Source organism: Caloenas nicobarica, chromosome 16 (genome assembly GCF_036013445.1).
Source record: "Caloenas nicobarica isolate bCalNic1 chromosome 16, bCalNic1.hap1, whole genome shotgun sequence".
In the NCBI taxonomy this organism is placed as follows: Eukaryota; Metazoa; Chordata; class Aves; order Columbiformes; family Columbidae; genus Caloenas; species Caloenas nicobarica.
In genome coordinates, this window is record NC_088260.1 from 6,913,326 (window position 1) to 7,044,610 (window position 131,285).

The window sequence follows — 131,285 nt, forward strand, 5'->3', positions numbered from 1 at the left end:
CCACCTCCTTGGGCTGGAGAACAGGACGCTAGGAAGGCAGAGGTGGCAGATCAGGCCATCTTACAAGGCATTTTATCACAACATGCTTTACTATACTGGGGGAAAACAGAGGCTTTTCAAAGACAGACGCAGCCCTGAAGACGACATCCCACCATCGACAAGCCAATACTCCCTTTAAGTGACACTGTCACTGGATGAGCTTCTCCTGCAGCCGCTGTGGGCAGGGAGGGCAGCGAGAGGCTGGAGCCAGGCAGGACATGACAATTATTTGTACATTCTACACTCTGGGCAGTTTTACTTTTTATTGTCTAGCCCTTGAAGCAGATATCTGTGCTGTCAAAATATAAAGTCTCCTAACAATAAAAATACTTTGCAGAGACATTCCTGTGCAAAACGCCCTGGCAGTTGCAGCGAGCTGAGGGTCAGACCTGTCCCCGGTCCCTCCCTGGAGCTGCACTGAACGATTAGTCTCAAGTGAAAATCAACCACAGAAGTTCAGATTTTTTTTTTTCCTTCCACTTCCACAGATCACCTTCTGCTCCGAACATGGAAGCCATATGGCAGACAGGTCCTATCCCCTGCCAAGAAATTCCTGCTTGATGAGATCTCTGTAGCTATCACTTAGGCTACATGGGCTTCCAGCAAGGGAGTTCACTTTCTGCTTCAGACAAGCTCTCCAAGCAACCTGGGGAGGAAGAGCAGGGTCTGAGGTGCCAGAATTTGTGCTGTAGCTGTTGCCTGTTGAGAGTAATCGCCCTCAGAGGGAATATTGTCGTGCTCAGATCTTCCCCTCTGGGCCTGCAGCTGATGGAGGCTGTGACGCTCGCCCTGCTCCACTCTGCTGCCGGCAGCAAGGAACACTGCGGATGGAGGAGGGATCGGTGTCAAACCCACTTCTCCATCCCAGGGGAATGCATAGAGAGCAATGTCCCCTACTCCAGCGAGCTCACCCTGCAAAAAGCAAGTGGTTATCCCCATGCATGGTCCAGGCTTTGGAAATACTGAGAATTTTACCACCCCTGACTGGCAGAGTCACACAAGCAGCCAGGTTTATAGAGAAATAAAACCCAAAATTCAGCCACATGTTGGGAAGCTTCATCTAAGTACTGAACAAATCCATAAAATAAGCCTAAGACAGGGATGGTTCCAGAAGCGGGGGGAAAGTGTTACCCAAGCACCCCGAGTCATTTGGCCAGAGCATAGACCCCACACAGCCGGTCTTTGTGGAGCCCAAAGCCCACAATGTCAGCGCTACCTGCACATCAGCTCCTCCTGGGGTACAAGTAGCATTTCTCACGCTGGGTTTTCTCCTGAAACAAGTGGTGACGTGCGAAGAAGTGCTGTGGATGGAGTAATCATTGGCGTGAGTGATTGCCTGGTGAAAAGGACAGGGTCTGACGCATGGAGAGGCTGGTATCAGGGGATCAGTGTCTCTGCACAGGTACCAGCTCTTATCTACACCCCTGTCTTGTCTGCAGGGTGCTGGTGATGTGCATCCATTTGTCAGCAAGAAAATGATTTGCAAATACAAGTGCTGGCAAGAAGAAATCATGAAGGAAAGTGGTAACAAGTGAAGACATGGCCTCTCCTCAACCACATCCTCGTCCTGAACCCGAGTCCTGCCTCACTGCCGACAGCTCCAGCTGCCGGCACGGGGAGAGCAGAGCCGGGCCTGGGGATGCGCAGCAAGGCCAAGGGAGGGCTGCTCATTCAGAGACCCCCAGTCTGAGAGGGATGCCCATGAGGCCAGATACTGGACCTCAGCTCCAGTTCCCTTGGGGACACCCAGTACACCAAAACCAGCAGCAATGGCCCCCCAAGAGCAAAAGCAGAGGGAGCAGCACCTGCCCCCCACAGCAGCAATAGGGTCCAGCCTAAGGCCACACCAATGGCAACCAGTGCCCCAGCACCACCAAACCCCTGCCCACTGCCCCTCCGCTGTCACCTTCCTACCGTCACCCCCAGACCTTTTGGTGACTTGGAGCTTTGCTGGACCACCCTGTCCCCAGGGCCTGGGGATCCACGCTTGCTTTCTGGGTTGGTTATCTTGCATTTAGCTCCTTGGTGATGCATTGCATTGGCTAGTGACCACTGAACCAGGAGAGTCACAGCTCTGCCCTCGCTGCCCGCAATACCCATCTCCATGTCATCTGCAGACACTACCAGCAAAGGTTTCTATCATCGCTGTTAAATCACACATTAAATCACATCAGAATGCTCCTGGGGAATGCTGCAGAGAGCAACACTGCCATTAGTGACCATACTTTGAAATCTGTTATTAAGCCAATTTTTAATCCACATAATATGTGCTATTAGCTACAGGTTCTCTGGGCAAAATGTCAAACACCTTCAAAAAAATTGAAACACACAGCACCAACTGCACTATGCTCCCTAACCAGGCTGACAACTTGATTGTACTGGACTATTCATATGTTTTTCCCCATCAAGAGCTACCTGTCCCTGCCTTGCACAGCACCGCCAGATCAGCAAGGGAATGCATGCATGATGTTGGGCCATTGTTGTAATTAACTGTTTGATTCTGCAAGGAACATTCTGTTTCTGCTCCCAGGCTGCTCTCTGCTTTCCCAAGTGGACAGGATCTCCCTGGGCTGTGGTACTGTCACAGACCCCGTGTCCCCTCCGGCACAGTGCGCCAGCCATGGCTGTTGGACAGCTGTGTGCAACAGCCCCGGAGTGACTGATGGCAGGGAGAACTTGGGCTGGTTTCGGGGGCTCGGGGGGCAGGGCTGGGCTGCGCTTGCCCCCCCCCACTGGCACGGGTCAGCGGCGGCTCTGGGGTGCTGCGGTGCCAGGCACAGCCCCCTCCCCATACCGGCAGGACCACGTTTGCTGAAGAGCTGTGAAGAAAAATCAATGAACACGGTGCAGTCAAAACAGATTCCGGCAGAGCCTGCGCCATCCTGAAGTGAATATTACTTGGGACTAAATTGTTTTCCTTATCTAGCAGTTTGTCCTAAGGAGCTGGACTTAGCCTCCCAGCGAACCCAATAAGTCTTTCGGTTTGACTGGAAACTCCACATTTTTCCTTTTTAGAAAAATGTCACAGACATTCCTCCGTTTCATTACTCTCTGCTGCTTCTCCTTTCCCTCCTATTAAAGCTCCAGCAAGGGGAGGCTGAGCTGAGCGCCAGCCCAAAGCTGGACACTGGCCCAGACTGTCTGGACGTGGCTCAACAGTGGAAAGACCTATTGTTTTCCTTGGCAGCCTACTGGTATTTTTCCTTATGCCCAGAAAGGCTGCGCCAATTTACAGCCCGTGACCTGGGGAGGGGGAGGAAGAGCCAGACTTGCGTCCCACCCTTTTCCCCTCCAGTAATCTCAGTCTGTGGAGGCCCCGCACACCCTCCCACCGAGCAGGGAGCATCGTCCTGGAAAATAACTCCTATGGCCAGAGCAGCAGTCCTCCCCCAGGTATCCTGTGTTCTCACTGGGGTTTATCATCCGGCAGGGATCTGATCCTGAACATAACCCCAGGGAGAGGGTCTGGGTCACCTCCCCAAGCCCTTCCCATGCTCACAGATGCCCTGGGGGATGGTTGGCACGTCCTGCTCCTGCCCGGACACCAATCCCCCCGGCACAGCTCCCTGATGCTATCTCGGTGCTTCCAGCGCCGGGGCGAGCAGGAAGCACGGGGCTGTGGGAAAACTAAACAAGGAAGCGAGCCGAGGTTTCTCACACCACCGAGCGGCTTTGCTCCCTTCTCACTGAAACCGCTGGGCACAAGTTCAGGTCAGGAATTGCCTTATCACAGATTGTTTCTTCCAGTCCTCGATACCGTCAGCAGCTTCCACTGTACTGCTCCCGCACTGTCCCCGGGCTGAGCCGCAGCCCCACGCTGGGGTGGCTGCAGAACAGCTCCCACGAGCCCCACGTCTGCACAGGGACAAGGCTCATCCCTAATTGTCACGTCCCGGTGTGCTGCAAGACCACTTCTCACTCCATGTGTTGTGCATCCAAGTCTGGGAATCTTCAGGCAGTTTCCTCAACAGGACCAGCACAAGAGCTCACCACCTGAGCCTGCACCATTGATCTGCCCGGCCGGCTGTCGGCAGCAGGAGCTGGGGAGCTGACACACACATGCTGAGTCTGCCAATATCCCAAACCCCAGGAAAGCTCTTTCTGGGGCATGAGAATGGGGAAAAACTCAATATTTCATCAAGGACTTGCTCCCAAACCCTCCAAGACTCTTCCCACCCCAACTCTTGAATCACCATTTACCTTCCTAAGGCAAAATCACGGCAGCGCTTTGGAAAACTATAAAGTCCTCCACTTCAGCAGCAAATCACCTCCCCCAGGCTGGAGGAGGCTTCCAGGCCTGCCCTCTTATTCATCAGCAGGGACAATGCTCAAAAAAGGGAAAAGTAAAGCAGAGGGCTCATTTGGTTCATGCATCCCTCCAGCTTTTCACATTAATTACTTCTCTTTCCTCCCAGGCCTCTGCTTGCCAAACACTGTGCACCACAAGCCAGACTGCGCTCTGGAGGCAGCACAGAGGGCAAAGCCACATCCCCGCTGTCCTGCGGCTCACACCAGTAGCTGTTCACAAAATCAGGGTTTAAAGGTGAGCTGAAGAGCAAGAGTGAACCTGAGCTATGTCTCACTGCCCAGGTTCCTGCCTTGTCCTGTCCCAGGCTCTCCCAGTGTCTCATGCCCATTGCAGCTCTTGGCAGGGTGCTCGGTGTGATCCACAGCATCTGTGTTTCTCTGGTCCTCTTGGATTTTTCAAGGACAGAGCGGGAACAGGTAATCCAGACTAGGGGATGGTAGGGCAGTTGTAGGAACAAAGCTTATCATGCAAGTGTTCTGTTTGATTTTATACTGGAAATGGTCCTGGATCTAGCACATGCAAACTGACAGCAGCAAAGCAGCACCAGCAGACAGAGCAGACTGCCCCAAGGCTTCAGCCGAGGGCTCAGTCCATATCCCCGCCTGTGGTTGCACCCAGCAACCACTCTGGTCCTCAGCCACTGCCTCCCAATGCCACGATCCTTGGGAACCTCTCTCGGGGAGCACCTTCTACAACACAAAGGCAAACATGGCAGGTCTTTGAAACCTGCCAAATATTTACCAGGATGATGACAAACAACAATTACCGCTCAGGTTCTGTGCTCCATCTACCAGATTTCTACAAGCTGCACAAAATCCCCCAAACAGGCTCAGACAGACTTCCATGACCGCAGATACAGATGGAAAGGGAAGCCAAGCGACAACAGAGCTAATCAGAAAGGAAATGGCCCTTGTAACTCGGCCAAGTCAAACTCCGATTGTCTCTTGGATTTAAAGTGCTGCTGAAGCAGGAAAGCTTTTTAAGCGCACACACAGTAATTGTCTTGCAGATGGGACAGTGCTGGCCTTTCCTACACAGCTTTGGAAAAGACATAGCAGGACGCAATAGGTGGCTGTCAAAGGTCACAGAGCGGTGATTCTGCACCCAGTAGAATGCTCGTCTGTCACCTCCATAATGCAGGGTCCCTCCAGGGTCTCCTGAAGCCCCTGCCCACAGTCCCCAATCCCCAGCAACACGCTCCAGGAAGGGCAGGACACCCCAGCAGGTTGCGTGTCAGGTCTCAGGGGTTCCATCTCCCCCAGTTTGCTTCTGTCATTCTTTAAGAGGTGATTATTCATCCTTCTGGACTCTCCGTCACACCTCATGGCGGCAGGACTGCAAAGCTGCTCTTGGCATCTCCATCTGTATTATTGCTGGCCAGGAACACAGCTTCCAGTCTGGCCCCTGCCCCTGCCTGCGACTCCTGAGAGCAGAGGCTCCTGCTGGGGACTGCTCCAGCTGTGGTGCAGAAAGAACGGAGGGCTTGTTTGTTCAAACCTTTCTATTGCCAGTTATTTTGATACCGCGAGTCATCCCTGCGACGGGGAGGGAGAGGCCTCCCTTCCCCTTCAAAGGATATCCACGCTTTGTCGGGAGGTTGCTGGGTGCCAAAGTAGACCTCACGGAAAGCAAGCCGAGGGCTGCTCCTCTAATAAGGGAGGTCCTTCCCGACACTTTTTCAAAGGATTTTCCAAGGAAACTGGATGTATTGGCAGCAATCCGGACGACTCGCATGAGAAATTTCACTGGTTTTGCGGGCAGACATCTCAGCAAGATGAAAGATGTCAGACATTTCTTGTACTCATAGCAAATTCCCTTCCAATGATTCAGTTCTACCTACAAGGTACAGACAAGCCCAGAAGAGTTGAGCACACTTTCAGCTGCAAGCCCCACGTCTTTCATCACCATTGCAGGTGAAATTACACCTACAGACCCCCCGCAGCTGCAGAGCTGCTCAGGGGACACTGCTGCCACACAAGCCCTGGTCCCAGGCAGCCTCTTGGGTGGCAAACAGGAGGCACCTGGGGGACCCAGGGATTGTCCCATCCAAGCTGCCCTGGGTGGCCGCAGAGCCGAGCAAGCGGGGCTGTGCAGAAGGGGATGCAGGGAGCCAGCCCGGGGCGATGACAGGCTTAAGCACTTTGAAACAGGGAAAGAAAATTCCCGCCTTATGCCAGGTTTGCAGCTGAAGCCTTGCTTTGCTGCAGCGCTTGGTCTGCTCAGTGCAGGCAGGAGGGGAAGCTGGGGGTGGCTGCTGAGCACCCAGCCCAGAGCCAGGAGCACACCCTGCTACGGCTGGTCTCCTCGTCCAGCTCACAGTGTGGTATTGCTCCCCAGGGAGCTCCCTGCTCAGTACAGCCCACGGCAGCACCGCACCCCCGGCTCGCCAGCTCAGGGGCCATGGGGCACAGACAGCACCTGGCTGCCTTCACCCACGGGGCATGGGAAACCAGTCGGTTCCTGACACACCAGGCACTGGAGCAGCCTCCTGCAAGCTCCCCGTTCCTCCCACACGAAGGGTTAAGGGCTGGGAGGAGAGCATCCAGGCAGAACACCGAGGAGGAGAGCATTGAGAGCACGCAGGCAGAATGCGTGGCGCCAGGAGCGTGACTGACCCTGTACAGCCGCCAGTGACCCCGCGGTGCCACAACCCCAGCGCAGGGGAAGGCACCGCCAGCATGAACATGCTCATTTGGTGTAATTGCTTCAGAAACGGGATAAATAAGGAAGCGGCAGAGAAGTCCATGACACCAGGCACGAGTGCACCTCAGCCTCACAGACCAGCTAACTCCACTACCCAGCGACCTGCCCTGCAGCCAGCTGCTCAGACACCCCGAGGGGGATGTGTCTGGGACTGGGCTCTCAACAGCCAAACCACACCATCCCATCCACTGCAGCCACAAAGGGGGTTCTCCCAGGGACCGACCACCAGTTTGGCCAGTTACAAAGCATCTCATCCCCTTTGGAAGAGCCAACACCACAAACAGAGTTTGCTGTCACCCACCAGCTGAGCTTTGCACATCTCCAAGGGGCGAGACGCTCGTGCTGGGTCACCAGGCTCTGCCCTGGCCTGACACTGAAGGACCATGTCCTGCTCAGGAGCCCCCCCAGGGCTGCGCTCTCCCTGGGGCAGGTCTGACTGAGCGGGCTGAGCTGAGCACTGGGTTCTGACACCTCCATCACTTACAAACCCAGCTCCCCTGTTCGTCACCCCCAAGTAGAAGCTCCTCTAGGAACAAAGGATCTTGCCATTTGCATATATGCAGCCCCAGTTTTTTGTCTGGCTGTTCTGGGAGGTCAGATGTAGCTTCCAGAATAACAACTAGCAAAGAGAAATGCTGCAAGTATGTTCATATGTATACCTAGGAAAACAAATTGTGATTTTCAACATTGAAGATCAAATAATATTCTGGTTACAGCTAATTACACACCCCACAAGTACATCAAAGGGAGAGGTGTTGTTCCAACATCCTTTTTCCTTGATTTACAGCGTGCGTTGGGGTTTCACGCCTAGCTTTATCATAGGCTGCATTATCTTCTTGCCATTATTTAAATGTGATCTGCACAGGGTGTGACTTCAGTGTCTGGGGAGAAACACTGACGGGTGAACTCAAGCCACCTACGTGGCACCATGCAGAGGCCAGCCAGCTAATGGCTTTGAACACCAACACAAGATGTGCTTTCACAGGCTCCTCGAAATTTATGCCAGAAGGCATCAGTAGATCATACTGTCTCATTTCCAATATACCACAGGCTTTTCTGTTTTAACCAGTTTGCCCTGTATTAAGCCAAATAGCTTCTTCAGCCAAGACACCTTCCAGAGAAGCATTAATCTTGGTTTGAAGATGTCAGTTTGGAGCATCTGCCACTTCCCTTGGACTTTCCTTCCAGCAGTTAATCCCCAATACTGTGGAAGTACTTACATCTCCCATTAAATCAACTCAGTCTTCTTCGTAATAAGCTGAGCAGCCTGAGCTTTGAGAGCTGCACCAAAAGATGTATTTCCACAGCAGATCCACCTGCCCAGGGGCATTTTCCCCCAGACTCCTTCATCGCTACTCTGTTTGGACTATGAGATGCCTAGATCTTCCAGCCAGCATCAACCCTCAAGCAGATGTGAGTGGCAGCAGGATAACAGCACTGGCCAGCATCAGGCATTGGAGGACTCTGGGGCTGGAAAGAGCAACATGAGGCCATGGGATGAGTTTCCCCGTGTCAGAGGCAGAACAGTGCTGTGTGCAGCCCTCGCTGTGCCCGTTCCACAGGCATGAAGACAGGCTGGTCAGAAAAAACACGCTCCTGCTCCCTCACCTCTCCACCTGCGCACGGTGCTGGCACCAGCTGCATGTGCCCACCCCACAGTGGAGGGTCTGCCCTGCTCAGCCCCCTGGGCCACATCAAGGTGGCTGTGCAGCCATAAACCAGAGCGCAGAGCAAGAGACAGCCGAAGACCGAGGCAGGACCATGCGCCCATCACATCGGGTGTTTCTAAGCTCACACCCAGTGGGCGATGAGCGGGGTCTGTGCGGTGGCCATGCCGCTGGCCCTGCCCGGCGGCCAGCGCTGAGCTGGGGCACACGGAGCCGGGGTGGCCACTGGCACCTTCTGCCTGGCTCCTGCCACCCCAGCTCAGCAGCTCACGCACAGTCCCACAGGAAGGGTGAACTGTTTAATTTAAAAGAATTACAAGGGCTCCGTGGAAATGATTTGTTACCTATTAAGGCGGAAGTCAATTAAGGCAATTGGTACAGGTTAAAGAAAAGATGGCCTAAGAAATTCCTAATTGACTGAAAAAAAAAAACCACACACACAAAGAATGGCCTTTCAGAAGCCCTGCATTAACCAAAGGGACTGAGATGCTGTGAGGTTTCATTGCATTTATGATCAGGAAGAACACAGAACTCCAGAGGCTTGCTGTCCAGATGAATGGCTAAGAGAAGGATATTGCGTATCATCACTTGACTCTTGACTTCTTTAATTTTCCTCCATTTCCATTTTCTCCCATTCACTGTGTCAGCTCTATCTGGACTCATAGGTGAGCTTTCATGCACAAGCAACATATAACAGCACGCAACCTTTCACATCCACCCATCCAAACAACCAACATCCGTCATTGCAATTCCAGACACACATTTATATCCAGCTCAGGAAGCCTCCAAGCTAAAAATATTTGGAGGCTGGAAATATCCTCAGACATCAATCACGTCTGCTCACCCAGGTCCTGCTCTGCCTGCACGTGTTCCAGTGGCTGCTCTCAGCCCTCCCGCGGGAAGCAGCATCAGTCCCAGAGTTCTCCTGAGGAGCCTGAGGCTGCAGAGGCACCGGCCAACGCCGGGAACAGGGCAGCAAGGGCCAAAGAGTCGAGCAGAGACAGAAAGGTGGAAGCACCGCTGAGGAGAGACATCCTGACCATACCCAGCAGAGCTGCGAGAAAGGCTGGAGAGTCCAGAGATGCTCCCAGCCGTGGTGGGACCAGGACCCCAGAGAGGCTCATGGATCAGAGGTGTCTGGAGCAGGACAGCAGCACAGGCCAGCCACACGGAATGTCCCACGTGCCAGCAGAGCAACATTGCAAAGAAGTCACTGCATGGTGCTGGATGAGCTCCTGGTGCAGCTCAGCCTCCGCCCTGGGGAGGGTGACAATGCTGTCCACAAGCGACCAGGAGTTCCTCCGTCCCCAGTGCCCAGGGGCGGGGGGACAGCTGTCCCACCCACCCCTCCAGGAGCAGCTGCCCTTGTCCCACCAGCATGATGCCAGGCTTCGGTGAGCAAAGACATTTGTACCTCACCAACTGCCGCGCGAGCGGGTAGTTGCACCTTAAGCTCCCCTGCGATCTCTCCAAACCACCTGCTGAACTATCTCCCATCGCCTGTGGCCTCCCGCTCCTGCCCTGAGGAGCTCTGCTCCACACGTGCCAGCACAGTCACCCATTACAGGATCCCACGGCCCTTTGCAGGAACCACTCCGACATGCCGAACACTTCAGATGCAGCTAAATCACTTGCCTAGTATGAAGGATGCCTTCCTTGGTGACATTTTTAACAGTGGTTTTAAGGAGCATATTTCCCAGCTGGAAATGAGAATCCATCAGGCAATAGCATATATTGTAGGTCCTGGTCAGTAAGTGGAAAGAATTGGGGTTTATGGCTCAATAAATCATAGAACTTTCAATTAGACGAGTAGCTTAATTACTCTGCTGGATTTAGCATCCTACCTCTTTTGTAAGATCATATTCTTTTAATGGCAACACAGCAGTTACACAAGAGCCTGACAAATTATGCTTCATTCCCTTCTATTCAGCATCCAAACTAAAGCAGATGGGACACTACATCTTAAAGTCATGAAATTACTCTTAACATACAACTTCCTTTGATTTTCTGTAGATTATTCAAAATCAATGGCATCCCATGAAATTCTCTCTTTTGCTAGGATTTGCTTCACTTTTGTGATCCTCTCTACACAGAAATGCAAACTGAATAAAAGTGCTATACACACACACTTATGGGTGTCAGTGTGCTTCGGTGGGACCAGACTTCTGATGCTTTGAGTCGCGCTCAGAGCGACCACCAGAGACACCCTATAGCTAATATACCCTGTAACTAATATGTGCACACTTCAAACACCTGGAACTTCCTGCTACCAGTTTCTGGTATAACTGGCCACCTCCTCCAGTTCAGAACCAGCGCAGCACAGGCTGCCAGCTGTGTAGGCTGCTCTCAGTAACGATTTAATTTTCAACAACATCTTCTAGGGGCTGAACTGCACCCCAGTCCTGGCACTACCATGTCTCAGGGCAGGCTATTGGTACTTCTGCCCATGGGGTGCGATCATTTCCTCTGTTATCTGGCATTATTTGCATGGGATCAGGACACTTTACAAGGTGTAAGTGGAGATATTAGAGACCTTCAAGAGATCAAACCACATATAACTTCAGCAGCCTCCAGAAAATAAAAATCTCTGCAAAGCACTAGCAAAGCTTGCATCCAGCACTGCAGAGACCAACAACATTCTCATGTCCAGAGGAATGAGATCTACACTTCTGTCAGGGAATTTGCACTTTTACAGATTGCCGCAGTGCAGGGCCCAAGAAGGAGAGTAACACACTGGCTGCACAGCCTCCCAAACACCGATGTGTCTGCCTGAGGTGTTTGCCAACACAAGAACTCATCATTTACACCCATGTAAATATTGCTAAAGAGCTGGAGATAAACAAATGCAGTTTTTGACACAAAATAGACCAGACACTTCTCACCCAGCCGAGTGCTAAAGGCCTGACAGGCAGCAAGCGGCAGCGGGACCCACCAGCAGAACCAGCCCAGCCACAGGCCAGAGCTTCAGCAGAACATCAGCAAGGGGCTTGGGGAAAAGACAGACTGTCGGAAATTTTCCAGAAGGATCTGCTGGCTCTTCGAATCTATACAATTTTACTAGGGAAAGCTCCTGGCTGCAAGCAGTGTCTCTGTGGGTTGGGGCTGCATAGCACACCCGGGGCACAGGGAAGGGCTCCCTAGCAAATGCTGCTCCCTCCTACCTTGGAGCATTCCCCGCACGCTGCTGCCTGGTTTTATTTAACTGCTGATCGGTGCCAGGGACACACCACTGGCACAAACAAGGCTGCAAGGCCCCACTTGACTTTACATGCCCCGCTCTGGGGTGCTGGAACACGCAGAGCTCTGGGCACATGGCAAAGCAAAGAGCAAGAGCAATCTCCAGGAGACTGGCACAGAACAGAGTGTCTGAACCTGGGTAACAGCAAGACAGGGCGAGCTGCAGGGATTTAAATCAGCTGGGAATGCTGGCAGGCAGGTGCACAGTGCCTAGAGGAGCTCGGGCTTTGCATCTGGGTGTCCAGAACCACCCGCTGCCTCTGAAAGTCTTGACATGTGGTTGTGGTCCATCCCTCCACACCATCAGCCAAGAGGAGCAGCCCAAGAACATCTCAGGTGCACGAGCCACAGGGGAAGCTTTGGCAACTGGTGCAACAGGCATGTTTACTTCATCTTCACTTCTGAAAACTCTGGGTTTTAATTAAAAGCCAGCCCTTCCCATATACTAAACACACAATTTGATCCATGAAGAGTGACAACCCTTCTTTCCTCACTTTCTTCCCATTGCATCTCATGAGTTATAGATCTTTCACACTCATAAAAGATAATCACCCTTCATGGGTGAAATAGCCTCTATTTATACCACAGCAGCAGCAGGATTGATAGACTGTGCAATTAAAACAGGAGCTGCAGCAGGAGGGCTGGGCACAATTCCTATTAAAGGGACAATCCAGTATTGAGGTATTTTTATCTCTTGGGTAGAAGCCCAGGAGTCAAAGCTTTAATGCCAAAGCTCAGCCATGCCACTCTCCAAGCATCAGCAAGGTGGGAGCTTAGCACCGGTCCCACGTTCCAACGTGTTTTGTCGCCGATGCACTGGAAGTGACCTCGTGTCCCCGTGCCCGCAGCTCCCTCCGCACAGCGCTCAGGGTTTACCTCCAAACGCCCCGAACTCGCCGAGGCTGCTCTCGGCGCCAAGAAAACCCAAGACTTTCAGCCTCATTTCCCACCCAGAGACGGGTTTTGCCAGCAGCAGGACACTCCACATGCTGCAAACACGTGTGGCCACGACAGCTGCTCCAGGTCCTTCCCTGCGGCGTGTCCTCGGGTCCCCCCGCTGCCCGGGGGTTCCGGCCGCTCCCCCCATCTCCAACATCGCCGCCGCGGGGGCATTATTTACCTTGCTAATTTCTGAGGGAGGCGGTTTAATTGCTTTAAATTACTGCTGGAAAAACTGGAGTGGTCAACAATCAATCAGGCTGATTTACCACCCCGTGCCCACCCGCTGCGAGCCGGCAATCAGCTGCCGCCACGAGATCTATTATTGATGAACTTTGCGGAGCTGCTAATTAGCTGAGAGCGCACGTCCCCAGCGTCGCTGCGCCGGCGGAGCAGCAGCGGGTGCCCCGGCACCGTGTTGGTCGCAGCTGCCCGGGGCAGGGGACCCACACGGCACAGGGGACCCACACGGCACAGGGGACCACCCGCCCCCATCCCGGTCCCCTCCGCCGAGGGGCTGCCACAAGCCAGCGCCGGCTCAGCCCCCCCGGCCAGGCTCCCAGCATTTCTCACCGCCGTTAGCAGATCATCCGAAAGACATCTTTTGAATTGGGCTGTGAGGCAGGAAAACTCCCTTTGCGCACCCGGCATTTATCTCCTGTACCATTACGCGGAGCAGCATTAGTGTTACCATGAACGCGTTAATTGCTGCTGGTGCAGGAGCTGCAGGGCTGGGGGCACCGGGGGCTGCTCCGCTCGGGCACCGCACCGGCCCCCGCAGCGATGGGGACCGGGGCTGCTTGTGGGTCACTCGGATCCGTGTCTGCTGGGTCGGAGCCCTCCGGTGACCGCGGGATCCCCGGGGCCGGGTACCCGGTTCGAGCAGCAGCGGAGGACAGGCCAGCGCAGGGGTGAGGGGCCGTGGGCTGCCTGAGGAGCCAAGTCTGCGGGTACAGACGTCTAATTTAAACAGAAGCAGCAAGGGAAGGGGATGGCATTGCAATTCTGCACAGGAAAATGTAGTTCCCATCCCCTGCCAGGAGCGCCTTGGTGGCAATGGGTGCTCGCGCGCCAGTCATCCGTCAGCCACTGATCTCATCCTTGATTTTCATGGACATCTTTGATTTTTCATCATAAATTCTCCTTGTTCTTCACTGGAGACTGACAGGGATTTTAAGTACAGAATGAAATGGAGAATATTAAAGTGGCCGCTATTCTATTGTGCCTGTCAGTTGTTTCACTTTAAATGCTGTCCTTATTAATGATAACACCATAACACTTTCAGACCCTCAGCTAAGGCCTTCAAGGACGTTGATTAAATGTAGCTTCCCCTGTAAGACCTTCCCTTTTCCTCAAGTTCCCCCCATTTCGAAGAGGAGGCCGCAGGCACACAAGGGTACCGTCAATGCCATTGAAGGTCACTGCCTGAGCTGCTGCCAGGGCAGCGAGGGGGGCGAGAGGTGGCATGGGGGCAGCCAGGGCTCTGCAGCACTGGCTGTGTGTCCCCCAGCCAGTGAGACAGGGCGGCACATCCCTCCCGCCCCACCACTGGCACAAGGACCTTACCCCAGAAAACTCCTCACGGGGCCAAGTCCCGACAGGAGCTCCTTGCCATGATCCCGAGGAGCACTTCCAGACCTTGGGTGCAGCAGCTCTGTCTATGGATGCCCAGGCACAGGGAGCCCTGCCTGCAGCTCCATCCTTGCTGCCAGGGAGGCTGAAGGCAACAGCTCCCCTTCCATACCAGGAAGAAAGCTGCTTTATCATCTTCTCCTTCTCATAATCCCATCAAAGCACTCCTGGTCAGTGGCTCCTTCTCACCCGGGGTGCTGCTCGGTGCCTCTTCCACAGGCACCCACACAGCACCTGTACCAGCCACCTCTCTCTGGCTAATTTTTTATCTCCAGACATAAAGCAGCAGTGCCCTGCAGCTCCTCCACTAACAGGTGATTAAAAGTACATAAAGATTTACTCATTTCCCCTTCCTGGTGTCAGTAAGCAACATGAAAAATAAATACTCCAAGCACTCAAATATTAAGACTCCAGATTCACAGAGGGAAATGACGACTCCAGGCTACAAGGCAGAAGTTTCCAGCCAGCTGCGGGAGGGGATGATTTGCTAATTCTGCTTCACAACCAGTTGCTTCATGCTGCTGCAACAGCCTCCATACTTTTTTTCCCTCAAAGATGCTCTACCCACCGGCTGTCAGCAAGGCAGAGCCGCTCTGTGCCAGAGAGGGTCCCCAGCATGCGGCTGACCTGTTCTCCCACAGACCCTCCAGCCACCCACCACCTGCATGGACACTGTGGTCTGTCGGGGCACAAGCACTAGTGATGGAGCACACTGCTCCTTCCCAGGACAGGGCTGGACATGGAGAGGTGCCTCCTAGGTGAGGGGGTTTCTGGTCCAGCTACAGGGGCCAAGAGGTCACAGCTGCAGCCCCAGCTATGGCACAGGGCCAAGATGCCTCCAGGCTGTGGGCAGGTTGTTCTGGGTGCAGAAGAAGAGCTCCAGTCTGTGCATGAATGCTCAGAGTTTGCAGCATTCCTGACCTGCCTCCAGCACCACTCATCTCTGCTCCGCATCTTGCTCCCACAGCTGGGCTGGAGCCGAGGCAGCAAACAGCGACAGTCCCAGGAAAGAGAGGGAGATTTTGCACACACCGCATTTACACCTGAAAGATGAGTTGTTTATCCAAAGCTGTGCAAACTCTGTAGGCCTGGAAAGGGGGCTGCAACCCTCATGCAACCACACTTGAGCCAGAAACAGCCCCACGCTGGCTGACACCATCGCTCCCAGGAGTCTAACATTTGCATAGTTAGGCCCAGAGCAAGGATGGTGTATAAAAACTGGAACAGAAGCAGGTCCATACGCTGAGCATTCCTGTGTCTCTAGAAAGGTACAGCTTTCTGGATGATGCTGAGGTGGCACTTCAATGAGCCTTGTGGGTCCCTTCCAACTCAGGACATTCTATGATTTTTATGCTCCTATCACACATGCCTGCACAGCCGGGACACTCCTGGGAGGCTGGAGAAGGGGAATCCCATCCTGAATAGCACCTTCAGCCCATGCCCAGGTCTCATGCTGTGCAGAACCACTCTCTGCACAACCTCTATCCAAGGAGAATAAACTGCAGGAGCCCCAGGTTTGATTTAAGTCATTGCATCCATGACCATCACATTTGGTCTGTGTGCCACATGCCAGGAAAAAGATGCAACCACCTGCTCCTCACTGCTGCCAGTTTGTTTTCAGCTGAAAAAAAATCCTGGTTTGTAGCCAGACACAGAGAGATCCCCCAGAGACACGATGTCTCTGCTTCCCTGCTCCCCTTGGCCAGGCAGGTCACTCCAGTCAGAGGGACAGGATAAAACCCCACAGCATCCAGAGCTGGGGGTGCAGAGCTGCCAGTGCAGCCCCTCACAGGGAGACCCCTATTCAGTAGCCCCCTCCTGCAGCCAGGACACAGCACCCAATTCAGAGCTGAGCCCAGCTGCTCATCACAAACCACCCAACAGCACCAGTGATACATCCAACAACTGCACTAACCCCTAGCAGTTTATCACCACCACTCTATTAACCCCCATGAAAATTACATTTTCATTTGTCTATTGATTTCAAAACTTTCAAATCAAAACAAACTCACTTCTTACCTGCTTCCTCCTTATCAGTCCCCCAACACAGGCACAAAGCAGCTCCCAGCACCTCCTGGGATTTACCTTTTCCCACCCTGGCTCCTGCTTTATAACAACACACCCTGAAAGCAACACTGCACCATTTAGCACATTAGGGCTTCCTACTCCAGTAAGAACCCATTGGTTCCAGGGCACAGCTGCTGCCAATTACCACTACTTAACTGGCACATTAAACACATAGTAAGGAATTAGGAGTTTCGGTCTGCTCTCTACTTAACAATAACAAAGTCACTTGACCTTTTTTTCAGCCACCACAATGGCTGTGTAAGTGACTGTTTGACAAATGTGCTTTGTAATGGTCTCTGTTCTTTTTCATGCGGCTGGTGGAACAGTTAATATCTTGACTCACATCATTAAGACAAGTGCTCGTGATTAATTTAAGATGTCAATTAATCACGCCAAATGGACTGGTTTGTCATCACTTCCTAACGGGAAGATGTTGATTTGTCCCACAGAATTTGCAATAGGAAGGGAGGCTGAAGCCCCTGCTCCCACCGCCAGGACGGGAGCAGCTGCGACACCAGCCCAGCGAGACACAGAGAAAACACTTCCACACACCAGCGTTCCATTTTGTTCCCGTTTTAAAAATCACACCTCACTGGGAAGAGCTTGTGTATTCTTCTCAAAGTGCCAGTATTGATTTTGACCGTCGACACCTTCTCCAGGTGGGTTCGTGCTGAGCACGTCCCTGGGCACAGCCAGTCCCTGGTCCCCTCTCCTCGCCAGGATCCTTCTTAGAGAGACAGAGCTGAGCATCGCCCCTGCCTGGCCGTCCTCCTCTGGCCCCCTTCCAGCCCCTCCCAGGTCACCTCGCTGTCACTAGCTAAGCGTGGAATCAAATGTGTTTCCAGCCACCTCTTGCAGGATGCCAGGTCTCACATTCTCTGTGCTGGAAGCCTTTAGCTGAAGGGAGAGGTCCTTCCTCGTGGCACCGAATGTCTTATTCCCATACACAGATGCATGGGTTCAGGCAGGATCTTCAGAAGTGCCCAAGCCTCGTAAATATAAATGAGACTCGTGCTTCTAGGTCACACACTTGGAAATCTTGCCTGAAGTCCTTGTCTTACACATGTTCTCGTGAGGAGGGTCCTGCCCGGCAGCTCATGCTGCAGCCGCCCCAGTTCATACGAGAAGAGCCGGTGGGATACTGGGGACAAACAGCACAGCCTGTGCTTCAGACACCACGTATTGCTGTCACGTCAGCGTTCACCCGAAGCCAAAGGAGTTCACATGTGCAATTCTTGTAGCCATGCTTTCTCTCGCATGTATGAATGTCTCTTCCTGTTTAAGGTGTCCAGTGCATACTGCACTCTAATTTTACATTGTATTGTTTGGAGACAAAAAAATCCAGGTCCAGTCTTTAGGAATCCCACATGTTCCTTCTTTCTAGCTTAGACAGCAAGGATTGGGAAAATCTTCGATTTTAGCCTGGCAAAGAAGACAATCAAATCTGTCCTTGGTTTCTTTTTATAGCAACAAGACATGTGCAGTGATGATTCAGAAATGTAGCTCAAAAGATTGCCTGCACTGCTTTTTACCAGTTCCCCTGAGCTAAACAGCGATCCTGTGCAGAACCCTCCTTGCTCGGAGCCACCGGCCGGGGGTCATGGACCAGGAGCCGTTCTGGGCTTCGTTTGAAAAAAGTAAATGTGTAAATGTGTGGAACTGTGGTGAAAAGGAAGAGAGCTGCCTCATCACAGCACAGCACTATGGCACAGTGCTATGGCACTATGGCATGGTCCTATGGCACTATGGCACGGTCCTATGGCACTATGGCACGGCACAGCGACAGCACACGCCTGCCCCGTGCACCATGAGCCCTTCCCAGGCGCCCAGGCTGTTTTCTTATCTTTGCCTTTTATAAATGACTCTGCTTTAAACTCCGTCCGAGAGCTGTGCACTTGCTTTAAGCAGCAGGAATTCCCTTTTTACGCGTGTTAGCAGCAGTAAGTCTCCTGTTTGGGTGTTCACATGGATGGATGTGTTGACAAACTTTCACCCACGACTAGTTGTTAATACAACACAAACCCCTCTGCTGAGCCTGCTGATGGGATGTAGAATGTCAGGAGTGAGTGCTTTCCACAGACAGCTAATCAACAAGAAGGAAGGAAAAAGCACCGTTCTGATGGAAATAGGAAGCAGGGGCCAAGTGTTGCGGTTTCTTCTTGCTGCTGGAGGAACTGGCCATGGGAGCCAGTGGTCCGCAGTGTGTGTGCATGTACCGTACCCCTGCCCTGAGTGGGCTCCTTGTCCACGCTCCTGCCCACTGCCAGGGTGGGTTACAGCGAGGACGCGTTACAGCGAGGACGTGTGTTACAGCGAGGACTTGTGTGTGTTACAGCGAGGATGTGTGTTAAAGCCGGGATGTGTGTTAAAGCCGGGATGTGTGTTAAAGCCAGCGTTACCTCATAAAACCAACGTTATCTCATAAAGCCAGCGTTGTCTGGGTGGGGGGGCTTAAGAAGCTCCTGTGCTGGGAGGGCAGCAGGGCACGCAGCCCCTGCACACCCCCGGAGCCTCCGTCTCCTCTGGCACCAGCCTTTAACTTTTATTGACAATTAATACCGCAGGAAGGAGCCCTGCCACCGAGGAAAAGAAAAACCCAGGGCTCTTTTACAGCACCATTGTTTAGATATTCCTGAAACAGCTAAACAAAACTGCCAGCTTCTTGCAGATATAAAAAAAAACTTCAGACTTTTCGGCAGATCCGCTCTGCAAGACCATCCATGACCAGACTTCGCAGTCACTGACGTTGCCTAAGACCAAACTGCCGGGGAATCCTCCTCTCCCGATCACAGTGGGCACAGAGACTTAAGAGACAGCTAATGCCTGCAAACATCCTGCCTTACTCCAAGGGGCTATTTCCTTGGCTGCACTTTTCCAGGATGTTTCTGGGTCACTTGCTACCGTATGAGGCATTACCTGGACTCGTGTGAGCTGTGTCACCCCTAATCAGTCTCACACTGTGGCAACAGAGTCCAAGTGGAGACAGAATTTTTCTTCCACCTCGGAGTCTGTGAGCAAAAGGGCTGCTGGAGTCGGAGACTGAGCATCACCTGCCTCTGGCTCCCATGCAGCTCCCAGCAACGCGTAAAACTCCAGGCTGTAAGTTCACAGCACATATTAATCACATAACAAAGAAGTCGCTTGGGAGGTTAGAAAATAAAAGCAAGGATGGAAAAAATAAACTGGAAGTGGGGTGCAGATGAAAAAGCCCACAGAAAGCGCACAGACACACGTAATTGGGCTCTATCACGCTGCTTCAAGGTCTCGTAAAGCCAGCCATCAGAACAGCTTCATCTTTCCCTTTTCACTTGTTTTTTCACCCTGCAGCCATACAGAGCAGTGGGGGCTGGCTGGCACCTCAGCCCCCAGCTTGGCTCGGCTCTGCCGGCCCTGCAGCTTGCCATACGGGTGTTCGGCATGCTCCAGCTCCGAATGGAGACCCGGAGCACATGTGTGCTCCAGGGCTCCTCCGGCTCGCTCCTCGCCTCGCTGCTGGCACTGCTGTGTGGGCAGCGGCTGCACATCTGGCTCCCCGTCATTGCTCCAACATGGCTCTAACAGGACTTCGTCCTCACACTGACACGTGCAGCATCTGCTCTTCTTTAGCATCTCCGGAATGAGCCGTGTTTCCCCGTGCAGGCAGGTACCTCTGCAGGAGAACTGGCTCCTTGCATGGCTGAGGCCCACGAAATCCTGCTCTCCATCACACCCTGTGACTGTGCTCCTCTTCCCAGAGCCACGGGAAACATGGACTCTTTTCCTACAAGTTCCCATGAAATCACAAAAATGCTGGGAGCGTGAGGAAACGAAGGGCTGTCTTTCCCATCCATTCATTGCCTCCCATGGTGGAGGTTTTAAAACAACTGTCCCCTGTCCATGTGCAATTCGTTGCCCACAGCCACAGGACGGGTCCTGCTTGCCGGCTGTGCCGCGGGGCGGCTGCGCTGGGTACCCCACAGTGTCAGGAGCCTGTTTCTAACGGGGTGACCCCAAATAGTTGGATGAACTCCCCTGCACACACAAGACGAGCCCAGCTCAGCAGGAGCAGGCACAGCGCAGCCTGTGCACGCTGGGATTTCTCCACGGCATTCGCTGGCCAAAGCTCCATGACGAAAATGTCAAATCTGGAATTTTAACCCATAACAAACCCATGAAATCTCAGCTGCATTTCCATGAAAACATCCAGCCCCTTTCCTAGACACGCCTGGGGTCACGCTGCAGGAGGCCAGTGCCTCGGTGCCAGCACCTCCAGCAGAGTTGTAGCAACTGGTACCAATGGGGAAACTGGTCTTATTGGGCAGCCAGGTCTCAGGGTGGGAAGTACAAGTGGCACAGCCCTTCCCACCACTCAGGAATCTTCCCAATGGTCATCTCCAACCATCACGTACATGCACACACATATACGCATGTTGGTCCCTTTGTCCGCAGGAAAATTATTTCTAATTTGCACCAGCACAGAGGGGAACCACGAGGTGGGAAACGCTCTCCATCTGCACAGCCCCTACAGCAAACCCACTGCAGGAGATGGGCAGAGACCCTGCCCCAGCACAACGACACTCTGCACATCATCCTCTCGCACTGACAAGGAGGGATTTCGGTATGAAATCACAGATTGTAAGACTACGCCACAGACAGCCGTGTAAAAACAAAATCTCCAATAATTAATTTTCTTCCTTTAAAATTATTCTTGCAATTGATTAAAAAAAGCAAAGTTGTAGTAAGAAAAAATATTAACCTATTTATTGTATCTCAAGCCTCTTAGAATAAAAGTAATTGCACGTAATGAGCATCTGGAGAATGCCCGGTGAGTGGCAGCAGCAGGAGAGCCCAGGCATGCTCACCTCACCCATTTCTGAGCCACTCTGGTTTTTTATTTACTCGTTTCCCTCTACCAGAAGCTGGAGGTTCAGCCTGTCACCTCCGGCAGCGTCCAGGGAAGCAGCGGAGAGCGTGGCCCTGAGAGGAGGCAGCTCTGCGGCACCGCTCTGATCTAACCGGCAGTGACACGGTGGCTCGGGGTGCCCGTCTGCGCCCACCCCCTTCTTTGGTGCTTCTGGACATTTGATTTGCAGCGCTGCAACAAGAAGGAAAGTTGCAGCCTAACCCTGGCCATGGTGGGCAGGTGGGCAGGCTGCAGGAGGCTCTTTTGTTGCCCCACGGCGCAAAGCAGAGGAGCAGTAACCCCAGAGATCACCTCCTTATTCTGATCGGGGATCAACTGACCACTTGCTCCTGTTAGTTCCCCTTGGGACCGGCAGCCTGGAGCTCTGAATGCACAGCAGTCACTCCTCATTTCCAAATGCAAATCAGGTCTGTGAAAGGCCTTGCTTTGAAACCAGCATTATTCCCTGGGGTCCCGACCCTCCCGCCACGTTCCTCACCCCAGCCTCTCTCTGACTCTGCGCTGTGCCTTCCCAGAGGAACAAAGGTTACAGGGAATAAAAGCAGAGCGGTCGCCATCTGGGAATCATCAAGCAGGAGCCCGAGGGGAAGGAGCAGGCTGCGGAGACCTGGCTGACCCCCCGGCCCACCGCCGTGCGTGCCTCAGCCCCGCCGAACCCTGAGAGCCTGGCAAGGGCTGCAGGAACCTGGTGGCACCCGCTGGGGCATGGCACAGGGGGCACCGCACCAAGCCAGCTGCGGAGGCTGCACCGCGCGGGCACGACACCCACACCTCGCCGAACGGGGCTGGAGGACAGCACGGTGCCATTCGCCTCCTTGCACCCCGGTGCAGCAGACCCGCACCCAGAGCCCGGCACAGGCAGCCCAGGACAGCAGCGGGTGGTGATGGCTGCGGCAGGACTAGAACGTGCCTGGCAGCTCCATCTCGCCCCAGCCACATCACACAACCCGCTGCCAGCGCCGCTGCAGACCCGGCAGCTCGACGGGCTGCGCTCCTCGGGACATGCGCCCCTGGTGCTGGGGGTCCCCTGGGCCTGGGGGTGACAGGGTTGGGAGTGGTGGGGATGGGGATACAGGGACAGGAATGGGGACATCCCGCTGTGTCCCCTCGCAGGCAGCCGTGCCCCTGAATGGGGCGGCTGCTCCTCCCGCTCATCAATCAGTTAATCCCTTCTCTGTCCACTCTGAGCCTGGAAATAAAACCTCCCAGTAAATCTCTGCCACAGCCGCTCTGTTTTGGTGGTGGAGGGCCTCGCATTCCTGAGTTTCAGGCCGCAGCCACGTCTTCAAGAGCGGAGCCACAAGAGCTTTCTGATGGTTAATTGCTGGCACACTCTCACTGAAAACATGAAACACCCCCTGACAAGCCGTGTGATTTATTACTGCCCACTGCAAAACGGAACAAAATCAATTGGCTATTACCTCACTTAGCGAAGGCTTGTCACCGCCTGGGAGCAGGGTGTTAAAAATAAAAGCCAGGCACAGCCCGGCAGCGAGCCCCGCGCTGGGGCCGCTCCACCTGCTCCGCAGCAGATAATACCGGGGCCACGCCAGAGACGGGCTCTGCTTTTCCTAATCATTGCCACACTGGTGCAACACTGGCTTAGTCCTGCTTTGCAGTTATTAATTACACAGATGTCATCACGAGCGCTGCATACAGTAAATTGCACAAGAGATGCAGAGCAATGACAATATTTGTTTATGACAGAAATGTATCCTGTAATTAATCAAATTCACATGATTCTTCCCTGCGCAGGCAGAGGAGACCCAGGAAGCTGCGCAGTGCCGGCCATGGCACCGGTGCTGGGAGCGGTGCCAGCCCGGCACGGGCAGGTTGCCTTTCCTGGCAGGTGGAGAACGGCCAGTGCCAGGGAAAGGGACCGCTCTCCTACGTGTCTGCATGTGACAGCCCTGGTTTTTCTTGGCTGTCAGCGTGTCTCGGAGAAGACAACCTCGGTGTGTCCAGCGCAGGCTGCTGAACACTCACGCTGTGCAATGCTGATGCCGCCCGCCTCCGCCTGGCATTTCCAACAAAAACCGGCAGCTTCCAAACATGCAGGGAAACCCACACATTGCCCTAGAAAACCTACCAGACAGACACATGCTCTAACAGAAACACGCTTTTATTTCCCCACTGCGAGGTCTTTTCCTCAGCAGGAAAAAGGAGGAAGGCAGAAATTGCGGCCACAGCAGCAGCCGAGGTCAGGGAGCACTCGCGATCTGGGGCTGCCACAGCCGGGGATGCTGCCGCTCACTTGGCAATTGCAATGGGTGCAGTGAGAATATGTCTTTATGGTCACTTAGTGCACAGCCAGTGTTGGGGACATGTCCTGGTACACATGAGCACAGCCCGTGGGGCGCTTGCCCTAACCAGCTGAGGCACATTTGCAGGATATTTCACAAACTGAATGGTCCCTCTCTTTGCATTTCATCTCCTTTGTTTCATTTCCAAATCACTTACAGGCTCCTCCAGTCATAGTGGAGAGATGCTCCGCCCATGAAGCTCCGAACTGTGCAAAGCATAAAGAGGCTGCATTATTTATAGACTCCGGATAGATATTTCACACGCGGTCCGGCCCATTCCCAGCATTCCCTCCATTCACAGATCATTAAGTAGCACTTGCTGACATATAAGGCTATGCAAGTGGAGTGGTTAACTTTGAATATTGCCATCCAGCCCAGTGTCAAATGAGATTCAGGGAGTAATTGTCCAAAGAGAGGGGACAGCTTTTGCCCAGACAAATAAAGCTCAGCTCAGAGCATCCGCAAAAGTGGTCAGCAAAAATGTTATCACAGGGGTGCTGGGCTGCACGACCCCCATGCTGTACCACACTCCCCGGTCACCCCTGCAGTGCCTCACAGGGACACAAAGGCCACCCGGGGCCCATTAGCATCATTGTTGTGAGCCCGAAAGGGCTTTGCTCTGCACTGTGCTGGCCGCTGATCTTCCTTCGGGAACAAACCCCTCCAGGATCTGGGGAGCAGCACAGTGCAGAGCAGCCTGCCAGGCACACGCAGACCGCAGCAGGTACAGGACGCTGCCACATCCCAGCCTGCAGCCAGGGACAACCCACAGGCACATCGGCCTCCACCTCTGCCGGCAGTTTGGAGTAGCCGAGCAGAGACAATGGCAGGAGGTGACTGTGGGGACATCTGTGTCTGATCCAGGAAACGTTCTGGCGTCAAAATAGAAGCACTGGGCTGTTAAAGAGAAAAAAAAAAAAGCGTGTGCATGAAAAGATCTGGGATATGTTCACAGACCCTAACAGGGCATTTTAGAAGAGGACAAGGATGAGATTCAGGTTCCCAGGTGGCCCTTAGGCAGGCATGACAAATTTGTGTCCCCCCTTTAGTCCCCGCTGCCGAAGGTTTGTCACAGAGCGACATGGGGAGGGTTCGGTGTCAGCGGCAGAGCATCTGCATCCCCGTCCCCAGGGTGGTGGCACTGCCTGCGCGGCGTGGGCCTCCCGGGGCAGAGCAGCCTCCTGCTCCCGCTCACAGGGCGGCTCATTTACCTTGAGCCTGGGGACCACAGTGCTGCAGCACTTCCATTTCAGTCCATAGCGCGGTGTGCTGCAGCGACGGGAACCCTGGGGCCAGTGGAAAATGGGGCGCTGAGCTCATGCATCTTATTTTAGCTCCCCATCCTCTCTGGAAGCTATCTCAGGCATGTTTTGGGAATACAGCAGGTATTTTTATGAGTGGGATTTGCAAGGGTATTTTCATCTTAGAGTTAGAGACAGCTGGGCCTGCCGCCAGGTTTAAGAATCGCAGAGGCAGAGGCAAGAAACATAAAACTAGCAAGAGGTAGGCTTCCTACTGGGGCTTATATTTAGCTGAGAGGAGCATTTGAAAATGTCCTGCTGGTGCTGCCTGTGCCAGACGGTCCCTCAGCCAGTTCAGAGGCCAACCTTGACCTGCGCTAGGAGAGGCACGGGGAACGTGTCCCAGCCGATGGCACTTGTCTGGCCTGGCCCAGCTGGCACCACCGAGACCCCAGCTGCCCTTCGGATCAACTGACACCAGCGCGGTGGCCGCGGTGGCAAGGCGGCCATGGCCTGTGTGCTGGGGAGAGCTGAGCCACGCTCGCTGGCACTGCCGAGGAGAACACGGGACGGGCACAGCAGGCAGGACCGGCGCACTCGCCGCGGTGCCTCAGACAGCAAAGTGGCGCTGCACTGTGCCCCACGCGGGGGCTGTCGCACAGAGCCAACCACGCGGGTCCCCTGTGCCGCCGGTCCCGTGGGGGACGACAGCTGACGGCCGAGGGGCCGGGGCCGCGGGGCCGGGTGAAGTGCGACCTTGCAGTGACACAGGCAGCGCCGGGGAACATGAGCCGAGCAGCTGCGCGGTGCTTGGCCGGGGGCTCAGGGGCCGGCGCCCAGAGCTGCTCCCGGCCGCCCCGCCAAGACCCTCGGCAAGCACAGCCAGCTCCCTTCAAAATAAAATGCCTTCCCAGGGGAAAAAAAAAAAAAAAAAGAGACACAGCTTCAACCAAGAAATAGCCAAGGGCAGGTTTTGTTTTTAAAGCATTTTTATTTTGTTCATTTTGAATTGAATTTTTATGTGATTTGTTTCACTGAAAATGGACACATTTTGAAATACCATGTGTTCCCTCCTCGCTGCCCAGGGGGAGCTTGGCTGCCGACCCACAGCAGCGTGCTGGGGGGCTGCGCCTGCTGAGGAGGGACAGACCACAACTCCTTCCTTAGTGCCTTTGCACCTTCTCTGAAGTAAAGACAGTCCTCAGAAAGGGAGAACCCTCAAGCGAATACCCACTCCTCTTTTCTACCTGCATTGATTTTATTGCAGCTGGCAAAGAACTGGGATGATAGCTGGGGGACACAGAGGAAGCAAACCAAAATTTCCTTCCATTCTTAAGTGCAATGTCATGCTCACATCCACTGCAACCCATCACCTGCGTGGGGGTCTCAGGAGAGCACTCGCTGCCTCTTCCCAAGAGCCTCCTGAACAACCAGCACCTGCGAGACCGCAGTCCTGGCGCGGGACCCGCCAAGCCCCAGTTCCAGCCACGGGTGCCTGTCCCTGCAGCACTGCCCACCACCTCCCTTGGCAGCTGCAAAACCAGGCACCCACCCGCTGCACCGCTCAGCACCGCAGCTGGCTCTGCTGCGCTGCCCGCAGCCCCGTGGCCACGCGGCGCCGGGGACCTTGCCCCTTGAACACACCACACACGTGATGTTCCACCATTTCGGCGGCCACCCTCTGCACGTGAAATGGTGGCGGGCACAGCTGCACCGGCCGTGGCTGCCATTGCGTGCGGATCTACTGATTACATCCCAGTTGTCATGCCACTCAGTGAGAAGCGAAGCTAAATTAGAGCAACTAATTGCACCTCTCTTTGAAACAATCAGGATGACAAATCAGTGGTAATCTCTTCAGTTCTAGAGGGAAGCTATTGCAGCTCGCTTACAAGGATTAATCAGCTTTTCATCAGTGTTATTATACCACCACGGCCTCAGGAGCAGCCCCGAGGCCACGCTGGCTGGGCTCACACAACCAGGACACCAAGGCTGGTGCAGAAGGCAGCACTGCAGCTGTTCCCTGCCAGCCCTTGCCCGCAGCAGCGAGGCTGCCGGCTCGGCAGCTGTTGCAGCCTTTGCTCGGTGTGGCGGAGATCCTGCCCGGCGGACCCGGTGCCACACCACACCATGATGGAGGACCAGGGCTGGGCTCCCGGAGCCGGTACAGCTCCGCGCAGGCAGCCCTGGTGATGGCCAACCCACAGCGGACACCAGGACAAGGAACAGCATGTGGCGTATCCCAAGAGGGACACCAAGGCCACCTTGCCATCATTGGACCCACCCTGACTGACCCTGTCAGCTCAGCCAAAGGCCCCAGGGCCACGCACTGCTGGGACCAATTCTTGATACAACTCCATGGACAAGCTCACTTGCTTTTTGCAGACTCGTTTTCTTACTGTCACAGGCCTTCCTCTGAAATGAGTCCCTCTGCCCTGCCAAGCAGGAACCGAACACACAAGCATGAGCGTGGGGTGGAGAGGGGAGAGGCCACGGTGCTGCTGCAGAAGCTCTTCCATGCACTCAGACCAACAGCCCCCAGAGCCCTGGTTGAGAGGGCTGGAGCACTCACATAGCTCTGCTGTGCCCTGGAAAGACTCTGGGGAGGGCACGTGGCATTTCAGTGCCCTGTTTCAGTTTACACAACCGCAGGTCACCGTGCAAGTAACCAGCTAGTGGTACTCATGCAATTAAATTAGTCCTCCCAAAGCAGTACCAGCCCCCAGCACGCCCCTACAAACCTATATACACCCCACTTCACTCTCTCCACCAGCACAACCACGGTGCACCTGCCTGTGGGCAAAGTCTGGCTGAAATGTGTGTTCGCCCTGCCCCCCATGGGAGCCTACCAGGTGTCCTGCCATCAGGCACGGTGCTGGCTCAGGTGCTGGCTCAGGTGCAGGCCAGTGCCGCTGCTGGGGAGCCAGCCCAGCGCCGCAGCTCCGCGGGGGGACCTGCCCAGCCGTCCTGCAGCAGATGCTCCTTGGAGTCCCGGAGACAGTCGGCAGCAAGGTGCTGCATGGGGACACTTGCCGAAGGGGTGTCCACGTGGCTCTGGGACAGACCACGACCTGCAAGAGATGGAGAGCAGATGGGATCAGCAAAGTTCAGCCGTGGTTACAGAAGCCCAGCTAGCAGTAGCTCCATTTGGCTTCAGACCCTGTCCCGGCTGGGTCAGGAGAGAGGCTGATGCACAGGGCCCTGGATCAGGGCCTGCTGCAGCATCTTCCATGGGAAAAGTATCAAACGAGCCTATTGCCAGGGCCTGTGCAGGGATCCCAAGGCGTGCATGGCACCACACCAGCACCCAGGGCAGGTTAGCACAGCTCTCCTGTCACAAGCTTGTGTACAACAGCTCTGTGCCAGCTCAGCTACGTTACAGCACTTGGACCACACCAGAAAAACACAGTGATGCACTTGAGTTACATAAAGTTCCAGCTCTTGGAGGAGAAAGGGCTCCTGACATTTCTCCATGGCAGGCTTTTTAGGGTATGTAATGAATGCTAAAACCATGGATGGAAAGTGCATGGGAAGGGGAAGCCAGGTGTCAGGGCCCTCGAAAACGGTTAAACTAAAATTGCTCAAAAGATACAAGGAAATGGAAACCTGCAGCACACGCCTGCAACCAAAAGAACTCTAGAACATGTTTAAATATTGTAAACATACACTAGGTAACATACATACTTATAATTTCACTTTCCCACTGGCATGTGTGTGTGCACACACCAAGTATAAAATGTACACAGGCTACTACAGAGATATATTTAAGTCATCTTTATGGGCACATACAAAAAGCACCCAGGCAACAAATTTCTCCTAGAGAATTCAAACACTGAACCAGTAGCTATCCTTAAAAACAGCAGAGCCTTTTTTAACTCACTGTCTCTCACATCAGAACAAGTACATCTGAATCTTTTTTTTTTTTTTTTCCCTCTGAATACCAAACCCTCTCCTACCCGAGTTTAATATTACAGTTTGCCTTCCTGCTGCTGGGACCTTAATGCACATGGTTTACATTGTGGCACATTAAACTGCCCACAAAAGTCAGCGCGACAGAGAAGCCGGTCACAAAGTTGGATCCGCTGTGCCTCAGATGGATTCTCCACAGATCCCCACTCACAGTTTCACTCGGGCCAAGTCAGTTAGAAATGTCTGAAAGTCAAAGCATTGCTCTCGCCTGTGATGTCAGGGAGTTTCCCAGTGTATTCTGTAATCAGGGCTCACAAACACAATCCTCCCCTCGTGTGCTGCTGTTGTTGCCCATAACAAAGACATTTTGGATCAAAGGAAAGGGTTAACCCCCATGCAGTCATTGCGTTGAGTCTTGGAGGTCTGAGTGCTGCCAACTCCTGAAAAATGGCCACCAGGCAAGCTGCTGAGAATAATCAGAATAAGATTGGAAGGTGTCCACATCAATCAATCACTTGTTGACAGATGACTGGAAGCCCCCACTGTGACCGTGGACAGCTGACCAACTCTCAGCTTAAGCTGAAGTCTAACATTAGCCTGTTTGTTTCGTGTGGGTGGCTTCTGCGTTATGACCTTAATAGTCAATCAATCTTGCAATGAGTAGTCTATCTGGCAGAAACATTAATTATCCATACTATTCATGCATTGAAAAGCTTTATCTTCAAAAACTCAGCGTCACTTAGGGAGGAATAACAGAATCCAGAGCAAGAAAAGAAGCTCAGGCTGAGTTCCTAAGGGGTGAACCGGACAGCAGAGATGAGCTCCTGGGGCCACTGCAGCCCCGGCCACAGCCCAGGACCAGAGACACTCGGGGAGGGACTGGCCTTGCTTTTATTCCTGGTACTGATTCAGGCAGTGCAGAGGCTGCTACTCCTGCACCAGCAACTGCTGGATTCAGTGCCAAGAGGAAGACGAGGGGGAGAGATATAAAAGGACAACAAATACACATCAATTAAACCTTGCAAGCTGTTAGTCACACTAGTTAATAAGTTCTTTCTATCTGTAAAGTGCTCTTAGTGACAAATCCTTTAACTGGCACTCAGAGCGTTATTACAGCTTTCAAGATGCCTCTGTCTTTCATGTGCAGCTTCTTGTACACATGTGAGTGCTCCCCGTTGCGCAGTCTGTTTACACTAGTTGTGAGAAGACATCATCAAAGCAAACTGAAAGCAACACTAAATGCTTGAGAAAAACAGAATTCATTCACTGCTGCCTGTTCTGAAATTGCCTTTCAGTTAGCTTAGAGGCCACAGTTGTGGCAAACCACAGCGGGGAGGAGACGGGAGCCAGGCCAACACAGCCGGCGTTTGGCCACTGGAAGCAGCCGGTGGCACCAGGCAGGGACAGGAGCACCTTCCTGCCGTTTGTGACAACTCGGTCACATCCCCAGTGGCGAGGAGCGGGAGCTGCTCACCCCTCCCGCAGCCAGGGTGCAGAGTGTGGTGCTCCTTGTGCAGGTGTGCTCGGCACAGGACACGCAGCCCACACTGGGCGGTGGGAGCCGTGGGCTGGGGCATCTCCCCAGGGAGCGGACAGACTCCACCTGCCGCTGCCATCCCCTTCACAGCCTCCTTCATTCCCCATCATCCACCTCCAGTCCTCCCGCACCATCGCATTCTGGTGCTTTCATCCCAGCCATCCCCGTGCCACGGGGACCTGGGGACAGGGCAGGCTTTCTTTCAGAGCTAAAACCAGGCAGAGCTCTGAGCAAGGCAAAGGACGGAGGTGAGATGCCACGCTCTGGGGATGCTCCCGGCAGCTCACCGCCCCGCAGCAGCCGCACAGCCCGGCACTCCAGCCCGACATCGGGCAGAGGTACGGGGAGCAGCACGGGGCAGAGCCGCCGGAGGACGATGAGTCTGCGTGAGGACGACAGAAAGGCTCTGCAAGGATGTCCCCTTCCAACCTTTAAAACGCTCCCACTGGAGAGGGGATGTGTCTCTGCTGCCCCGGGCACAGAAGTGCTGGGTGTCCCCAAGACCAGCGGCTGCTCAGCAGGGTGTGGTTGCAGCAGCTTTCCAAGGACCAGCAGGTTCGGCGCCAGCCCCCAGTCCCGTATTGTGGAGATCCGGCACAGCACGGAGGGCACCAACGGCCATGCCCAGGGCCAGCGGCCACACAGAGCACGGGTCTGTGGGGTGCCCTTAGAGAAACCATCTTCTCTTTAGTCAAAGTCAAAGTAATTAGGCCTCTGCAATGTTAGGTTAAAAAAGAGACAGCTAATCGGAGACCGTCCATAATCTTTCACGCTCAGGCTGCCAAAGCAGGCCACAATTCAGCAGGCCTTGTCTGGAATGATTATATTTCCTGAAAAAATGAAGAGTGACTCTTGTGTACAAGCAAGTTATGTTTCTGCAAACTCTCTTCCACACAAATTAAAGTATTATTCACCTTAATAAACAGTAATGTGGAATAGTCATTCATTAACTCAATGACCCCACGCCTCCAAAAGCCAGGGCTGCCAATGGCTCTTCACCAAATACCTTCCATGGCTGCGTTGCTGCTTTCCCATGTCCACCATCATCCATTGCACTTGGGGCAAACTCTGTGTGCTCTGTGGTGCAAACTCCCATGTGCTCCATGGTGCAAGGAGCACGTGCCTCTGACACCCGTTTCTGCTCCGTGTTGAGCAGCTGCCTCCGGATCTGAGTCTCCACCGACGTGAACATGCAGCATGAGAGAGGATTGTTCCAGAGACCTCTGCCCGGGGATGAGGACCCCGAGCAGGACTTTGCCATGGCAGCAAATGGAGCTGGTGAGTTAGGCTATGCCCGCAGCTCAGCAGTGCCGTGCCCTGCTGGTGGCCAGCTCTGCTCAGCCACAACATGCTGGCTTGGCTGCCCACACCAGCGGCTCCATATCTGTATTAAGCATCTGTGCACACTGATCACATCATCGTCGTGGCACCGGGTGCCACGCATATGAGTGGCATAAGTAATGTCACACTAATGGCGAATATGGCCTGGAGTTTCCCACCTCTCGTCACAGCTGCCCGTTCGCTGAGCACCAGGACCCCGTGCCTGGCTCCACGCGGCGTCTGCCCGCGCGGCTCCCGGGGTCCATGGGCCGAGCAGGGGGCGGCAGCCGTGGCGTGCGGGAGGCCTCAGGCTATCGGTTGCATGTGATAGCGTTCGATCTCCTGCCCCAGAAGGTCCTTGGCGCAAACTGGCCTCCTCCGGCTGGCTCAGGGCTTCACGGCTGGTGTCAAGTGGCAACTTTCTGGATTCTGACCTCGTTGGAATTTGCTCCTCGGGAGGAACACGCTAGTCCATAAAGTTCCCATTAGTGCAAAAGCAGATGTAAGCACTTCATTGGCAGAGTTGAGCAGCAGGGAACCCTGCAGCTGATCAGTTCTGCCTCGCTGGTCACTGCAGTCAACAGGAATTACTACAGAGGGTTCCTGTGCCCCCTCTCCCAAAGCCCACTCCTCTCCAAAAAGGAAGATTTAAAGAAACCAGCCAAGCTCAGGCATCGCTCCAATATAACGCAATAAATCCGCGTGCTGCATGCCGAAGGGAGCTGGCCCCATCCAGGAACAGCCAGCAGGAGAGCAGCGTGAATTCGTTTATTGTACGAAACAAATCTAACCGTGGGGACTGGACGCTGCTCAAGGCGAGGAGCGAGCGGCTCCACGCGGGACCACGGTATGGGGGGGTGGCAGCTGGGACTGGCCTCTGCCACTGTCCCCCGCCAGGACAGCAGACACCCGGCACTTCCACAGCCAGGGAGCATCGCCTTCCCCTCCCCACGGTCACCAAGGACACGAGGGGACAGCCAGGCCTGCCGGGACCCCAGCCACCCCGCGGGACGTGGGGGCTCCCTGCTCGCTCCTCAGCCCCCGTGCTCCCTCTCCGTCACATCGCACCGAGCACCGTCTGACCTGGTTTCAGCCAGTTTTCCTTCATGATTAACACTCTCTGGGCCCCTGCTCACTCTGTTATTCTCAACAAATTAAAGAGCAGTCCTGGATTCTCGTTAGATTTGCTCACATTTGAGCCGTGTCATGTGGTCAGTAGCCCATGGCAATACACTAAATTAAAGGCCTAATGCAGAATCCACCTACAAGCCTGACAACTAATGATTCGAGGGCTTCAGGCCCCACAGGACCCACGTGGGGATGAAGCCACTTCACATCGAGCCAGAGCAGAAGTGCAGTCCCTGGGCTGTCATTCAGAAATAAAGAGTTGTTTAATTTTATTCACCGCAGGACACAGAAACAACAGCATCTCTGTATCCAGCAGCTGGTTTGCCGCAGCGCCAGGCAGCGATGACCCCTCTCGGTGCCGATCCCCGGAGCACGGTGCCTCCCGCCCACGCACCGTAGGTGCCGACAAATAAACTCATGCTTGGTTCTGATGAACCGGGTTTGAGTCCCCGGCATGGAAAAGCTGACTCTCCCGTCTACGATCAAAACGAACACCTCTGCCCATCTCTCCACACCAGAGCCGGCAGCTCCACAGCAGCACCTCTGCCCGTCCTGTGCCCCCGGCCCCGCACGAGCCCCCGCGGCTCCCCGAACGGCGGGGCCGAGGAGCGCGGCTGTCCACGGCACAGCACCCACGGGCACCAGCCAGCACCGATCCAGGCTATGCGCGAGAAAAACAGACTGTAGCTCCCACTTTGGTCTTTTAGACCCCTCTCTCCATCGTCCAGCAGCGGCCAGGCGAGCACTGGCTGTAATCACCGGGGCCAACACAGTGGCCATCAATTTTGCTGTGAAGCATTTCAGGTTGGAGCCGGCGTCTGGAAAGGTTCAGCCTGTTGCATCAGACAGCTCCAGCCCTGCAAAGGTCAGGGCTGTTTTGGTAAGGAAATGTTTGCTGAAGCCTTCCCCTCCCCCAGGTGCCTGCTCTCAGCTCCACGCTTGCACACTCGTGCACACACACTCGCTCTGCTCCAGCCCACAGAAGCGGGGAAGCCACACAAAGTGACGCTGCTTTGCACCAAGACCACACGCGTGCCCCCGAGTCACAAACGCCACAGCAGCTGTGCAGTGCTCCCAAGGCACAGAGCGGAACCTCACGTTAGGGTTAGTGGTATTTTTTCGGTCTGTCTCACACCGAAGCTGAGCAGGTCCCTCCACCAGTGAACAGCCAAGTGAGCCCAGTACAAAACCAGTGGTGAAGGACAACTCCTGTTGCTAGCCAACCCTTTGGTCCCCTCCACATGCTGGCAGACGAACCGCTGCTCTCCCATTGTCCCCAAGCCCACTCACCGTGGCTCCTGTGCTGGACCCACCGGTCAGCAGCCACTGCTGGAAATGGCCGTTTCCTAATTGCTGAGCAGACTCTGATGTCCAAAGATGCAAACGCGATTCTGCAACAGGCAGCTTTAATTCAGGTTCTTCATTGACAAAGGCAGCTGTTTATAGGACACTTACAAATGTGTGCACACCATGGACTCAGGAAATCTTTGTGTCTAAATACTGTCAGCACTATGACAACATTTTTATTACTCTAGTAAATAATTTGTTTTGTTGCTGTTTAATTGGTAATCAATACAGTGCCTATGTTTAATTACATTCCCTGTTTCAGAATGGTTGGGAACAGTTGGTCTTTTTTTCTCCCTACAGAGATTAGGGACTTTGTATTTAGGATTCTGGAGCACGGAGCCTGCCTATAGGAGAAAACAGACCCTTAAAGAAACGGACACGATTAGCAGGATCATTATTAACTATAAACAACCCACATGAAGAACGGTCAGAAGCACACTTACCCTTTGCCATCTGTAAGCAACCCATTATTCAGCTCAAACCAAATAATGCACAAGTAGTGACATACGTGTGATGTTTGTGCACGCACGTGTGTGCTCGGGCGCCTCGGGCACAGCCAGAGGAAGCCCCACGTTGGGACACGAGAGCGTGCAAGATCTGGACCGTGTAACTCAGTGCACGAGTTATGGACAAACCCCCTCCTCGGCGGCAGAGCCCTCTCACCAAGGGAAGCAACAGCCGAGGGCACCGCGACACGCTGGTGCTCGCTGCAGGCAGCGGCTCTGCTGCTCTGCCTGGGGGCAGGGACACGCGATTGAGCAGCGTGCAAACGGTGGGGATATAAATAACAATATCCTGCGCTGTCGCGGAGACAGCTGTGTGGTAACTCTTGCAATTACTTGCTTGTAAATGGCAACCTTTACATGTGCTTGACTAGTGACATCTTTACAGGCGCCATCTCTGGAGAGCTGCCGGTGCGGCACGGCGGAGCTGCCTCCCAGCGTGGTGCTGGTGCTCCGGCTGCCCCCAGGGCTGCCGAGGAGGGGTGCCCAGCATGGGGGGTCTCGCCACCCCCTTCCCCCATAGGGGTCTCACCACCCTGCTCTGCCGTGGGCAGCGTCTCCAGCCCAGAGCCCCGGCAAGCCTTGGCCCAGGGAGCGGCGGTTTTGGGGCAGGTACGTGTTGCCACCGCCAGCATGTATTTCAGATGGGATGCTCACAGACCAAAACCTCCCTCCACATCTAAACACAGGCAGACCTGTGGCACAAGGAGGAAGCAATGCACTCTGTGGCTGGTCCGAAATGCCCCAGTGCATCCCTGCAAAGTGACTGCCTGAGAACCCACCCCAGCAAGCACCGCGCTGCAGACACGGGACACACAAATCCACAGCCTTTAGGAGACAGGAGGATAGTCCTCAGTGATCTCAAAACACCATCCCAGGTGCTCTGCAGACGCTCGGAGCAGCCAGCAGCAGCTGGGAAGGAGCAGGCTGGGAACCCGGCGACGGGCTGTGCCACAGGCAGGCGCGGTGATGCCTCCTTCTCCACTCTCCCGCAGCCAATTCATCCTGCGTGGGAGGTCGGCGGGGCAAAGAGCAGCACTTAAGCCTGAGACATGTTTATTTGATGCTGGTACAAGGCCCACCCGCCCCGCATTTCTCCATCTGGACAACGCATGACCGCTTCTCTAAAGCAATTTCTTTTCATCCCTAATGCAAAAGCTGCATTTTAGCATTAATTTTTTTTTTTCCTAGACAGACTTCAATCTCATTAATTTTAAGATGCTCTAAGCTCTCTTTAGTGGTCTCTAACATAATTCTCGTAACTTAAGATACACTGGATAGAAGTAGCCAATCCCGTTCATAATTGTATATACGGCCAGCAATTCAAATTCACTTCCCTTGATTTAATGTCCTATTTGTATTCTATCAATAAATGAAGTTCTCGGGACCATACTTAAATGGAAGCAGCACTATGCTCTGATAGCCAAAGCCGGCAAAAAAAAAATTTCATCACTAAACCAAAACGTCTTGTAGTATATGATTCCTTGACTTATTGTTCTCTCCTCTTCACTGCACTTGAATATTAAATGTTGTATTAATAGCTCACTCTTAATTATCCATGAGTAATGTACTACAGCCAGAAAATTAATGGAGGGAAGCACCACAAAAATGGAAAAAAAATTCTCGCTATCCCAGATACATTTTCAAACAGCCTGTGATAGGAAGGGAGACACATGCTGCCTTGAACACGGCCAGACAAAGGGCAGCGCTGGGGAGGGCGTCACGCTGAGCCCCTGCAAACACGGGTCCTTGCCCCTCCAGACGCTGCTCGCCCTGGGAAGGAGATTAGGAACAGGGGTACAACAACAATGGTATAAACCACCCCAAGGGCAGCACAGCTTGGAGAATCTGCTCTTCTCTGGCAGGCTCCACAGCCCATTCTCAGCACCAGGGCTCTCCGAGGACAGCAAGGGCTGGGCGCTCTGCAGGGCTCTGCCGCCCGGCACCCCACACCGGCCCTGGCGCCCCCAGGGCTGCTCGGTCGGTGTCCCCAGAAAGTGCTGCACCATGAAGCCACGACAGTGCCCCTGCTACTGAGCAGAGATGCTGGGGACAGGCAGGGCCACCACAGCATCCACCTCCGCGGGTGCTATCCTGGGGCTGCTCCAGAAGGGCGGGATGGTGAAGTGTCTAATTAAATATGTGTCTCCCATTGCCGGAGCCCTGCAGCAGCCATGAATTATGCAGTGGCTCACTTATATGTCAGCAGGATCACAATATTGATGAGCTATCCCGTGTGTAATCTGATAAAAACCAAGATAAACTCAGCAAAAATTGAGTGTAATATGATCCTTTCCTTTCAATAAACAATTTCCAGCGCAGTGTCGGGAGTGTCTCCACATTCCCCTCTCCCCGGGCTCTCTCCTCACCTCAGCGGTGAGCAGCTCTTCAACACGGCACTGATAACCAGCCGGGCTGGTGGCATCAACCTGGAAGCTGCGCGACAGCACGGGGTGTCTGTGAAACGCCACCTGGGGACATTGCCGTGGTGTGTGGAATTAGAGGCTGGTGCTCGCCGCAGCCTGTGCATTCCACAAGGTCTGCGTTTTGGCATTTAGATTAATGCTGGAGACAGGGAGGAAGAAGTTGCCGTGTCTCACGCTGACTCCCTCCTCTCCGACTGCGTGGATGACGGATGGCAGAGCGCAACTCCCACTAGGGAACACTTTCCAGCACCCGCACAGACCTGACTCTGGCTCCCATGACAAGCTGACTGCTTTATAATCCCGGTCCAGATGCTTTTGGTACCCTGGGAACAGCCAGCAGCACAGGCTCCCGCCCTCAGCCCAAACACATCCCACAAGAAACACTGTGAGGAATGGGGAGACAGTCGGTGCTTCTGGTCACCAGCCGGAGCCAGCAGCAAAGGGGACGCCGGAGGCTGCTGGGAGCCCATAAACCCACCACCAACCCAGCGCTAGTGGGTACTGGGAGAAGAGATGATTGGAAATAGGCTTGTTTGACCTTCTCCTGAGGGATGTTCACCACAGAGCACAAGAGTAAAGCTTCGGAAGCAGACCGCTGCTATTTTTCTTTCAATATTTCAAATCCATAACTTAAAGAGAAAGACAGGAAAATGGAAAGAGAAAGAATCAAACTGGTGAGATAAGGGAAAGACAGGAGGAAGGTGATCTTCCCAGGAGAACTGAGGAACTGCAGACAAAGACCAGTCAACCTTAGTGACTTCGACGAATGCAAAGGCTCCAGTATGAGAGCATGTCTCCAGCTCCCAGCTCATCTCTCCAGAGCTCTCTCCCGCATACCGGAGGGCAGCGGTGGGGTGAGCCCTGGCTGGAACCCCTCCCAGCAGCGGGTGACACCATGGCACAGGTGGCCCCTGGGCTCTCCACGGCCATCAGCTCCTCAGCTCAGCCCCAGCCGCTGCAGGAGGGTCTGGATCCAGCCCGTCCCCTGCCCTGAGGGCTGCTGCACCCATGACGGGGGTGTCAGGGGCACCAGACTGGCAGCGACCCGGGGGGCTCGGGCTGGCCCAGCACCCTCACAGGGTCCCCAGCACCCTCACAGGGTCCCCAGCACCCTCACGGGGTCCCCAGCACCCTCACGGGGTCCCCAGCCCCGCCAAGGAGCCCAGGGTGGGGACAGGAATGGTGCTGCCTGGAGACGCCTCATTTCACAGATGTGTCTATATGTGCGCAAGAGAGAAACTTTCACAGTTTTACTCCTCTTCAAATATTTTAATGCAAGCCATTTGGTGTCATATTTATAAAAAAATGGATACCAGCATGAGCTACATGCGCATTTGCAAATGTCTCTATATTAGTATAAATACAAGAAGCAGAAAAGCACAGTCTGACTCCTAATCCATATGGTTATTCCAAATAGATTGCATGGTCTCAAACTTTGGCTTATTAGACTGGATCTTACATATGGAAAGAATTAAAACGCTGGATTTACAGTGCAGGCTAATCAGAACATGTTTAACTTACGATGCCCCAGCAGACCCAGAAGGTTGCAGCCTCCCAGACACCTGGCGTGGAACCCGATTCTGCTCTCACCGGTGTAAACCTCACCAAACCCCGGCATTACGTGGGCTTTACTGTGGCATGAGGGGCAGGATCCGACCTCAGCGCTCCAGTATGAGCTGCAGAACGGAAATTCCTCATTTCCCACTGACTAGTCCGTACACGCGCAGAGGCGACCGGGCTGAGCGTGCGCTGCGGCAGCGCCTACCGCCAGCGCCGGCTGTGCTGCCACCAGTCCCGTCTGAAAACGCCATCAGCCGCTTGGAATTAAAGGTCACTTCAGGGCTTTTACATTTGGGTGGGGTTTTGGGGGGTTGTTTTGTTTTGTTTTCCTGCAAACAAAAGAATTATCTTGATTTTCTTTCAAATACCTTGCCCCAAGATCACAAAAGCTATTAAAAGCAAGGCATGATACCACTGTTAATGAAGCCAGGACTCATGGGAAATACATTATTTACTTCTACTAATTTATTTCTGGACAAGGCCAAAGTCGTCCTGGGTGCTCTAATACCCCCATTTCCAGCACCACAGGTAAGAGCACACCGAACTCCCCTCCCAAAGAGCCTCTCTTGCAGCAGCCTGAGCCTCACCCCCGTTGTTTTTGCATGGATTTATTCCACTGATGTTGTTTCCATGTGAGTCAGTTGCCTTTTTATTGCTCCTCTAACTACAACTTTCTCCAAAGTTGTTGAATTTCTGGACTTGGAGCGATGACAAAAGAATACACTGATTCACCCGCTTTCACACTGCTCTGTCTGCTCTCGCTGTCTGACATCTCCCTACAGGGATCGTTTCATACGTTGTCTCCAGCTTGCTTGTTTTTCCAGCGTTCTTTTTTCTATGAAGAGCTAAATTGTTTGATTATGAGCACATTTTTAAGTAAAAGGCTGAGGGAGAAGCATTCCACCTCAGCTTCAAACTGGCTCTCTTCCAAAAGCTACCTTTGCTTCATCTTTTACATGTAAGGAAATCGTTTATTACCAGCTTGAACAAACAGGCGTGCTGCTAAAATGCTTCAGCAAGGCTGTCCTAAAACCGCGCAGTCTTCATGATGAGGTATTAACAACTGATGAGAAAAAAAAAAATCCATTTTTACAACCTGTCTGCACACACACATCACACAGGGCTGAGAAAAAGCAGGCAAACTTTCAGTCCAACGAGTCACTGTTTCCAAAGCCAGTGCAAAAGCACGAAGCTGTTGGGCTTTGCGAAAGCTTCTCCACTCATATCAGCAGCATCTCTGCTGCAGCACTACAGAACCCAAGTTCTGAAGAGGAAAGAGAAATTAGAAAAGAGAAAGTTTTCACTGAGCACCTCTTATCCCCACACTCTGGAATCTGCACAAAGCTGCCGAGTCTGGGAGCATTCGGCTCTGCCACATGAGCTTATTTTCATCATCCTACTAAAAAAGTAAGATGTGGTTGCTAGTCCCTGGCATTGCTTTGCTAAAGGAAAAAATGCAGACTGTGTTCAGAAGTATTGCTGTGGAAATCTTCTTAGAACTGTCTGTTTCTTTTTCTTACTCTGACCAAATTGAGGCAAAACTGACCTGCCAGACCATCTGAAAAGAGAATTTATTGAGAAAAACACTTTCAGTGATGCCGCCCGAGCTCCCGGTTCACCTGTGTCCCAATGGCACAGCTCCGGTCTGGGCACATTTGCTGTCTTTTAATCGCCACCCCTGACAGTTACAGAAAAGCCCTGGAAACCCAACCGGCAAAGGGAAGCTCTGAAGGCACCGCCACAGCCGGCAGAGCCTGGTGACCGTGTCCTGCCTGTGCTGCTGCCAGAACCTGCCAAAAACTGCACCTGAGCAGGAGCAGCAACTGCCTGGCTTCTCCCTGCGGGTCTCCAGGCTCCCGAGCAAGTGCTGAGAGCGCAGCTGGAACCCAGAGGGTTTCCCCACGTGGGCTGTACTGCCAGCCACAGTGGGAGCACCTCACCTTTGCCAGAACCATCATCAGATTTTGCTGTCAAAAGATGCAGCGAAATTTAGAAAGGCCATAGATGAATAACCACATTCCAGCCGTTCACTTCGGTACTGAAAGCAGTTCTGCAAATATCCACTAACTGTAGCGTAACAAGCTCTTTCTCGCTCCAGCCTCTCATTACTGAGGACGAGAAAAATATGAGGAGCACATTCTCCTTTTGGTTTTTAAGGAAATGATTAAATTGGGATCAACTTTTCATCTTTCCCACAAAAAAGTGCTCTGTCATCTCGTGCCCATTCACCTACGCAAAGACAAGATGACATCTCTGGCTAAAGGCCGACAGTTCTGCACCTCCTTGTCACTTTTAACAAGAAAATAATCCTGCAGAAACACTTGAAAAACAAATCGGTGTTGACACTCCTCATCTGCTAGGTACATTTTATGAAAGGAAAGAAATACTGCATTAGTGTTTGACCTCCTCACCTTTTTGACATTGGAAGAAAATAAACCGGGAGAGGCTCGGAGAAGCTGATGCTGGAGTAACAAAATAATGAGCCCAGCAGCACCCTGACGGCAGCAGCGGGCAGGGCTGGGGCAGCTCGGGCACGGGAACCTGTGAGCCAGAGCTTGGAGGAGCCTTCGCCGGGCACCGTGGGAGCTGCCGGGGCACCAGGAGGCCCAGGGGCCGGTGCCAACCCACACGCTCCCTCTGCCAACTGCTGCTGGCATCTCTGGCTGCACCAGCAGCACCTTGTAACCAGTGCTGGACCTGGCTCAGAAGAGCCCTGGAACCAGAGAGACAAATGCCCGCAGGGAGGTCCCGCTGCAGGGGCTGCGGCTCTGCCGGCTCAGCACCGCGCTGCCACCCGCCCGGCTCATTACAGAATGAGCTCAACCCACCAAGAGCTGCTTCTGCAGATGGGGGCATGAGAACCGGAGTCACAGCCCTTAGAGCAGGATCGTACAGGGCACCACCAAAAGCCTCTAAACCCTGCAAAGCCCCGGGGCTCCACGCGTGCGCTGCAGTCCCTCCGCGTGGGCAAGCCCATGTCCTCCCTGCAGGACCCTGCTCCATCCTCGTGCCATAGCACTAAGGGCACTCACGGGAACAGACCGCTCTGTCCTGCTCTGAACGCTCGTGAACACCCTGCACGCTTCCAGCTTCTGATCTCTGCAGCCTGCAGGCAGGAACCAGAGGGCTCCTTGGCTCCCAGCTGCTGCCTTCGCTCTGGGCACGCTGCATTTCACCAGATAAGTCACGCTAAACCCACCTCCTCTCCCCGAGCAGAGGCTACCAAGAAATAAAACTGTGCTTTGTCTTCTAAACAGCCAGACACTTCGCCATGAATGTGCTACCAGTACAGGCAGGCTTGCCCTTTGGACACACCATTCGGATGACTTTCCGCGTACGTGGGCACCAGATGGTCTCACTGCTCCCCCAGTATGGCTGGGCAGGGTTTTGCACAAGTCCTTGCCTGTAGGAGGTGGGGGCACTCCGAGGAACGCGCAGAAATATTTTCCCACCAGTAGCTGTCGGCCTGAGCTAATGCAACATGACACGTATCTGGCGATGAACAATGCGCTGACATTCAGAGCCTGCTCGCCATGTCCCAGACCACGCCGGTGCCACCGCAGCGTGATCGCAAGCAGGGGGATGCATTTCCCCTCTGAGCTCGTTTTGAGCAGCCCTTTGAGGAGCCGGTGCTGGGGCAGACCTGGCATTCCCTCTGCCAGACCGCTCTGTAACAGGCAGCGCGGTGCCCGTGGCAATGTCAGCGGGGAGCAGGGCAGAGCAAGGCAGCGCTGCCCCAACAAGGAGGCTCCTGCAGAGCTGCTCTCATTAGTGTCCAGAAACACTGGCGGCTTCACATCCTGCAAAGACAAACCAGCCCCTACCACATCTACTGTCATCCCTGGAAAAGGTGCTGCTAAACACAGGAGCAGGAGTCGGCCATGTGTGCCAACCATCCCCAGCCAAATGACACCCCTCCCACCAACAGCTCACTCCAAGCAGCAGCTCTGGGAGCCACCACCACAATGTGGCCAGGACAGCAGCTGGGGAACCCCAGGACAGATCCCCTCAGCTGCATGTGGGGAAGCACAGGGAGCAGGACAGGGAGCGCGGCTCGCGTGCCGAAACCCTGGTGCCTGCCCCTGCCCAGCTTACACAAGAGCGTTACACAATGCGGCAGCGCGGCAGGTTTTGTCAGGATGGGACGGGCACACCTCGAAACCCCGGAGCCGGCAGCGTGCTGGGCCAGCAAACCCACCGCTGGTCACACCTGTCCCACTGACCCTTTCGGGTGGCTCCTGGGGGAAGGTGGCACAGCCTGGCACACCTGAATGCCAGGAGACCAGTGAAGGAGCTCCTCCACCACATGCTGGGAAAGAGTCTGGTTTGACCGTGAAACACAGGACCAGGGGAGCTCCTTCACATTGGACAATGTTTTAACTTCCAGAGAATTTAAAATCATTTTTGTTAGAGACCGGCTGGAGGGGCGAGCATCATTTGGTGCAATCTGCAAATCTCAGCTCGGTGATAAAGGCAGCACCGTGGTCACCAATAATCCTTTAGTTCTACTCTGAGCTGCTGCAAGAAGCAGCACTGCAAGGTGCTGCCACACAGCAAGTGTGAAGTTCTTGCCTCTGTCTCAACAAAATCTACCCAGTACATCCTAATGTGTAAAAAACCCAGCACCTACCACGCCATGGGCACACGGAGAAGGCTGCTGGGAAGGATGAGGTTTGAGTTTCTCCCTGGCCACTGAAGTTTCCATTTTCTGCACCCGAGCAAGACGCCTGCAGCCTGAGCAAGGATTTACAACAGGGTAGGCTTGGGAGTCCCTCTGCTTCTCAAGGAAGTATCAGGAAATAAAAGGGCAATTGCATTAGTCAGTCATCAGGAGTTCAGGGTTTCTGCTTGGTTTCAGATGACAGCAGGTAAAAAAATGGCTCAGCTGCCTGACCGCAGGCAGCGGTACCCGCAGAGCAGGACAGAGTCCCCTTCGCGTGCTGCACACACCGCACACGACACAGGGACAGCACAGAAACGCCTGTTCTCTGGTAACCAGCAAGCCCAAGTTCAGGTGGTTATATCGTCATCAAATTTCACAATCAAATTCCAGTTTTTCTTGCAACGCAATTAACCAAACACTATCCAGACTCAAGACTAATCCCCGAAAACCTCACTAACGTCCTCCCTTTGTCTTCCTCGTGCCACCCTCCACACAGCTCCCGGTTGGTGACCATACACTCAGTTTCACCCACAGTGCTGTCCCCACTGATTTGTTAGTTATCTCACATAACAAGTCCTAAAAGGCCACTGCAAACTATTTCAACAAAAGCTGAGGTAGCCAAATCCAGCTCCTACTAGCCTTTTTTCCTCTCCTCCCCCCAGATATAAATTTTATACTTGAAACTACTAAAGTTGGCTGAAAATAACGATAACTGACAGATGCTGGGTTAAATAGGCCACAGTCTTTCCCTCAGGCCTAATTTAGACCGGATATCAAAATGATATAAAATATCATTGCTTGCCTTCACTCCATCAGGACATCTGCAGACAGACCAATATTAACTCTTTCCTAGGAGCGTTTTGTTTGCACTGTCACCTTGGAAGAAAAAGCGTGTTTAATCTAACCTCCTCCAGCCCTAAACCACAGCTCCAGGGGAGCTCCTCAGCAAAGACAATGAAGTTCAAGCTCAGCGCCAGGTGTTGGGCACCTGAACCTTCAGCTGAATCTGAGCACCTTGCCATGACACTGCCAAGGAGAGGTATTCAATGTACATTGGGCGGAAAATGGGATATTTTACACCTTTTTTTCCAGACAGATGTTTTATCATTACACTTTTTTAAAGCAAACATCTCCATCAGCGATTCCAGAACTAAAGTGTTGCTGTACCTCAGCGGAGTGGGCACTGCTGTGGGGGAGCCACCCCCTGTGCCCCACACGCAAGCGCTGGGTCAGCCCGGCGCCGGGCACCACGTTCAGACACCGGCTGGATCCGCACTGGTGCTGGACACGGGGCAACCTGAAGCCAGAGCCCGGAGCTGCTCCCGGCCTCACCAGTGAAGATGCCTGGTGGGATTCCTCTCAACTAACCAGAATTAGACACCTAAAATCTCTCCTCAGAAACGAGTAAGTCACCTCCAGCTCTGGCTGGAATCCATACAATCGGCTTTAACCAACACCTGGTTTGAAGTTAATCAGGATGGGGCTCCACCCTTAATACCAACATACCAGCACCATTAACCTCCTTACCACTGCTCCCACATCAGCTGGGGAAGCAAGAGACCCATCACACAGCGATCTTGTCTGGTCTGAGGAATGTCTCAGCCAGGCACTCCTGCGAGGCAACACCAGGTCCCACATGGTAGGTGTTCCTGCTCCCATTTTCAGCGTGACTCTCCAGATACCAGCAGCTATAATAATTTCTAAACTTGAGGAAAAGCCTCTTCATGGCACTGGTGAGCCCCCCAGCTGCTTGCAGGTATCACCTGCACAAGATGCTGCTGGAGCTTTAATTTCTCAGCCCTTTACAGGGACAGCCGAGGGACACACACTGGGATAAAGTCCAGCCAGCACTGACCAACAGAGCTCCGCAGGTACAGGCAGCTAAGAGCGACTGTCCACTGGGTCACCGTGTCTTGCGTGGATAAAAACCCCACTTGTGGGCAGCAGCAAAGAGGTGCAAGCCCTCAGCACCCTCCTGCAGCAGCCAGAGGATTTCTTCTGAAGCACTGTACGAATTCACCCCTTCCAGCTGCATCGAGATGCAGGGCAAGGCAAAGAGCTCACCTGAGCTCTTACAGAGGAGCAGAGAGACCACTGGGATCCATCCCATATACTTCTGGCTGGCTTTAACCGGGATTAAGCAGCAGATGAGTTTAGTGCAGGCACTGTATGTGAATAGAGGCAGCAGCCTTCACCCTGGCATCCAACAACCCACCTGCAGCACCGCAGCAAACAGTACAACAGAACTCTCACTTTCGTACTTAAGGACACATGCAGCTCAGACAACTTATGACATGCAATTAGAGGCTGTATTTTAATGAATATGCACAAGGGGGCAGAGTCAGAGCTGTGCACCTGAGGTTAAGTTTTGCATATTTTAACTTTTCAACACTTAGCAGTGCAGTCTTGCTTCATTAACTTGACCTTCTGCACCTTATTTCCTAGGAGGCCTGTTGGTTTTGTTTCTCTTAGAAGGAAGAAGAAACACGACAGGAAAGTTTCCTTTGTTTGTACCAGGCATTCAGGATCATCCCCCCAGCCCACAGCCGGGTCTGACCGAGCTGCACGCAGCGTCCCCACCCCTGCCAGGGACAACAGGCCCATTCCTTCATAAAATTGTCTGAAACATCTGACTAGAAAGCCTCATTTTCAGTTGCATATAAATTTACCAAGGGTTCAAGATCCAAGAGGACTCTAAGGATCCCTGCCAGGTTTAATACCAGCAATGGCCCTTTTCTGTCATCCCGTGACAAACTGCACAAACTTGCGTCTTCCAAAAAATCTTTCCCCTTTCTTGCCAGCTCTCAGATTTTAAACCCCTTCAAGACCAAGCCCACTTGGAGACACCCAAAACAAAGGACAAGCAAGGCTCGCCCCAAGTTGCTGAGAGCACGCCAAGCACTGCATCCTGGTGCACGGTGGCTGGGGAGCCGTGGGGCAGCGCTGGTACCCGTGCCTGGCCAGGAACACACCGGGCTGCCGGTGCGGGACACGGCTCAGCCCAAAATCAGCCGAGATGCCCAGCTGGCTCCCACCACCCTGACCCCTCGCAAGCACATCGGTGACTTCCTCGCTCATGCTGCATGCCTGCAGCCCTCCCAGCTCTCCAGCACCAAAGGCTCAGAGCTCCTGAGATCTCAATGAAACACACAGCTCGCTAAGATGGAAGAAAACAGGCACTGCTTTAAAGCGAAGCCCAGTTGAAAGCATATCAGTTCATCAGTTTTGAATTTATAAATGTTAAACTCAGCAAGGGGATCATTTCTGCTCCTGTAGACTAACAAAACTCTACTACACATTAAGTAGTGCTAGAAGGACATTATTCCTACATTTCAAATGCAGCATCCAGAAGTTTGGAAACGCCAGAATTAGGGTTGCCTCTGCAACCTGAATTTGACCTTCTTACTTATTTGGATTGTGACAGACGTGTGTTACACCAGTTTTCCTCTGAGCAGCCGGGTGCAGCCAGTGCACTGGGTGCTGGAGCTGCTCTGTGAACGAATTAGAGATGCAGAGCAGGGGACGCTGCTGCCGTTAAAATCCAGATTTACCTGGTGGAGCTGGAAGGTGCACGCATGGGAGAAAAATATAGCTGTTTTGAATAACAGAAGACCACGTGCCTTCCTCGAGCACTGCTTGCTGCACTCCACACTGGCGCATTTTGAGCACGGTGCTACCAGCCAGGTTTCTGAGTGCCCCGTGGGTCTGAGAATGGGGGCACCCCAAAGGCAGAGGGGGATGCGCCCGGCTGGCAGCAGCCAGGGAAGCGTCTGGTTCCCTGCAGAGCCAGCGGCTCCCCAGCCCCGCAGCAGCTCTGCCCACAGCCCTGCCGTGTCTGACCCACTTTGCAGGGCTGCCGGGCAGGGGTCGAGCCCGCCAGCAGGCACAGCAGCGAATCGCACACTTAACTGGACACCGAACAAGGCCGACCTGTCAGCGTGTCAGCACGGGGACTCCTAATCCGAGTCTGTGTCAGGGACAGCCAACAGCCTAAATATAATTGCGGGGAGGCACATGCTCATGATCTGGCAGCAGAGATGCTGCTACTGATCTGACACGATGGAGCAGGGGAAGGCGGCAGCAGCCACCGGCACCGGGAGCCAGCAGCCCACCGAGCTGCCGTCCGCTGCCAGCCCCACGCCAGCCCGCAGCGTGGGCAGCCGGGGACGGGTCACACCCCAGGCCCCTGCTATAATTAAGCTCTCTGCCTTTCAGAGGGCAGGGAAGTCAGGGATGCCACAGAAAAGGGATTGCCTGTGGGCAGCCAAGCAGTATTTATACCTATTTTAAAGCAACAGTGGGGTGTGCAGTGCCCACCGCTCTGCCAGACGGAGCTCACGGCCGCCCATGCGGAGATGTCACGTTAAAGAGCCAAAGTGTGTCAGAGCCTCCAACAACAGCTATGGTGGTTTTACTCACATTATTAATTATTACACTTTGAGATTTGGAGAAGAAAACAGCACAGCTGTTTACTGGCATTGCCGAGTGATTGCACCTTGCCCCCATGACAGAGTACACACCGTACAAGACCAGCATCACCTCCATTCTCACAGCAAAACGCAGCCTCCTCCGACACATCGTGTGAAACCACGACCCAGGGCGAGCTGCAATGGGAGGGAGAGGCAAGAGAGCCAAGATCAGCGCCCCGGGTTGTCCTGACTCACGCAGATGGTTGCTGGGATGCCTAACACCCCAAAGCAGGAACATTTTGCCATCTTACCCTCCAAATGAGAAAGCCAGTTTTCTGGAAGCAGTATTAACTGTGGCCAATTATTCTGATGGGCAGTGCAGGGAACAGGGAACATCCCGCTCCCCAGCCTCACATCGCAGGGCTCCGACCAGGGCAGGCTGAAGGGCGAACACAAAGCTGACGAGACAGCCCCAGCCGTGAAGGACACTGCTACCCAGCACCTTCCCAGCAGGAGAGCTCAGGGCTGGATTTGTGCTCCTGACCTGGTGAGGCAGAGGCTCAGGTTGCACTAAAGCACAAAGAATAAATCTCGCCTGCAAAACGAAGCACTGCGCATTGCTCAGCGGGACGTGCCACTGAGCTGACACATCACTACCAGCCTCAGACAGCACATCCATATGGCAGGCCAGTAGCATGCATGTTCTTTCACTTACATTTCCCTAAAGTTTTGATATTACACCGGCAGCTGCAGCGAAGCAGTTTAATGCCTGGGCTGATCATGCAGCAGGATCGTGGAGAGAGGGTTTTCCCCAGCAGCAGTACAAGCAGCGATGACAGTCGTCATTACCCACGAACCAGGTTCTGCGAGGCTCAATCCAGAGGCAGCTGAACAAAACCTCTTGCCTTGCTGCAGCCCATGGGCTCCCACCATGAGCAAACAAGCCCACTAAAGCTGTGAGAGGGTCGGGTGCCCATGCCAGTGGCTGCTTCTGCCTCTCCAGCCCAGCCCCGGGTGCCGGCTGCTCACAGCCGCAGCGGGACAGGTGCCGGTGTCCCGAGGGACAGGCCCAGAGCTCAGGGCTCAGGCTGGGGGAAGAATCCCACCCACAGCTGGGGGCTCCCACCCGCAGCTCGGCACAGCTCCCTGCTGCCCACTCCCCCGGCCACACACTGCTCAGACCGAGGGGACACCTCTTCTCCTGGGCTGAGTGGTCTCTCCTCTGAGCAGACAGAAGGCGGCAACAAAACTATTTCATTTTTACTATTTGTATTTGACCTTTTTATATTGTTTGCTTTTTCCAGCATAATCTCTTAAGAACATGACTGATGATTTATAACAAAAGAATATCTCTATAGTGGGTGCCTTACAAGACCTCTCTCCTGCTGCTTTAGAGTGATTTACTTTCGGATTAGCCTCTGATAGAGAAGGGCTCGGCTGACGATTTGCCCTCGTATATCAGAAGGGAAATCCTTAAGACATCACTATAAAACAGCAGGAAAGAGCACCTGCCTGACTCATAAACTTATATGATGTGGTTTAGCCAGATAGGCCATCTGCTTCCCTTACATACCCATATGTCCTTCACTGTTCCTGCTACCTTGCTGTTAACTTCAGTGATTTTCCTCTTCACTTCTGCAAAGCTAAAATAAAGTGAAATGAATCGAATGATAAACTTTCATGTAGATGGGAACAAGCGAAGTGGCCACTGTCTCTGCCTTCTAGTTAATGCAATAAATAACAACACTGAAGTTGAGGAAATGCACGTCTTCTCTTAATTAGATCCATGTTATAAACTTAATGTGCCAAATCCTGCTCTAGCTTACACCCACATGCTCAGCCAGCTCAGAAAAGGACCATTCCTTAGGCATATCCTCACCAAATGCAAGGTGTTGACAGCAGGAGCAGGGAACGTCCTCAGGCCCAGCTGTGCTGGAATCTCTGCCCTGTGACAGAGGGACAGTCGTCTGTCCAGCCAGGGTTTGCATCAGCCACAGCTGGTCCCAACACTTAGGGAACAAACACAAGAAACTGGACCCAGGAGATTGCTCCTTTCCCTGGGACAGGATAACATCCTCCTACCTCACGTTTAGCTACTTAGGGACCAAACCATATGTCAAACCATCATCACCAATAACCACGAATGGACTTTTGTCCTGTGAACTCACCCATTTCCCTTTTGAATCCATTTCTGCTTTGGCTTCTACAACAATCCATAACCATTATCTTCACTAACACAGTTAAACGCCATGATGTAAAAGGTACTTTGGTTTAAAAACTGCTGGCTAACTTCATTAGCTAGCCCTAGCTCTTGCACTCTAAGAAAGCAATTAATTGTGTTCCAATCAACCCATGCCTCCCACACACAGCTCCACACAGCTGGCTGACACCCCAGCACCAACACAACGCTCCTCCAGCCGGACAGGCTGCCCACCCAGCCTTCCCTGCACAGCAGCTGCTTCATGCCACCTTCTTCTCTCACCCTCTTTAGGGATTTATTCTGCTTTTTTGCAAGACAAGGCTTGACTAGAACAGCACTCACTATATTTAAAACAGGCGTGCAACAATCTCTGCAGCATCTTTACAGTACAACTAATTTTGTCTGGTCCGCTGTCCTCTTTGGCCATGCATCGCCACCAAACACTATGGTCATCTTGGAGGAGACAATGGACAGATCCTGAGCGCAAGGCAGATGCTGATCGTCCACCAGTCCAGGCTGGTCACCCACCAGCTAGGCCAGCCTGGGGCTGAGGAAAGCACTGGCACGGTGGGACAGGACCATGACCAGCACTGCAGTCCACAGGCTGCTGCAGGAGGGGAACCCTCGAAAAGTGCACGGGAATCTGGACAAACCCTGTGGGGCTTTGGTGACCAGCCCCACACAAGGATGCAGGAGTTTATGAAGGGCTGGAAGCAAGCGGTGCTGGTGTGTGCTGCTGGGCTGGCTCGTGCCGCACTCCAGGCAATCATTTCAAACGATAAATGCATTTGAAGCAATCATCATCTGCTGGCAGATAATGCGTGGCCAGCAGAAGAGGCAGCATTCCCCAGGCTGGATGCCTGCTCTGCCTGGCCCCTTGCCGAGGCAGGACCCGATGAGCTTTTGAGCCCATGTCTCCGGAGGGTCTGGCAGCAGAGCATCTGCAAACAGCTCCGGGAAGCAGCAAGTGCCCTGGGTGGAGGTGGCAGGAGCCGGTGGCGAGGGCAGGGTGCCCGTTCCGCAAGGAGAGCACGTCTGCATCCCCCGGCTCGGCAGGAGCTGGGCTCCGCGAGAAGGGGCTCACGCAGGCTCCTGCCTCCAGGGACATGGAGAAATCAACCCTTAACACTCAGTGGGGATGAAAAGCCTCCTGTTATTTACATTCCTTTTTAATGCTCGCCTTGCTTTTTAATTTCCCAAACCCAAAACTCTGGGAGTGCATTTTTTTCCTCTGCAATAGGGTAAAGCAAGCAGAGGTTTTTCCAGCTCTCTGGAGAGCTGCCTATAGCCTACCACAGAGTGGATAAAACCTGCATAAAAAGACCACCCAAGGGACTGGGAAAACTGGTCCCCACAAGAAAGAAAGAGGCATTTTGTTTAGAAAGGCTGAAGCACAGACAATTACCCAAAGCAGAAAAACAACGGCATGAAATCTGCTGCTCGGCATTCCCCTCCGAGCGCCCTGAGCCGGGGCTCTGGCCGTGCCGAGGGCGAGGGCTTTATGAAGGGCTGGAGCAGGTACACGGAGCGCACATGTGTGTGTGTGTGCGCACATGTGCACACTTCCCTGCCCAAACGCTTCACACCATGTACCCCTTGGAGACCCTAAATTATTGCTCATTAACACTGTTGAGCAAACGGCCCCAGTCAAGCAGCTGATGTCTACAGACACGCAGCTATTGCTACACTCAGAGCAAGCTCACCCGCAACGCGTCCTCCCCGTCTGCTCTTACACACCCAGCAACAACGCTCTTGCACAACCGTGAGGGTGACAACCATCCTGGGCACCGTGGGCCCCCGGTCCGGCCGCAGTGACGCGGCCGCAGTCCTGCAGGGCGGGCAGGGGAGCTGGGGCACAGAGCTCCCCTCCCCGCAGCCTCCAAGGACATCCTGCAATTCAAAGAAATTAAAAGTGGAAAAGGCACCACATTAACGTCCTTAATTTTTCATTTCTGACACAGATTGTTTTCTCCTCATTTCAAAGAATTTCAAGTTAATGTCTAGAGGGCAGAAAAAATCCATTTCCCAATACGCCTGCTGCAGCTTTTTCACCAATCGACTGCCCTTCCTGGTACAATCACTGGGACATTGATTTTTTTTTTCTTTTTTTTTTTTTTTGCTAGAGCATCATCTGAAAATCTATCAATGCAAACAGCATCTTTGAAAAAAATACCAGCAGTCCCAAACAAACTGGTTTTGCCACCCTTTAACCCCAGCACTGCAGAAAAACCTCCACTTGGTACCTGTCCTAGGAGCACCCACCTGCCCCTTGGCAGGGCAGAGCCTGCAGCACACGCTACCCAAGGTGACACACACACTAGGGCTGGGTTCTGGGGAGCCCAGCCATAACTGCCTCCTATTACTATGCTAAATAAACACTTCACTCAACAGTCTTGGCACTTATTAAGCACCTGGGAGAGAGACTGCCTCGTGTTGTCCAAAACACTCTTAATTACTGTTTAATCAAGATCTCTTCCCCTCTAGAAAAAAAAAAGAGGCAGCTAAACATTTGCATGTATTTTCCACTGCAATCACATTACACACCTCTGTGACAAGGAGATTCTTGGCAGTGCTGAGGAAGAAGGCACTGCCTGTGCAGGAGCATCGCAGCTCAGCCTGCTAATCCAAATAGCCCTAGGTCTCCCCTGCTTAGGTAAGGAGAGGAACCAGGAGGATTTCCTGGCACACGGACTAATGCTATCAAATGCTTCTTTTATTTGTTGTTGACAGATATATAACAGTTGAAAAATCACTAAATAACCTTGTAATATCTTGATTTACGGATTATTCTTCCATACAAATAGCACATGGTAAGGACAACATGCATTCAGTTCCACGTTGTATCTCTGCTGGTACAGGAGCATTTGATTCCGGCTACAAAGCACCTGCAAATCCCGGGCAGCACCCGCTGAGCTGCAGCACTGCTCGGGGTGTCCAATCCCCACTATCCGACTGGGTGAACACACAAAACATTGCGTGGGCACCCAGGCACAGATCTTTTTCCTTTTTGTAAACCAGCTCCTGGAGCTGGATTTTCTCCAAGCAATTCCTGCACGCAGCTTTAGAAGCATGCCCAGCACTATGCAGCTGTGGTTCCGGAACCTGAAGACTCGAGGAGAGTCCATGGCAGCACAGCACCTCTGTCCTGAGCTTCCCAGTGGCAGAACCCACCTTTTCCTCCACTTTACGTCCAGCCCACGCTCAGCTCTTCTTTAAGATAAAGGGGATTTGTCTCAATTGATGTAACTGGCAGTCACGGTGCCCAGACAGCTCCAACAAAAATGAATTTACATCTAAGTAGCACGAGGAAGAGAAGGGCCTTTGAACAGCATCACTGTGTGGCTTCGCACCAGGGGCCAGTTCCCGAGCGGGCCAGACAGGGCTTGGCTGGGGCTGCAGCACCATCCCCATCACCACTAGAAAAGTATCGAGCGGCACCAGCTGAGCTTGGACATGCTGGGGCAGCAGGGATGTGCCAGGGCCCGAGTTCTGCACCTGAGGGTTATGTGGACTAAGTGACAATTATCCAGGAATCGCTGCTGGTGATAGATTATCAGTGGCACATGACTTTGCATTTTAACAGCTGCTAATCTTCCCACTAAACCCAGAATATCAGGCTAAATCACCAAGTGTGATCTTTTGAGTAAGGTAAAGCAGAGTTCTATGTTGATAGCAATTTAAACATCATTGCTGGTAAAATAATTCAAAGAAACCCAGCTGCAGTATTCCAATACAGACATCCATGCTTTGTGCAAAGGGGACATCTGTACTGGAGAGTGGACGAACTGGCTCCCCGGTACCTTTTATGCTGTCACTTCATTCAGAAGATCCAAAGCTCTTCATAATGTCAGGCTTTGGGAAAAAGGCAAGAGTTTTCAAAGAAGCTGGGCACAGAGGCTTGTTTCTCTAGGACACACAAGCAATACGTAGGTATAAGGACCTCAGGGTACACATTAAACAGATTCGTTTATCCGTTCTTATGAATGACTGAATTTTTTCCTCCCCACCTACGGTACAAGGGTCATCCTCATTCAGACAACAGGCACTCGGATACGTGCGCATCCAGGTTCACACAACAACAGTCTGACCAGCAGCTGCGTAACTGAACCTCACCACAGAGCACAGCCCCACAGCAGTACCCAAACACCAACTGAGCCTGAGTCAGTCCTCATATGCAAACCGAACTAGTCTAAGATTATCTCTGTTCTCAACCCATTTACCAAATAGAACTCGTGGTGAGCATGTGCTGACTCTTGATCTAGGGAACGCATCCAAGGAAAACAGCTGCCAGAGGCTTCACTGCGAGTGAACACTGTGTGCTAAAGGAGTCCTGCGCCCGGCACGGAGCTGCAAAGCTGGGAGGAGGTTTAAGTGGGGACACATGAAAAGCCAAAGCTCACTCCCTCCTGTGCCCTCCCTCAAGGAAGCCACAGATGGAGAGAAAGAACAGGGGCAGCAGCTTGCAGCAAACCCCAACCTAGAACAGTCCTCTACGGTTTGTACAAACTTCTGCTGTTGCCCCTGGGGAAGCCTCTCAGCCCAGGAGCCCATGGAGCACCAAGGCCTGCCTGACACCCCACACCGCCGGTGCTGAGCCTGCCCGTCCTGCTTCCACCCAGGGGAACCACGGACCAGCCTCCACGAGCACCAGCCCCACCAGGACCCCCCCAGCCCTCGGGCTGCAGAGCTGCCACCACCCTCTGAGCACAGCTCAAGGACAGCCCTGGCCCCTCTATGCTGCTCTGCCACTTAAATGAGACATATTTCACATCATTCCAGTTGGGAAATCAGCATCTGACTTCATTGGTTTCTCCCTCCCTCACCCTCCAAAAAAATCCATTTTATCCAAGATTTTGAGAACCTACAGCAAGGAGACTGAAACCAGTTTCGGGTACACAAAAGAAAGGCCAGCAAGTACATCTGGATAAGTGTTAGAGATAATTACTCATTTTCATATCCTCTTTCCACTCCTCTGGCTGGGAGCACCAGACACCATGCAAACAGCCTTTTTTGGAGTGTTTTCTTGGCACACCATGGTACCAAGAGTCTTCAGAGGAAGCTCTGAAAGCATTCAGACCTGGGCTGTGATACCCTTGCATCTCATCAACACGCACACCCCCGTCAAAAGCCAAAGTATAGTGTAGAAGACATACATGCATTTCCCGCTGAACCCACAAGAGGATTACTCCAGGCCTGTTTAGTGAAGCCCTAGCACAATAGTGTTGTAAGACCCTTAATCACGCTGTGCTTCAGCAGCATTCCTTGGCCCAGAAGAGCACACCAGCAGCCTGAGACATGAATGCTGGCCAAGCTTTGTTTCCCTGTTCCCGTCTCCTGAGCCCATGCGGAACATCTGGTTGCCTTCTTCCAGTGCAGAGGGTGGGCATGGGTGGGTCGCCCTGGCAGAGCGAGCTGCAGCTTGCAGCACCCCCCGGCAGCCCATTGATCAACACAAGATGAGGCAAACGAAGGACGTGCTTGGAGAGGTGCCTGCGAGACTTTTGCCATGCTGGCAGCAGAAGCAAGGGACGCAGAAATTAGGATCTGCGTGAATGTCAGCACTGCAAAGAAAACCAGGATAACGCGAGATAAAATACGTTTGAACGTGGCCTGCAGAGAAAGTAGCCAGCCGTTCCCTTGTCTCAATGGACTACAGCAAGAACCGCGGCACTTTGCTGCAAGATGCTGGCGGTTCCCTGCCAGGACACAGGCATCTGCTCAGAGGGACTTGAACCACATCAGAGGGTCGGCCGCAGGAAGGCACGTGGGCTCACAGCTGATTTGAATGGGAAGGCAGGGCCACAAACCAGGAGTCAGCAACCCAAAACCCGCAGTCTCTGCTTGGTCTAAGAAGGGTTCAGGAGGTCTCGTCCACAGAAGTTTCGGAAAAACAACTGCCTGTGCAAACCATCTACCACGTGGGGCTCCCAGCACCCAGGCAGGCGAGGACACCCTCTTCCAGCAGGAACACGGCAGCAGCCGGGGCACTCCCCATCTGGAGGGGCTGAAACTCCAGGTTTATTCCTCCTCTTTGGGGGGTTAGGTAGTGCTCCCTGGGGCAGACAGACAGCGAGAGCACATGCTCTTCTGTGTCTCTGGAAAAAAAAAAAAAAAAAAAAAAAACCTTCTAGAAAATAAGAGATCTTGATCCTAGGTTTTTCTACAAATAATTCATATAAAGAAACACCATATAGTCAGCTTGTCTGATTTGAAAGCCAAGGCATAATTCAGAGAGAGGTTTAGGACCTGTGAGATCTTGGCAGGAGATACCAAGACCCAAAGCGATTTCAGACACGTGCCTGCCCCTCAGGCTTCTGCTGAGGAGCTCGAGTGGTTCCCCTCTCACCTTTGCACGCCACATCTACAGGGACATGACTGCAGAGCCGCTGGGGCCGGGTACGTGATCACAAAAGCCTGTCCATGAGGTGTGTGTGTGCTCGGGACAGAGACCTGACCCGCTGGCGCAGGCTGGTGATGGAAAGGCACGGCCGTGGCACAGCTCTCCACCAACGGGACCGAGCAGCCTGCCCGGGTCCTCGGGGCAAGCGTCCTGCCAGCCAGTGACACGCTGGCCGCAGGCTCAGCAGCTCCACGCAGCCGAGAGCCCGGCACAGAGGGAAGCCTGGATTAGCTCCTGGCACTGTAGGAACTGCGATAATAGCAGAAGCAGAGCAGCAGGCAGCAATTGTGGAGCCTGAGCAAAATCTCTTGTTTTCACTGGCTAGTTCTGGTTTCATGTTTCTGATCTTTTAAACATCAGGCACTCCCTGAGCCCGGCCAACAGCTCCCAGCGCAGCACTCTGCTCCCTGCCAGCAGCACGGCCGGTGCCAAGAGGTTTCCTGCAAACCGCCAGCCCCAGGCTGGAGCCGGAGCCACAGCCCCACCGCGTGCGGACCAGCAGCATCCCTGACAGCAGGAGCCGGCAGGCTCAGCTCCCCGGAGGAACGCAGCACCATCCCACGCTCTTCCTGCCAAGGCTCACCACGGGCAAAGCCCCTTTTCCCAGCTTGTCTCTGCGAGCAAACCCACATGTATCCCAACCCAAGGCAGTCAAGGTGTGGGAAGCACTCTGCGCTGGGGAGACACAAGACCAGTACAAACCAGTGCCAGCCACAGGCGTTAACACGTGCTCTGCTTTCAACCCAGGCACTTAACCACGCTGGTTTTTCCTGGCTGTTAAGGCAGTCACTAACACAGACCTGTCTGCCTCCCTTCCGAAGGGGGAAAAGAGATGGCAGCTTGTCAAAAATAAAATCACCTTCTACAGCCTGGAAAAAAATGGGTGTTACAGGACCACAGAAACTATGACAGGTCATGTGGGCAGGTGAAGGGTTAACAGGTGGAAGTCAATGCCCCTCTCTGCCAGGCAGCCGATATTTCTATCAATAAATTATGCATCAGCATCTAGTAATAATGACCTAGCAGCCAGTGCTATTTAAAACAAACCAATCAATGGTATTAACGTAATCCCCAGGAGAAAACAAGACACCGTGCACAGAGCTGGGACAGGAGCAGATCAGGCCAAGGAGAAAGGGACCTTTGGCGGGGAAAGCCACCGGCCGCAGGGGATGGAAAGGTTCCTGTGCTGAAAGGCCAGGCAGGGGCTCAGCCAGGCCAAGAGCACAGAATAGAAACCACCTCCCGGCCCCTGCGCCGCAGCCACCGCGGCTCCGGGAGGGGCTGGCACCGAGACCCGGCCTGGCTCACGTGCGTGGCAGCTGCTGCGGCACGACTCCAGCCTCCCCGAGCACCGAGGCGACCAGCCACGGCACAGCACTGGCTGCTGCTGAGGGCCTGGCCACTGCATGTCCCAAGCATCCTGGTACACCAGCCGCCAGGCTTGCGCCCCTTCTGCAAGGACACAGAGCTCCCCTCAACACTGGGGCTGCACCCTGCGCTCCCCATCCTAGTTCTGCTCTTCCAGAGAGACAAGGGTATCTCTGGCACTCATCTCTATCAAGAGATGCTGATAAACAGCAGCCGTGTGCTGCAGGCGCTGGCTCAGGCAGTGACACGGCAGCTGGTGGGCAGAGGACAGCGAGGCACAGAGTTCCCCGTGAGCGGGGCAGGGGCAGCTGCCGGCACTGCTGCGGTGCCACACTGCCCGCCCGGGACCGGCACTGCTCGCCACGCGGACACCAGAACCGGGGGACAGCGGGAGGGGTGACGGGAGGGATGCCCCTGCCGCCCTCTCTGCTGGCCCCAGGAGCACGGTGCTGCGCACGAGCACGAGGCCTCACCAGCCCATACATATAATACACTTCATGTGCATTCTCCATATTAATAAATGGGGAAAGAAGGAACTATAAATCTATGAACTGCCAATTTGCACAGGACTAGCTCTTTTACTGGCTACGCACTAGCACCTTTTACAGCCCATTAATTACTTTCTCTAATAAAGTTTGACAAAATGATAACTTGCCTATGAAAAGTGTTGTAATAAATACATTTTCTCTAACTTTGGACCATTCTTGCATGTCTGGCTCATAAACCCCTCCCACAGTTCAGTAACTTACAGCCTACCTGAACTTTTCAGCCAAGAAAAGGGCCCTGGCATGACAGCCCTGTGCACTGCAGCCAGCACAGGGGCACCAATGCCACCATCAGTGAGCAGGAGCCGGTGCTGGGCTGGCGAACACAGCCCCACCAGCCCGGGCTGAGCAGTGCAGAACAGGTCCCAGGCTTCACACTGCTCCTCTGCCACAGCGGGAGCCCCTGCTCGCCCAGCAGGTCCCAGGTAACCCACAAAACCTGTGCCCAGGGCACCCCCCTTCACTTCTCATTTGTGAGCTGAAGCAGGTCAGGGTCTCCAGGAGCCTGGAGTGCCCTCACTGTCTCCAAAACAAACCTCCAAGTGCCTGGCTCCCACACACGAGCAGCACCCACTTCTCAGACCAGGCACCCAGAGGCACCACGTTTCCCAGCCTCACGGCTCAAGGTGCTCGCTGCTCACAGTATTTCTTTATTCACGTAAAGCCATGACTGAGCTCAGCAGAGAATACAATGGCCAAGGCTGGTCTTTCCTAATACAGAAACAGGAAGCAATAGATATGTTTTATTCTTTTAATAATTCCGATTTATAAACTGTTTAAAGACTTTTATTATGATTCAGTAGAGCACTAAGAGACCTGACTCACCTCTTGACACAGAAATTCAGATCTCTTACATCTGAGCATTGCAGACTGGCTCCCGAGCTGACGGTCCGCACTGCTGGGCATCACCACGGCCACCCACGGTCCCTCTGCCACCGCCACCCTTGCGGCTCTCAGCCCGTGTGGGACGCGGCAGGGCTGGCGGAGCCACCACCACTCGCAGAGGACGGAGCCAGCGCCGCCCCACCACGTGCCCACGCTGGGACCGGCCACACGTGCGTGGCGCCGCACAACAGGCAGCCCGGCGTTTCTTTCCCTGTTTAATTAGTTGAGTGACTATGCTCTGCCCAATAAAATCATCACCCCCCTCAGCAGTGCCATGCCATGGAAATTTATGATCATAATTTAGAGGCTGAATTACCACTGTCAGTACCTGTGCCATATGAATTACTCAGTCATATTAAATTCAACTGTTGATTTTGCAGGGTTATATGAAGCGGGAACACTTAGAGCCAATGAAATAATGGAGGCGAAAGAGTTATGGTCAGGGAAGTTACATTAACCGTTCAAAGCGTCCTGCGCAGAGCCCACCTGCCTAGCCCCAGTCCATCTCCCGCAGCCTCACAGGCGCCCCCCGGGACCCTCGGAGCAGTGCTGGATGCCCGGCTGGTCCCTCCCGGGGTATAACAGACCCCAAGCAGGGCTCTGGCCATGCACGGCTCTGCTGTCATGGCATCAGAAGCAGGATCCTTCCTTAACAAAGAGTTAAGGAACTTTCCTGGAGGCCTGCGTTGGCACAAGTCCTACCATTTTTGAAAACCGTGTTCCCCAAGGCACATGCTATGGTAAGACTTCTGTGTCCATGCACACACAGAATTTGCCAGTCTGTGAAGCCCCCACGCTCAGGCACACTCAGCACAGCCCTGTCTGCACAGCCCCAGGGACCTCAAATCCCACCATGACCATCGGATCCAGAGCTGACCTGAGTTTCATAGGCAGATACTTCAGAAGAGGCACTCAGCCACCAGTCTACTCTTCAAAATCAGATCAATTAATGTGAATTCCAGCCAGCCTAGACACACTCGCTCGAAAACCTCTCATCCTGGCCGCCCACTCTGATGGTACAGCTTGCCTTGTGTAAAGATGAACCACCTGGAGCCCTGCAATGCCACCAACTGGAATTTGGCATTAGTCACAAACTAAAACCCTTTGACTTGAAAGCCTAAATATAAAGCAAGCTGATGTTGGAGTGATGACTTTTACAGTACGTCCATCTTACAGGTAGGCAGGATTTCTAGCACACAGATGAAAAGAGCAATGTGCATTTGTATGTGGAGCAAGTATTAAGCAACTGCTGCAGAAAAACGGTCCATCCACAAAAAGCGAGCGTAAACATTCTCAGTTATACCCACTCACAGGCAGCTGAAGCTCTAGCTTGGAACGGTGGAGAATGAGGATATGTTTTCTCTCTTATTTACAGGCAAGCTTAATTTACAATTTACCGTGGGTAGTGCTGCAGGGGAGAGCAGCCGAGCCAACCGCCCCAGAGAGAGCGCAGCTCTGAGCTCCTACTACCCGGCGGTGTTTGGCCTGGGCCCCCCTGGCCCTCGCCATCCCGGCTGTGCGGGGGGACGCTGCCCTCCACCCCAGCCCACCGCTCGCTCACCACCCAGCCAGGCTGCCTGGGAAGCTGTGGGATCTCCGGTCTCCGCATTCCAGAGGAAAAGTGCGACTCCCCCCAGGGTCAGCACAGCAGGAGCACCCCGACCCGCACAGACCATTTCCTCGTGCACCCGCAGGAACGGCCCTGAGCCCGGGACACTTCAGTGTAACCCGGAGGGTCTTGGAACTGGCAAAATAATTTCCTTAAGTAAAATCATACAGAGGCCTTCCCACCGAGATTGCAAATTGTATACGTTACGAAGCTTCGTTTTATACAGATCTCCAAATGTCCAGCCAAGGCCTCTCTAATCATGGAAAAAAGTGCATATAAAAATTCACATGCACGATTTCGATCAAGTGCATTTATCTGTATAGATGGCCCTTTTTTTGCCAAGATAATGTCAGAAACTCTACACAAATCATCACAATTTACACTCTCCTCCTCTTTAGTATAAGGCAGACTCTGCCAAATCAAGGGCTAATATATCACATTATTTCTAGTAATCCAAGGGCTGCCTCCTGCCACATGCTTTATGAAATACCTATGTCTTTGATTCATTGATTCCTGCCTCACCTTGTGGGTACAAAAGCTTTTCTCCCTTCTTGTACAACTTCCAGTTTAACACATTATGCACTGTGCTGCTTGGCTGTTGCCAGCCCTCTGCCAGGATTAACCCCTCCCATGCTAACATACGACCACATGTAGCATGGAAAGAGCTTGCCAAGGTTTTTTAGAAAATAAATAGGAGGCGGTTCTCCTTCCGGGGAGAGCACAAACACATTTCCCCACTGCCACAGCTGATGCAGTCAGTTACGCACTTGAGGAAGCTGCAGAGGTGATCACAGCTGGAGGGTGTCACATCATCACAGTGTCCCATCATCACACCACAGTGTCCCCTCCGCTGCCACCGCGTGCCTGCTGCAGCACTTCTCCACCCAGCACCTCTTGCTTTTTGCCTAGTGAGAGCATACAGACCTCAGTACAGAAATCCCTTCTGCTCTGGCCATGCAACACTGAGCATGGTAACAGCAGCTGTCACCAGAAACTCAATTTTTCTATAAGCCTTCTCCAGTTTATAGATGTGCAGTCATCGAAGTTGCCTCCATGAAGCCAAAGTAAAACCCTGAGCAAGAGCAACTTCCAGAGTCACACTGAAAAACAAGAACCAAATCCAGCCAACCTGAGCACCCCAGTCCCGCTCCAGAGGCTCCACAGGCATTTCTCCAGTCCCACTGCAGTGCCAGGCAGGGCACGGGCAGCATGAGGGCACAAACTGCACCAGCACACCGAGTACATCACTGACGGACACCCCATCCCTGTGCTCCCACCAACCCCATCTCCTGGGGAGATGATGGGCTGCAGAGGGGGACCCCGGTCACTTGGTAAGAGACCCGCAGCACCTGCACAGTCGCAGGATGGATGGTCACAGTCAAAAGCATTCGGGAACAGGACCTAACAGTTCTTTGGCCTCTGCCATCAGGCTCTGCAGAAGCGGTGCTCATGCTATTGTGAAGCAGGGTCTCCTGCAAGAGTCAGCCATGCCTTGGGATGGAGACAACTTAGTATTCCAGCTGTGCACCGCAGCACCACACGGGAGATGGAATCTGCATTGGTAAATACTGCTTTTGGAGCAAGAGTCCACAGAGAAGGTATCAAGAGGAAAAGCAAATGTGTACAGCAAACAGTAAGTGCACTGGAGAACACAACTGCAATACAAAGCATGTCCTTCTCCTTCTGAGGCTGGCTCCAGCATGACTAATTCTGTGCAAGGATGCCAGTCACTGAGAGACCTCAGACACCCTTCTTCTACAGCTCTGCAAACTAAAATAGAAATATGACACTGTCTCTGTCTTGCGATCTGATGCCTGCAGCCCCAGGTGCTCCTGTGTACGCCCCTCCCCACATAAACAGACCTGGCACTGCTCTTCATGCTGACTCAGCACTCACTCATCTTCAGTACAAGCCCCCACCAGCCCTCGTGAATCCCCAGTCCCCATCCCAGGGCTGGGAACGGCTTCCCCTGTGCCCCAGGCACTCACAACAGCACATCTGAGCTCCTGGTCCTTCCCCAGGCTGCTGTTTAATTCCCAGCTTTTGGAGTGAAAAACCCAGGGCCAGCAAGTGACAGATGCTGAGATCAGTGCCTGGCAGGTATTTTGCACATTCTGTGTGGAAAGCACCCTCTGTTGCTGGAAGGCTCCCACCCCTCCACCAGCTACACTCACGGCTGCTAGCCATTTGCTGCCAAGAGTCCACATCAGGCTCACAGTTAGCTTAAGCTTTGCCAGTCCAGCTCCCACAAGGTCTCACTGGCCCTTGTGAGGACTTGGCCACACAGAGTTACCAGACCAGCTGCCTCATGCGCTGCCACAACCAGCAAGATCTGTCGCTTGTCCACATCTGGATTTCAGATGGCCTGGTGCCTTGGATCACTCCAGTTCCTTGGCGTCTCCTGGCTCCCTGTGGACTCCTCACACCTGTGCTCAGCAGCTGGGGTAGCCCAGAGGATGGTGTCTCCCTGCTTCCCCCACCTGCACTGAAAGCCTGTGCTTGCAGGGCCCTACCCAGCCACAGCCCGAGACATCATCCTTTTGGCAGGCAGAGGTGCCTGGGAGGCTACCAAGGGGCCGTTTTACATATCAATGACAAAGTACATGACAATGCAAGCTGCAGAAAAAGAGAGAGAAAGGATGTGAAGGCTGAGCATCCCCCAGCAGGCAAGGGAGGCTACGGCCAAATCCTCCAGAGGTGGGAAATGAATCCTTCCCCTCCTGAACTCCGTCTGGCCTCCATGCAGCCCTCCTGCCCAGAGAAAGCTAAGGCAGCCTCCCCTCCGAGAGGGCAAGGACTCCTAGGTATGATGAGCATCTCAGAGGACTTTCTGGCCATCAGCAGAGGCCCTTCCTTCCCACTGAAGAGCATGCACCATCCCATCTTCCCCAGCTCACCAGTGCTGGGCACTGCCCCACACACGCACCTCCTGGCTGCACCCTGCCCACCAGAAACCCTCGCACCGTGCTGGAGCCAGAGCTCAGCCCGTCCCCGCATGTCCCTGCGCCTGGCCGGGATGTCCTGGCCAGCCGAGGGCACTGGGACACCACGAGCTCCTCCACCTTGCCAGGGCCAAACCAGCCACCAACACAATCCTCCTGCAGCCTCCCAGCCCTCCTTCTCTGCAGATGGGGCTGCAGCCTGGCACCAGGGCTCCACGCTAGTGGGTGAGGGAAGACAGCATCTTGGTACGGTCATTTCCTCAGTACATAAGGCTAAAGAGTCCTCAGCAGCTTGAACACCCCAGCAGGACCCTCCTCGTTGTTAAGGACTTCAAGGGAAGGAAGCCAGGCCTGAGCCCAGCCACCAAGAGCCACCCTTCTCACCTCCTGCTCTTTTACAGATGTCTTGGGTCCCTTTCAGCTAAAAATCTTTAAATGCAAGTTCTTCTCTGGCCTTCATAAAAGGGCTATAGCCCCTCACCTAACAGCTTGCTGGCAAGCTGCTTCCTTGTGCTTTTTGATCTAAATGCCCTCTTCCCATCCGTGGCCGCGCAGCACCCTGGGGAGCACAGGGTCTGCTCACGCTGAGCCCAAGGTGCAGGCACTCCGGGACCAGGAGAGTGCACGAAGGATGTGCTCTGTCCACTTACAGTCTTTATCGAGGGCATAACTTCAGATGCTTTCACAGATTAGAAAAAAAGGGTATTTATTTTACAGGAAGCAAGTCTGAGGCCAAAATCTTCCCTTGCATCTCATGTCCAGTAGCAAGGTCTCCTCTGCTCATTACAATCTTCAGTGTAACTTCTGCTCTGCAGCTCCTTTAATCACATCAGATATGGGAACAGAAAAATGTCATTGTTCCTTGGCCACAAACAATGCCATTCGTGGAGCCATGAGAAAGCGCAAGAAGGGTATAAAAAAGGCGGGCTCTTGTCTCCCCATAATCTCTTCTACAAACTGACAAAAGAGGGTTTTGTATAGAGAAAATTGCCACATACAGAAACAAAACAAAAATAGAGCATGCGAGCTGGGACCACTTTTATCTGGAGAGGCACCACAGGGAGATATGCCAAATGTGATTCATTTTAACAAGTTTAGCCCTTGAGAGACAAGAGCAGAGCCCCGGTGAAGAATGAGGAGGTTAGCAGGGAGGGTCGGGGGTGAGCGGGGCTGGCGCAGCCGGGGAGGGTGAGTGACCCTGCAAACTGCTGCTCCCCTTGTGACAGGGACACAGATCTCCAGCACAGGATGAGTGTGAGGAAAAAACCAGACTGGCCTGGGGTGGGGATGGGGGTGTTCAGGGTCTTTTTTACTGTTATTAACTTTGTTAGGTTAGCCTGTGTATTGGCTCGTTTACAGTGAAGTAATTAAAGTACGTAAACAGATGCAGAGGTTCTTGCTGTCCCATCCATAACGGGCAGCTAGCAACGATTAACTACATAACCCTTTGGGGGGACTCTTCCCCTACACCAGCACCTGAGCAAACACCCCAGGGCTGCTGAGCAGCTGTTTGCAAAGCACCAGGAGGCTTTGGCAAAATATCATACAAGCACTCGCATGTGTCTGGGACCGGCCCTCCTGCTCCCCAGGCGCTGCAGGTAGCAGAAAGATCCAGATCAATACAACTGCAAGACCCTTTGAATGAAATCAATGCAGCTGAACAAGCGTATAAGTCCCGGTGTCATCACATTATTTATTCCCCAAAGTCCCTATCCTGCTTCAGTCAGAGGAAGCGCTCAAATACATTCCGTCTCTCTGCAGCATGCAAATAAATCAGAGGCTCAAGTTCTGCTTCCCAGTCTATGACAGGGTTACGAACCGCTGGCACCAAGCACCCTGCAAGCTGCCATCAGTTGGGAAGCAGCAGAGGTAACAGGAGGACGGTGGCACTGGGGCTGTCACCAGAGCAGGTGAAGCCAGCACCCTGCCTGCAGGCAGCTCTGTGCCTGCTCTCCTCACCCGTTCTCATCCAGCTCTCCCTTGCCTCCCTGGATGTCGCTCTGTCCACCGCCTCCTTTCAAGCCATTGTTAAAGTGCTTTTCAAGAGATGGAATTTGTGCCCCAGGAGAAGGAGCTGCAGAGAAAGAGCTCCACAGTGCTGGTGGCCTCGCAGCACCAGCCAAATGTCACATCCTGGCCCAGCAGGCAGCGGCGTGGAGGCAACCAGGGCCGTCCCCCGCCGTGCCTCTGAAGAATGGGTGAGACGGGCACAGCCCCAGCGCCGGCGGGGAGCAGAGGCGGCTGCAGCGCCGATGAAACCGTGGGCACGACAGGAGCCGGGCACGGCGCTGGGAGAGCCGCAGAGGTGCGGGGGCCGGTGCTGCCCCAGCCCTGCCCCGCGGTGCTGGCGCCAGCTCCGGGCAGCGCCCGCGCTCCCGGCCGTCGGGATGGGCCACCCAGAGCAGCCACCGGCTCCGGCCGTCCCTCCCCTCAGCCGCAACGGCCCGCACCAGGAAAGGACTGGCAGGGCTCCGTGGGGTGACCACAGGAGCGGACACACGCCCGCTGGCCTGGACACCAGCCCCGGTCTGAAGGGACAGAGCAGACCCCTCCGGAGCATCGGCTCCACCAGCTGGGATGGGAGACACTGCAGGAGGCCAGAAACACCCACAGAGTCCCCCCTCGCTCTGCTTTCATATATCTTCAAATGCAGTTTAAGTGCCTTGTTATATAGTCATTACACTAGACCACAAACATTTTCCAGGTCCAGCAATGCTGGGGAGCTGGTTCTCCAACGATGGGCTGCACAAGCGCTCGCCAGCAGGCTGTCCCTGAAGGCCCTTCCACCGCGCGGCAGCGGCTCAGGCACCACAGGCATTTTGAAGCAAGTTGTTTGGCTGGGACAAGGCAGGAGGGCTGTGCACACACCGCTGTCCCCAAGCCATCCCCGAGCCGTCCCCGGCCAGCAGCTCCGCTCCCCACGCAGCCTGGCACCCCAAGGACACGGAGAGCGACCTGCACACTTCCAGCTGGGTTTAAACTTACCTCCCAAAGGCTCTGAAGGCGGCTTGTGCCCCAAAGCCTCCTGTACCAGTAGCACCGCACTTACACTTCACACACATTTGCTTTTCTTGGGTTAATCCATATTCCCACCTATAAATGAGCGACAAGTGTCTCACTTGCCACCCTAACCCGATCAAGTCAGCCAAATCCCCGGCCAAAAGCCACATTGCAAATCAGGTTATTTAGGATTCCTAACCAATGCTATTAGCCAAATCCCTAACACTGTTAATTATGTTTCCCATCACCAATTTACAAAGCAACTTTATTGATCTCGCCCCTAGTCTGCAAACTACAAAGAAATTACCAGAATAAAAAAACATCCAGGAGGGAGATTTTCACCCCCAGTAGAGAGGGCCTGGCTGGTTCTCGCATAAAAAGCACCAAGGACCTGTTTGTCCACAGGCACCGGGTCCCACGGCGGCTGTTCCACCAGCCACGGAGCCACGAAGGAGGCTACGAAACCAAGTCAGGGCCAGCCAAAATAATTTCAAATAAAAGGACCGATCAGAAAAACCACAGCAACTCTGCCTGCTCCGCCAAGGCACCAGCCACATCGCTGCAGCCCCCGGTCGAGCTGCAGGTCCGTCTCACCTCAGCACCACACTCCCTGCCATAATTCTCTATACGAGAAAGTCTGAATGTTGCCATTTTTTATTTGGGCAACGAAGCAGAGGTCTAAGGAGCAATATATTTTTTAGTTCCGGCTATAGCTTGGAATTAATGATCTTCCCACAAGCATAAAGCTAACCTGAGGTAGAAGCAGCATTTTCCGTTACCTCATGGAGAAAAATACCACAGAAAATATCGTTTTAAGTACACAGTGCAGGTAGGTAGCCTCGGAACACCAGGGAAGTTATAATCAGTTGTTCAGAAAAGTGTAAAAGTTTAATTTGAAACTGGGGACAAGCTTCCTCATTCCTCAACCAGGCAAATCCCCACCAGAAACCCCCTGTGACGGTCTGGGGAAGCAGCCGCGCGGGCCATGGCCGGGGTCAGCACTGCCCTTGCTCCGCTTCGTGCCCGTCGCGGCTCTGCGTGGCACCGGGTGAGGGCCCGCGAGCACCGGCTCTCACCAGCGCCTGCCGGGAGCCGAGGTCAGCCCTAAAACCTAACACGTGTTTTCGTGTCATTTGCGCTGGTAGGAAAAGGCATTCTTGGTGATTAGCTCTATCAAACCCTTGTGCGCATCGATCTCATTACAGCCAGAAAGCTCGTTTAGACCTTCAACAACACGGGGAAATGAACAGCGATTCTGAGCACAGCCCACCAGCAGACCACAAATCCTCTTACTCTGAGGATACAGTTCATATTACAGCCAAGCAAGAAAGCTATCGAGTCCCTTTAATTAATTCCCCTCCTCCAAAACACTTGCGTGCAGATTGGAAAGGTCACACCCCCCTGCGAGGATGGAGCTCACCTGCTCCCCCCCAGCACCCCCAGCTCGGAGCCTGGAGGGCCCCGCAGCAATGGGGGTCACGGTGTCCGGCTGCGCTCAGCAAAGCGTTGCTGGTGTGTGGCTCATGGCCGGTCCCTGTGGCCACAGGGTGATGGGGCACAGTGGCACACTCACCCCTGCTCTGTCACTGCCTTGGCCACAGGGACTGTCCCAGGCTGGTGGGAACTCGAGGGAGGCAGCGGCTCTCCTACCCGCCTTGCGCCGGGGATGGCAGCAGGAATGTCCCAGGGCAGAGCACATCGCACTGCAGGATGCCTGCAGAGGATCAGTCCTCCCTTCACTAAACTGTACAGAAATTTGCCTGCACAAAAGTGTTGGTTGGTTTTTGGTGGGTTTTTTTGTTTGTTCGTTTTTTGTTTTTTGGGTTTTTTTGGGTTTTTTTTAATTTCCACATCTACTTACAACTGTGGGTAACGAAGTCTGCAAAACACCAGAGGACCACTCACCCAGACTTGGGGAAGATGAGCCCATCCAGAACTGGGGCAAAGCAACCAGGATTGCCAAAGCACTGCAGAACCAACCCCATGAGAAATGCTAACATTGCCCAGTCTCAAAAATAAGTGTGTTTGGATGCTTCACTGAACATACAGAAACAGAAAAACACTGGGAAAGAGAAACCTTATGGAAGCTGAAGGGATGAAAAACTGTCCTGGGAACATGGAGGGAGGAACAGACCAGGAATAAACCCAGGCTAGAGATCACCAGGAAGCTTCTAGCAGCTACAAGACAGTTCCAGCACTGAATGCCGTTTTTGCTCCTTCCTTCCACAAAGACTCTGTGCAGGGGTTCCTGCAGGGACTGGATAATGTGTAGCTGATGGTAGATCAGGAACCTGCGCCCACCTCCCAGGTGCAACCGCTCCCACGGGCCCGGGTCTGGGGCGGGGATGGGGACCGGGATGGGGACAGGGATCATGACTGGGACCAGGATTGGGACTGGGACCGCGATCGGGACTGGGACCAGGACTGGAGGCTCAGCACTGCAGCTTCATCAGTGGCAAGAGGCCCCATCATGTGTGCCCGGCCGGGAGAGGCTCTGGAGCACGGAGGGAGGTGGGGGCAAGGGGCCGGGGTCTCCTGGCAGCAGTGGGTGACACAGTGGGTGACACAGTGGGTGACACAGTGGGTGACACAGTGGGTGACACAGGCCGTAACCAGGCTCCGACCTCCACGGAAGGGGCATCCACGGCAATAGCAGCCAAGCGCAAGACCCCCATGCAGCCCCGAGGAGCTCACCTTCACCTGACAGCGCAGCATCCAGAGCGCAGCTGGACCAGGACTCTGGGCAAGGAAGCACGCGGAGCAGTGTTCAGGGTCAAGAGTGCTGGAAAACAGAAACCATCTCAGATGAGATAAACTCGGACACCTCTAGGGAATGTGAGGTGACTGGCAGCAGAACAGCGTAGGAGAGGAGCTCAGTCCCACCAGTGCCTCCCTGAAAAAATAGACCCCTTCGTTAGCACATTTATTGTATGGGTATCCACTAAATACCATGCTCTAAGAACACAGACGGGGCAGACAGAAACCCCTGGGATTTCACAAAGGAGAATTTACACAGTAAATCTGTCTGTCTGGACATACAGACTGTGTTCAGCACCATAATACTCAAATTCCCAAGTGTGTCAAATTAATATCAACTGATCCCAAAAGGCTGACAGATACTGTACAGGAGGAAGCCTGGGAGATGTTTTGCCAGATTGTAGAAACAAAACATTCCTAAATAGCATGAAACATTAAAAAATCCTCATGGCTGCTAACATATTTGCAAAGCAGAAAGATTACAGCAGCCACTCTAGTGCTTCCCTGCACACTCAGCCAGTTGGGTTTTCACTACAAATCCATTCAGCATCTCATTAGTGTCCATCACGAGGGCTCCAACACCAAGGCCAGATTCACTTAAGCAGTGTGAGCTTTGCACCGCGCTTCCTAATGCAGCTGGCTTAATGGGAAAAACATCTTAGGGAACATCCTCACCAAACAGAGGAAAACTGTAACATCGTCTGACAGTTCTTAGGCAGCAAAGCACAGATCCCCAAAGGGAGAGAAGTTCAAAGAATCTCGAGACCTGATGGGGCAGAGACTGCGTGAAAGACTGTTCATGACATGCATTCCTCTCTGCAAAAAGATCTCACAGCTTGAGCTGCAAGAACAGGAGGTGCATTTCCACTCTGCAGAGACGATTCCACATGAAAAGAAGATGGTACAATGTCAAACTCTCAGCACTGCAGAGCGAGAACAAAAGTAAGATGGAAAAAATACAAGCATAAAATAAAAATACAAGACCTAAATTACAGTAATCCGGTATGCTAGAAATTCTTCAGAAAAGAAACTTCTGTTAGCTGAAGGACAAATATTTACTGTCATTAAGAAAGGCGTTCAAAATACAGATGCAAGAGACAGACTGCTATCGTTATGTTACAATCTACCTTTATCTTATGCTTTCTCAGAGCCATGAAAAGAACTTTGGGGGCTCGAGTCAGCTGTGTTAACCAAAAGAGATCCAATTTTTAAAGTTGTTGTCTTGCCTCACTGGGCACCTTCTCATAAAACATGAAAAGAAATAATTAACTGTTAAAGCCGGAGGTTTGGAGCCAGAGCTTCCAGCTCCCTGTCTTCTGCAACGGCATAGCAGCAAGTGTCTGAGGTGGCAGTGGCTCTCGGTGACAGGTATGTCACCCTCGCACTTCGCTGCTTCATCAGGGGCGAGAACAGCAGGGCTGGAGGGGCAGAAGATTTTCTACGTTGTTCTTTGCCTTTCCTGTGACGTTTGCAGGATGGTCTGGCTCTGATACCACACACCCGTATGCGCTTCTGGGAAACATCCAGCGCCGATCCCTCCTTTTCCTGGCGGCACGTTGCAGCTCAGAGCAGCCCCTCTCCATACCCGCATGGTCCTGCTTTCCAAGTGGAAAATTCCTGGTTCAAAACAGGTGTTTTGAATGACTGGACCGGCTACTTTCTGTGCAGTGTGAACGTGCCTTTAGATCCAACAGTCATGGGTGACGACCTAGAAGGCCACTGGGTCTCTGCAATTTGAAAGTGTGGAACGAGCCATCCCTATAGCAAATATGACAGCAAAATCCTGTCACATGAAGTAAACCCTGCGGCTTTGTGCTTCTTCCTTAAGCACTGCAAGGTGGCACAGATGACAGGCACAAAATATGAGGGGAAAACAAAGCAGGGTTCAAAGCTCAATTTCAAACAAATTGTCTGGTTTGCCCACAGATCAATTCCACAAGCTCGGGCTGGCAGAGACAATGCTGTGGCATTACAATTTGTTCTAGTCTAAGAGGTTGATCTAAAAGAGTAAGTTAGGTTTTAGCCCATAAATTTAGCTTTGTAAAGGACCAGCAATGGGAGCTCCTGCTGCAGTGCCTGGGAAGAGGGGAACCAAAGGATATTATTTCAAATTCTTCCTGTGAGGCTACAGCTTGTGAGGATGGATATTACAGAAACTGGATGCTTCCAGAGCTCATATGATAATTAACATCATACCTGGAATTAAGATAATAAGCAGAATGCATAGCCCATTGGGAGTGCACTAGCTCCTCCAAGGCCGTTGATTAATGTCCCATTAAGTGCAATAAACAATACAATTACTCAATACTCATACCTCAGAGGGGAAAAAAAGCCACTCACAATTAATAAAAGTTAACAGCTGCCATTACAATTTTCCCCAACACGGGGCCCCCAAGTTTACAGGACAAAAACTTGTGCCAACACATCAAGAACAAGGCAAATATGTGCAATGGGGCTGAACTTCCCTGACCCTTGGCCATCTTCCAGGTGAGGGTGACTTCTCCAAACACTGCTCCATGATGATGGCCAGTCACCAATGAAGGGACCGCTCTCCAGAGTCATCCAGGAGCCAGCTGGTGCTCTGATGTGCAGAAGCAAAACCCAGCCAGGACTGCACAACACAGCCGATCACGGATGCTTTGCACAGAGCCGCAGGAGGGCTGATGGGGCCAGCGCTGGCTGCAGCCGTCCCCAGGCACAGGGATGGCTGCTCCCATGGTGGGACACAGCGCATACATGAGCCAGCGTGGGCACAGGGTGAGTCTGAGCTCAGGTGTTGGCTGGGCTTCCCCCCGCTACCCTCAGTGTTCCCAGGACTAACTTCTGTGGAGACCTTCAACCTGTGTGTTTAAATAGAAATAAAAGCAAGCAGTAAGAGGAATTCACACCGAACTGCCTGCCTACTGCCTGGTTAACTTGTGCACGCCGTAAGTTTAGCCCTAACTGTTAGACACAGCTCACTCTAAATGATTAGACTTACCAAACCTGCAGGAAAATGTTGTGGTGGGAGCAGCTGCCAGCCAATGCAAAGAAAAAACAAACCCAGCTTTATTCTCTCTAGCTCTCACAATATAGCCGTGGCCCATTATGGTAACTTCCATGGCATTAGTGGATTTTGCAAGATCTAGTTACACAGCCCTTTCCTCCTTGTGCAGTGAACCAGAACCTTCCCACTGAATTCATCAAATTCCCTCCCAAGTGTCCCGCTCCTGGAAGGCACAAATTCCCACATTGCCGGAGGAGAGGTGCTGTGCCTGGTCGCACACTGAGATCAGACCGTGTGCTGTGTCGTTTCCTCACTGCCGCTTCCCAACCTCATCCAGAGCTACCTCAGGGAAACGAGAACCCGCAGCTCCAAACACACAGACAGGCTGCCACAGCTCCTGAATCAGGCAGACATTGTAAAATTAAAATCCGATCCCCTGCTTTGCCTTCTCCAAAACTAACACATGATATTCCGAGTATTGTCCTCTATGAAAGAAGCAGCAGGCATTAAGCTGGCAAGTGATGGACGGGCAGCCTGTGCACACAGAGCGTGACGGCACACAGTGCTGCCGCGCAGATAAGCCACGCAGGTGGGTCACTGCAGACCTGCACACACAATTTCCTTAGGTGAACGTGCAGCCTGGAGCTGTGTGCCTCCCACATTCTTCCCAGATGAGTTTCCTCTGCACTCTGTGGACCTTCTTATCAGCCACATGATCCACCAGGTCTCACTGCGGGATGTGAGCCAGGCTGCTGTGTCCCTGCCTGAGGGATGCCCGGCAGAGGCAGCTGTGCAGGGTGGGAGCGCACCAAACCCGCTCTGGAGGTGCATTTCCATCGCTGACATTTCCATAGTGTCACACTGGCAAAGAAAGGAGAGCGCTGGGGAAAGGCTGGCTCGGCAAGGGTGAGAAGGCGGCTCTGCTCCACCAGCCTTTCAGATACAGAGGTCGCGGGCTTGCAAGGGTCAGCAACCCCTCTTAATATGCACCAGAGCAGCAACAACAAAGGCAAGCTGGGGAAAGGGAAGCGTTCCTGCGGAGTCCCATCTTCACTCTGGATACCGCTCCACAATGAAGTTATTTCAAACCGCCCATAGGTTAAGCTATGGCTTTCATCCCAATAGCACAGTTCCCGCTGAGCTCTGCCTGCAAAGGCACATCAAGCAGAGACACTCCGATGACATCTAACCTCACCCAGCTCGCTGCAGCAGCCACCTTCCTCAGCCAGGCTGGTAATTTGGATAACAGAAGAGAGTGTGTCAAATGCATAACATCTAATAAGACCAGAAGAAGGTCAGCAGCCCTGCCTGAGCAGCACTTTAAAAGCTCCCATCTGATGTAAATGTTATCTTGGACATCAGCAGTGCCCGGTAAATAAAAAGACAAGTTCCACCTTCCAAAGCAAATTACATGAATGATGGTTGGCTTTGATGATGATTCCTAGGAGGAAACTATTATTTCCCCTCCATACACCTGGGCATTAACCAGAAAGCCAAGGTCACTTATTGCTTTCTCATTCTAAGAGTCTGGGTTAAGTCTCCCTGAAATCATTACCACGTTGTGACAGAAGCCCAGGGAAAGCGCTTCCCTCTGCTGCGGTGCCGCTGCCAGCAGCACAGCCACCAGCGGCCGTGCGGACGCAGTGGCAAACAGAACGTCTGATTGTCCCAGCAAAACGGTCAAATTCTCTCTCTCAAATTCGTTGCTTGCGTCATGTCTGGAACTCTTCCAGGTCTTGACACCACGTAACACTCGCACTTTAAAGCCTGGGTGTCAACAAACCTACAGAGAACTGGCACCCGTGGGTATTCCATTTCCAAATCAGCTTTCTGCAGAACCGAAGATGTGGCTGTCACCAGGACAGGTCACCTACCTGATTTCTTCCATTGGGTTTCCATCGTGCATCGAGTGCTGGAGAGACACGGCCAGTCCCCCCAGCCCCAACCCCTGCCAGACCCCCGGGGGGACAGCGCTCCTGCCCCCCACCCCTGCTCCGCCGTCACCCACCACGGCTCTGCCTTCGCTGCACGGTCTGGTCAGCAGCAAACGCTTCGTGTCACCCTCGTACCTTCCTGAGGCAGGCAGAGCTGCGACAGCACATGAGGAGTTAAGCTTTTTCTTACAAAATGTGTAAAGATGTGGTCTGCACACTTGGTGAGCTGCAGCATTTGTGGGCCAAAACATTTTGCTGCATATTTCTGAAATTATTTGTCAGAAAAGAACGTCAATGACATAGAAAATGAGTTGCAGATGTAACCTTTTCAAGCATCGATAATAACTTAAGACATTTGAAACTAAATCTTAACTCACAAGTGACTACATCACACGGGTAGTTTCTGAGGCAAGGGCGAGCAGATCAGCTGCAGAACTGTAACGGATCCTAGCAATGGTGCCCCCCTCCAGCTCTCCCACTTAGCAAAGAACAATTAAATTCTTGCATTTGCCAAAGCTTCTTCCTTTCCTGGGACCTTTTTTGCTGATTCCCAGGCTGCTCCTGGACCCAGATGGCACTCTGGGGTGGGAAAAGAGGCTTCCAGACCAGGTCCAGCAGCCAAGTCCCCCAATGGGCTGAAATCCGGATGGCCAGGGTGCTTTCTCTGAGGTCCAACAGAAACACAAGGGGACTTTGCAAGAAAGACGTTTTAGCACTTCCTCATTGACCATCCCCAGCTGCCACAATGGCCAGTCCACACCCCAGAATCTTTGGTTTGTGCCAACGTTGCTTCTCCAGCCACAGGAAGGACAAGGACCCGCAGCAGAACGCAGGACGGGCAGGACCGGCACGCTGCGGCAGCGCCGGCTCCAAGTCCGGTGAAACCATCACTGCTATGGGTCCCCTGGCAGGGCCAGAGAGCCAGCGCTGCCACCACACTGGTATTTCTGTAATGAATATCACCACTGTACCTCAGAGGCACATGCTTAAGGAATTTAACTACTTTAATACAATGGGCTCAAATTGCCAAAGAATGTTCGTGCACCAGTGTGAAATCAGAAATTCGGGGAGGGGGTGCTTTATCTGTCAAAGGCCAACATCAGGGGGCTGACAGAGCAGACAGTGGGAAGCTGGATTGCATTTGATACGCATCAGCCCATCAAACACAAACAGCCTTTAAAGTGCTGAAAGGCCGAGCCGGCCCCATTACCGGCTGCAACGGCCCCGCCGGGCTCTGACCAGGAACACCCTGAGCTGGACCCGTGCGGGTCTCCCAGCCTCATCTTGCACCATAAATCACAGGAAAAAGGATACTTCTCAACAGCTCAAATTAAGACAAAAAGCCCCCATTGTAAGGCCTGCCATTACCTGTGCCATCCCCTGGCCCTGCGTTCCTCCCGAGTGGGGGTGCAGGATGCTCTGCCGGGGGATGCCGAACAGACCTGCTGCAGCTGTGCCTGGATGGACCAGCGATCCACAGCAACCAGGCCAGTTACCGCTGGTTAACGGCTGCTCGACACCAGCCTGCTCAGCACGGAGAGCAGCACCCCGCTCTGTGCCGCGGGCTGCCGGCACCAGCACACGACACCGGTCCGGGAGGGCGGCCAACCCTCTGCCGTCCTGCCCGAGGGTCACCAGTGCCTGAACAGAGCCGAGCTCAAGTTATTCCAGGGGAAAAGAAAAAACAAAACAAAACAAAACAAAACACAGAACCAAAACAAAACACAAACCCTTGCCTTCAGATGAATCCCCAGACCTCCACCCTGAAATGAGCTTTTCTGCAGCCCCCGCTGCTGAGCCCACCCAGCCCCCAGGCCCTGGCTGCCCTGGGGCTCCGCAGCCAAGGGGAATAAATACCGTAGCCCCAACATGTAAAAATATAGGCTTCTCGTATAAAGCAAAGTCTAAAATAGTAAGCGAAGGAAAAGGAAGGGGGGCAACACGCCTGAGTGACCCTTCCTCACCCCCGCCAGCACGGCACAGCATCGCTCAGCCGAGCAGGGCGCACGGCAGATAATACCGGCTCTGCTGCCACCCCCGCCCCAGCACCGAGACCCCATGCACCAGGGAACGCAGGGGAACAGATGGATTTTCCATGGGAAGGAGCTGCCGCTGCTCCTTCATTCAGACATGTCAGCCCCATGTGTGCAAAGCATTAAACCCGCTCCCTGCGCCAGGAAAGGGTTTTGGGGATATTGGAAGGAAATGTCCCTCTGTCTGGCTCAAGCCAAACCGGCAACAACTCGCAGGACCCCAGAGCCTGATCCCATCCTTTGTACCCACCTAAACAACCAGGTTTTTCCTCCGCCAGGTGCTTCTTGTCAATGAGATGGAGCAATGGTAAAATATTAAATTGCATTGAAGCAGCAATAATCTCTCACTACAATGAGCTGCCCTCACTAGGGCTTGTAAGCAAGAGCTTTGATAAGGTGTGTGAAGTTTACAGGGCAAACACGTTTAGGAGATTATTCACACACAGCACAAGCCACTGGGCTTATTTCAGGCTGAAGCACATGCCAAGCATTGGGCTGGACTCAGAAAGATCTCAGAGCTGAGGGTATCAACCATTCATTAGGGAAAATGGCAATTCCTAATCTCACCGCATCAAGAATAAGGAACCTTGAGGGTCCATGAATTGAGATAGTTTGATTTAGTTACAAATATAAAATATAATACACATCTCTCTATCTTTATGAACTTTGGAAATTTAAATAGTTTTAAACGGACTGAAAAGCAGCCCCTACCACGTTTGCTCACAGTACTGCTGGGAAAGAAGGCCACAGCAGACACGGTATTTGCTTATAAGGGATTTCAGGCTTAAATCGTCGATGAACAGCCCAGCTCACCTCCTGTCCCTCAGCGATGGCTGAGAGGGGACACGGCTCTTCTGTACAAATGCACTGGACAGATGAATGCTGGGAAGAATGGAGAGTGACTCAAGCAGAAGGATAATCCAAGCACAGGAACGAACAGACGTGAGCTGGCCCAAGCACTCCTCAGCCGGGGCCGCCGGCAGTGGGGAGGGGACCGGAGCATCCCCCGGCGGGAGCGGGGACGCCAGCCCGGCAGCCACGATGTGCAGTGGGTGACATCAGGGCCTGTGTGGGCACGAGGCGGCAACAACTCAGAGTCTGCCAGAGGCCGAACATCCCGTTACGAAGGAAGGAACAACCGAACGAGCTGCACTTCACAGCCCAGGGTGGCGCACAGACAGGAGGTGCTGGCGGTGCCGGGGGTGCCCAGTGCCATGAGCGGGTCATCGCCCGAGTCCCACGCGTGTTCACGCCTCCGAGCATCCGCGCACTCTGCGCAATAATGCGAGCATCTACGCACCCTGAGCCTGTCCAGCTTTGTGGTTTCAGCCATACTGTAGAGACGCCTATTTACTTGGGAATCATATGTTTTCTGCCCTGGTCCTCACTGTATTCAGAACAGTTACTTAGCTTCAATAAGCCCCTTGTTAAAGCCTTTTCCCTTCTGTAATCTCATCAAACTAACCAAAAGGAGTTTGTTCTGAAATAGAGTCCCATTTTGTAACCTGGTTTCCTGTAGCAGATCTCCCCATGCGCGCTCGGCCCCTCCGCCACAAAAGGGCTCTGCTTGTCCTGGCGCTGACAAAACACCGCGTCTGTTTGGGTTAGTCAGCAGGGGGTTAATGAAAAGCCCGGCCCTGGGGACTCCCACCTTATCTGCAATCATGAATTTATTGAAGAATGTGTTAATGTGCTGGATTTTATTCATCAGGGGTCAGGGCTTTTCAAATTCTTCCTCCCAGCTCCCCCTCTTTCCATCCCTCCCCAGCAAGCTCACAATGCTGTTTAAACAAAGGACTCCCAACACAAAGAGCAAATTTACACAGTAAAGTTTTCTTGCAAGCCCAGAGCAGAGTCTGGAAGAATTCCAGCTTTATAAAGAGAAAAGCGAGTGGGGGGGAGGAAGGGGGAAGGGAGAGAGGGGCATTTTGCAGAGGATGAAAGGAAATCGAGAAAAGTTCCCACCTCCTGAAGCTCAGCACTGAATATTCTCCACCAGTTAACCCCCATGCGTTGCAAACCCTTCAGGATGTTTCAGCAGGACACGAGCCCTCACAACACCAAACTTTTCAACCTCGTTCAAGAAAGGAGGCTGAAATTAATGTTTTAACATCAAATTTAGGGTGACATTTCAACAGCCTCTTTGTGGATCAGTGACATCAGCCCCTACAAGGATGCAGCAAACATTAACCAGGGCTCGCGGTTTTTCCCTCACGCCAGTGTTACAGGTGGCGATATAAGCAAGATACAACAGGAGATAACGAGGCTGAGCGATGGCTTACCGGCCTCATGGAGACCTCGTGTCCACGGCCAAGTGAGAGCAGGCAGGAGTGTCTGTTCCCACCTCCCACCCCTGCACCACGCACCGGCCCAGGACCCAAGGCCATCGGGGTCCCACCAGGCATGTCCCCACGTGTCCACCCACCCGGCTGCAGATGCACAAACCCACCGCTGTCCGCGAGAACAGAGGTGTGATCGCAGGGCAGCCGCTGTGGCCAGCGGGCTCTTTTCCTCTACAGCTGCAGATAAACCGTTGTTTGGTTGGTTGTTTTTATTTTATTTTTTTTTAACTAAAAGGTTAAGACCCTCCCACTGCTCTGTCAATTATAGTTGAGCTGGTCAGAGCTCTGGGAATTAGAGAACAGGCAGCAATCCTGCACTAATTAACCAAAGATGACCTAAATGATTTTCTTCAGGTGTTGTCACCTCCACTTTCTGCACTATCATTAATAAGCTCTGGCAATGTCTCAGAAAGAAGGAGAGCTCAGAAGAAGAAGAAATAAGCTCACCCTTATTTCCACCTCTGCCCAGCAGGCACAGCATTATGTACTTCACCTGAGCAAAGAGTTTTCAGACATTTTACGAGCAAAATATACATGATGTTATTGGCCATAAAGGTAAAACTGCTGAGGAGGCTACAAACTCTGGTCACCAAGTGGGAAAAGTAAATGCTTCAGGCGTGTAGCTTGGAGACTTTTGGAAATACTCAATTCGTATTAAAAGAAAACCATCATAATTCCATTTTCTAACAAGTTTCTCAGCCAAAAGCTTGTCACTGACTCAAATTTTCATTCCTCTGTTTATTTACTTTGGTTTGCAGGGAAAGCAATGCCTTCTGCCATGCTCTGATAAAACCAGCAGCAGTCTGCAGGCAGCACAAACAGCCTGGGAAAAGGGTTTAAACGACCCTGGGTCACACAGAGACGCAGCGCCTGGCTCTGCCCGCGGCTCTGCCCGGGCTCAGACACACGTTCCTGCCGCGGCTCCGTGGGCAAACAGCCTCTAACGCCCCACGGCCGCGTCAGTGCCGGAGCCGTGCGAGCGTCTGCCGGGCTGCCCGCGCTGTGCCGCGGAGCCGCGATGCCGGCCAGGGCGGCCCAAAGCGCTCCCGGCTGCCGCAGGGCCGGCAGATCCGGCACACAGGATCCAGCTGCGCTGCCGATGGATCCCTGACTGACTGCTGAACATACAATACATATTTATAGGGTCTCCTCCGTGACAGGAATTTCAAAGCCTCATCCAGAAAATAACTCAAAGGACATCATTAAATCAGTTAAATGGCTTGGGAAAAGAGACATGGCTACAGCCAGATTTCAACTCTCAGCAGAGTTGGGGCACAGGGGACAACGATGAGGAGAGCAAGAACTATAAAAGCTCTCTGACCGGCTACTTGCATTTCTTTAGTGAATAAACTATAATCCCTGCTTAATGCTGACACAGACCAGAAACGAGCCTCTGTGCACAGAGCACCGGGCACGGAGGCAAGTGTTTGGGGTAAGCACGCGTCGTGCCAGCATCGCCAGAGGTCACAGACGTTACCAGATGACAAGTAAAGCCAGCACAAAGAGCAGGAAATCAAAGATCCATTAGTGTATTTTAATCCGTTAACACGGTGCACAGGGAACAGTAAGCTCTGGCTTTTCGGGGCAGGAGCAGCTCGGGGGAGCATTGCTGGGGCAGGAGGGGCAGCGGCAAGAGGACCCTTTGCACGGGACATCTGGCTGTGGGAAACGGCCATCACGCACCAGGGGAGCTGGGGGAATCCAACCATCAGCACAGCTCATGGCCAGTTTTACTGGAAGAACTGGGGCGATAAAAGGAGCAGCTGCGTTGTGCAGGCTGCGGGGCGGCCGCTCGTGCCAGCAGCTCCAGCCATGGCCATGCTGCACGGAGCTCAGTGTCCCCCCCGAGAAGCTCGAGCCACAGGTGACAAGAAGAGAAAGAGAAATGGTGATGAGAGGGCGCACTGAGACGAGCAGGATGGGCTGGAGAATCCTGAGACCGGATTTGGGCAAAGCGGCTGATACTGAAGCTGCACCGAACAGCTCAAATACCTGGCAGCACCGGGTCCTGACGGTCCTGATGTCTGGGGTCACCATCATGCAGGTGTCCCTTGGGATGGGCTGGAGAGCCGCCACTGGAAGCCAGGAACACCAGGAGGTCCCTGCCACCAAACCAGGTACTGGTCCCACGGGGGAACTGGTGGCTGCAGGGGGCGAGGGAAAGGTCTCGTCTTCTGTGGGTTCCCACTGCGAAGAAGGAACTGCAGAGCTGCCAGGAACGCTGCTTGGATTTCTCTCTTGGGACCAAAAAGTCATCCAAACTCAAAGAAACACCAATACTGAAAAAGTAATTCCAAGAATTTCAATGGTTTTGAGTTGAAAGCCGGGGAAAAACATTCACACTACACAGCAAAAGGCAAAAAGCTGTGAAAACAAGAGATATACTCCTTGGAAGGGTTGCATACAGAAAAAAGTAAGCAAGTTTCTTATTTTTAAAGCTAGAGTTATAAACCATCTAACATAATTACTAGATTAATGAGAGAACATTTCAAAACAAAATAGCTTTTTATAGCCAAAGTTAACAAATTTCTGTCTGTTACCTCTATACCAAGCCAACATAACAAGAGGTGATCTTTAAAGCAGATTACACTTCTATATCTTGTTTTGTCCTTTCACGAATATTAAAAGCGTGGTTTGAAAATTAAGCAAAGCTTTCTCCCTTGACTGACTTGAGATGGCTCTCAAACAGTTTCTTTTCTTTTTCCATTTGTGCTTGCAATGCTACAAAGAAAAGTAGAGGGATCGGATGGGACACGATGTCTTGGTATTTCATGTAGGTTTTGAAGCATCGTATATGAGTCCCCGGACACCCAGTTCAGCAGGGACGCTGCAGGGGTGCGGGCGCAGCTCCCTGGGCTCATCCTGTCACGCTGTGCGCCCAGCGCAGGCTCTGCTGCAGCTGCGGCTGAACAAACCGGGACGATTCCTGAGGCTGAGCTTCGCGTCTGCGCTTCCTGCATGTTTGAAAGACACGGAAGGTTGTTCCTTCAGTTCAAAAACATGTTTGAGCATTGCCAGGACTACTACACTTTTTTTTTTTGCTTTGGAAAATACCGTGCAACATTTCTCCAGAACGACTCTTTGGAAAACTCGCAGGAATTTGAAAGGATTAAGACTTTGAAATTTGAGTAATGGAGATGAAGGGATTTTTAAGAATCTTAGTAGGAGCTCTAGCCTGTTTACTTCTTATTCATAGAATTCAGCTCAAAATCTTGCCAGAAGTAGCGCAGCGGAAGATCCAGCACTCCAGCTCACAATAAAGCCAGAAGTACCAAACTCCTCTTGGACCAGGGATCCTCCAAGCCCAGGGAGGAGCCTCCTCTGGGGAGGTTGGTGCATCCTCACTGAGCCCCAACTGCTGCAGACGGGGTAGCTCAGCAAACCTCAGGGATTTGCTGCCTTTTATATCAGAGGAGAAACGACTTTAGCTAAATCGATGTTTCCAATCGCTCCTGTTAGGTCCAAACCTCAGGATCTCTGTGCCTGTCACAGGGACTGGGTGCAGGGGTGCACCCCGAGCTGCCGGGGACCCGCACCCCGAGCTGCCGGAGCAGGGGACACCGGACACAGGGAAAGGGAAAATGCAGAGCCCAGGAGGGGCTGGGACAACCTGACCCCCAGAAGGGACAACCTGCATCCCCACAGCTCCCGCACCCCCTGGCTCCAGGGAACAGCCCTCGGCCAGGGTGGCAGCTGCGAGTGAGGGTTCCCCAGACAACCAGCAGGATTCGTCATGCTCAGGGTGATGTCCGACGTTTACCTGGAAGTGAAGAGCATCATTTCGCTTCTTCACACCTTCAGGGAAAAAGGGCTGGCTACAAAAATAACAAACACAGTATGAAATATACAATAGCCACCATTAACATCATATTTATTGTTATTTAGTTGCTCAGTAAAACATATACAGATATGTACAATATGCATGAATACAGAAGACTGCACTTTACATATTAAAAAAAAAGAAAAATAACACTCAATTTCATGAGCTATTGTCACAGTCTTCCAACCAAGCATTTAAGAAATGAATTTAACAAGAATTGAAAAATTTTAAAAAAAAAAAGAAAAAAGAAAAAAGAAAAAAGATTACAGGATTGCCTAACACACAGCAGAGTCAAGTTTTCATATTTTACATGTGCAATTACATTTTTCAGAAGAGTTTGCTATGCAGTACGGATTACCAGTGTTTTGATTTTTTTTTTTCTTTTGCATGAACCAAATTTAGTACAAAGAAATAACATCCTTTTGCTTAAGGCTGTTTTAAAGCTGTAATATTCTTGGGTAGTGAATAGTGATAAAGTTATAACTGCTGGAAATCACAGCCTGCAGTTTCATCAGTCAGAATCTATGAGTGGATGGACTGAAACCAACAATTTTAATAGAGAATTTCTAAGAACAAAATTAGACTATTTCCTCCATTAGCCTTAAGCAATAAAGGAGAAACAATTCTATAAAAATGGGTTATGCTCTTATACACCATCCATTGAACAGCTGTGAATCTAGTAGCTGAGAAAACCTTACACTGCAGCTTAACACAAACAACCAAACTTTAGAAGTTTTGGTTTTGTCTGCGTTTCCCCCGCAGCGTGGTCTCACCGCACCCTCCTCCCCGGAGCCTCACGGCCACCCCGCGCTGGGGACAGCGGCCTCGGTGACCACAGTGACACCCGGGATGTGACTGATGCTCATTCCCGTCCACCCAGGTCACACAACGAAATCCTCACCTGCCGGGTGAATGTCACCATCACTGAGCAGAAATGAGTCTGACGCCTCTCACTGCTGCTCTAACCACCAAGCTGCAACAGCAGAGTAACCCTAGGAAAAAATGATCCGAAAAATTCGCAAGAGTATTTAATAAATAAGGCCTATTCTTTCCCTTTTCTTAGGCAAAGAGATCTTTTATCACTCCTCCCAATTTAAATGCAGGGAGATTATTTTTCTCCGTTTGCTACTAGTTGAAGACCAAGTACAGAGTTTCTTTTAACAAACACCGAAGGAGTCAGTGAGCTGGGCCAGGTCAGTGATGCCCGGGCTCCCCGTACCCCGCACCTGGAGCTGGGGGGGAACCGAAAACACGGGGTGAAGCAGGGACAAGTCTCCAAAACAAACAGGAAGGCACATTTTCAGCTGTTGTTCACAATACAAAGCAAATATTGTGCCTGTCTTAATGGCACATTCACCACAGGGCTTTGACTTCTTGGTACAACATCCCCCGTCTGGCTGCCCTGTAGGACGAGCAGGCACGAGTTTAAGTTATGCTGGCTTTACCAACCATTTGGGGAACTTGCAGCTGATACAATTTCACCCGCTGTGGCACCGGCTCACCCTCTGAGGGAAGCCCCGAGCCCATGGCTCAGCGACCGGGGCTGCGAGCAGAGCTCAGAGCACGGTGCAGCTCAGCTGGGCTTGACGCTGCCTGTGCCTCAGTTTCCCTCTCCACAAGAGTACAACTTACCTCCTGCACAACAGGCTTTTACCTACAGCTCTCAAATACGCTTCGGTTGGAAGTATTATTGTTCACAAAATCAAATCAGTTCAATTCTTACCATGTAGGGCTGAGCTGATGTTTTATATATGTTAAAAAAAATAAATCAGTGCATTCAATGACAAATTAATGGACAAAATAAGTACAATGAAATTACCACAGGCAACACAAGCTTTGCTTAGGCTCTAGCCTTCTGCATATGCTCTCAGTACCAAATACACGCACAAAGCAATGCTTGTCCTGGTCAGCCAAAAGTCCCGTTTCTGTTCTCATCTTTGGCAAAAAGCAAAGAAACCGTAACAGCGCAGGTTGGTCCTGGTGTTGCTAACAAATGCCCTAAGTAGAGCTTGCATCGTCTCTTTTTGCTTGGCTGATAACATCACTTAAATTAAGCAAGATCGAATGGATAGGAGGTTAGCAAAAGGATTGCATGTGACCTTATCATTCAGCAAAACTACACGGACAGTAAGACCCAGAAGAAGCTCAACTATTTTAAAATCCTCATTATCTAACCACCTGCCTTCTCCTGCATCCCCCGATGGGCTCGGCAGTGCCGGTGATGCAGGAGCAGACCCGGCGTTGGCCGCAGCTCCGGCTCCTCACACCGCGCCGCTCGGCAGCTGCAGACATCTCCCTGCCCCCAGCGCAGCCCGACCTCACTGCATGGGGTTCCACTTTGTCCTTCTATGAGCAAGTGAAAAAGTGAGTCCCTAGTGGATGAGAACAACAGCTCCAACGGACAAGCACAACCGCAGAGAGTAGACCAGAAAAAAAGGGCGTGAGACCACCTGAGCCATGGCATTTCTACCGAAAGGAGGATTTCTCTTTAAACGCGATCTGAAGCCTTCAATGCGGCGTTCACCAAGAGGTCTCTTCCTGGTAGCACAGGGTGTGTGCACCACTGACCTCAGGAAGCCTGAAAAACCTGATCTCTTGAATGCGGCAGGAAAAACTAAAAACGAAGAAGGAAGCCATCACGGCTGCACACCGGTACAGGAATGCCGCCAGACCATGAACTCTTCCTAAATTTTCAGCTCTGAGTGCTGAAATGTGGCACCACGTGTCTGGGTGTGTTTGGCTGGCGTTCCTCCACGGGCAGGAGCTGCTGGGACAGCGGGAGCCGCAGACCGAGCCCACGGCAGCAGCGCTCACCCCCGCAGCTCAGCAGCCCCAAGCGCTTTGCTACGTGGGATTTAAAGTTAAACACATATTGCAATGAATCGGGACTTAAGAAATCACAGGCAAAGAGGCATCTTCCAGAGTAGGGGCTGGCAATTACTATTCTACCAGGAGACAGGTACTTTACGGGGATGGTGATGTGCTATCGCAGGTGCAGGAGGAGCTCGACGCTGCCGGCAACTCACACGCCTACCGATGTACCAAATAGCCTTCTGTTCCCAACCAAGCGGGTGTGAGGCAGCTCCACAGCCAGCTGCTCCAGGATGGGCAAAAATCCTCATCCTCGTGGCAGCTCCAGCTTCAACACAAAGCAAAACAATATTGACAATCAAGGTTCAAAACCCTTAAATTTATCCAAAGTCAAGTCACTGACCAGACCCGTAAGAGGAAATCAATCCATGCACGGTTAATAAGAGCACATTCAAATAACATTACCAAACACTGTGAATCTCTCTGAAGCCACACATGATCAAGAGTGAGGATTTCAGACCATCCTGTGCCATTGGCATTTTAGGCAGAAATTTCCTCTCCATTGGTGTCTACTGAGAACATTACTTCAAAATATTTAAAGGCCCAGCACAATCATCAAAGATAAAATACAAAGCAGTCTTCAAACTCCATCCCTTGAGGAGGGACACATTTTGTGAATTCATGACAGAAGTAATAAATAACCCTAGAGAGGCCGACCTTTATTTCACAGCTCAAACCTAAATCTCCAGTGATGTTATTAAGCTTCAGGGAGCAGAGGAAAGCAAGCTGGCCAGTGCAGGGGGGACAGCTCACGCTCCCTGGACACAGAGGACACACAAATAATGGACAGCATTACGTAAAACCACAGGAGTGTCGGATCATCCTGTCAGTCATGTTTTTATCTGGTTTGCTTCCAACTCTCTTCTCAAATTAGTATTATCTATCATGAGTGGGAAAGTACGGTTTTCCTTTTATTGTGTGCATCTAGTAACACTGTTCTTCAATGCATGGCAAAAACAGGGCCTCCAATGATTTCGGGGGGTCTAATGGGGGGGTCTCCCTGCCCTGGCAGATTAGAGAATGGTGACCCTGGGTGTACATCCCCCGGCTCGGGCTGTCCCCCGACCACTGCCACTGCACTGGGACGGCTGCAGCGGGAGCCGGGGCACTCCACAGGCACAGGATGCTGCATTTCACATCAATCAATGGCATCTGCCTTCAGCTAAAAATGGGTGAGAAATGGGCAAGTGGCGGCAGTGCTGCCTGGCCGGGTTTGTGGACAGCGGGCACAGCTGGCACGGACCCGGCCCCAGCCGTGCCGCTGGCTCCCACACCGGGACGCTGCACCACAGGATGGACACGCCGGAGGTGCGCAGTGGCTCGGGGGGATGTTCTTCTCCAGCAGTGAAGTGGGAGCATCACCAGGACCAGGAAGCTGCAGCCACGCTGGGAGCAGCCCCTGCTCCTCCACGCAAGCAGAGGGAGCCTGGGCATTCGGTGGAGAAGATAATGACCCTTAAATAATTAAGTAAATTTCCTGTTAGACTTACTCAGAAAAACTTCTCTGTACCTTCCCTGGCTGGGTCTGCACCAGCCCATTGGTGACAGAGCTCTGGCTCTGGGCATCAGTGGGGCAAACACAGGAACCGGCATCGTTGCCTTGCAGAGGGAGGTGGAAAGCAAACGAGGCTGAACATCATTAGCAACAGAACATCATTTTCTCAGGAAAAGGCAGGCTCGTCGCCTGAATATTCAACAGAGCATTAACTGTTTGGTTTGTATGTGACTGGCAAAAGCTGGGTGTCAATATAATATATAACATAATGATGACCATTTCACTTTAACCGGTGTTTATTCCTGAACGGTTGTTCTTCAGGATCACCATTGTAATAAGCACTGAACAAAGCAAAACAAAAATAAAGAAAAACAAAGCAAATGAGGAAGAAAAGGAGGAGGAGGAGGAGGATCTTTGTCTTATTTTGACATACGTGACTTGGACATACGCTGAGATGAAAAAGGAAAAGGCCTCATCTACAAATGTATGCCAAGGTTACAGAATAATGGGAAAAAGTGATCTAGCAGGAAAATCTTAAGCAAAAGTGTGCTAACTGCAGAAGGGTTAACACTGGTAACATACTGTGGCAGAAGATTAAAAAAAAGTTGAGGTTTACTTTAAATTAACCCTTTCCAGTCCGTATGCCACTAAGCAGGTACCAACCTAGAAAAATAGTCCACCTAGCAGTAGCGGCCCTTTGAAATTAAAAAGAGAAAAAAAATAATTTCTTTTGTTCAAGTCAGGGCAGCCACAAAAGTCCCAAATCTGTTGGAGATGTCCGAGTGCAGGGACCTCCACGTCGGCACCGCAGTCCGGCCCTTCGCCTCGCCCACGTCGTCCGTGCAGTGCACCGAGAGGCATTGCAGGTGGCTGCCCGTCTGCGCCGCGGCCGACGTCTTGCTCGGGGGAAGGTCGTGGGCTGGAAACGGTGCACAGAGAGAGCGTTAGGAGAGCCACACAATGCCACCCCGTCACCTCACGCAGCCGTGGACCCGCGGTGCTGCACCTGCCTCTGCCACCGGCACTGGTTCCTGCACCGCGGCATCCCCGCTGTCCCCGGCGCAGCTCCCGCTCCCGCCCCGCAGCGAGCTGCTCTGCACAATTCTCCATTGGGCCAGAAAACCACCACAAATACTCTCTTTCACATGCACTTGTTTTAAACCAGCAATCCGGGACGGGTACGTGACAGATGATGTGTGTGTCCTGTGCTGCAGCACGACTGGGATTCTTCACTTCTCATGGACCCTCTACTATTTGAAATCAATACTGAAACTTCCCCAACACAGGAAACCTGCCCCCAGCCCTCCATGTCCTCTGGGTCGTTCCCATCATCAGTCTCGTACAGGCACAGGCCTCCCTGTTCACCTCTTTACAGACTACCACAATAACATTTTTCTTATAATTTCTTCATTTTAGCACTTCATATGATCTTTAGCCACCATTAGTTTCTGTTAAGCACAGAAATTAAAGAGTTTAACTGAAACATCCTAAATGATGTCCCAAGCCTTCTTCCTCTGGATTTTACAGTTGCTATGAAGAGTAGCTAAAATTTTTCTTTCCAAAGTACACTACCATGTACTCATGACTCGTTCCCACTGTCACTCCATTATTTTCCCTTGATTCGATTCTTAAAGCTTTCAAGTAATCGTCTCTGTTACAAATATATTTTTCACAGAAACCCCCCCGCCCGGAGCAGCTGCGCCCCCAGAGCTGCAGCCTCTGCCCAAGAGGGTCCTGAGCCCCTGCACAGCCTCCCGCCCCGGACGGAGGGCTTCCTGTGGGATAAAAACAGCTAGCAAAGAGAGGGACAGTGCAAGGCAAGACAAAGAAGCCAACACCATCTCGACAGGCAGCCTGCATTTCCCCTGCTCCACCATTCCGTTCGTATTCCCCCGGCGCACAGACCCAGGGCAGACCCGCGGCAGCACCAGCTACCGCGGGGACGTAACGCCTGACAGACCCCAAGCTCCCACCGTGCAGGGCTGAGGGTGATGCCGCAGCGTGCCAAAGACGCTAAAAAATGGCTGTGAACGTTTAACCTCCTTAAGACTTTTCTTCACATCATCCTTCTGATGTTCCACAAAGCCCAGCAGTGCAGGTTTGCCACACTTCATGGGGCAAGTTGTATCCGTTTCACTTAACCAGCTGCTACACCAGATACAAAGCGGGAACTGAACAGTTTGTTACACAATCACAGTGATATTAAAAAATAATCTTCAACTAGTCTGGAAGTCCCTGATTTAAACTGGAAAATGTTTTTAATCCTTGATTATAGGATGTCAGAGATGCTCATATTCAAAACGGTATCATAACACCATACAGAGAAGCTAATTAGAACCCGGGGACACGATGCTCTAAACGATGGGAGCAGGCACGGGGCTGCAGAGCAGCGCGGCTGCCTGCTCAGCCATGCGCTGCCTTAGTGCAACCATGTGCAAATTCCACACAAAGCTCCGTCATACACCTCAGCCCAGCACAGCCCGCTCCAGCTCTGCGTTCCTGTATGATACCCTCACTCGCCGCTCAAACAAAGAATCCAACCTCAGCAGGTCACAGGTATTCACGTGTCCCCTGAACTCCAAAGCAGATTATAGTCCCCTGGAATTGGCACTGGGTTTTTTTAGTCAGTTTAGTCAGAGTTCACCACATAACACCCAAATGCATGGTTTCGGCATCTGCTCCAGCACTGAAACTTCTACCCAGCTTTTTATATACAAAATGTTTAAAACTCCAATGGGATTGCATATAACTGAGCAAGGGAAACTTTCTTTTTAGTTGTGTTTTTTCGCAACCCTTACAATGCACACAGTGCCCAGTATTTTTTATTCTTAGGTCTCCCTGACTGTACAGGACATGCTGGTCTCAGCACAGGAAAAGCCAGCGCCTTGCGATTAGTCTTTGTGACAGCAGCGTTATTCCTCTCCCGCACAGAAAGAGGAAAGAGTCCCACTGCTGAGGAGCTGCCGCGAGAGGCGCGGGGTCTCTGGGGATCTCTGGGGTGTTTCTGCAGGGACCATCCACCGCTGGGCTCCCGGCACCAGTCGAGCACGGCGGCAGCACAACCTCAGAGCGGCATCAGCACCCAGCTGGGGCTGGAGCTCGCTGCATCGGCCGTGCAGGCACCACCGGCATCAGAACAGACCCGGTCCACGGCCAATGATTAACTGAGGAAGCTCATATGCCACAAGCATCTAAAGAATAAAAAAATCTGTCTTTCTTACAAGTAAATCAGCACATTATTTCTAAAAATGTTTGCTGTGCATAAAACTCATTAGCAAACTACTGATAAAGGAATCAAGGCAAAATCCGTCTCACAGTGATGAACAGGATTCGAGGAAAATCCAAGTAAACATGGTCACCTGATACTAAATTTGCAAAGTTAATGCTGATCGCCACTGTCCCCACCAGGCCCAGCTCAACATCACTGCGGGGGAGCTCGTGCTTTCTCGGTCTGTTGTTAAAGTGCACAGAACATGACGCATTCAAATCCAAACCAGAAAGAGGATGAGAGCTTACAGTAAGGCTTGCACTGAAAGAGTGTTCTCAAAGCCAACCTGGAGGGAAATATGTAGTGCAATTAATTTTCTTCCAATATTTCTGCCTTGACAAAGCTATGATGCTTTTCTGAAAAAAACCCTTTGTATCAAACACTTGGGCTGATTTTCTTGATGAGAATTATGTTCTTAAATACCAGATACTGCCTGATGCTTATCCAAAAGAGTCATACTCTTTCTTTCTGCAGCCTTCCTCGCTGTCTCTCTGCCTCCTTCAAACCTCCTGCAGCGCACACAGTCCTGAGGGATATTGTTAGTAGAGGCTGCTGGGACTCAGCAGGTTAAAATGAGTCAGGTAACGCAAGGTGGTGTCATCACATCATTGCCTCACAGTTGCCAAGTTTCAGATAAATCACCGTCAGTCATGAAGCACACCTAATTGAAAGCAAGGAATTTTCAAACAAGTTATGCTCAAACGGCACAACTGCTTCTATTAGCAACTACTGCAAAAAAGTTTTAAATGTTATTAATAAAAGCAATACCCTTGTAATAAGAGCCATTCTCCATACCCAAGATCTCAAGATGGTCTGGCTGAAGCCCTCCTCTCCAAACCAAAGGATGTAACACAACAGAACCTGGGACATATGCAAGTAAACTACCCGGGTTTGCAGGACAGTGTGTGCTGCTTGAAAATTGCAAATGTTGAAGTAGAGATAAAACACCCCATGTAAGCACACAGTGTGTTCACGTGGATGGCATGAAACTGAAAGCAAAGTGAACCAAGACAAAAAGGAGTCTGGAAATGGCTCAGCCATGAAGGTGTACTCACCCCCAATCTGTGCCTAGTGCATGTCCTGGCCGTGGCAGCCTCCACAACTCCGCATGCGACAGTGGGTGCCCGGTCACTGCAAAGCAAACCCAGCGCTGCCGCCACCGCAGCAGCACCTTCTCAACACCCATCGGGGGAAGCCGTGGTGGTCCCAAAAGCCAGTTACTGCACAGATCGAGCTTACATTTCTAGCACTGCAAGCTATTTCTTCCTTTTACCTTGATTATAGTGGCTCATCCTATCATTATCCTGCCCAGAGCAGCAACCCACGGTCTGGATTTCAGAGTAAGATAAAGATGAGGAAAACCCAGCGCCGTGTGTCCCAGCCAACTGTGCAAAATTGCTCACAGCAGAGAAAATTCCTGCAATAATCGCTGAATGCCCTGGAAGTTAACACGAGGTTTGATTAATATTATTAGCTCAGCTTGCACACAGGCACTTCTAAGAGCCAGCCACAACATCTGGAAGAGCTGGGTGGCTATGGCAAAGAAATATTTGCAAATACTCATTGGAACACGAAAGCGAATTAAGTCCAGCCATTTTCACAGCCTTTACATGTTTGTGTTCAGCCAGTATTCCAGCAAGTTTGTTTATTGAAGTTCAAACTGTATGTTTTAGGTAAATATTTCCAAGTGTTCTCTGAATAGTTTGCTAACATTCATCGGTTACAACAACATACAAAAGCAATGGTAAGAATTGTATCAAGCAGTTAGGACACAAACACCAGACTGCTCTCCTTTCCAGAGGCAGATGTGTACTTCACACTCCCTAAAGACTGGAAAAGCTTTTTTTAAAAAATAATATTAAAGTTTGCTTTTAGGTAAAAGCTCTACATGAAGCTTTTGAACAGGCTTTACCCACAGGAACACATTTCCAGCTCTAAGTCCCGACCAAACCAGCTGACAGGCAGTGGCACACTCACCCAGCCCGGACCCTCTGCTCTGTTCTGCTCCACTTTGCAAAGGCACACACGCCTCCAGAAGAAAGAAGGTTGGTTTGTTTGCTTACACTGCAGCAGTGGCAGCGTGGTTACCAACACGGGAGCCTCGGCACCCCTCGGCAGCCCGCAGCCAGGACACCGGGACAAGACAAGTTCTGCTCTGCCAAAAAATTGAGTACACACGCCACAGGCTGCTTTTGCACATCAGCCCAGGAATCGCATTTCTCTCCAGTGGGACTGGATCCTGACTCTCAGTCCTGCAGACACCATGAAGACACTTTCATTCCCTCCAGCTTCCTTCTCATTCACTCGTTTTCCTCAGCCCACGTTAGGCTGCTATGCAAAGCAAAGCCTCTTCCCTCATGTAGCACCTTCACACGCATTCTTTAAAAATGAACGTGTGCTCTTAACTGGGACAACCCCACCAAACACTACGCAAACCCAGATGTGCCCCGATTTTCAGATAAACTAACCCCATTAAAAATGAGTTCACTTGCAACGTGAGAATGTGTTACATGCATTGTCTGGGGAGAGAGAGTAATTGGGGGAGGGCTGGTGTGTAGTCAAGGCAACTGTGGATGCTACACACAGAGGCACCTGGAGTTTCTGCTGCTCTTCAGGTGCTGCTCACACCATTCCTCTCATTTTTGCCAAAACCACCACCAAAAGGAACAGGAGGCAGCGGCAAGGAGCGAGAGCACAGTCACAGTCTGGTAGGGGTCTGGTTGGGAATGGGTTCCACTCCACATTTCAGCTTTCCTGTGAGATTGAAGTGACACGCAGGAGGTGAAGATCCCTGGAACGGCTCCTGGCCCCAGGGCTCGTCCCTTACACTCCGTCACCCGCCGTGACAACGGCCCGGCCGCCCGCGCTGCCCAGGCCCGGCCGCCCGGCCCCGCCGCCGCCCTCGATGGCCAGCCGAGCGTGAAGCCCCTGCGTCGCCACGGATCTCCTGAAGGCTGGATCAGATTTGGCCAAAACCACTATATTCCCTTATCAGAGATCTGTTTTCCCCTCCACCACCTGATAACCGCTCTTAAAGGATGCATTAATAGGCTTCTGCTCACTCTGCGCCCGTTAAGCAGAGGCCGAGCTACCATAAGAGGGAATAGATTTGAGTAATGATCTCTTATGAGGCAGCAAACCTACATATAGTGTTTAAAATTATTCCCTTAGGACAAGATGTTTTTCACCAAATCTCCCACATGACAGTTTGACATATTGGTTCAGGCACATAGCTCTGCATTTGTACACACTACAGAATCATCTTTTTCAGTTTTCAAGAAAAATAAGGTCTGAAAACATTCCATGTTTCCCTGCACACTGGACCTAGTCTCCACAGATTAATTTACTCCTAAAATTGTGGTTTTTAAACACAACTAGTTCATTTATGTTGATAAACAAATGAGCCACCTCCTCCCTTACCGAGGCACCACTGACTAAATCCTGGACAAAGGCATTTTCTTGACCCAGGAGTAAAAGTAAGTACATGTTTTGCATTTGCTTATAAACACAGACATGGCACCTGCTTTTTCCCCAGGACTTACACCACTTCCAGTGTTCGTCACCTCTGGCAGCCTGTGCCTCGCTGGGGACTGGATCTGTCTCTTCTGCTGTAAACGTCTGGGGATGAAGCTGTCCCTGGCCTTGGACCCCGCAGCTCCGACCACTCTGCTGGCCCTCACTCTGCCCCATCTGCGCCGTTACTGAAACCTTCCTTTAACTCTGATTTTACTTATTTTGTGTAACTCACGCAGTTTCTAAAGCCCATGAAATGCTTAGAGGTGCTACCCTCCTCAATATCAACAAAATCAAAGTAAAAGTCAGAAGCGTGTGTGGTTATGAACAGCTGATGCCAAGGACTCGATAAGCACAGCCAAAATGGGGAGCAGGCGATTCCCCTCTTTGCTGCCCAGGAGCGCTGTGCAGAGACACCCCAACTCAGGAGTATCGGCCACGTCTCACTCATTAACATTTCCAGAAGTCATTTGGCTTGGTCAGTCCACAGATTTATTGCTGAGTGCTGAACTGCACCGTGAAAGCCTTTCTCCCAAAGGAGGGAACGCTCTTTAGGCTAAAGCACATGCACACTATTGAGCACTGTCCCACACCACTAATATATCCGCAAACCAGGACTGAAGCACTTGACTTTGTGTATAGACCAGACACCGCTCAACTGAAGGCATAGGAAGGGAAGGCACGGCCATCCCCACTCGCTCTGTTGCGGAGCATAGCCTGTTTACCCTAACGGTGAGTGCTGCCCACCCCTCCATCAGCCATCAGCTCTGGCAACATCCTCAGATCCTCTTCCTCCACAGACAGTATGATTAATTGGAGGTGCCTGCGATTCTAAAGGGAGCATGCATCAGCCCATGCTGCAAAGATGTTTATTTTGCATTCAGTGGTCTCAGAGCTGGGATGGAGCTCCATTGGCGCTTGCTGCTTGCACAGAATTTAGATAACAGGAGACAGAGAGTGCTCGCTGTGAATACATATTTTTCTTTTTTCTCCCCGACCTCTTTTCACGCTCTCATTTTCACCAGGAGCAATGGAAGGACGTGCATGCCACGACAGGGAGGCTGCCCAAACCCATGGCAGCGTTACGGGTTTGTTGTTACGGCTGTAGGGCTCCAGTGACTGCAGCGTCCTACCCCACAGCTCCAGCGGCGAGCCAGGGCAGATATCCCCTGGGGACAAACCCAGACTGTTAGCCACATGCTGGTGTCTGAAGAAGCTGGTGAAGACACTGTTAAGAAGGAAAAATGCAAACCCTATCAGTAAAAGAGGCGGCAGTCATCTTACACATAGTGTGACCTTGAAGATGCAGAACAAATGATGTGCGGATGAGCAGAACGACGGTGCCGTTCTAAAAAACACGTTCCCTCTGCCTGGCCGGGAGGAGACGAGAGAGGGGGAACACGCTGCTCCCCACTTCGCTGCCCAGCAGGAGAGCAACACGCAGCCATGGCCTCACAGGAAAGTGTAAAACTGCCTACACTGAATTATTTCTCTGGAAGCTACTGTTAAATTCCTGCTTTCCAACTCTATGACGCTCTGAGAGGCAGCATAGGCCCCATGTCTGAGAGGGAATGCCAGAAGCTCCGTCCCTTGGGACAGCACCCGCTCCTGTGCCCTGCCACACAGCCACGGGACAACAGACTGTTTTTAACTCACATCCTTCCTCTCTTCTGGCTACCTCCAGTTCCTCTTTTCAGTTATCACATTAACTCTCACACTGGCTTTACTGCAAAATATGCAAACCGCAGGGACAAGTTCTGCTTGCCCCTCCTGCAAAGAGGCTGATGTTGGGGTTTTGGTTCTCACAAAATAAAACATCACGCTTGCAAAGTGGGTCCTGTCACAACTACAGCACTGCAGGGCTGCTTTCTGCTGGCTGGACCTGCCTTCCCTGCTGGGCAAATCATGGCTCGTGTCCAACAGGCACGGAAAGCTCAGCTACTGATCAAACTTCCAGCCATGGTCTAAGCTGACCCAGCCCAAGGGCACGGCTCTGAACCGCCAGTCGGGCTCCCCGGTGCCATCGCCAACGCTGTGCACGGTATGAGAAGCTACAACCCTACCCAACCGAGGAAAACTGGCTTTAAAAATCAAACCAAACCAACTGCCAGCAACAGTCAAACCGCTTCTGGATGCTTTCAAGAAAAAACAAATGGGAGTCCAGCACTTGCAACCCATCCCAGCGCAGCCAGCTCAACGCTCCCAGTGACCACACGCTGCCATCCCAGAACACTGGATCCTCTGAGAGCTCCGAGCCATTTTTTGGGGCCTGTCCTCCTCCCCCCACAAAAAAAAGAGCACTGCTGCTCATCTCCAGAGGAATCAACTGCCTAAACCCCACGCCTCCGCTCCACCAGATGTCCACTGGGTCCTAGGCCTGGGACAAACGGCTCCTCCCAGCGCTGCCCGCCGGGGCCGTGGCCATCTCAGCCATGTCTCTGCCTCTGCATCCAGCACGTAACGCGGAAAGGAGAACTCCGCAGTAGGAGTGAATATTGGCTGACTGATCCCATGTTTTCTCTGCTGGTGGCGTACATCACTCACTTGCACTAACTAAATGCTTCGAGCCTATTTTCACTGAAGGTAGCAACCCACACATCCGTGATGAGTAAGGAAATGCTGGGTTTTGCACCCAATACTTTTAAATTTATTTCGTATGCACGCAAATTATCACATGGCAGCTTTATGCACAACTCTAGCCCATGTGAAATTCATCTCTCGACAGCCAAAATGCGTGAGCAAATAAAAGGTTTTTTATAAAATCCAAAGTGGAATTTTCTGCCAGCACAGAAGTCATATGAAATTGTTCAATACATCCTCATTTAACTAAAACCAGTTCCTGGACACTATCTAGTATCATTTCAGGACACTGAAAATTTGAAAATAAAATTGAAAAAAAGACACTACTTAAATGTTCTGCATTAAATTGCCACCTGGACACGTAACAAGGGGCTATGCCAACTAAGGGTGACAAACGCCTGCCATCCCCACAGACCTGCCCTCGCCCACGGGCGCTGCACCGTTGGCCACCACTGGTCCCCGCTGCCGAGCTCAGACTCTTTCAGTGTCCTAGGCTACCAGCTTTATCAATCCCCAAGTTGGTGTTGCCCATTATACGATGGAAGCTTTTAATGCACATTAAATACTGAGAAATGGTTTGAGCTGGCCCAAGCTTTGCTCTGCCACTGCACCATCACCACCGGCTTTACTCTTCAGCAGGGGATGGTGCCCAAAAGAGCAATATTTACCCATCAATTCATTCTATAACCCGTTGTGTCATTTTGCTAAGTTTTGCTGCAGCACATCTCTTCTTGACGGCACACAGGTCAGAAGTACCCGTATCACCTTCAGCCTAACGGGAGTTCCAATGCACAGAGCAGGCTTCCGAAAATAGCATGAAAATGCCCACTCACACTGGCAAGGAAAGTGGGTGTATCATGGGGTTTGTAAAGGCAATGAATAGATGGTGATTATGCACTGAGCGCAAAAGAGGAGGAAGCATGTAAATTCCATCTTTCTCTCGTCAGATTTGTGCAAGAGCTTCTACATAATTGCTGGGGAAAAAATAGAAATGACAACAGTAAGTAGGATATTTATGCCCTGCATATTATACATGGAAATCTCTATTTTCCTTAAATGAAGTGAAAACAGAATGAAAGAAGATTCCCTTCAAATAACTTTGTTTGTGGTCGCTCAGTTTCAGGATGCAAATTAAATGAGTACTTGTTAGCCAAGTGTAAAAAAAAAGGGAATTTGTCTCTCAAATATTACCAGCCTTTTGTAAGGTGAAGGCTTGGATACAGCTGGACAAAGTTTATGTGTCTAGTCGCCTTGTTCCCAAAGAAATCAACAGGAGCCATGTCCTCATGTCCCAAATCCAGACGTGCACCCAGCTTGAGTGCCAGGGCTGGGGACCAAGGGACCTCTGGCTGCTGTCCCTGTCCCCTCCCCTCCTGTGGCTCCTGGAGGTGCCTCTGCCCCATCTACAGCTCCCGGGTACCAGAGACCGTCGTACAGAACTGCCCCGCGCAAAGCCAGTGCCTCCCAGGGGCCTCACACATCTGAGGCTCTCGCATACCAAGAAATGGTGATCATGTACATTAATGCTCAAGGTTAAACCACATGAGTTCAAGGATATTAGTGCAAATACAACTGGAGCTCACCAAAGGCTAACAGTAAGCGAGAAAAAACAGCATCCAGGATCTTCAGCTCTTTAATCTCATTTATTTATAGCATTGCCTTGAAATACATCCCATTCCTCTTCAGGACACCTCCAACTGCAGTTTGGTGTCTGGAAAGTAGCAGCTGATATGAGGGGACCTTGGGAAACAGCCTCCCTAAAATCAAACGGAGCTCAAACAATTCCAGTGCTCACGGAGTAAGAGGAAAACAAGAGCGGGGACCCCAGAACAAAGCTGGGTCTCACCACGGCACCCGCAGCGACGCGGGTCAGAGACGAACACCCCTCGCCTGCCTGCGCTGGGGAACACAGAAGGCAGACATGTGACTCCCTGAAAACAATAGTTTTCAATTCACGGTTTGCAGATTCCTAGTAATTCATGGACAAGTTCTAAAGAGTTCAAGAAAAGTAACCTAAAAAAGCAGAATTGTCAGGAAGCCTGAGTTTGTTAAAGAAGGGTCGCTAAAGTGTTCGCAAATCAGATTGATATCTGATGCTATCAACCCAAAATGCACACTCTGGGTGAATTCTTGCTAGGTCTTTTCTGCTACAGAAAAATCCCAAATCCTGGTATACACAAAATTTTATTTTGGCTACGAAAAGACATGGAAATGTTGTTGCTGTATAATGGATTTGCAGTATTCACAAACATCCCATAAAGCAGCAGAAAGGTGTGGCGATTCAGCTGGGGGTCATAAATCTGATAGAGGACCAGGGTTTGTTTGAACAGCATGTTTTAGAATTAAATCTATCTGAAGGAAAAGCAAAAAAGAAAAAAAAATCATCAGAAGAAAAAATACACAACCATGTGAAGGAGGAACAGCAGCAAGAAAAATTCACCTTTAAAAAAGCGCCACACACAAAGAAACCTGGCTTTCTTCAGTATGTCTGTAAGTGCCACTATTAGGATGAGAAAAATATAAGCTCATCTTTTTCTTCCAATTGTCACATCACTGTGGAGAGTCTTCACGAAATTCTCAGAATAGCAACGAATCAGGAGCAAACAGCTGTTCAAGCAAGAAGTCACGGGTAGACAGACTTTCACGGCTTCAACGAAAAATTAACTCTAAAGTTTCACAGGTCAGTAAATCAAAAAAACGGCCAGCACAACACAGAATGGACAGTCTCGTCTTCAAACCCAAAGCTGAAAGACAGGCATGTGTTCCATTTCCAGCCAGACGCTCACGTGATTTATGACCCACAACAATTTCAATATCCCAGGAAAATGAAAAGATGGCAGGCAATTAGCTCGCCCCGCGATGCCGGCAGCGGTGTGGGATCTGCCCTGCGGCGCCGGGAGGTTCACTCCTGTCCCACACACAACCACAGCCGCTTGTCACAGCGCTGGGAACCTGGTGTAGATTCCGTCGGTGCAGAAGCACAGACTATCCTACCAGAAGAGCAGGTCCTGGATTGCTATAAGATCATAAACAAAGCAGCGAGACTCTGACACCCTGTGTAAGGATTCTGCTCACAAACGTGACCCTGGCGCTCACTGGGGTGACTGTCACCTTGTCCCCCCATCCGTCCTGCCCTGCAGTGAGGTCCGTCAGCTCAACGCGTGCAAGTTGCACACAAACACTTCACTACCCAGATAAAGCCAAATCTGAAGAATCTACCACGCAGCAGCATAAGGACCACCTTGTCACCTCCACCTGCAGCTGTCCAAGGCAGGGCCCTGTTTGCACCTTGAGCTTTGTCAAACCAGGCGACACATGGCTTTTCAGCACCCGTTTTGCTACCATAACGCAAATGCAAAGAAGGCACCACACAAACCAAATCCTCCACCCCACGCTGACCCACACGTTTCACTTGCACAGGCGGGGCGAGATGCAGGTGCTACAGCTCAAGTCATACGAACAACCCGCTCATCAAAACCCAGCTATCGCTTCGCCACCAGCCAGGGCCACGTGTAAACCACTGCACCGCACACAGCGTAAGGCCAGCAGGATACTGAGTCAATTGGCTCAACATCAAAACTGGTTATTCTGAAGGCAAAGTCTGATCCTTATCTTCTGAGTGGCAAACCCCAAGTCACGCCTCTACTCAAAAGCGTGTCTCCAAACAGCAGCATCATGCCCGTCCTAGACGAACGCTTTGTTTACTGGAAAATGTGTGGAGAAATACAGGTATCCATAAAGCATTGCAACAAATTATGCTGTCCTCCATCCTTCTCAGAGGTTGAGATCCAGGCAGCCTCATCTCCAGCTGCACGGCTGCCAAGGCAGATGAGATGTTGGACCTGCTGGGCTCAGATAAGAGGGTGAGGGACAAGGTGGCAGCAGCGCCCGTCACCAAAGGGACGTGTGCGTGAGCAGAGGCTGAACGCCGTGTCTCAATATACCCACCTCGCCTCCCGTTCTCCATGTCTTCTTCAGGAGAAGGCAGCTGTGCTGAAAGAGTTAATCCTGCCTGGAACAAACATATCTCCGGTTTCTCAGAAAGCCAAAGGCTGCAGGGAGCTGGGCTGCCTGCGCCTGCCTGCAGCCTGACCCCTGACATTTCCACTCGGCTTCTCCCTGCCATGGAAAACTTCACCGTGCACAAACAAACAGGTTGGGAGGACAGATACGTGGAAGACAGAGGAAGAGAAAGGGAAAGATTTCCCAGATTTTTTGTAATAGCCCTGATTAAATAATAGCAGCCACCACCAGCCGCAGGTGAGGGAATGGCATTCGTCAGTAAACTCTGACTACAGCAAGACATCTCTGTTTAATTGATCCTGAAAGGGTCCCTTCCCCCTTCAAGGTCCCAGGGAGGATTTGAGGATCTGCAAGTTTAAAGATACAGTGAGTCCTTTTTACCTCTTTTCCTTGCAAAACACGAGGGCAGAAAGTGCCTGTTTAAAACCACAGCCAGGATTTACACTCTACACAAAAGCTTCCATCATGTGAAACCACACAGGCAAACCCCACCAAGAGGGCATCTTTGATTGAGTTGTACTTAACCCTCTGAAGCAATACACCCATAAAGTAATGCATTTTTTACAACCACCTGCTGGAAGTATGCACACACGTAATCGTAACCAGATACAGACCTGCAGATTGTACCTGGGCTTGGGCTCTCCTGACATTCTTAAAGAATATCCATTTTCCAAGGGAGAAATTTGCTCTGTGCTTGACACAGTTCTAATTCTGCCCCATTTTCATCCAGTTTTCCCATTACCCCGGTGGCATTGACACCACTCAGCGATAGAAGAGTCTGCACATACACATGGAGCAAGATGATTGCAAACACTCCTGTCCCTGGGCTTTCACTTCACGTGGGGAGGCTTGGGAGGACCTTCCAAGAAACCTTCCATTTCAGAAGGTCCCTGCCCTTTGACCCAAGGTCAACATCGTACTAGTGCAGAGCACCACAATTTAAGCCTTCGGCCACAAATAGCCACAAATCTGGCACATCCCTGCACCCCAAGCCCTTCCTCAGCAGCAGTGGGAGAGGAGCTCTGCTGCCAGGTACCTTCATCACACCACCATGCTTGGGGACCTGCCACACGTCAGTGAGCACCCATCCCAGCAGCAACGGCAACTCTTGCCCCTGGAACATGGACAGACCACCAGTACACAACATATAAACCAGAAAACAGTGTCTGATGAAAGCAGCCTTGGCAAGTGTTTGCCAAGGCTTTGAACCAGGCCTCAACAGAGGGCAGGTCTGGGAAGGGCTGGCAGCAGAGCGCTCAGACCCCCAGGTCAGCCAGGCACCTTAAAAAACAGACAGCCAACCAACCAACCACCCAGCCAACCACCCACCCACCTAACCAGCCAACCAACGAGCCAGTTAGCCAACCAACCACCCACCCACCTAACCAGCCAACCAACCACCCACCCACCTAACCAGCCAACCAACGAGCCAGTTAGCCAACCAACCACCCACCCACCTAACCAGCCAACCAACCACCCACCCACCTAACCAGCCAACCACCCACCCACCCACCCAACCAACGAGCCAATTAGCCAACCAACCAGCCACCCGCCCCGCCGCCAAGCTCCCTCCAGCTCTCCGGAGGGCGTGGGGTGGCCGGGCCCCCTCCTGGCCCGGGAGCAGGGATGCTCAACAGCAGCCACCAGACCAGCATCACAAACGCAGCACCAGCCTGCTCATTGTTCCATGTGGCTTTCCATTTTCACATATCTTCTTTAAAAGTTGGCCATGAGAGTTCATCCTTTCCTCTCCTCCTTTTCCTCAGTAACCATAAAAATGAGTGCTAATGCTTATTTAATCACTTATCTCCCCTCGTTTTCTTTTCCAACATTTCTTTTCTAAAGCCTTCCCAGCTTCAGAGAATAGCTACACACAAAATGGAAAAATCTAGTTTTTCACATTCTTTTTTTGGTAAAAGAATAAGCATTATTTCACTTTGTAAACACCCTTTTCCATTCTCTTTTTTTTTTTCCCCCCAAAACTTGTCTAAAGCTGAATAAACTGGTGGTAGAATTACAGAGGTTTATTCTTTTCGTGTGGTACAAGTTGCAAAAACAGAACATGAACAAGTGGAACAAAATATCTGAAAGAATGATTTCTGGGGCAATCAATAGCAAAAAGAAGAGGAGGGAAAAGGGGAAATTTCAAAAATCTAAGTTCAAATTGTAAAAGAAAGCTGTATTTGACATCAGCTTTGTAAAATTCCCAGCAAAATAAAAAGACAAACCCAGTTATTTTCTTGAAGATCTATACTCTTAAATACCTGTTTTCAACATAGTCTCTTTTTAAAAGAAGTACTGGGATGGGCGATGAACTGTGATGAACTGAAAAATGTCTGTCTACCCCAAAAAAAAAAAATCATTATGCAATGACAAGAGACAATCCAGTATATAATCAAAGACAGAATCCTGACATGTTCAAAGAGAAAATTATTGTAACAGCAGTGACTTTGAAGATGAGAAGGGTTTTTTTTTTGATAGAAACAATGGCCATCAAGATTTTTACGGTAGCAACCAATGCTTAAATACACAACTGCATAAGCAGCGTGCCTGCCAGGTGCACTGAGCTCCAATGAAAAAGCACTTGGTGTGACGCCGTACACGACACCGCACATCTTCAAGTACCACAAATGAGAAAGCAGATTGTAACTATTCAGAAATACTGCCTTCAAGAGTTACTTTGAGCAATTATTTTTGTGGGATTTTTAAAATTTCATTTTATACAAAAACTCAAGAACCAATGTCCCACTAACACAGAGCTTGCAAGTTAGAAAGAATTGCACTGAAATATTTAAATTTTCAACATTTGCTTTGAAGGAACTGCGTATTTGGCTGTAAAAGTCGTGATTCGCAATCTTCACTGAACTACTGTGATTCACAGAAAGTGAATCACAGAAGGGGAATTTTGTGACTGAATAAATAGCCATTATGTAACCCATCTAATGTGCAGTATAGTATTTTTTCTGTTCTTTGACTGGAAGACTATCGGAAGACAACTGTAAGTAGTTAAAGCCTCACTGGCTATATAAATACCCGTTTCAAAAACAGAATTTGGATTAAGCTCAGTGTTTGTTAGGTGTAAGAGTCAAATCAAAGATGCCAAATCTCTGAGTGAGGTATCGGCAGGAATGGAAAGTCACGGATGTGTATGAACAGGTAACTGTTTGCTGGGGGAGCTGGAGAACACATTTTGGATAATGAATCGCAGAACTTGGTGATCCATTCCCCAGGAATCTGCGAATTGGAGGGAGGGGGAATCCACTGGAGCCGTTTATTTCCTCACAAACATGCCAGGAACAGCCACTAAAACCCCAGTGCAGGACACCTGCCACACTGAGCCAGATTTTGGGTTCAACTAAGGTGTCCAAACAATACATTTTCAGGCAGTATTACAGAGAAGAACTCTGGAGTGCTTTCACAGGTATCAGAACTGCTGTGACAAAATAGGGCTTACATTTTTCCTGTATTTCATGTTTTGGAGGATATCCTAAGCAGAGTCCCTTGAAGAGTAGTTTGTCACCAGAACGATACAAAAGGCTGCTCAGCATTATTGCCAAAGTATTTTTTCTTTTTAACATGGAGACTTTGAGTTCTATCAACTCCTACCCATGTTTCCATCTTTACAAGTATTGCTTATACTTGGGAACCATTTTACTAATACTTTGAAAACACCAAACAATTTATTTAATAAAAGCATCTTCCCCACTGCATCTCAGCCACGAGCAGCTGCTTAAAGTAAGAATCTTTCTATAAGCCCTACTCCCACAGTACAGTTTTGTTCTCACCGTTATATTGAAACCCTTTCATTAAAAAGGAAACCATTAAAAAGAATGAATACAGGCTTTGGTTTTCTGCTGCCCGGGGCTGGTTGTTTCTGACGAGGGCTGCGATGTCCCCGTGCGCTCCCCTGGGGAAGGGGCAGCACCGCTCCCCGCTTCTCCTTTTGGAGGATTTCAGGCAAAAACAACCTGGCAAGTGACATATTCATGTCTCCATCGCGTGGTGGCCACAGGCTGAGGAGCAGAGCTGGGGCACGCACCGGACACCACCCCATCCAAAAGCACAAACCCCAGTGTGAGATCGGGCGGTGAGGGGTGCCCGGGGACGTACACCCGGCCAAGGGACAAACTGTGACACTGACCTTTGAACCCAACGTCCTTTTTCTATAAAGCACCCAGACAGCCCACAGAGGCCGTTCCAGAGAGATTTAACTAACGGGAGGAAAGCGCTCAGGATAAAGACGGATCAATTTTTGCTCTAAAATTTTAAATGAAGTGCTCCTGTTTTGGAAAGAATTTCATTAAGGTGAAAATATAATATAGAAGTACCCATTTAGGAAGAATGTGCTATTAATTCTTAGCAGTGTATGTGGAAGGAAAAATTGCATTTTTATCTAAATGTTTTTTTCTGCATAACCCATTTACAGTATTCTTTTACAGCTCAGTAACGGGAACTTTTCACTCTTCTATTTGGGCCAGACCACTGTGGAAACCAGAAGCAGCATTCAACAGAATTTCAAACATAGCCCCTTGAAACAGATTCCAAGAGAAGCTCCACAGAAAGGAGGAGAAAGGCCCATACAGTACATCTTAAAAGATAGGAGGAAAAGGAAAGGAAAAACCCCTCCATCTTAAAGATGTAAGTCATATTTTTGAAGGGGAGAGGAAAAAGGATGTGGTTTAGGTTTTTTTTCCTAAGGGACAGGGAAGGGTTTGATCTTCCCAGTCTTCCTTGGGTGAAGCAGAAACAGCTCCTCTTCAGTGCAGTACACGGTCCCAAACACAGACAAATACCAAAATGGTGCCGCGTTATCACTTTGAAAAACGGCACTGGGATATTCTGAGCCATAACAGTTACTATTACGTACAATGAAATAAAATGTAGGCTATGAAAACGTATTTTTATCATCATAGGCAAATGCTCATTTCTCACTACAAATAGTTTCCTAACATTTGAAACTGAATATAATCTAAACAATAATTTCAAACAATTGACACTATGATCCAAGTTTGCCTGATATATTGCCATCAGGCAACAAGAATGAAGTCACGTAAAGCCAAAGCAGACTCGGAACTGACTGAACCACGTTTTACCAGGTTTGCTTAATCTAGTGCAAATAAAGGCAAACAAAATTCAAAGTTTTTAAAAATTTGAATTTTATCATCAAATATCTCAAACTCAAGCAAATGCAAACTAAAATACTATACTGGCCTTGTGTTTAATAATCAAATCAACTGATTCTCCAAATAATGTAGCAGGACTCATAGAAGAAGTTCAAGCTGTATATTTGCTAAGCATTGTTCATTTGACATTCTTCACCTCTTTTTTTTCCCCTGTGTTGGCTTTTATTAGCTTACTTCTGAAAATTAGTGTAACAAAGAAATGTATCGTTCAAAACAGATGTTTAAAAGTGCAGCAGTTATGGAAATACAATTGGACAATGACTAGTTTTTATTCTTTTTAACTAGCCGTACTCCTCACTGCAAAGCAGTAATTACAGGAATCTACTTCTGTTTTAAGCTTTACACTAAGCTCTTCCCAAATTTAAGGCCAGCAACCAACCCTTCATTATGTTTAATAGGTAGACATAAAACCGAAATTGTATCACAATCTCTCCAACTGTGTGTTTCTCCAGCTCCTGAAGCTCACACTTGTCTGGCGCAAGGACGAGATTTTTAATCTATTCATATCTGTAACCGAAATCTCTCAGCATCGTTGGTATAAACTACCGTAGAAAAAGCTACACAAAATACAGGAGCACTTGGGTAACTATTTAGAGTAAAACTTCATTGCTTTGTTAACCCCCCCCTTTTTCCAAAGCGGGGTTTGTCAGCCCTTACCAGCCCACCCAGCCCGTTCGGCAGAGCCCAGGACCTCGCAGGACCCTCCGGGACCCCCTGGGGCCCCCAGGACCCCCATGGCTGCAGGTGGCAAATTCGGTTTTGCAGCTCCCGTGAGCACCTCAGCTGAAATAAGTAAAATCAGGACACAGGACTAACTGGATTCATCTGCCAGACACATCCCTGTATCACGTAATATGGAACACTACTTTGCACAGACAACTTTAAACACTTTTAAGATCACCCGAGTAACCAAGGCCACCCCGAGCTGCCGGGAGCTTTTCCGATGACAGACCCTGCACAGCTCTACAGCCGTCTCGTTCATACCCATCTGCAGCTACGGCAAATTTACAGACCATGGCATGGAACTTCCCATTGAGAGCAAATAATAACAATAAAAAAAGACACCACAGAATGAACAAACCTTTTGCTACTCTCTCCTCTTTTTTTTGGTGATCTGCCTATCTCAAAATAGCTCGTATGGGATTTTAATTATACTGAAACAGCCTCTTTTTTCTTCTGCCTCTACAGTGCCGGCGTGGTAAAGAGAGCGCGGGGAGCTGCGATGCTAGCTGCATCTCCCAGCATAAAAAGAACAGCATGTGCCTATATTTAGAGGTAGAGAAGGGAACTACAGCATCCAGAAAGAAAAAAAAAGAATCATACTGATTTTATCTTCAGAAAAGCGCTTGTGTTTTTGGTTTGTTTAAATCGAGAATGTGTTGCAAGTGTTTGACCCCATATCCAGCAACAATAAAATCTGTTCCATCATAAAATACCAGCTGCTTTGCACTTTGAATGATAATACTATTTTTAAAGCGCTTCAGAATTATTGTCTCATAGATTGTGGTAATTTTAATTATGATTACTGGGGAATTCCTTCCTTTTTTTTTTTTTTTTGTAGAATACAAACAATAGGCACATTTACTATTTCCTTGCTGTATCTGGGCTGAAATTTTGCCTAATCTTCAGACCATGCAAAGTAAGTTTTTTGGCCTAATATTTTGGCACCAATAAAAACGAGAAAACCAAGTTGAGTCAGATGAAAAGAGCTCAACCCTGGAGTCAGGACCTGGCGGTGAGGACCCGGTGGTGAGGACCCTCCTCTCTCTCCCCTGGCCCGGAGCAGAAGCCCACCCGTGGTGACACTTCCCTCCCCCAGCATCTGCTGAGGGTAAACCCACCTCGCATCAAACTACTCCCGCAGCATTTCAGTTTCTTTCCCTGTTGCTCAGACTGAGAAATTAATTTAGAAATTCACCCACACACCGGATCAGAAGTACCATAACTGGGTTTTGAATGGTTGTTTTCTTCCAGGAGAGGAGAAGCGCTGCGCCGGGGCGGCAGTCCGGCTGCACCATCCCCACCTGATGCGCCAGAGGAAGAAGTAATCAACACAAAAATGAGATTCCCGGTGGGACAAGACACTCTCGGCTCTTCCTTCCCCCTTCCCATGCACATCCCAACCACCACAGCCAGGCCCTGGGACCCTTCGGTGCAGCACACCAGCCTTCGCGGGGCACCCAAGCACCCAGACTCGTCCCCAGGGTCCCTGTGCCTCTGCCAGCGCAGACTCCACCGGCACCCTCAGCTCTGGACCTCGGCGCTGCCCAGCGGCACCGCGGGCTCGGCAGTCCTGGTGCGCCGGCGGCTGCGTGGCCACACGTCTGTTTCGCCTCCTTTGGACTGTAAATCTTTAGCAAGCGGGAACATCTCCCAGGTTTCTAAAGCACTGCGTCAATTTATGGTGCAACAAATACGATATTAAATAATAAAAATAATAATAGAGCGGGACCTGAATACGGACTCCACCGCGATCTAAATAAAACGTAGGCCCATAAGCGCAATGGCAATGACTTGACCGACTGTGCCACCTAGCCAGGGGATGGGAACGCTCGCGCAGACGCTCCCTCTCCGCCCGTTTGCACGCACAGACAATCAGAGCATCACCCCGGCAGTGCGGGAGGGCAGGGGAGGTCGGTCCTGGTCCCCAGGGACCCGGCCCTGCTCGCACTGCGTTCCCAGCTGTGACCCACAGACACCCTCCAACCACAGCATCCTCCGCTGCCCCTGACTGCTCCACCAAAGGCTCCCCAACGTCAGTGTAGACGACACCCCCTCACCCCCAAAGAAACCAAAAATAATTAGTAGATTTTTCTAGGAAAGAGATCCTAAAATTCTGACCAGGTAATAATCCCAATCCAGTCTTCATTTCCTATGTTAATAGATCAATTTACATCTTTCTAGCAAAATGGTTTCAGGCTACATTTAAAAAAAAAAAAAAAAAAAGTCATGCCTTTCTTCTTAATCCTCTCCCAAAATGCAGTTTAAGAGGAAGAAGGAAGGATACGACTGTTTCCAAGGTTTTTAGTGTACTTGCTTCACACAGCGAACTAATATTCTCAATTTGAAATCAGGAGTATATTCTTAATTAGGGTATGAAATGTTTTAAAATTTTCTTCACTTTACAAATGGCTGCTTTTTCAATTAACTGTGCTTCCTCAGCCTCAGGATGATCTTTCTATTAGCAATACAAATGCTTTCTAATATTTTGTGAATACTAATTCACAAAATTAATTAAATGCAGACTTAACTTGAAAACATATATTTTATGACAAAAAAACGCTGTGTCCCAACTGCTGATGGGCTTTTCTGTGATGAACAGTATCAAGTCCTAAAGGCCTGGCGGTCAGAACTGAAGGTAAGAGAGTTAAAAGAAAAAAAGGTAACGACTCCGTTTCCTCATCTCACTTTTTAAATGCTCCAAACGTGGAGGGGGGAAGAAAAGATAAATAAACACCCAAAAGCTGAGGCGAGTGGGTCGATGGAGGGAGGGCTCTGTGGCAGGGAACAGCACAGCCCCTCAGCTCACACACATGTTGGTTGTGCTTAAACTCAAATAAACTGTATTTATTTTAATGCAAAAAAAAAAAAAACACACCACCCCACAACTATCAAAGCAGCACTTAAACGTAACCAGATTTCTGCTTACCAAACAAAAAAATGCTTCTTTAGACAAATCTTAAAAGCTAATAAAAACTTAGGCAGCGCAGTGTCATGCACTGGTTTTTTACGTTAAAATACTAAACAGACACAAACAGATTTCCTAAAATTGAAAACAAACAGGCATGAATTGCACTGAAGGCTCCCAGCCGAAGTTAAGCGTGCAGATGGAAATTGTTCATCCTCAGGAACTCCCCATGACTGATACATATTTGTATCTTGGGGAGGGAAATCGTAGGATGCAATAAAACAGTTATCGCCTACACAGGGGCAAGACAAAACTTGGAAAAACTTGACTTGAAAAGGGCCAGCATGGATCAGAGCCGACCCCACGGGAAAGGGATGCGCTCCAGGTTTGGGGCACAAGCCCCCAGAACAGAAACACTCCTCTGGTAAGGCTTGTACCGCCACAAAAAATAAGTCAAGTACAGGAGAGAAGACAACTGGAAAAGCAGTAACCACGACATTTTTTGCACCAGTATATAGATTAAAAGTGCAACACTAAGACGGTGCATTTCCAGATCATCAAGCCTTACAACTTCTTATCTCAACTAAGGCAAATGCATTCTCGCACACATTCGCTTTTGCCACTTGCCAGGAGATGAGCAGAACGTGAAGACTTGGAAGAGAGGGAGTTGAGGGGAGACAAGGAGAAGGGGTGCTGAGGGGGGAGCGGCAAAGCAATATCACCTCAGATATTCTCTTTGAAGTATTATGAAAGTCAGCTTGTAAAAATTAATGGATTAGACCTCCAGCTGTTCAATTCTCAGCTTTAAATTTAAAAGGTATTTGACTTTGGAGCATTGGCACATAATCCATAAAATATATTTAAATTTGTAAAAAAAATTAAAAAATTTTGCATTAAAAAGGTCACTAGTAATTCGTAATGTTTTAACTACCCCAACACAGAAGTGTTTTGCAAAGGAAAAGCAGCTAACTACAAAGAATATAATTCTTTTTACATAAGCTGGTCACGTTATCACTATGTGCAAACTGGGTCTATCTACAGAATACCAGAACCTCAGATTTACATTTTAAAAGCTGAGAAATGTAACCCAGATCAGGAAAGTCAGGGGCGGACTGTGAATTTCCTGGAAGATTCCACAGCTTCACCTATTTAATTTCCACAGGGTTCCCTGTCCTGTGTCCCTTACCCAAGAACTGATGCCGAGGAAGTGCACAAGCAAGCCACATTCTAAATATACCGCGTTAACGGAAGCTCTTTTAAAAACGCCCCTCAAATAAATGAAACAAGAATAATTCTGTATTTAAAAAAAAAAAAACCCACACACTTAAAAATGTCCTGCAAACTATAAGCCTGTATTAGAGGTGCAAACTTTGTGCTTTTCAATGGCTAATATTTTTCACTGGAGAACCCCGGGGGTTTGAGAGACCGCGATGGACGCGCGGGTGCGGGCGCCCGATGCGGTATCTGCATCCTCTGCCTGCGAAACGCTCCAGCCGGAACACGCCAAGGACCGTCTGTTCTACACTAGCGACGAAACAGGGAAGGATCCCACTAACCACAATTTGACTGGTCTCTTGCGACATTCTCAATGTGCTCTAGGAATTACGTAATTGAACTGTTTATGGTATTTCAGTAAATTTAGCATTAAAAAAGCATCTGTGTCAGGCCACCTGAAGATTCATTTTAGAGCTGGTTTTACAGTTTCTGTGCGTACTGTACTCACACTTGTATTTAATAGAAGCACACAAGAAACCACAGACTGAAAATGTACAGTAATTTGTCTACTACTAAAATTTTATATGGCCACATAAAGACATTCTGCTGTACCAAAACCTCTCCCTGGTACAGAACAGTGTAGAAGCTGGGAGTCAGCTGTTACAAATAAAAGCAGCCTATATACTTTTAGGTTAGACCTTTGCTTAATGCCTTATCCTTTGTTCTATACCACTAACAACAAATTGCTGATTAATAACATTTTTTAGCAAAAAATTACTTGCAGTTTTATGGCAGAGAATTCCACTAGGTCATTGGTAAAAAAACAGGTATTGCACATTAAAAATTAAGAGCAGACATGGTGTAATACATCACAGATCAGCATAAATCTATGCTGTCATCTAAGCTCATATATAAATATTAAGTCTAATTCATTTCCTTTTACATCATATGTAAAGATCTGAAGCACATTCACATACCACTTTCGAGAAATAATCCCCCAAAGTCTGTCTCATGCACTCTCCCACACCAAGCATGCACAAAACAACCCAGTTAAAACTAACCTCACAACTAAACGTGCCATTATAAAATAAAAGACTTCGGTAAAAAAAAGCATCATGGCACAAACCGGATTTGTGATATGTATTAAATAAAATACAGCTAGATTGTCTACTACAATGAGGGGAACAGGTAAATCTAGAGACCAAAAATTAATAGGCAGATGGATAGATGGATGGAAAGGCAGAGTGGCTGTGGTAGCTGCCGAAATGCCAATAAATTTACACACTTTCTATGTTAAATATCTTAGTGCATTACAGCAGCAATAGCAGATACTGTTGAAAACTCTGTCCCTTGCCTTGTCCAATATCTGCCATAAAGGTCTACAAACACACTGCTGCAGAACGTTTATAAAACAAAGGAAAACGTTTCTAAACAGGACCACTTTCTAGTAGAAAATATTTTAACTGATAGTAGGTCAAAGTAAACAATAGAGCGTTACTGTCATTCACATGAAGCCAAGGCAAGCAGGGGCAACTTTTAGATTTTTTTGTTTTTCAAACAGGTCAGAAGAGTTTAAAAGATCATATTAAACCCAAATCCAATGCACACTGAACTCTCTCCTATGATATGCAATGGGAGCATTTCTTCCTCATAAATCTGCATGCTAATCCAGATCATTTATTAAAGATGTGTATTTCACATCTGTGGAGTATTTCACGTAGCTCTTGGCAAAGACGACAGCATTTTTTTCACTCTTAAAATTCCTTGCATAAGTTTAAACAGCCCTTTCAAGCAAACAAAGCAGCGTCAGGACTCTCAGAGCTGTCGCTGCGAGGTGCGCTGAGCGTCGGCACCGAGCTCCCTCCACAGCCCCCGGCGCAGCACAAACCCGCTCCAAGTCACACGTTGCTCTCAGTGATATTTTAGTGTTTCAAATACCTCACAAGAGGTCTGACAAACTCGGCCTTGGTAAACAAACCGAGTCCCCTGGTAAAGCCTCTAAAAGAATTTAGCGGTATTTAAAACAAAAGCAAGCAGCAGAACATACTAGGAAGAGAAAGAAAACAAAGGCTCCTAGCCACATCTGGACCAAATTTGACCTTTGTTAATGTATTTGGTAGTAATTTACAGCCGTTACGTACTGCTTCGTCAAGAGTTTTGGCCTGCTGGCTCATTCAAATGATAGGTTTTGGTGTTACGATGAAATATTAAAAAAGCTTCAAAGATTAAAACCCACCATGCTGCACTGCATGTGCCTATCAGCTCGGACCAACGAGCCCAATGGCCACCGAGTAACTCATGTTTTCTCATTTTTTCCAGTCAACACCTGCATGGTCCTAAGTTACATATTGACATCTTCACCTGACATCTGCAGTATGGGACCTTCAAAATTTCAATTAAAAAACTAAAACCCTACCAGCACTTAATTACTGCATTTCTAGAGAATACTAATCAGCATTTCACTGAAGGGGAAATTGTTCTGGTTTAGTCAAACCAGGCAAAGCAAAGCCCAATTAAACTGGCCCTGGTTTTTTAAGTTAATTTGATCTGGCTACTCTTTGTTAACTGGAGCTGCAGTGTTGGAAGTCAACACGACATCTCTAGAGTCAGTATTATTATATCTCACTCCCAGCTCTAGCTGCACGGCAGAGGAAGACGTGAAATTCTAGAAAGTATTTTGAGGGGGAGAAAAAAAACAATCAGCCACTTCGCGTAAGATGTATAAGAGAAAGCTCCTTACAGAAAATCGCATTTCAGCCAAGAGCCATGTCCAGCCAGCATTAATAACATTAAGTTCAGAAACAAGATGCGAATACATGCACAGAACTAAAGGTTATCACTGAACGATGTAGGTGTGTACGTGTCACACGGGCACCCACAGCACAGGTGTCTGAAATAACATTCTCTGCTCCCATCCACCTTTGCATCTCATAGCTCACACAGACTGCGTGGCATTAGCAAAACATTTTAATGCCATTATGAGAAAAATAAAGACATGAGCTCTAAGGAATCTGTCCAGCCATTAAATCAATTCCAACAAGTATCCCCGGGTAATCTGGGCACTAACGGGGTGTTTGAGCAGCTCCCGATTCTGCTGCGTTCGAGGCGCTGCCCGTTCCAGAGCTGCCCCCCCCGGCCGGCGGCGCAGCCGGAGCCACCGCTCCCGGCAGCGGCACAGACCGCGCTGCGCCGAGGGACGGAGCCCTGGCCACGGCCGTGCCACAGCAGCGTAAATCCCCCAACGCTCTCCTGCCCGTGGCGGCAGGTGCAGCGAGGCAGCCCACCAACAACGCCTGCGTGTGCTGAGGGAACGCGGGTCCAGCCCCCACCCTCAGCAATCCCGCACAGCGCTAGGGAACGGCGAGCATCCCAGCGCCGCGTTACGCACGTCCAGGAGCTGTTCGGAATTTGTCTGTCTGAAGCCTGCGCGCCCACCCTGCGCCCATACACTGGGGAACTGCTGGAGCAAACGCCACAGACACAAACCCTGGTTGACTAAAAAGGTTTAAAAACTCAGCCGCTGGACAAATAAAGCCTTTTCTTAAACGCGGTTTCAAACACTCGAGGGTATGGCAATGTAAAGTTAAATTATTTCTACTGACCAAGGAGAAGAGCCTGTTTTGTCTCCCCTATTGTATCTTTATCACTTCCAACAACAGTTAAAGTAAATCTCTGCTGGTCTATATGAATTTCCTCATCTGAAGAACCAGCCCATTCAAATCCTTCAAGTGACTAAAGTGTGAAACAAAATGAGTGCCTCTGTGCATTGTGTAAAACTGGTTTGCTATTTTATGTTAAGCCTCTGAAATACTAAAACATATCCTTATATAGGAACACTGATTAAACGGTTTTCCTTCCAAGTGACGAACTCTTTTAACAGCAACATTGTGGTTATTGCGACCAGAAAGCAATTACTTATTTCACTAGATGTTACTAAGAATAGCGGTGATCAAAGTGAACGTAGGAGTGCTGTTAAAGACGCTAAAGAAAACATCGCTCCATATGACACATATACACAAAATAGACATAGTTTAAAGCCAAATTACACTTTTAATAAATGTGCTGTTCAGGATTAAATCACTTCTTAGGATTTTTTTTTGAATCCACGAAATTAGGATGTATGGAATAAGTTACTCTTTTAAAATCCATTTCTAAATACAGCACGGTGTGTAGATCTTCAGCTCTGTATGCGTGTGAGTGTGCACAAGTAACGGGAGTGTGTGTGTGTGTGTTGTGAGAGAACATATATATGTGTTCGAATCTGCCAAGGTAGAAGTGACAGGAACTGTGATTTGTGCTAACTAGCTATTGATCCAGTCAGATCTAGATGTTGTGTACAAGAAACAATAAAAGAGAAGGGGCCAGGAAGGATGCTGTGTGCAACTCCATTTAAAAATGGAAAAGAAGGGCCCCAAACAAACCAATTTATGTCCTTGCCTGGGTGAAGCATGGAGAATGCTGATGGGCTTTCTAGAGTCTGCTGTGCATGCTAAACACTCCCGCTCGAAATGAGAGTCTCCTGCGCTGGGCATTAACCATGAACAAAGAGACAAGCCGTGGGGGCGAGGATTCACGCTTCAGAAAGCCAAAGCTGGAAACCCAACCAGGACTGGAGGTAGGAAATCGCCCAGTTTTCAAACCACCTCAGCTCCCTTTTCATTTTCCCGACACCTTTCTTAGCAAAATTACTAAACACAGAGTACCATACAAAGTCAGTCTGTAGAACCAGATGTAATGGAAACAATTTTGAACTACGCTAGCGGTACCAAAACATCAGCTTCCCCAGGCATGAATAATGAGTTTATATTGTGTAAATTACACACGTGTACTTATAGCACATCAAAGAATTGCCTGCACACACTCATACAGCAGGTACATGCACGTGCATCTATTGTAATATCCACACACATGGTCGAGCAGCTTGGGAAATATGGCTTTGATAAGATAAAATAGAAACCAATTGAATCTATAATCATCTTTATCTTAAACAGCTTTTATAATAGAGGGCTTTCCGTTAAAATATTTTTTTCCTGAGCTTGGGGAATTATGATGCCCTCCAGATACGAGGAAGGATCAAAAATGACAACTAATGTAGAAATTAAACATCTGTCAGCTAAACAAGTTTTATACCAGTAGACCCAGAGCCTTATTTTAAATTGCCTTTCTATTAAAGGAAAAAAAAACCACGTTAAGAGCCTTTCAGTAGGCACTGTTAGTAGGCTCTTAATTAGCAGGGAAATACCCGGCATTTGAGAGACAGCACCACTAATAAATCTGTGTTTTCATGGTTTAGGAAGATCTCTGTAACAGTTCGGGGAAACGGCTGGAAGGCTCAGCCGGCACAGGGCTCTGCGGGAGCCCCTCCTCGGCACCCCATGCCTGCGTCTCCCACCTTGGCACCCCAGGCTCGGGAGCGCGGCTGGGGCTCTGCTGGGAGCCCCCCGCTCAGCAGCCCCGGGACCCCCGCCAGCCCGGGCTGCCGCAGCCAGCGGGAGCCGCTCTCCCGGAGGCACCATGGGGATGGCAGCGGGGACCGCCGTGGGGCCGGCCGGGCTGCAGGAGCTTTGTCCCCATCACCGGCCACCCCGGCAGAGCCACCCGGCATCCCGCAGCAGCAAGGCGCCTGGCACCCACCACGATCCTGCCCAGGGCTGGAGCAGCTCTGGGGCCAGCGTGCACCCGGTGCCCTGGGGCCAGAGCCCTGCCACCTCCCCTTTCCCGAGCAGCCCTCTGTCCCCCCAGGGGCCAGCACCCACGTGAGACAACAGATACCTTCTTTGCTGGCGTTCGCAGGCTTGGGCTTCTCCCAGGGCGCCATGGGCTTGTCCTCCTCCTGCCCTTCCATCAGGGCCTTCTCGCCAGGCAGGTACCAGGTGGAGTTGTGCTCCGCCATCAGGGAGTCCAGGTCGATGGTGCTCATGGTGCCCTTGACACCCTCCGAGCAGCAGCTGCCCAGGTCACTGTCCCCGTTCTGCCCCGCACACTCCCCCTTCTTGCTCTTCAGCCCCAAGGGCTGATCTTCCGAGATGCTGAACTGCTGCCGCTGGAGCTGGATCTGCGCCTGCAGGATCTCCAGGGGGTGGATCTCGTCCTGGGCAGAGGTGCTCGTGGGGGTCCGCACCTGCTCCATGCCCGGCGTGCTGGGGTGGGTGCCTGCTGTGGTGCTGAGCCCGTAGCTGTCAGGGGTCGAGGTAGACGTACTGAGGAGGCCGAGGGCCAGGGGCTTCTGTCCGTTGAGAAGTGCGTGCTCCCCACGGGGCAGCTTGGGCGAGCCACCCAGCAGCGGGCTGCGGGTGGGCTTGGAGGTGGCATTGTCGGAGCTGGAGGACACCTCGTCCTCGTTGCCATAGCTGGTGCTGACCTCATCGGGAAAGTCCACATGCGGGGAGCTGCCGTCCGACTTGGTCACGCTCTGGATGCCGCTGTCCAGGGAGGACATCAGGTCGGGCTGCTCGCCCAGCAGCAGCTCACCGCCCTTGCCCCACGAGGGTGAGGTCAGGGGCTTGTCATGGGGGGTGCCCCCGCCACGCTCCGTGCCCGCAGCCCCCGGCGGGCCCCCCGCCGCCAGCACCGCCGGCTGCCCAGGGCTGACGCCGGCCCCTCCGCCCTCCGCGGTCGAGAACTTCTCGAAGAAGGTGCCAGGGCTGACATGCCCGCTGTCCCGTTTCCGACGGCCCCGCCCCCGCCCGCCACCAGTCTTCCCCTCGCCGCCAGCCGCCGGCTCCAGCGCGTAGCCAGGCGAGAGGCTGCTCTCGGCCGGCAGCAGCGGGGCCACACTCGCCGCCTTGCCCGCGCCACCCCCGCCCGCAGGCGGCCCTGCCGGGAAGTAGTCCGGGGCAGCGGGTGGCGGTGGGTCGGGCTCAGCCTGGCTGAGCTTGCGTTTGGCCTCAGCTGGGCTCTTCTTGTTGAAGGTGACGTTGAGGTTTGGGGCGCCTAGGCTGGCGATCATGTTCTGGCAGGCGGTGGATAGGGCGGCCAAGCAGCTCTGCCCAAAGACGTTGTCCTTGCTGGCCGGCTTGCTGAAGGAGCCCAGCGAGAGAGCACCCAGCTTGCTGGCGGCGGGCCGTGGCGGCGGCGGCGGGGGGAACTCGGGTGGGGGCGGTGGGTAGGCGCCCGGTGAGGCGCTGAGGGCGGGTGCGGCGCCGTGGGCTGCCGGCTGCCGCGCTGCCGCCGTGAAGGGGAAGCCAGGCTGGGTGGCAAAGTCAGCAGGGCCGCGGCGCTCGGCAGGGGCACTGGGCAGCGCCACACCACCGCCCGGCGACTGCAGCTGCGAGAGGCCACCCATGGTGGGCGCGAAAGGCGGGTGGACACCGGGCGATGACAGGGCCTGCGCCGGCCCCTCACCCGCCATCCGCAGCGGCTCCTGCAGCCCCAGCCCACCGGCACCCGGCCGGAAAAGCATGGCAGCACCACCCGGCTGCAGGCCCAGCTCATGGGGGGCTGCCTCTGCCGGCAGCCCTGGTGCTGCCATGCGCCGCGGCAGCAGCTCCCCAGGCGGCGGCGGCCCCGTGAACCAGGCGCTGTCAGGAGCCAGGTGTGGTGCAGGCGGATCGAAGCTGCGGCCGCTGCTGCCGGCCTCCCGCTCGAAGGCGGGCGGTGGCAGGCCGCCGGGCGGGCCCACCTCACCATGGTGCCCCAGCTGCTGCAGGCTGGGCGGCCGCAGGCGCTGCTGGCTGCGCGAGGCCATCTGCTTCATCACCAGGGCCGCGTTCTGGCGCTGCGCCAGCGCCGGGTGCTCGGGGCCGCCGTGCGGCAGTGGTGCCCCGAAGGCCTCAGGTGCCGGCGGGGTGAACTCGCCCGGCAGGCCAGGGTACGCCGTCGGGGAGAGGTGGCTCTCCATGGCGGGGCCATGCATGCCGCTGCCCCAGGAGGCGCAGCGCTCGACGTTGGGGTTGCCAGGGAAGTCGAACCGCGGCCTCTTGGCGACGCTCACGTAGGGGGCATCGAAGTGCTGCAGTCTTTGATTTGGTGGCTGTTGCGGAGGAGGGTGCTGCATATTAAACACGGGGTCGGTGTAGGGATGCATATTCCTGTTCTCCAGTCTGTGAATAGGGTATTCAAACTGTGCATGCTGGTTCTGCATTATGGGCCCATTGTCCTGCAGGTTGGGGTTGGGAGCATTGGCTTCTGTTTGCTGTTGCCTAGGGATGGCTGGCGGGCAGGAGTTCTGTCTGGCCAGCAAGCCCGGCGGCTGCTGTGGCGGCTGCTGCTGCTGCATCAGTGGGTGCCTGGCGCTGGCCCCCGGCTCCAGGCTGGTGGACATCTTCCGTGTTCCCCCGAAGCGCTCGAAGAAGACACTGTGCTGCTGCGGCGGGTGCGCCTTGGCCACAGCCATGCCCGGTGCCCGGGACAGGGTGGGTGCCCCCGCGAAGCTGCCGCCCGATGGCACCTGCCTCCCGCCGCCGTAGTGCGGCAGCTGCCCCTCGGGCTCCGACGGGGAGAAGACGGGCAGCTCGAAGTGGCCGGCGGGGCCGTCGCCGGGGTAATTGTATTCCAGCGAGTCCACGCCACCCTGCGCAGGGAGCCGCCGCTGCTCCAGGCCATGGGGCTCGGAGGAGCCGGTCGCCGGCAGCCCGTGGAAGGAGGCGGCGCGGTTGGGGGACTGGTCGAGGGGCAGGCAGGGCGCCGGCACGGCGTGGCTGGAGGCGCCGGCGCTGTGGTGCTGGAAGTCGGGCAGGTTCCCGGGACGCTGCTGCCCGAAGCCCTCGCCGCCCTGGCTCTCGGCCATGTGCTCGTAGCCGTCGGCGAACGCCGTCTGTCCGCCCAGCGCGCCGCTGTAGCCCAGGAGCCGGCCGCCGTGCACGCAGGAGGCGCCGGGGTCGGGCCCGAAGTTGCCGCCGAAGTGCGGGGGGTGCTGGTGGGGGTGGTGGGCGCCGCCGTGGCCGCCGTGCGGCTGCTGCCCGCCGAAAAAGCCGTGCACCGGCGGCTGCATGCCGCCGCCGTGCAGCTCGGCGGGGCCGCGGCCAGGGAAGCCGTAGGCGTCCCCGGCCAGGCTCATGTTCATGCCCAGGAGGGGCGGCTCGCCCAGCGCGCCCAGGGCCGGGTCCACCGCCGCCGCCGCCGGGCCGCCGCCGGGGAAGGCCGGCGCCTTGAAGTGCGCGCTCATGCTCAGTCCGGGCTGGCCGAAGCCCCGCTCCGCCTGCCCGCCGCTCCGGCTGCTGCTCTGCGGCTCGAACTGCTCCAGCCCGAACATGCTGCGCGGCTCCTCAGAAGGGCATGGCCGCTCCGCGCCGCTCCGCCGTCCCGCTCCCCGCCGCGCCGGCCGCCGCTCGGCCGCCCCGCTCACATCCTGCCGCGCCGCCGGCACCGGCCGCCCGCCCGCGCTCACCCCGGCGGCTCGCCGCTCGCTGCCGCCCGCCGCCGGCCGCGCTGCGCTGCCCGAGAGCCGACGGGGCGGCGCGCCGCCGCTCACAGGCTCCGGCGCCCGGGAGCTCCGCGCCGCATCGCCGGCCCGCCGTGCGCTGCCCGCGGCTCGCAGGGCTCTGGCGGCGGCGGGGCCGGGGCGGCGGGGCCGGCGCTGCGTGCGGGCGCTGGGAGGGCTGCGCCGCGCTCCCCTGCGCGCTCCCTCGCTCTCACCCGGCGCTGACGGAGCAGCAACAAGTTTTGCATTTCAGCGATGAATTTCAGCCATCGGGGCTGCGCCAATGAGCGCCGCGCGGCCCGGGGCGGGGCTCGCCGTTAAGGTGGCTCCGCCGCGCCGCCCGGCCCCGCCCGCCCCGCGGCCCAGCGGGGTTCGCTCCGGCGCAGGGCGGGTCGTTCTCGGTGGCCGGCGGCGGAGCTGCTCCCGGCGCGCACGGAGCGCGGGCGGCTGAGGAGCCGCGCGGAGTCCCGGGGTGCGGGCGGCGGGGGCCCGGGGCGGGAGGCACCCGGTCTGGAACGGACCAGCGGGGCCGGGGGACCCTCGCCGCCCGCCAGGCACGGCTGATCCCGCGCTCCCAGCCACGCCGTACTGCCCGCCCGGGCCGACTGGCCGAAACCCACCCGGCGGTCGGGTGCGGAGAGAAGGCTCCCGGCGTCCCCGGCGTCCCCGCCGTCCCGCAGCGCCCGCGAACTCCGAGCCGGTCGCCGAGCGGCGGCCCCTTCGGAAGAGCCGGGCGGCCTAGAGCCCGGGTGTCAGCGGGAGCGGGGATGTCAGAGCCCGGCCTCCCTGGAGGCAGAAACATCCATCAGGTGCGGCGGGTTTAGAACAGGCGGCAGGATAAGGCACTTCAGGTGTTCACGACTCGCACATGTCAATAGTTTAAAAAAATAAAAATGAAAATTACTCCGACCAAAAAAATGAGATCTATAAATAAGCGACCGAGAAGTATTTGTATATGGCAGGAGAGTTTTAAAGGGATTTTTTTCTGCAGAATCAGGATGCCGCGCTGTGATTAAATATTGATTTTGTGTAATTAGTTTTCATGTGAACTATCCTCCTTGCTGATGGCTTGGAGATTTCAGAACTAGAGAAGAAATGGAATTGGACATGGAAATTATTACTTAGCAAAGTGACAAGGGGGGGGGTGCAGGGCCCGGGGTGCGGGGCTGGCACCAGGGCAGAAAATGAAGTACTCGCGGACAGCGGCACAAAGGGATGAAGTGAAAGTCTCGTTCGCTACGGGAACGGCAGCCACGGGAGGAGGGACCCGCCGGCCCCGACGCCCGTGTCCCCGCAGAGCGGCAGCGCTCCGGACCGACAGCCGCCCGCCCCGCCGCGGCCCCGCACTCCGCCGGGGCTCCGGGACGGCCGCGCTCCGGGCTCCCCCCCGCGCTCTCTCTGCGCCTGCGTGCGCGCCGTCGGAGCCGGTTCTTCCGAACGGGCACAGCGCCCCCTGGCGCCGCCGCTGCCGCACCCCGCGCCGGTCCCGCAGGCGGCCGGGCCGTGTCCCCGGGCCGTGTCCCCGGGCCGTGTCCCCGGGCCGTGTCCCCGGGCCGTGTCCCCGGGCCGTGTCCCCGGGCCGTGTCCCCGGGCCGTGCCGCCGGCGCTCGGAGCGACCTGAGCTGGGCCTCGGGACAGCCCCCTCCCGCCCCGCGTCCTGCCCCGGTGGGCACAGGACGGCTCCAGGCACAGGGGCGAGCGCCGTTCCTTCGGGGCGGCACGCATCAGGGCAGGGGGGTCATTCACACGATTAACACCACCTATAAGCCAGGGCTCTGTGCACCTTGCTGTAGTTGTCGGAGCTTGGGGTTTGCTGGACAGGGAAATCCTGATGGCCACCTGTCCCCAGCCTGTCCTGGCTCCCCAGAACTGCTCAGTCTGCAGTCAGACAACTTCTGTTGACGTTCCTGGGAGCCAGACTTGCTCCCGTAAGGTGGTTAGATTTCTCCTATGAAGAATTATTTTTGCTGACGTAAAAGGCCCTCATGCCTCTGAAATTGCACCTCTGAAATTGCACCTCTTTCCTAAAGCAGGGAGTCGTGCTCTTCAGAGATACCTCCTGTAATGCTGGCTTCCGTGGAAGAGAGCAAAAGCTTCAGAAAAGACAGCTGATTTAAAAGAGGGATGAAGATTTCTTTGGTCCATGGGCTGACCATCTCAAATGCTTCTGGGTGAGCGTTGATAACGCCTCTCTGGCTTTGCCTGGAGCAGGAGTGCAGATGTCTCTGCCAGGGCCAGCAGCCGGGCTCGCCACTGTGTTCTCCTTCCCCCGTCCACTCCACCGGCCCTTTCTGCTCTTCCGCTGCTGGCAAGGCAGCACTGTCTTCCCAGAGCAAATGTTCAGACTGAAAGGTTCAGCAGGTAACCTGCCAGCGGCACGGCCCGGATCCGGCTGCGGCTCAGGAGCAGCGTGGAACTGGCTGATGGCAAATACAGAAATAATATCAGCCCAAACATTTTGACAGTAAGAGCAGTGAGTTGACTGAAATGGTAAGGTCCTGTACTAGCTACAGTGCTCCACAGGCTCGTGGCGTGAGTGTTCCCTGTTTATGGAATGTCGGAATGTGGCTCAGCCCTGGTTTTAACCTGGAACCCTCTCTGAGGCTGCAGAGCTGCCGTGACCAGCACCCTTGGAGAACTTTGGTCACAAAGGGTCACAGTCACCCAGCCAAGCAGAAGGAAGCCTCTCTCAAATTGTAGCCAGTAGTGAAGAGTATATTTTACAAGATATATTTTTACTTTCAGTCTTTGAGGTTTGGTCATCTTGGGGGAAGCAGGGAAAGGCATTATTTAAATAGTTGTAGCTGTAGGGGATTATTTTCTAAATTAACAATAGTAATTATTCCTGCCAAATCCAAAGTGGAGGGGGATCCATTTATTTTGACTCTCAAGACAATAGCACAATTTGGGGTTTCATATTGCAAGCTCTGAAAACCAAATGGTGGGGCTGATGTTTAAAAAAAATAATTCAAACAACATCGATTCATCAGACTTGAATTCAGCTTTTTCCACTGCGCCAGTTTAACTTGCACTGAGAAAAGTTGCTGCTCAGAGGAAAAAAAAAACCTTTTTAACGAAATGAATGCATCATACATAAAACATCATGAACCATACAATTAGTAAGCAAATGTAAGAGTTCAGCTCAGTTCATAATTATTCAGCAAACCTATTCAGAATGATTTTTTTTCTCCCTGCAGCAATCAACTGTGTGGGCTCATTACCACTGAAAATCCAATGAAGAAACCACCACATAAACTGTACAAAACAAGCCCATATGCTGGAAAACCTTCAGCCCAGCTAGCCATCAGCAAGGAGCCTTTTAAACCCTTCCATCAAGCAAAACCACATCTTACTTTTCTGTGGTGTTTATACCCCCAGCTCTATAAAGATGCCGTTTCATTAATATGTCAGGCTTCAGGTATATAAATTTTAGCTACTAAATAACTATAGAGTGTTCAGTAGTGCAGCCATCTGGAACAATACAAAAAAGCATTTGGTTGCCGCTACATGGCATGTACCCACCAAAGTGACGAGTCCCATCTTAGAGCATGGGCTCCCAAAACTTGCTTTGAAGAAAAGCTGATAGGTTGTGGGGGTTTTTGGCAGTGATTTCTGCTCCTAGCAGGGATACTCAATGGAAGGAATTTGAATATTTTGAAAGGCAGGTCTCTAAGGCTGGTGGCTGACATTATCAGGACAGTTTTCAACATTTCTGCCTGAGCAGTTAGAGAATCTATTGCATCTTCTTCCTCTCAAAATTACAGAGAACACGGTGACGGGGACCCAGCAGTGACAAGGTGGCTCCAGGGCGATCACACCACTGGCTCCCCAAGCCAGGCAGCACTGGGAACCGCGCAGCACATGGAGATGTCCGAGGATCCGACCTCCTCTGTTGCTTCTTGTCCTTCCCGACGTTAACGTCTGGAGGTGACTGTTTTCTAATCAAGATTAAAGACAATTTCATCTGTAAAACCTGACTTGCATTCAGTTTCTGAAGAGTTTGCCTTACCAATGTAAATATTTCATGCTTAGTTTTTCGAATAATGTTGTTTTCTGGAAAGTTTGGATCAAATTAATTCAGACACTTGACTGCTTCTCATTTAAAAAAAAATGCATAAGTGAATAATAAGAGTTAAAGGACTAAAACTATTCCGGTTGTTTCCAGCAGAGATCGACAGCAATTTCAGAACTCAGCCACATAATAATTTTCATATTTATTTCTTCTACAAGGTTGGTTGGCTGGTTTAGTTTCTTTACATCTCTGCAACCTTCAGCTGCATATTTTTCCTATTTGATTTTCAGGTACCTGAGAATGGATCATGACATTTTCACAATAATGGTATGTTTTTCCATGGCTGCAAACAGCTTTTTTGCATCCATTAAGTATGCTTTGGGTCCCATTTATGTCAGTTAGGTGAAAACCTTTACGGCATACGGGACACGTAGGTGTACATGTTGAACGCAATTAAGTTTTTCTAACTTAGATCACTGAAAAACAGGATAGTGCTAAAATAATACAACATTGAGATTGTACGGGTAGTCTTAAAAACACTGGGAAATGCTAAAGCAAGTTTTCCCATCTAAGCTAAGTGTACTACAGCGTACCACTTGGGCTTTTTTTCCCCCTTCAAATTCCCATCTCTAAAACACACACCAGAGGGTTACACATTTGACTGAGAGGGAGGGAAGAAAAAAAGAAATTAGATCATATATACAGCACAAGAGAATTAGTTTGGCTGCAGGAACTGTAAAAGTTTTATATTTCCTAAAATAACTCAGTGAAACATAAATAAAAAATAGTACCTCTCTATACGCTATACGGATGATCAGTATTTAGCTCTCCTCAGTATTTTATGATGGAGTTTGTATGATTACTTTGTTCTGTTGTTTTCTTGAACTTGAACCAGGTGGGAATTTGTGTAAGTTTTGTGGAGCAGGAACCATCTTTGAGCATCTGGAAAGTCTAGCTCACTGCGGGTGATGCCAGCAAACCGCTGAAGTTCATTCGCTTTTCAGCATCTTATAAATTGAACCCTTGTGAAAGGAGAGAACCAAAGGCTATTTTGTAAAATCCTGATGACTTAATTTTCCCTAAGCAGTAGCTTCACAAGAGCGTTCACCTTAGTGCTTCCTTTTGACACCCTGAAATCCCCTGACATTCTCCATGCGGCGTTTTCAAGCCCTTCCCTTCCATCACGTGCAAGACGGGGTCCTGCTGCCCAGGCAGAGCCGGGGGCGCTGGGGGCAGCGGGATGCGGTTTGGGATGTCGCGATTCCGTGGGAACTCACCCAGCATGGACCAGTGGGGCCTTTCCTGGAGAACGTCCCCAAGGGCCATGTGTCTGAGCATCTCCCATTCCTCACGGCATCCAACATCGCTGAGCGCAGCCGGTACGCGCCCAGCCCGGCCTCGGGGGCTGGAAACGCTCCTGTTCCGGTGCCACCGCATCGGGATCCCAACCGCCCAGGCTCAGCTGAAGAGCGAGCTGCACCCTGCGGGCCAGAGGAACGTTTTGCTGCCAGACAAGTAAAGATAATCCTGTATTTATGATTTATCATGTTACCTCATTTTGCAGAACAGCTCACGTTTCTGAGCCATTGACAAACCTTGTCTCATAGTCTGATTTGTCCAGTTTAAAACCCAAAGCGCTTCAGCCCGCGTGAAGCAGTGCCGAGCGTCCCGGAGGCAGTGACACCGGCGCCGGGCAGGGCTGGGAGCCCAGACACCCCTGCAGCCCCCCGGGGCTGGTTCCATCACCCCATGTCAGGCTCTTTCGGTCTTTTCGACAGGAGCTCCCCAGGCGCACGGGCAGCCCTGGCTCCCCCACAAACACCCGCAGCTGCGACCCCCGGCTCCCGCCACGGGCACAAAGGGTTAAAAATCTCCCGCCATCCACAGCCATCGCTTCTCCCACATCACCGGCCCCTCAGCATCTGGGTACAAAAGGCCGGATTTAATCCCGGCTGCAGACGACTCACATTGTGCTCCCAGACTTCAAGCCATGTCGGGCTATCGGGTTTCCAACTAATATCCAAGGCGCAGCCCAAGCATCGAGCAGGAACAAAGACTTCTTTGTAACTGAAAAAAAAAAATCCCCTGAAGATATTAGCAGTGCAGTAGAGTTCAAACTGTTAAATGATTCAAATATTATTTAACGAATACATTTGAAATGAGGTCTCAGAACCCAGAACACTTTTTAGATCATCATTTACAAAGAGCCCGCCTCTTCGTTTGCTTCCTTATGAAGTCGTTGCTTTCAGGTTTTAATTATAGACATTTTGCTTCCAGGCTTTTTCAGGGACTTCACTTGTTGGTGTAGCTCGGTTCTTGCTATGATACGGTTTAGCTGGTGACTACTGGATCTTTCAAAAGTCCTTATAATCACGTTCCCTTAATTTACCATGGACTTCATTTCTGTGGCCATAAGAAACGAGGGGGAGAGAGAAAGAGACCCCATTGCAAAATAAGCAACAGCATTAGGTACTGTTCTAGAGGGTGCTAAAAACAAGGTTTTAAAATTGGGAAATTTGTTAAATTAGTGTATCAAGATTTTAAGTGGGACTGGAGAAGAATTGCAAAGTTCAAATTCAACAAATACCTTGAATTTCTTGTTCAAGCCTTGGATATGCAATTCTAAAACAGAAAGCCATATAATTTTAGAGAGAAAAATTAAAGAAACATGGTAGATGGGGTTCTAGAAAGAAACATGTCTCCAACCTGAGGAAATAAAGTTTTAAAATTAAATTTGAGTTCACTGTGCTGTGCCTACAGCAATGAGAAATCCACAGCAGATATCGCACCCAAAGGGCAACACTAGTACATCTGGGACTGTGCAGGTGCGTGCTGAAATTTGCGTTTTGAAAATATACAGCATATCTAGGAAAAATGGGGGAAAACAGCATCAAGGCAGAGTAAGTACAAGTGTCAAACCAAGTAGAAGAACAAATACCAGAAAATAAGGTATTGGGCAATAGCAGAACTACTTCCAGATTCTGTCAGCAGAGTGCATTGCAAAAAAAATGCAAAATACCCTGACACCAGCAAAGCAGCCGGGCTCTGTTGCTGGGGGTGTCTCTGTGCACCAAAACAGCCACTTCAGGAGCCCTGTATGGAGGGAAACACCAGAACCACAACCAGCTGTTCAGACAGAGGCAAACTGAGTGACATGGGGTCCTGCCTGTACCTGAACCGTCACGATTTCACTCAAGCCTGATTACGGGTCCAGCTTGTCCTCACGTGGGCAATGCCCCAGGTGGTAGCCATTGAAAATATGCCTCCAAAAGCTGTTTTGGACATATTGTTGTTTTAAATTATTGCAAGAGCCAGAACTTTGTTCTTGGCACGATTCGCACTGTGAGTTCTGCCCACAACAGGTAACGAGGAGAGGAGAGATCACAAGCAACAGTGGATAAAACATCCCGGCGGTTGGACGCCCGGTGACAGACTGGCCGTCCTTGTCCTTGGGACAATCTCTGTTTCATTGCCCGCTCTCCTCAGAGCTCACAGACGCTTTCCTTACTTCAGCAAGTTCCTTTAAAATTGTTCATTTCCAGCCTGCGTGAATGAGGCCGAGGTCATTTTGAGGTGTTGCCCTACTAAAGCGTGGTTTGCTGTACGCTGACTGTAACAGAGAGTTTCACGTTGCAGAGATTCTGACACTGGTAGGAAACGGAGTGAGAACAAAATACCCATCACCACTAAGATCTGAGCTATTTCTTTTTCACCGTAGCCAGTTTACCCGATAGCAAAGGAAATGAGGGGCTGCGCGGCTCTGCAGCTGTCGCGGTGCCGTTAGCGCTGCGGTTACCAAACCCAGAGGCGAGTGGCTTTGGCGGTGGTCAGCTCTGCAAGGGAGGCAAAGGGGAAACTGCATCTGTAAAAGAGAACACTTTAGAACTTTTTTTAAAGGAAATACCTTTCAAAATCTTATGAACATTGCAAACTAAGTTAATAAACCACATTACTTTCTAGCCCTTTTCTTAAAGAGCTTTGCATTAGCAGAAGTGCAGACGGGTTGGGACACCTGGCAGTGGCGAAGGACAAACAAGCACAGAAAGCAATGGGCTGAGATACCTGAGATACCGCGGAGAGTGGCGGCTGCAGAGCTGCCCCCGACGCCTTTGCAGCCCCATCCGAGGCTGCTACTCCTCCAACCAGTCACTGTCGGAAAGCGGCGCTTGCGGTTTTCCAGCTCCCAGCTCAGCCTTTGCTCGGTGCTTCCCAACCACGTACCTGTGCCTGCTGCAGAGCTCTGCACCTGAGAGCCTAGAAAAAGCTAAGCCCTCTGTATTTCAGTGAAATGCATTACTATTCATACACCACAGCTTTGACAGGGAAGGGCCAATAAAAGCCATTAGGACCTTGCCCAGCAATAAGCAATTGAACAAAACAGTTTCAACATCACCAGGCTTTTCCACTTATCGGCCAGGCCCGAATGCTCCCACAGCTCTGCAGAGCCATGGAGCAGTGCCGTCCACCGGTGTAACCAACACGGGCTTGTAATTTTTAATGTTCAATCACTTCTGAGCAAGCAATTATGATTTAGCGATACATAAAACGTCAACTGCTTCAACCACAAGTTCTTCCTCTCAGCCAAAAATACAAGGAGAGCAGCTGAGAGCAGGATGTGCAGGAGAGAACCCCCCCGGGGCTGGGGACGCAGGCTCTGGCCACCCGCAGTATTTCCAACTTGCTGCAAAGCTGCGGGGTCTGCGCTGTGCACCCCCATCCCCCAGCACAGGGGCTCTGCGGGGCCTGTGGGGCCCAGGACAGGCACAACGGCACTTTTGCCATCTGCTCAGAGGAAAGCCAAGAGCGGGAGCGAGACCCCCCGCGCGCGCTGAGGGCTCGGGCAGCAGAGGTGTCGGCAGGACACACGGTCCCTGCGCAGCGGAGAGGACCCGTGGGGTTGCAGCAGCGCTCGCTCGTTCTGCGGGCTGGAACAGAAGGAAGACGCTGAAGTCAGTTAATGTTGAACAGCGATGGCAAACAGAAGGAACTGAGATCAGAAGAATTTGGCATCAGCTGACGAGCCATTCCTGCTGTTTGTGGCGGGACAAAGCCCGACTGGCAGCCACGGGCACCACACACCCACCCAGGGCTGAAACCTCTCCCGTCACACCTCCGCAAACACCGGCCTTTCTTCTAAAATCACAGCTGTCGAGTGAGGATGACAGGATCAAAATTTAACGCGTGGTGGTCGGTGTCACCTGCTGAAGACTGGTTTGGATTGCACCTGCATCCCCCGGACACCGGTGGCTGCAGCCCGCCTGGTGTGCGCCTGCAGCCCGCCTGGTGTGTGGCTGCATCACGCCTGGTGTGCGCCTGCAGCCCGCGGGGTGTGCGCCTGCATCCTGCCTGGTGTGCGCCTGCAGCCCGCCTGCTGTGCGCCTGCAGCCCGCCTGCTGTGCGCCTGCATCCTGCCTGGTGTGCGCCTGTAGCCCGCCTGCTGTGCGCCTGCATCACGCCTGGTGTGCGCCTGCATCACGCCTGGTGTGCGCCTGCATCACGCCTGGTGTGCGCCTGCAGCCCGCCTGGTGTGCGCCTGCATCACGCCTGCTGTGCGCCTGCAGCCCGCCTGGTGTGCGCCTGCATCACGCCTGGTGTGCGCCTGCAGCCCGCCTGCTGTGCGCCTGCATCACGCCTGGTGTGCGCCTGCAGCCCGCCTGGTGTGCGCCTGCATCACGCCTGCTGTGCGCCTGCAGCCCGCCTGGTGTGCGCCTGCATCACGCCTGGTGTGCGCCTGCAGCCCGCCTGCTGTGCGCCTGCATCCTGCCTGGTGTGCGCCTGTAGCCCGCCTGCTGTGCGCCTGCAGCCCGCCTGGTGTGCGCCTGCATCACGCCTGCTGTGCGCCTGCAGCCCGCCTGGTGCGCGCCTGCAGCCCGCCTGGTGCGCGCCTGCAGCCCGCGGTGCCGGCGCGTGCGGTGGGTGGTGGGGCTCACTGCACCCTTCCTGACACAAACTGCTCCTTCAACGCCTCTCGCCCCAGGAGAGCACAGAGATGCTCATGTGCTGCGTCACAGTCAACATCCGTAGAAGTAAGCTCTATGGCAAACAGGTCGCAAGCTTCTTACAAGTTACAAGGCTATTTTATTCTTCCTGACAAGCCTAATCACACTATTTCAATATTTAAAGTGAAGCGTTTACTCAACCCAGCCCTTTGAGGAGAGACCATGATGTTAAAATCCATCTGTCAGGCACAGTTAAAAACAAAGTAGGAATAAGGCCTTAAGGCAATGCTGCTCAGCAGCTCGGGGGTTCAAAGGATGCAGAGCAAAGAGGTGGAATCTCTTGTACATCAGCACCAGACACGGTGCAGGTTTATCCGCCCGTTTGACACACTGTGACTGTCCCGTGTCGGTGCCATCCTGCCGCTGGTCACAAGTTCAGCTGCTGTAAATGTGAAGTTTTCAAATGACAGGAGCAATATTGATCCTTTGCTTTTGCTGGTGGATGTTGGCAGACAGCAGCAGCGCGCTGAGGTGTTAAAACTACAAATCCACCGACAACTGAGAAAACAGAAGCTGCATGTGGCAAGATAACATTTTAGACCGATATTACCCACCGCTGCAGGAGCAGCCCCGAGCCAGGAGCAGGGCTGGTCCTGCTGCTCCAGGTGCCGTCACCTCTGCCTGCAAACAGCTCATCACCTCTGACGATCATCCCTGTCCGGTTTTGAACATCTCAGTCCCAAGCCATTGGACCAAGTGCCCCGGCACCAGCACCGGCTGCTGCCCACACGAGCGAGGGGTCACCGGTCTTCTGCCCGAGAAGCTGAAAAACGGGGAGAAATGATGCAGCTGCCCAGGAACCTGGTGCCAAGTCCCACTGGTCTTCATGGAGGGAGATCACCGCAGTGCCTACAGCACCCTCCTGCAAAAGGGTCCCGTTTATTTACAGAAGCAGTGAACTGGAGTTTCATGGAGTGACGAGGAAGAGCGACCACATTTTACACACGGGTGCTCACCTCTTGAAATGCAGATTTGGTGGTGGTGGAGACGGCGAAATGGGTGATGTTGGAGTCAGGAATCCCAGAATGGGGGGAACAGCAGGGACTGGGCTGTGCTCACCCTGCCAGCGGCGTGCGACACACAGGGCAAGAGCACTTCCAATATGTGACGTAGCTCCTAAATATGGCTGACTTGTCTGAGTTTTGGGAAATTCCTAGTAAGTTGTCTTATCAAAGACATTTTCAGACTGTTCAGAGAGCAGTTAGAAAGGGGTTAGGGTGAAAAAAAATCTGGCTCACCCAAAATCTCAAAACACAAACCTCAGCAGATTTTTTTCCTGACGTTTCCCAATCCATACATTAAGGCAAAAAAATGGAAAACATTCCTCCTTTTCTTTCAGTGATTAAAAAAATCCTCCAGAAAAACAAACAAACAAAAGACAAAAAACCAAATTTCTGACAAGTACCTTTCAGACCACACTCATGTGCAGCCAAGTGATGGATTTAAAAGGTTATTGCTGGAATATGGTTCACAGCAG

At 51.9% G+C, this 131,285-nt stretch overlaps 1 protein-coding gene across 2 annotated transcripts; it reads right to left on the reverse strand.

The window, feature by feature from the left end:
- Window positions 1–27,773: 27,773 nt before the first annotated feature.
- Window positions 27,774–120,005, reverse strand: MN1 (MN1 proto-oncogene, transcriptional regulator). Of its 2 annotated transcripts, none has more exons than XM_065646158.1 (2): window positions 116,209–120,005; window positions 27,774–28,108 (listed from the first exon to the last, which is right to left on the reverse strand). In XM_065646158.1, the coding sequence occupies exons 1-2, from the start codon at window positions 119,627–119,629 to the stop codon at window positions 27,930–27,932; spliced, it is 3,600 nt and encodes a 1,199-aa protein (XP_065502230.1). In that variant the 5' UTR covers window positions 119,630–120,005; the 3' UTR covers window positions 27,774–27,929. The 2 variants fall into 2 exon arrangements, with proteins under 2 accessions (XP_065502230.1, XP_065502229.1); XM_065646157.1 differs by lacking the exon at window positions 27,774–28,108 and adding an exon at window positions 82,701–87,945.
- Between the last annotated feature and the right edge of the window lie 11,280 nt (window positions 120,006–131,285).

What these genes read in the sequence shown, in the direction of transcription:
- MN1 (XM_065646157.1), bottom strand. Translation starts at nt 119,629, where the DNA reads ATGTTCGGGCTGGAGCAGTTCGAGCCGCAGAGCAGCAGCCGGAGCGGC. An exon ending in TGCGAACGCCAGCAAAGAAG is followed by an intron (nt 87,946 to 116,208) that starts GTATCTGTTGTC and finishes CACCGTTTCCAG; the next exon opens with CCCACGACCTTCCCCCGAGC.